General features: G+C 52.2%; 36 protein-coding genes across 36 annotated transcripts in view; 23 read left to right on the forward strand and 13 right to left on the reverse strand.

Moving 5' to 3' along the window:
- Positions 1–4,923: 4,923 nt before the first annotated feature.
- On the forward strand, positions 4,924–6,097 carry NEUTE1DRAFT_101117 (uncharacterized protein; the record flags this gene model as incomplete). The annotated part of the gene is made up of 3 exons (XM_009852998.1): positions 4,924–5,071; positions 5,583–5,820; positions 6,055–6,097. The coding sequence occupies 3 exons, from the start codon at positions 4,924–4,926 to the stop codon at positions 6,095–6,097; spliced, it is 429 nt and encodes a 142-aa protein (XP_009851300.1).
- Positions 6,098–10,391: 4,294 nt separating this feature from the next.
- Positions 10,392–17,337, reverse strand: NEUTE1DRAFT_122521 (uncharacterized protein; the record flags this gene model as incomplete). Its single annotated transcript, XM_009852999.1, has 8 exons — positions 10,392–11,140; positions 12,247–12,315; positions 12,461–13,446; positions 13,676–13,779; positions 13,836–13,996; positions 14,194–14,280; positions 14,338–16,939; positions 17,002–17,337. The coding sequence occupies 8 exons, from the start codon at positions 17,335–17,337 to the stop codon at positions 10,806–10,808; spliced, it is 4,680 nt and encodes a 1,559-aa protein (XP_009851301.1).
- Positions 17,338–19,364: 2,027 nt separating this feature from the next.
- Positions 19,365–20,496, forward strand: NEUTE1DRAFT_117120 (uncharacterized protein; the record flags this gene model as incomplete). Its single annotated transcript, XM_009853000.1, has 4 exons — positions 19,365–19,714; positions 19,880–20,050; positions 20,112–20,209; positions 20,366–20,496. The coding sequence occupies 4 exons, from the start codon at positions 19,541–19,543 to the stop codon at positions 20,373–20,375; spliced, it is 453 nt and encodes a 150-aa protein (XP_009851302.1).
- A 152-nt stretch (positions 20,497–20,648) lies between these two features.
- NEUTE1DRAFT_82635 (uncharacterized protein) lies at positions 20,649–21,556 on the reverse strand (the record flags this gene model as incomplete). The annotated part of the gene is made up of 2 exons (XM_009853001.1): positions 20,649–20,905; positions 21,001–21,556. 2 exons carry the CDS (start codon positions 21,536–21,538, stop codon positions 20,649–20,651), a joined length of 795 nt encoding a protein of 264 aa, XP_009851303.1.
- Positions 21,557–23,502: 1,946 nt separating this feature from the next.
- NEUTE1DRAFT_101121 (uncharacterized protein) lies at positions 23,503–26,827 on the forward strand (the record flags this gene model as incomplete). Its single annotated transcript, XM_009853002.1, has 5 exons — positions 23,503–24,312; positions 24,364–25,190; positions 25,252–25,275; positions 25,315–26,225; positions 26,283–26,827. 5 exons carry the CDS (start codon positions 23,503–23,505, stop codon positions 26,825–26,827), a joined length of 3,117 nt encoding a protein of 1,038 aa, XP_009851304.1.
- Positions 26,828–30,033: 3,206 nt separating this feature from the next.
- On the forward strand, positions 30,034–32,186 carry NEUTE1DRAFT_122524 (uncharacterized protein; the record flags this gene model as incomplete). The annotated part of the gene is made up of 1 exon (XM_009853003.1): positions 30,034–32,186. One exon carries the CDS (start codon positions 30,034–30,036, stop codon positions 32,008–32,010), a length of 1,977 nt encoding a protein of 658 aa, XP_009851305.1.
- Positions 32,187–33,029: 843 nt separating this feature from the next.
- Positions 33,030–34,503, forward strand: NEUTE1DRAFT_63954 (uncharacterized protein; the record flags this gene model as incomplete). Its single annotated transcript, XM_009853004.1, has 2 exons — positions 33,030–33,679; positions 33,771–34,503. 2 exons carry the CDS (start codon positions 33,030–33,032, stop codon positions 34,348–34,350), a joined length of 1,230 nt encoding a protein of 409 aa, XP_009851306.1.
- A 795-nt stretch (positions 34,504–35,298) lies between these two features.
- Positions 35,299–37,031, forward strand: NEUTE1DRAFT_63958 (negative regulator of the PHO system; the record flags this gene model as incomplete). The annotated part of the gene is made up of 2 exons (XM_009853005.1): positions 35,299–35,460; positions 35,553–37,031. The coding sequence occupies 2 exons, from the start codon at positions 35,392–35,394 to the stop codon at positions 36,495–36,497; spliced, it is 1,014 nt and encodes a 337-aa protein (XP_009851307.1).
- Positions 37,032–37,322: 291 nt separating this feature from the next.
- On the reverse strand, positions 37,323–37,731 carry NEUTE1DRAFT_117121 (uncharacterized protein; the record flags this gene model as incomplete). The annotated part of the gene is made up of 1 exon (XM_009853006.1): positions 37,323–37,731. The coding sequence occupies one exon, from the start codon at positions 37,634–37,636 to the stop codon at positions 37,442–37,444; it is 195 nt and encodes a 64-aa protein (XP_009851308.1).
- Positions 37,732–38,080: 349 nt separating this feature from the next.
- Positions 38,081–41,210, forward strand: NEUTE1DRAFT_122528 (uncharacterized protein; the record flags this gene model as incomplete). Its single annotated transcript, XM_009853007.1, has 4 exons — positions 38,081–38,120; positions 38,443–38,571; positions 38,647–39,663; positions 39,847–41,210. The coding sequence occupies 4 exons, from the start codon at positions 38,081–38,083 to the stop codon at positions 41,067–41,069; spliced, it is 2,409 nt and encodes an 802-aa protein (XP_009851309.1).
- A 1,103-nt stretch (positions 41,211–42,313) lies between these two features.
- NEUTE1DRAFT_82643 (uncharacterized protein) lies at positions 42,314–43,870 on the forward strand (the record flags this gene model as incomplete). Its single annotated transcript, XM_009853008.1, has 4 exons — positions 42,314–42,610; positions 42,830–43,058; positions 43,140–43,405; positions 43,484–43,870. The coding sequence occupies 4 exons, from the start codon at positions 42,314–42,316 to the stop codon at positions 43,868–43,870; spliced, it is 1,179 nt and encodes a 392-aa protein (XP_009851310.1).
- Positions 43,871–43,949: 79 nt separating this feature from the next.
- NEUTE1DRAFT_129997 (uncharacterized protein) lies at positions 43,950–45,325 on the reverse strand (the record flags this gene model as incomplete). Its single annotated transcript, XM_009853009.1, has 3 exons — positions 43,950–44,630; positions 44,702–45,267; positions 45,316–45,325. The coding sequence occupies 3 exons, from the start codon at positions 45,323–45,325 to the stop codon at positions 44,067–44,069; spliced, it is 1,140 nt and encodes a 379-aa protein (XP_009851311.1).
- Positions 45,326–46,212: 887 nt separating this feature from the next.
- Positions 46,213–47,721, forward strand: NEUTE1DRAFT_122530 (uncharacterized protein; the record flags this gene model as incomplete). Its single annotated transcript, XM_009853010.1, has 4 exons — positions 46,213–46,447; positions 46,511–46,529; positions 46,607–46,711; positions 46,809–47,721. The coding sequence occupies 4 exons, from the start codon at positions 46,213–46,215 to the stop codon at positions 47,719–47,721; spliced, it is 1,272 nt and encodes a 423-aa protein (XP_009851312.1).
- Positions 47,722–48,488: 767 nt separating this feature from the next.
- NEUTE1DRAFT_82651 (uncharacterized protein) lies at positions 48,489–50,588 on the reverse strand (the record flags this gene model as incomplete). Its single annotated transcript, XM_009853011.1, has 4 exons — positions 48,489–49,490; positions 49,661–49,693; positions 49,755–50,316; positions 50,563–50,588. The coding sequence occupies 4 exons, from the start codon at positions 50,586–50,588 to the stop codon at positions 48,489–48,491; spliced, it is 1,623 nt and encodes a 540-aa protein (XP_009851313.1).
- A 2,808-nt stretch (positions 50,589–53,396) lies between these two features.
- Positions 53,397–55,854, forward strand: NEUTE1DRAFT_122532 (uncharacterized protein; the record flags this gene model as incomplete). The annotated part of the gene is made up of 4 exons (XM_009853012.1): positions 53,397–53,756; positions 53,816–53,890; positions 53,963–54,979; positions 55,061–55,854. The coding sequence occupies 4 exons, from the start codon at positions 53,571–53,573 to the stop codon at positions 55,337–55,339; spliced, it is 1,557 nt and encodes a 518-aa protein (XP_009851314.1).
- Positions 55,855–63,686: 7,832 nt separating this feature from the next.
- Positions 63,687–65,083, forward strand: NEUTE1DRAFT_130001 (uncharacterized protein; the record flags this gene model as incomplete). Its single annotated transcript, XM_009853013.1, has 2 exons — positions 63,687–64,204; positions 64,259–65,083. 2 exons carry the CDS (start codon positions 63,687–63,689, stop codon positions 64,968–64,970), a joined length of 1,230 nt encoding a protein of 409 aa, XP_009851315.1.
- A 143-nt stretch (positions 65,084–65,226) lies between these two features.
- NEUTE1DRAFT_117124 (uncharacterized protein) lies at positions 65,227–65,502 on the reverse strand (the record flags this gene model as incomplete). Its single annotated transcript, XM_009853014.1, has 1 exon — positions 65,227–65,502. A coding segment is annotated over one exon (213 nt), but the record flags the coding sequence as incomplete, so codon positions are not given.
- Positions 65,503–66,237: 735 nt separating this feature from the next.
- NEUTE1DRAFT_122534 (uncharacterized protein) lies at positions 66,238–71,733 on the reverse strand (the record flags this gene model as incomplete). The annotated part of the gene is made up of 6 exons (XM_009853015.1): positions 66,238–66,835; positions 66,952–67,079; positions 67,499–67,995; positions 68,425–68,595; positions 68,950–71,439; positions 71,526–71,733. 6 exons carry the CDS (start codon positions 71,668–71,670, stop codon positions 66,538–66,540), a joined length of 3,729 nt encoding a protein of 1,242 aa, XP_009851317.1.
- Positions 71,734–73,406: 1,673 nt separating this feature from the next.
- On the forward strand, positions 73,407–74,279 carry NEUTE1DRAFT_101133 (uncharacterized protein; the record flags this gene model as incomplete). Its single annotated transcript, XM_009853016.1, has 2 exons — positions 73,407–73,528; positions 74,156–74,279. The coding sequence occupies 2 exons, from the start codon at positions 73,407–73,409 to the stop codon at positions 74,277–74,279; spliced, it is 246 nt and encodes an 81-aa protein (XP_009851318.1).
- Positions 74,280–74,725: 446 nt separating this feature from the next.
- NEUTE1DRAFT_63973 (uncharacterized protein) lies at positions 74,726–76,417 on the forward strand (the record flags this gene model as incomplete). Its single annotated transcript, XM_009853017.1, has 3 exons — positions 74,726–75,344; positions 75,407–75,652; positions 75,728–76,417. 3 exons carry the CDS (start codon positions 74,967–74,969, stop codon positions 76,142–76,144), a joined length of 1,041 nt encoding a protein of 346 aa, XP_009851319.1.
- Positions 76,418–77,557: 1,140 nt separating this feature from the next.
- On the reverse strand, positions 77,558–79,381 carry NEUTE1DRAFT_63976 (uncharacterized protein; the record flags this gene model as incomplete). Its single annotated transcript, XM_009853018.1, has 3 exons — positions 77,558–78,721; positions 78,878–79,122; positions 79,344–79,381. 3 exons carry the CDS (start codon positions 79,351–79,353, stop codon positions 77,921–77,923), a joined length of 1,056 nt encoding a protein of 351 aa, XP_009851320.1.
- A 774-nt stretch (positions 79,382–80,155) lies between these two features.
- NEUTE1DRAFT_130006 (T-complex protein 1 subunit theta) lies at positions 80,156–82,303 on the forward strand (the record flags this gene model as incomplete). Its single annotated transcript, XM_009853019.1, has 4 exons — positions 80,156–80,260; positions 80,454–81,846; positions 81,902–82,075; positions 82,147–82,303. The coding sequence occupies 4 exons, from the start codon at positions 80,202–80,204 to the stop codon at positions 82,162–82,164; spliced, it is 1,644 nt and encodes a 547-aa protein (XP_009851321.1).
- Positions 82,304–85,944: 3,641 nt separating this feature from the next.
- On the reverse strand, positions 85,945–86,692 carry NEUTE1DRAFT_101137 (uncharacterized protein; the record flags this gene model as incomplete). The annotated part of the gene is made up of 3 exons (XM_009853020.1): positions 85,945–86,193; positions 86,456–86,511; positions 86,653–86,692. 3 exons carry the CDS (start codon positions 86,690–86,692, stop codon positions 85,945–85,947), a joined length of 345 nt encoding a protein of 114 aa, XP_009851322.1.
- Positions 86,693–90,153: 3,461 nt separating this feature from the next.
- On the forward strand, positions 90,154–93,990 carry NEUTE1DRAFT_130007 (uncharacterized protein; the record flags this gene model as incomplete). The annotated part of the gene is made up of 5 exons (XM_009853021.1): positions 90,154–90,394; positions 90,553–90,888; positions 90,950–91,676; positions 91,741–92,688; positions 92,757–93,990. The coding sequence occupies 5 exons, from the start codon at positions 90,154–90,156 to the stop codon at positions 93,988–93,990; spliced, it is 3,486 nt and encodes a 1,161-aa protein (XP_009851323.1).
- A 2,165-nt stretch (positions 93,991–96,155) lies between these two features.
- Positions 96,156–98,574, forward strand: NEUTE1DRAFT_63985 (siderophore iron transporter mirC; the record flags this gene model as incomplete). The annotated part of the gene is made up of 3 exons (XM_009853022.1): positions 96,156–96,442; positions 96,514–96,644; positions 96,707–98,574. 3 exons carry the CDS (start codon positions 96,219–96,221, stop codon positions 98,302–98,304), a joined length of 1,953 nt encoding a protein of 650 aa, XP_009851324.1.
- A 214-nt stretch (positions 98,575–98,788) lies between these two features.
- Positions 98,789–100,259, reverse strand: NEUTE1DRAFT_42863 (uncharacterized protein; the record flags this gene model as incomplete). Its single annotated transcript, XM_009852028.1, has 3 exons — positions 98,789–98,958; positions 99,071–100,147; positions 100,205–100,259. 3 exons carry the CDS (start codon positions 100,257–100,259, stop codon positions 98,789–98,791), a joined length of 1,302 nt encoding a protein of 433 aa, XP_009850330.1.
- Positions 100,260–100,860: 601 nt separating this feature from the next.
- On the forward strand, positions 100,861–101,160 carry NEUTE1DRAFT_42150 (uncharacterized protein; the record flags this gene model as incomplete). The annotated part of the gene is made up of 2 exons (XM_009851988.1): positions 100,861–100,943; positions 101,028–101,160. 2 exons carry the CDS (start codon positions 100,861–100,863, stop codon positions 101,158–101,160), a joined length of 216 nt encoding a protein of 71 aa, XP_009850290.1.
- A 382-nt stretch (positions 101,161–101,542) lies between these two features.
- NEUTE1DRAFT_95032 (60S ribosomal protein L43) lies at positions 101,543–102,883 on the forward strand (the record flags this gene model as incomplete). Its single annotated transcript, XM_009853023.1, has 5 exons — positions 101,543–101,697; positions 101,768–101,778; positions 102,246–102,277; positions 102,336–102,468; positions 102,532–102,883. 5 exons carry the CDS (start codon positions 101,659–101,661, stop codon positions 102,593–102,595), a joined length of 279 nt encoding a protein of 92 aa, XP_009851325.1.
- A 2,565-nt stretch (positions 102,884–105,448) lies between these two features.
- NEUTE1DRAFT_82672 (uncharacterized protein) lies at positions 105,449–108,005 on the forward strand (the record flags this gene model as incomplete). Its single annotated transcript, XM_009853024.1, has 3 exons — positions 105,449–105,516; positions 105,562–105,830; positions 105,909–108,005. The coding sequence occupies 3 exons, from the start codon at positions 105,449–105,451 to the stop codon at positions 107,573–107,575; spliced, it is 2,004 nt and encodes a 667-aa protein (XP_009851326.1).
- Positions 108,006–109,572: 1,567 nt separating this feature from the next.
- On the forward strand, positions 109,573–111,191 carry NEUTE1DRAFT_146693 (uncharacterized protein; the record flags this gene model as incomplete). Its single annotated transcript, XM_009853025.1, has 3 exons — positions 109,573–109,609; positions 109,753–110,513; positions 110,588–111,191. 3 exons carry the CDS (start codon positions 109,573–109,575, stop codon positions 110,882–110,884), a joined length of 1,095 nt encoding a protein of 364 aa, XP_009851327.1.
- Positions 111,192–111,970: 779 nt separating this feature from the next.
- NEUTE1DRAFT_82678 (uncharacterized protein) lies at positions 111,971–113,896 on the reverse strand (the record flags this gene model as incomplete). The annotated part of the gene is made up of 4 exons (XM_009853026.1): positions 111,971–112,872; positions 112,941–112,980; positions 113,281–113,615; positions 113,674–113,896. The coding sequence occupies 4 exons, from the start codon at positions 113,894–113,896 to the stop codon at positions 111,971–111,973; spliced, it is 1,500 nt and encodes a 499-aa protein (XP_009851328.1).
- Positions 113,897–114,394: 498 nt separating this feature from the next.
- On the reverse strand, positions 114,395–116,512 carry NEUTE1DRAFT_82679 (sporulation protein RMD1; the record flags this gene model as incomplete). The annotated part of the gene is made up of 3 exons (XM_009853027.1): positions 114,395–114,816; positions 114,878–115,229; positions 115,289–116,512. The coding sequence occupies 3 exons, from the start codon at positions 116,510–116,512 to the stop codon at positions 114,740–114,742; spliced, it is 1,653 nt and encodes a 550-aa protein (XP_009851329.1).
- A 1,708-nt stretch (positions 116,513–118,220) lies between these two features.
- NEUTE1DRAFT_122547 (uncharacterized protein) lies at positions 118,221–121,597 on the forward strand (the record flags this gene model as incomplete). Its single annotated transcript, XM_009853028.1, has 3 exons — positions 118,221–118,341; positions 118,406–120,445; positions 120,747–121,597. The coding sequence occupies 3 exons, from the start codon at positions 118,221–118,223 to the stop codon at positions 121,595–121,597; spliced, it is 3,012 nt and encodes a 1,003-aa protein (XP_009851330.1).
- Positions 121,598–122,353: 756 nt separating this feature from the next.
- NEUTE1DRAFT_63999 (uncharacterized protein) lies at positions 122,354–128,638 on the reverse strand (the record flags this gene model as incomplete). Its single annotated transcript, XM_009853029.1, has 2 exons — positions 122,354–128,536; positions 128,610–128,638. 2 exons carry the CDS (start codon positions 128,636–128,638, stop codon positions 122,884–122,886), a joined length of 5,682 nt encoding a protein of 1,893 aa, XP_009851331.1.
- A 2,725-nt stretch (positions 128,639–131,363) lies between these two features.
- Positions 131,364–132,053, forward strand: NEUTE1DRAFT_101150 (uncharacterized protein; the record flags this gene model as incomplete). The annotated part of the gene is made up of 3 exons (XM_009853030.1): positions 131,364–131,476; positions 131,687–131,795; positions 131,979–132,053. The coding sequence occupies 3 exons, from the start codon at positions 131,364–131,366 to the stop codon at positions 132,051–132,053; spliced, it is 297 nt and encodes a 98-aa protein (XP_009851332.1).
- Positions 132,054–133,611: 1,558 nt separating this feature from the next.
- The window catches only part of NEUTE1DRAFT_64002 (uncharacterized protein), a gene marked incomplete at both ends in the record, with an annotated part of 4,147 nt that continues 1,518 nt past the window's right edge, over positions 133,612–136,240 (forward strand). The window contains 3 exons of the mRNA XM_009853031.1: positions 133,612–133,649; positions 133,775–135,130; positions 135,356–136,240. The exon at positions 135,356–136,240 is cut by the window's right edge and continues 336 nt beyond it. Coding sequence (XP_009851333.1) covers positions 133,612–133,649; positions 133,775–135,130; positions 135,356–136,240 — 2,279 coding nt within the window. The remainder of the gene's footprint in view (positions 133,650–133,774; positions 135,131–135,355) is intronic.

Raw genomic sequence — 136,240 nt, forward strand, 5'->3', positions numbered from 1 at the left:
ATGGCTACGTCAGTACATTACAAGACTATGGGGGAATGAGGGTAGTCTAACTTGCTCCGAAGGTACTATATGCAGTACATCGTCCGTACTCGGTACTGGGCGCATGCAGCATTCAGAGTTATCCTAGACAAGCAGCAAGCATTGGGCATGGTGTTCTCCAGCCCCGCCAGTCCATCTCTAGGTAGTGTTAGTGTATTTGGCGCGCAGTATGGAAGAGTGCCACAAAAAGCCGGCCAACACCACCACGGCACCCTTCCCCTCCCCTTGTTCCACCGCGCCTGTGGCTCGCGTTTGGATAGGCTCATGCTGTGGGCTGGCTGGTAGGACCGCAGTGGTGTACGTGTAGTGTACGCCAAGGGTGTGTGAGATGGGAGGGTTGTATTGATACGGGACCGTGGCAGCAAGCATCAGCACCACTGCACAAGGGAAGACTCTCCATGGATCTTGGCTCGTCTTTTTCCAGACACGGTAGCCGACGCAGGTCGCAGGAGGCAAGCGTCCAAGGTCCAATGGCTAGTGGCTGGGCATCTTGTCCGTCGACCATCTCTCGCCTGTTGCAAGTGTCCTCGCCTCGGGGGATCTCTGTTGCGACAGGGTTGACTACCGGACGCCCGCCGATATGGTTGCTTGACTTGTCCAGGGCTGGTGGGTACTGCGGGGTTGCTTGGTGATGGAGTACCTATTGGCTCTCGTCACGGCGTCATGGTACCAGAGCTGTTATGACCGTGTGGGTAGACCAAGTAGGTTCTGGTATTGATGAGGCCCGGTGGGACTGCTCGCAACCGTCCTGGTGCTGGTACGGCCAGACGCACACAATGAAATTAGCTGAGTGTAGCAACGAAGTGTTCCTGGACATGGATCCATTCTCGACTTGGAGGCTGAACACTTCAATTCCTGTTGCCCGTTATCTTGACTGTACAAATTTCAAGTGCCGAAGCAACTGAAGATGGGGAAACAGCTGAGACAGCATGAGACAAGCAAGGAAAGCAGAACCAAGACACGGCAAGAGAGGAAGAGAGGGGGAATGTCTCTGGCGCGGCTGCCGTCGTCAAACCGAATGCTCCGTCCGTCGTGTCAAGTGGAAGCTGGGATGAGTGTGTCTTGCCGTTGTGGACGGAGATTAAAGCGAGAGGACTACTAGTGTAGGAAGGAAGTGAAGGACTAGACTCAAAATCAGGAGACGCCCGAGGCGAAACGAACTTTCGGGCGACTTCCTCCGCGATGAAGGATGGAAAGAGCGCTTTGCAGCTGCCTGATCTTTGCAAATCCAATTCATAGGTCGTGACTTCCTTTCCCAATCCAAAAGCCCATGCTTGGACCCCTTGTTCAGTTTCCAGAAGAGGAGAAAGAGGGTTGTAGTCGTGAGTGGAGACATGTCCCACTACCTCCTCATTCAGGCCCGCCTGCCTTAACAGCGGGTCCCCGACTTGTTGCTTTTGGTGCGCAAACACCACCGTCATCACTCGCAATCGTTGCATCTCCGGCTTGCCATTGGGAGCGAGCATAGGTTGCCGACAACCGTCCGTCTAATCCAGGCACATCATCAGACAGAATCGATCAAAGTGGGGATTGACACAACCAGGCCCTGGATCATGAAGAATGCTGTCTGAGACTGGAGAAGTTAGAACCCAAGATAGTGGTGTACGTACTGGACCCTGTGCTTGGGTGGATACCATTATGTACTGCGTAGCGCAAACTCCACCCAGATCTCATGCTCCTCATGGACGGGAATTCCGTCGCTACTGTAGGTCCCTCCAACCCCTCAGCTCTCACTACACTACACCTCACTGCTAGAATATCAGGCGGGAATAACTGCCCGCCAGTTGCTTCAATCAAAAACAGCCCACCTTCGTCCACCAACAAGATGATCTAGCACATCATCATCACAGACACACAGAGACACTCGACGTCGTAGTGCTTATAGAAAATGGCAAGCTTCGATGAGCCCGTATCTGTGCTTTTTATGGAGACCTTTATATATACACCACGGCCCATGGTCTTGGCCCCGATCCGATACCTAATTGGACATCTCCCATCATCACCACCACCACCACCAGCGTCCGGAATTCCCAATCACCGACGGGTGGTGGGTGTGCTGCCCCATCCACTTAGCCAAGCTAGCACGCCTCGGTTCTCTAGCTTCATGGCAGGACGATCAGCCACTTCTAGATTGCAGTAGATGGCCCTCCGCTCTATCGCCAAGTCCAAGCTGTATTATGTGACCATCTTCGAGCAAAACATGAGACTGACTGATCTTTCCTTGCAAGGTCCGCCGGGGAGATCTCCCGGACACTGGGACGGAAGCTAACATTATCCCCGTCCACTTTTCGGCGGGGACAATGGCAGAATTCTCCATCTTCAACCCATTGCACGCATCAATTTGCGAATCCCGCCGGCTAGATAGGTAGTCTTGTTACAAGAGAGTCGTGAGAACGCTGGACCTGAAGGGTATCCCGGCTGCCACAGTTCCATCAACTGATACCGTACCCCCGCCCATTTACCCACATCCCGACGTCCTGCCCATGCAATCAACCCCTGTTCAGGACCAGAAAAGATAGAGATTGCGTCTTCTCGGCATGATATCCCACCTCGATTATCGTCGCTCGAAAGCAGGCGCTCCCAATGAGCCGGCAGCTCGTCGAAAATCGGGCTCAATTTCTCAAAGCGGACGCCTTCAGGTCCATCTAGATTCGAGTCTTGTTCAAGCGGCCTAGCAAAAGCTGGTGCGGAAGCACTATCCCTCTTTCCCGGGCGAGTATCGGACCAACTCAAGGCGCTTGAAATAAAAGAAGGGGGACTGGATGCTTTTACTTGTTAAACCACCCATGGCTGCCTATCAGTGGACGGCAGGTCATCAGCCAGTGAAGCATACCTTCAATTATCTCACCGGGTGAGCGACCCGATCGCCATCGATCCTGTAAAGGACTTCTGGACAAGACACAAGATACGCTGTTGATGGACTTGAATGCTGTCCCCCGCTGCTCTGGATCAATCGGCTTATGTCCGGGTGTTTATTACACAGGTCTCTCAAATCAGACCACTTGAACAGGTCCTTGGCTCGATGTTTTGCGCAGGTGAGCAGATATCCTTTGTTGCTGGCACTGCATTGCAGTATATACACGGCTTATACGACAGCACCAGCAGCTGCAATGGTAGGTACATCTTCACCCAAAGCCATGATGGGCCAAAGCCAGGCCAATAGGGGGCTCATGTCACGCCTATGAAAGCCGTCCAGAAGGAAGCCGCTGTCGTACACCATCAATGGGGACCCAGATTCCATCGTTCACAACTTGAACGGTTGACCTGAGATTCGTCATGAAGAAGGTTGCCAATGCCGCAATGCCGAACATGGATTTATGCTCGAAACGAGGAGGAATAGATGGCACATGTTGCCCCACGTCCCTTGACAGCTGTGTTACTTTGCGGTTACAGATATTCCTGTTATTCTCCGCGGTCGAATGGAAAGCCCTTGAGCATACCGGCGGGATATCGTTGGGTCGGGTTGATTCCGTACGCTCGCCAGTTCACCAAGCATCAACTTGCAATTCTTTGGCATGAAAATGTCCCTTGGCCACCTTTCACTTTGTACCTGAGGATTTCGACAAGCAACAATACAGAAGGTCAGTACTGGCCTGGCCTTCGGCATTTATTGCCTTCTGAGGGCGGATCAAGTGAGGTCTTGCCACTCGCACCGTCGCTGTTTGCCGTTCTCACTCGGTTCAAGAGGGAACTCATGACGTGCTTCTGGATACGGGGAGGTGTATCAGATATCCGCGAACATTCTAGCCAGCTAACAGTCTCTAACCAAATCTGCGGCTGCGGTTTTCGTAATGCCAGAGGAGGACTTGAACTTATAGGCGTGAGTCTAATCCAACAGGTAATGCCTTCATCCATGCGTTTCACTGGCTGGTTGGTATACATCGAAATAAACTTTTGTGGGAAGGAACGGGGTCGACAATCTGCTTGCTGATGATCACTGATCAGCACTCGCAATTCAATTCCCCGAGTTCCCTTGCCCCGCCCCGCCCTCATCCTTCAACTTGACATCATGATCGCCAACAAAAATGGAAGTCGCCGTCTTCGCCTTCAATACTTCATCCAGCCCATCCACCCCGAGCAACAAATGCACTTTTCTATCGATTGACATGACACTTTGCACATGTCAGCCAGCCAGCCCGCCCGCCCGCCCAGCACCAACATTGGATGACGCCGCCTTGCAGACGAGACAGGGGACAACCGAAGCGAGACAGGATGAACCACCCACTCCATTCTGGTTCAAGGTGAAGCCAGATTACATACTTTCGTCCAGTCCCCTCCTCCTACATGGCCTTCTGGGGCTCCCGGTCGAGGGGGTCTGCGGCGTAAAGTCAGGTACCCGGACGGCTACCACGGCATCTAGACATAGTACACTACAGTACCTGGAAATCATCCATCATCCCACTTATGAAATGGGGCAATGTCCACATAAGGTACCGTGGATCATGTCAGTGTCCCAGAAAGGCTCCTTCCTGGGTGCAATCGAGGTGCAACGTGCATCCTTCAGGTACGCCTTGGCCATATCTCGCACCCACGGTAGTGCCGCATACCGGAGGCACAGCATCCTCAGAATGTTCTTCCTACCTGAAGCCCGAGTGTGTTGATTGCTCTCTCTTCTGCTTTCAGTAACGCTCTCCTCTTGTCTTTTTGGACATATCCATACCCTATCTACACTTTTCTCATAGGTATGTTAACTTAATGAGGCTAACCAGGGAAATCTGCCCCATCACAAGACAATAACATCACCCATTAACCACCTCGACATCGAAATCCGTGCGCGGGTGCCGTTGCCTTTCAATCGTTGTCTAGAACACGCTGTGTAACCGTCACCGGCATGCGAGGCGGGAGCGTTCGGACAGGTACCCTGTGGGACTCTGCCAAGTCTCCATGGCCCTGGCTGTCATGTCAATGAATCGAGATCCTGCACGGTGGACGAGCGTGGAGCTGGCGGAACACGATGTTGAGAAGGAGATTTCTGAAAGTGACAACCATACCCTCGGAATGACGGTCCTCCCCCTGTCTCGCACTGCCAGTGGTAAGCTACTGGCCAATGAGACGACCACTCGTCCCACCGCGACGGATCAGAACTACTAGTCTGCTGCGAGGCTTCGAATACCGGATTAGTCTGACGACTCGGATGGATTGCAAGTGCAGTTTTACGCAAGACGTCCAGGCCGTTTGTGGGCACCCCAAGAGTTCAACCTCTCTCCACACGGCAACCTCTTTCTCATTCGGTGGACGATTTTGTGGTTGCCTCTGCTTCATCGCCATCACAATCACACAGGGCAATCTCACGGCCAAGTTCTTCCAGATAATTATTCGAAAGAGGCGTCCTGATGTCCTCTTTTTATTGGGCATGTCAAGCTTTTATCCAGCGAATCTGGTCCAAGTTGACGTTGAACTTCATGATGTTTCAGGTAGGCATGATCTGTGAAATGTCGACTTCCCCGACTCTCAAGCCATCATCCCGACCTCCTCCAGATCACACTATTGGACATCGCAGGCTTCGTTACGTTGCGACATTGCTCTCGCAACGCGACTTGCAGAGAAGGTTTCAGCCGTCAGACAACAAGTCGAATCGGGTTACACGGGAACTCCTACATCCATCAACCAAATCACCCATCGGCACAAGTGGGTCATGCCTCTCTGGGCTCTTTTTGCATCGAGACCACCATCATCCAGGTCGGATACGCCAAAATGGGGTCCAATTGATGACATTTCTCTGAGCCACTCTTTATCTAAAACACGGTGGCTGGCGAATGCCTCCTTTCCACCTAAGAAGCAGTGTGAGTTGGTGATCAAATGCTGACTATGGCTTCCATGTCTGCTGTTGTTCTTTGGCAAAGGGTCATCATTCCCGCCTCTTACTAATCGATGGATATATATTTATTGCATGGCCAATCCCACTTACGGAATGGTTCCGCTCTCGCTCCGTTTACGGCCACGTCTTCTCCTGGTGAGACCGATAAAGCCAGGGTCGAGCTTAGAAATAGCTTGCCCTCTTTCTAAATTCGAAAGAGTCGGCCAAGGGCCAATGGGCCAGCAGGAGGCTTCGTCATAGGAACAGCTTTGCGTCGCCTATTGCGCCCGGGTTTTCAAGGTATGCATCAATAGTCCGTGGATGGACCATGGCTTTCCTTCCTATTGCTTGAGTGATAAGCAGCTGATATGTAGTGAGCCCTACGAGCCTGTCACCAATTCTGGTGCACCGGTTTTGAATCGGCTTGACGGCAAGGATGTTTGAATGTCTGGGTCTGCCAGGGGTGTGTGTAACCTAGGACTGCTCACCTATAGGGCGATTGCGCTACAAGTCGGGTCTTCATCCCTGTTTCAACCCCGGATTCTCATATGGTCAGCATGGAAATGGATACCATTTCGCTAACAGTTTTCTCTCCAGGTTGACGGCATATGCCTGGACCTTTGAATGGCTCTTTCCCTGCTCAGACTATTCACGTATCATGAAGGATGTCCCATAAACGGTCAACAGCCAGTCCATCCTTTCCCCTTCTCTCGCTTTAACCTGATCTCATTGCTTTTTCTCTCCCGTGCCATGTCGGCGATGCGGCGGGACGAGTTTGGTCTACCGTGACCCTCCTCTCACCGCGCACAGTAAGCGCTGTGTCTTGGTGGGCAAATATTATGGCAATAATGTCTTGTCATGCGCTCTCTTATTGGTAACGAAATGATAACATGGACATCTAGCCAATCTGAACTTCCAACCCACTCTGTTGTGGTGGGATTCCTTCCGGTCGTGGTAGGATTGATGGCTTCGATAGACCATCAATATCATGTCCCGCACCTCCTTTTGCTTCCTGTTTATCTCACTCGAAATGCGAATCACAGAAGAAGCTGGAAACCCCCAAACAATAGAGTTTTCTGCATGGATTGTAACATTATCACATCTTTTATATTCTTGGAACTCTTTCTTTCATCACCTCCATTGGGGGTATCCCAATGTGCAAAGATATTTGATATCGGGTGCGGTACCCGGAAAAGGTACTGTATTTTTGACAGCGGGTGGCTTTGGTGCAACTCTCTCAGTCATTCTGCTTTGATGCGCATCTGTGACCAAGTTTCCTCCCTTACTATCACCTCCATAACCTTTCACGCACTCAACACCGCCTGTTCTTATCGTCACCGACAACATCCGGTGGTAACTGTCTGATCGATGCTACCTTGATTTTGCCGGTTCTGGCAGCGCGTCATTTATGTATCACCCCGTTTATATTCGGTGATGAAGCTTCTGTTACGACATCACCCTCAATATGTTGCACAATACAATCAATCACGGCATGCATCCTACTTCTTGAGTTCCATGGAAACATGAGCGTCCAACATGGTGTTATCTCAAAGAATGAGGTTCACCCCAAACCTCACACTTCACCACAATACCCTATAACAGAACTTGTTATACTTTCAACACCGTATTTGTGGTAGAAAGATAGTATCGAGATACTCCATGGCCATACATATTCGTAGCCATACATGAGCGTGCCGTGCTATGCCACACGAGTGCTTACCGCCTGGTCTACATGTTGGCTTGTCCCGATCAATTGCATGATACCGTCGTTTTTCCGGTGTCGAGGTCGCAGAATCTACGTCTTTGGTCGAAAGCAGTAAGGAGAATATAAGTAATATGCACCTGAGCTTACCGTCTGTTCTGATTTGTGTATGAAGCCAAGGTGATAACGAGAGACAGACTTCGTTCAGGCCTTGTCCCTGACAATCCTTCAAGCCGTCACGAGTTGTGTCGCACAAGATAGCGCCAACATATTGATTGCCCAACAGCTAAGTAGCAGCAGAGGCATTTTGATCTTTTCAAAACGCTTATCCACCTCCTGATTCCCCAAGATTCTCATGTCAAGAACCATCTAACCCATCGGCTACAATTATGCACCCTTCGTCTTACCACACCATCATATCACAATCACGATTATTATGACAAACCAACGTCCTCGATTCACCTATCATTTGGACGAAAATAATGCTACCACAACCCACCACTCTCTTTTGTACTTCATCGTCTCTTACAGTTCCATGCGTTCCCATTTGCCTCAATTCTTTCCTTCTTACCCACTTCAGTGGTTTTCTTGAGCGGAAAAAAACCCCGCCCTCCACCTCCATAACATCTCCAGCAGAGATAGCTCTAACGAGAAATGTATTTAGTGCTTACCTTACATTGTGTGGGAACTAAGCCAATAATACAGGCCAGTTGCCAAGCATCTTTAATCTCACACACACACACTTGCTGCTTTCTCCCTTCTACTATGTGGAATCACGGTGGGATTCTATTAGTTACATCGACAGCAGGTACTCGTCAGGTAGGTCTTCAAAATCGCGGACACCGAACCCGAATCAGAAGAAGACGGCTCATGATCGTCATTCACTGTTCTATGTCTGCCCATCGACGACACCACTAGCACTCGCATAGTCGCATTCCCGAGTGACCGACTTGAGCGGCGAGTTCTAGAACCTCGCTCCTCGAAACCGTGAATCGAGCGCCTAAGTGGCGAATAAGTATGCCATCTGAACCGTACCAATTTCTCACGTACATCACTTCCTGTTGTTAATCCATCCAACAGGCGTTTGAATAGTTAGCCGTAGATAGCCGCTTCAGTATTTTCAGAACAATCAATCTGAACTTCATGATCCACTTTTCCATTATCAACGGTGTCGACGATCCATTAACCCAAACCCTTCATACAACCAACAATGCTTCCGATCCATGAAGAACATTGAAACACGCCCGTACTAAAATCTGATACCCAAGCTAAGGATCCTGTCGGTTTGGTGCCTATTGCACCTTTACCACCCATGACTCCATTCACTATTCCTGCCACTGCTACCTCCCCCTACCTAACCCGGGATTATCAGGACTGCCTGTCCATGTCAAGTCAAGGTATTCACCAACCTCAATTTCTCAAAGCAGCTTCTTTCTCACTACGTGGAACCAACAAGCCAGGCAGCGAGGCAGGTACAGGATAACTATGAACCAAAAACCGCAATCCCTCCCCTTTCTGTCCCCTTCCGCTTCCACCGCTTCCTCCGCTCCCTGTCCGAAGTAATCAATAGGTCTCCCTATAACAGGCCTCAATCAGCCTCCCTAAGAGCTAAGGTAAGGTAATCATCATCCTGCCCCCCGAACCCCCCGAATGCCAACGACCCAAATCCATATCCATGTCTTCTGCCTGTCTGTCTGCCTGCCTACCTATCCAATTATCCAGCACTGTACATACATTCCACTTATGCCCAGAGGAAAGGAACAACCTTCCCTACCTCTTACCTGGTTTTGATTAATGAATGTCCTATCACTCACTATCACTCACTACCACTCCCTCCCTAACTCTATGTACCGACCCCAAAGTCCCAACCCCTAACGAAAGCCGAACTCCCTGCAGTACTACTAATCTACCTAGCAAGACTCCCTGCAGTAATTTAGACTACTTCAGATCTACTAATCTACCTACAAAAAACTACAAATATACAATTGGCCTTACTCCGATAAGCTTGTTGGTTACCCTATTATCCGTGCCCCAACTGTGCAATCTGGAAGAATCCCGTCTAAGAGGAACGTGATGATTGAATGAAATGTGATGAAGAAAAAAAAAAAACGGCACAGCCTGCAGATGATCGTGATCACGGGATTCCTTGGTCTCTCTCTCTCTCTCTCTCTCTCTTCGTCTGTCTTGTCCACCCCGTCCCAACTTTCGGTTGTAGGCCTTGAGCCGTGCAGGGGGGAATGGTAAATTACGGTTCGTCTGACAGTTCGTCGGATAGTTCGGGGTCATGGTTCGGGGGGAGATGTTCTTTAATGGTAGAAAGCGATTCTCAATTGAAATTCAGATGCGTCGGTGGGTTCAGTCAGTGGTTTGCTGGGTCCCTAGGTACATACAGTATGTACATATGTGGTTTAGGGAAGGGAAGGAGAGTGTGTGGCTTGTCCGCCGTGATCCGGACTCCGAGGGTTTGGAAAATGTGAATGTGATAAGGGTGAGGTAAGGTGAGGTAGGTAATACCGGATTACGGGTATTGATGCTGGGTGTTGGGTGAGTGGGTTTTTTGCCACAACACTATTATTAATATGGATTATTATCACCGCTGATGTTGGATTCAACGGGGTCAGTGGTGTTGTTGCTTGATGTGTTGGGTTTAGTACTATATGAAGCTGGAATACCTCTAATGCCTACCGCCACAGACCCACTCTGCTGTCTAACTAATATTATCAAACTGTCGTGGTCAATTTAGTGCTATTCTCACTCGATTAATCGGTTTGATGCGCTGTGAGCTGGAATAACGTCCGCCATCAAAGACCATACCGAGTGATACTCAAGCAACATACATTGGCAGCTTCATATTTGGCTGTCAACATGTCATCATGATTTCATGCAATACACTTTTTACTACATATACAAATTCGCTTTTGGCCCATCCTTCCATTCATCCTGTCATATCCGTCCTTGCTTTCGTAACCATCAGTTCCAATTGCTACCCATCACGCCATTCCATGCTTTCTTTGACCAACACTTGTTTTATCTATCCAACACTACACCATGAACATCACAAGAAGTTTTGTATAGTGACTGGCTTCATTCGTCGCATTGCGACGTGCTACTGTCGCTCTTACTCCACCTCCCGACTTGGCGCTGCTATGCTTTCGGAGGTGGAAAGAACGACCAATCACCTTCGGCTCGCAACGACGTCGACGAAGAAGATGGTGTTAATGTCAGCGACAAAGAGTCATAATCCGATGACTGCCATGATGAAGCTTCTCACTCCAACACCTCGTTGAGCAGACCAGCTTCCTTGACAAGTCCATGGAAGATGCCACGCTTCTTGATCAGCTCCTTCGGCGTGTCGAACTCGGCTACCTCACCCTTGTCGAGCACGACCACACGGTCGCTGTCAAGGATGGTGTTGATACGGTGCGCGACTGTGATAATGGTACGGTTGGCGAACAGGTGGCTGCGCAGCGTCTGCTGGAGCAGCGCGTCCGTCTGCACGTCCACGGCCGCCGTGGCCTCGTCGAGAACCAAGATGTTGGATGGAGTGAGCAGGGCTCGGGCCAGGGAGACCAGCTGACGTTGACCTTGGGAGAGGTTGGATCCTGGAAGGGGGTGCAATGGTTAGTTCTCCAATCTCGACATTTTATGCAGCTGTTTGGGAGGGGGGGAGGGGGGGAACGACGATGCAGCCCTCATCCATACAACCGGTATCACTAGTGTGTGCAACTAAAGCACACCGCAATCCTGTTCTGCATCCTGGTGGCATTGGGAGGTGTAACGCCACCAAATGCTTGATAGGGCACTCCGCCACTACCACCCAGGGACTCAAAATAGAATCACCGGATATTGGGGCCAGGGGGTCTGCAAGAACGTAGAACGGGGCGAGTGGTGCATTGGATGATAACCGGAGTATCGCTCGGCATAACCAGAAACGAAATAACAAAGCAAAGACTGGCAATAAGTAGAGGTAGATCGATAGGCACATTGGTGAATGGCTGTAGGTCGGTGAAGAATAGGATGTAGAGGAACCGTGCCGGATACTTGGGCACTGTGTGACTACAAGTGATGATGATGAAGGTGAAGAGATCACAACGATGGGGAGTACACGGAATCTCCGTTGTGAGTTGCACACATGCGCGGGTCGATCATGCAGGGGACAGACTGGTGGATAGGGGTTGTAGATGACTTGAAAGGGCAGAACACGAGCGGCAAAAAGCAGATAGCATCATGGCAAAAGCAAATGCTGAGCTCCCAGCTTGAGGGCTCGCTTCGAAATGACGCGGGAAGGAAAGAAAGCCCATGCCAGTCTCGTCGCCTTCTCGCCGCCGGCGACAAACCTCTGGCTGACATGCTGCGTGTTCAAGTAGGCAAGGGGACGGGAGGAGATGTGTCTGCAAGGCAAGCTATCACCGCCATGCGACAGGATCTCATGTTACCGCAAGGATGGCGGGCAGGAAGAGGCGAGGGAAAGTTGGGTCGTGCAAGGCAACCAGCCGCAACTTGCGACCGTCGAGATCATCGACGAGGATCGATCCACACCAACCGTGATGTGTGCGTGCGTGCGTGCGTGCGTGCGTGTGTGTGGGTGTGTGTGTGAGAGAGAGATAAGACGAAGAACCTCGCATTCGAAAGCCGACAGAAGCCGGCCGCGCAGGAAGAAAACACAAGGGAACACGAGCTGTTGCGATGGGGAAATTTCTAAGCTTACCTCCTTCGTTAATCTTGGCCTCGAGTCCACCTTCCATAGAAGCGACGTGATCCTTTAGCCGAGCATGTTCTGTACCGAGCGAGTCAGTTAGCATAATGTGCCACAGCAGTGCAGTGCCGAGCCAGATTTGACAATGTACAGTACATGTTGACAATGACTATACACACACCACATGGTCACCAAGGGAACGGGGGTTGGTAGTCACAATACGTACCCAAGACGCTCCAGAGTTCTGTGTCATCATGGACATGACCAGGGTCGAGGTTGTCCCGAATCGTGCCTTCAAATAGAGCCGCATCTTGTGGAATGATGGCCAGGCGACGGCGCAGATCCAGCAAACCAATGCTCGAGGTGTTGATTCCGTCAATGGTAATGTTGCCCGAGTCGGCCTCGATGATACGGAACAAGGCCAAAGTCAGCGAAGACTTGCCAGCACCAGTCCGTCCGACAACGCCAATCTTCTCGTGCGACTTGATGTCGAGCTTGATGTTCTTGAGAACCAGGTCAAGGCCCTCGCGATAGCGTGCGCTGTAGTTGTTGAACTCAACCTCGCCGCGAGCGGGCCAGCTTGCAGGCGGCCTGTTGCGGTGAATGATCTCCGGGGCTTCGCTAGGAATACGAGCGTACTCAAGAACACGCTCGACCGACACAATGTTGGTCTCCACCTCGACAGTCTGGCGGACAATCCAGTTGAGCGAGGTGGTGATCGTGAAGGCGTAAGACATGGCAAGGCCCACCCATCCTGCGCTGAGCGGGGCACCGTTGCTGACGGCAATGACAGACAGACCAGCGGCAGCGAGAATGACGATACCACCGATGAACTCCAGTCTCACAGCCAGCCACCTGTTGGCGCTGACGGAGGGGAAGTATGCGCGCAGGTTCGCATCCACTCGCCACTCGTTCTCGAGCTCAAATCTGTCCTGTTGTCTGTATGCACGAATTGTCGTGATGCCGCCCAAAGATTCCTGGAAGTGGGCATAGATCGGACTACGGCTCACACTGTCCAGTCTCTTGAGCTCTCGGGATGTGCGCAAGTAGTATCTTTGGATGAAGATGTACATGGCTCCCAGAGGTATGATCAGACCAGCAAAAAGCGGCGTGGCAACGGCGATGAGGACAAGCGTGAACCCAGATTTGGCGAGATTGTTGAACAGCATGTTGAATGTCCGAGCGAGTACTTCATCCACACGGTAAATGTCACTACAGGAAGGCGAAGTCAGCATGTTGCATCTTACTAGCTTGAGAGCACCGCATAATGCTCGGTGCAAACCCAGCAGTCAAGTGTGACAGGCAATGAGTGGGGAAGAAGGTTGAGACTTGTACCCAGACAGATCCAGCCTCGGTTGAGGTCCACCTCACACTGTATTGCATCCCGTACGACATGGAGAACTGAACGGGCCGGGAAAGAAGAAGGGAAACACTGACTCACCTGGAGAATCGGTTCAGAATTCGGCCGGCTGGTGTGACATCGAAAAAGGACATCGGTGCCCTGAAGATTGCTGTTGCCATTCTCTCATGCAGCTTCCGAGATGCCTGATTGGGCCGCGTGTGAGTATACATTCAACAGTTTCCAGTTTTGACGGGCTTACCTCGATGGAGCAGAAGATCCAGAGAACCAGAGTTTGCAAAACAGTAAGACCTGCCGCGCCGACGCCGAACACGAAGTAAATACCGAGATACTTGCCCACCTGAGGGTTGCCTCCGGCTTGAGTGTTCTTGTCGGACCAGCTCTTCAACCAAATGCCACCAGCTATACGAGATGTTGTGTTAGACCTACACCTGTCAAGAGAATGATGAAGTATTCCACAAAAGTATGGACCGCGCAGACATCAACTGGAGCGGTCTGCGCGGACCAGAGATACTATAGGTTGTGTCTTCCATCCAGAACACAGACGCGCGAAGGTATGAGAACAAAGGGAGGGGAAAACAATGGAAAGCATGACTTACCAATCTGGGCGACTTGGGCAGCAAGGAGAGTAAGTAGGTAGAACGCAACGGCACCAAGGTTGCTTGTCTTGGCATATTCGCCGTAGACTGTATCAATAATTAGCATGAGATGTTGTTAGAACCGCAAGAAAAGACATTACTTACCCGACCACTTGACCTTGCCTTGCTCAGAGTGTTCCTTAGCCTGTCTCGTCTTGCTGTTCGGAGCTTCCTCGTCACCGAGCTTGCCTCTGGGACCCCTGAAGCTTGCAGTGCTGGCACGACGCAGAGTACCCATGCTTCCAGTTCTCCTCTTGCCAGCAGCCGACGAACTTCCGGGACCAGGCTTGATGGCCTGAAGTGTGGTGAGTCCTTCTTGTGCTTCCTCCATTTCATCCTTTTCCTGGCCAGCTTCTGCCTCGATCACCGTAGAGGTCTCGCTGTCGCTACCATTAGGGGAAGAGCCACTCGGTGAGCTGGAACCAGAATCGTTCTGACCGGCAGACTTGATCAGTTCGGAAACGAGGCCCTTCATGGCCATGAGCTGGCGATAAGTGCCCTTCTCGACAATCTCGCCGTCGCTAAGCAAGCAGATGTAATCGGACTGAACAAGGACGGGGATGGAGTTGGTGGCCAGAATTCTGGTCTTGGAGGCAAGGAGACCCTTAGGACCGAGAACATGATTGATGATGTGGCGTCCAACGTGGGAGTCAACAGCCGAAAGACAATCGTCCAGCAAGTAGATGTCCGCCCTAGCATAGACAGCTCTAGCCAAAGCCACACGAGCCTTCTGACCACCGCTAAGAGAGATGCCACGTTCTCCAACAACCGTCTCGTCTCCATCAGGAAGCTGAGCAAAGTCGTCAACGAGAGCGCACGCCTTGACCGTCTTGTCGTAAAACTCCGCATCGAACCTGTAACCGAAAACAATGTTCTCTCGCACAGTGGCATTCATAATCCAAGGGTTCTGAGCGACATAGGCGACATTTCCATGAACCTCGACCTCGCCCTTAATCTTCCATAGATCGCCCAGAATACTTTGCAGGAACGAACTCTTGCCTGCACCAACACGGCCCACGATGCAGGACAACTCGCCCTTGTGTGCGCGGAAGTTGATGTCGGTAAGAACGGGCTTGTTCTCGTGACGGTTCCAGGAGAAAGTACCGTCACGGATAACAACCGTCTCTTCTCCAAGCTCCTGAGCGGGAGGCTTGACGATGATAGCGTCAGGCTGGATCTCCTCAGCGGTGAGGTAGGAGGTAAGACGACCGACAGCGACACTAGCCTCAATGATAGAGGTGATGACCATGGGAAGAACCGCAAGAGGGAAAGTGAGCAAGTTGAACAGGGCAAGACAAGGGAAGACAATATCAGTCGTCAAAGGCCTGTCCTGGGTCCAGACAAACACGGCAAAGGTCGAGCATGAGACAAGGAAGGGTGTAGTAGACCAGGTAAAGTTAGCGAAAGCCTGGCCAGCACCGATTTTGCGCAGGTTCTTAAGCTCCTGGTCGTTACGGATGTAGTTCAGCTTGTTCATAAAGGCTGTGCCCCATGCATACAACTTGATGCTCTTCATGTTGTTGACGATCTCGGCAATGAGACGGCTTCTGGCGTCCTTGTTCTTCATCTGCTGCTTTTGCAGATTCTTCATGAACTTTGCGATCATGCCGTTGATGGGAATCATGACGATCATAACTCCGATACCTGCAAGCATGGACCATCCAACAAGTTGGTAAAGAGAAAGCATGCAAAGAGTGATCTGGAACGGAGCAGACCACGCCTGCTGGGCGAATTGGGTCAAGTCCTGAAGACGCTGAGCATCGACAGCCATGTAGTTGACAATATCTCCGGTTGTCTTGCTGGCACGGCCTTCGTTGGACAGCTTAAGGGCCTTCCTGTAGATGGATGAAGTCAATCCACCCTTGATCCTCATGCCGGTCTCAAAAGCGAGCTGGAAGTACTGGTGGATCATGGTGGTCTGGAAAGTGGCAACCGCAAACATGGCGAGAGAGATGGCAGCACCCTTGATCACGGGTTGCGGCTCCTGTCCCTCACGGTAAGAGTCAATAAAGCTGATCAGGTACCTGAGGAGCTGGGGCTGCGCGAAAGCCGAAAGATCGTTTCCAATCTTGAAGAAGGCAGCAAGGATGTAAGGACCGCCGTAGGCACGGAAAAGAGCGAGCCACAGGGAGGGCTTCTTCTTCTTGTTCAACTCATGTTCCCATGCCTTGGCGAACGCTCCACCGGTAGTCTTGGTAGTATCGCTCTTTGCCAGTCCCCAGAGATCCTCCTCGGTCAGATACTGGGCATAGCCGTGCTTCATCATAGGAGTCATCCACGAGAAAGTCAGTCTGGAGAAAACGGTCGCATAATCCACCGGGCATTCCGGCTCGTCGATCAGAGCCTCATAGGCATTATCCTTCTTGGGCCACAACCACTCGACGAAGAACTCAACCACAGAGAGACCGAAGCCGATGCAGTAGGTGATGAAGTAGGCCTCGTTCTTGGCATAGATTTGTTGAGAAATGAGAGACCTGAGCTTGACTGCAAGGGCGATGAGGAGCAACAGCCAGTAGAAGAGAACGACGCCGTTTGCATTGCGGAGGCGCGCGTGTTCGAGCCACTGGATGGCAAAGATGACGAAGAGCGATAGAATGGTTCCGGCTGTGGTCCAGACTCTGAAATCGCCATACCAGATATTGGGGTAGCTGACGATCTGTATAGCCAGTTGGACGGCAACGTCGGCTATAATGAAACCTAGGAGTACCTTTTCCGAAGAATGTTAGACATATGCCGCACTTCTTGTCTTGCTCGACAGTTGTAACGTACCTGCTTCAACCAGAAATGCCAGTCCTTGGCCACTGGCGTTGGCGTCTTCCTCTTTACCAACCACCATACCGCGGCGGATCCTGCAACAAGACCAAAGGCAGCAACCGAAGCCACCCACACGTCGATAAAGCACGGCGTGAAATCATATCGAAAGGGACTCATCGGTCCCCATCCCTCCTCGTTACCGCATAGCGGCTGTTTGAAGTCCTTTGACGCCGCAAGATAACCGCTACCCAGGTCGAAAACGGAAGGGCGATAACCGGTAAACGAGCCGCTCTCGTAGAAAAGGACCCTCTGCGAGCCGAAGCCGTCGCTGTCTATATATTCGAGCCCCATTGGCGCAACTATACCCTCGTAGCAATGTCCAAACGCGTCATAGCACGGGGTAAATGTTGTGGGTTTTGCAGGCTCTTTGCGCTCGGAAAGAAGCAAAGTCGAAAAGTTATGCGACGAGACGTATAAGTCGGGATTCGGTTCTCGTCGGTGTCACACGCTGAAAGACCTTTCAGATTGCCCACAGCGGGATCACAACGGAATCGTCGCCGATGTATATAATAAGATGCTCGTCTTGACTTTGCTTGTACGGAGTTGTAGGTAGTAGTAGTAGTAAAGTTGTGGTTGTGGTGCCGTCAGTCGTGGGTCGTCTCCCACCTAGGGTAGTGCGGCGACTTGCTCGGTAATCAAGAGCGAGAGGAACCCTTGAGAAAAAAAGCTAAGATGAAACAAGAAAGAAGTGGAAGCTGTGGGATCGAAGGCAACAGCGGGCACTGCAATCCGTCTACCTAAATTGAAAGCTCGCCGACTACCTCTACCTTCGCTACTTAGGCAGGCAGAACAGAGAACAGACGGCAGTCGGAAAGAAAGACGGAGATAAGAGAGAGCCTTGCACTTTCCGCGGTTCTGTGGCTGGCTCTTTCCTCGCGCTGGATGCAACTTTCTTTGGCGCATGTCACAGCAGATCGGCAAGTCAATTGGCCCGATGGCGACTTTTCCAAAGTGCACTCATAGCGCAGTACTCTGGTCGCTGACAAATCCGCAGCATTCGTAGCGGAAGCAGGTCGTCGGTCTCATGTCCTTTTCTAACGGTCATCGCTGCCATTCCTGCAATCCCCACTCGGTCGACATTCGCACCTGTGCCCCACCAATGATGCCGTCCACTTTTACAGGCTTCCACAGCGTTCCCACGTTGCAAAGCCGCCTACTGCTTCGAACGCGCTAGCAGCCCACCAGAGTCGTGACGACAGCAACCTCGATATGTCAGGGCACAAAGCACGATTCGCGCCCGTCTACTAGTGCACCGTTGAAGTATTCGATGTGGAGGAATCGCGGTTCCGGCGGTGAAGATGATGGAAACTCGACACGTAGGCTTTGCCTAGAGCCTGGAAGACGTGTTCAACTGGTGATATCCGATCCCGTCCTTGGGGTTTTGAGGCCGGAAACAGACAGAACAAGTTCAGGTATCTTGGGAATCGGGACGTCCCGCCCTGCTCACGAACCGTAATGGAACCCAGCGTTCATCTTCCGCTGCAACAGGTGTACCTGAAGGTGAACGCTTGGCTTGGGGGAAGGATCTCACTGCTCACAATAATCACCAATGCCACGCTAAGTGCGTTGGCAGGTTGTCCAGACTCATCAGATGTTTCACGAATTGAAGATGACAGCGGTGAGACAGTGTTATGGCGACAACGTGAAGCATCTGATATGCTCAGACGGCATGACTGGCTGTCTACAGATAGGCCTGCCAAAGTCGATGTTCAACATGAACGTATGAAGAAATAGACATGATATGTATTCTGTCTCTCAACCTTGACGTCTAAAGAAATGGGGCACTCATCCTCACAACAGCCGTCATGCTACACTATGAACCGTGATCCGAACTGCAGCTCTTACACTACACCCACAATCCACTAGACTATGTCTCACTGCCCGCAAATAGGACTCGCGTGTAACACCAACTGACGGGCAGCACAACAGAGCAATGACGTTGAAGCCTGAAGGCGAGCTGCTGAAACTCCAAGCTCCGAGCAGTCCTCATTGTCATCGTCTTCAACATACAAGTAGGTAGGTAATGAAAGCGAGACGGAGCTGGAGCACACCTCGCTTCTGAAATCAGTTGCCTACCCTCCACTCTACATTCATACATACCAAACTGCTTCCCCGCCCCACCCCACCATTACATACCTCTACACATAACCAGGATTGCGTATATACATTACCTAACCAGCTACCTACCGCCCGTGACAGCTTCTGGTACTTACCTAAAATTGACTCCATCCATCTTTTCCAGCTTGTGATGCCTCCACGAACCGCCCCCCAAACTTCCCAAAAAACCACCATTTTACTTTTCCTCATTCTCCTCGTCGCCTTCTTCCCCAGCAGCTTTCACTATTTGTGGAACCTCCCGCTCAAACTTTTGGCTTTTCCTTTTGGTGTTTTGTCGTCGCTACTCTCCTCGTCAGGGACAGCATCGCCGCCATCGACGTCATTGCCCAATTTTACTGAGCTTCCGTATTGTCAACAACCATCACAAGCCTCAGCCATGTCGTGGTCGCAAAAGACTTTTACACTGCCCGCTCAGTCCCGCGGAGCCTACTTGATTACGGACATTGTGACGAAGGAGGTGCCGGAGATCAAGCAGTATAAAGTGGGATTGCTGAATTTGTTCATTCAGCATACGAGCTGTGCGTTGAGCTTGAATGAGAATTGGGATCCGGTGCGTCTGAACCTTGAGGAATGAGTCTTTTTGATAATGCTCATATCTCGTAATTCCCTTTTGGGCATACTATACGATCCAAGTCTCCTTTGAAGCTCGATGAAGAAAATACCATGACATATATCAGCTCCTCGTCTAACTTTCCATGTGTTGTCATCGTTATAGGATGTGAGACTGGACATGAGCGACACCCTCGACCGCATCGTGCCCGAGGCCACAAGCAAGAATCCGGACTTGTACCGACACAACGACGAGGGCCCGGATGACTTTCCTGCTCACGTCAAGTCGTCGTTGATTGGCACGAGCGTGACGATTCCCATCACGAACGGAAAGCTGGTACGTTTGATACCTCGATGTCCACTAAAGCTCGTAGTCACTGACATGAATATGTCCTCAGGCCACCGGCACATGGCAAGGCATCTGGTATCTCGAGTTCCGCGCTCATAAGCACAGGCGCAACATAGTAGCCACCATTCAGGGAGAAAAGGGAAAGGAGTAAGGATATGTTGAAAAGCTATGATTATTTTTTTTCTTCTTCTTTAGACCTAGTCTCATTACCAAGGAGCAAGAGCTCTGTTTTGTCTGTCATGCCTTTATCCCAACCCAGTACAGTCAGTGTCTCGCCTAACCTCACTCTTTCGCCATCTTTAGTCACCTTTGACCCTTTATTATCCTGCTCAGTACAATAAGAACAAGGGGGAACAGAAACCCGCCTGGCTGTGCAGACAGCACTGCTCCTCCTGTAGTCTAAACACTCGTATCCTTAATCTTCATGCTCCTCGTACGGACGCGAACCCCTTGACTTGTGCGTTGAGCGATGCCGTGACAGTCAATGTTCCTCGTCGTTTTCCATCCCAACCGCTGTGATCTCAACGGGCCCCGTCCTCGCGTCATGCATGTGTTTCAGCAGGGAAAAGAAAGACTGCTGTGCTCTCTAAGGACCGTTGCCTTCTTCCGTCTTCATATCCACATCATCACCACTCGCAAGGATCTTGGTCTTGGGCACATAGCCGTCTCCATCGCCCGGAGTAACAGCCACCACCTCGCCGTTCTCGTCGACGAACTCAAAGTTGTAGCGGCTGAGAAGATGGGGGATGGCGGAAAGTTGTGGGCCGTATCTAGCGGTGTTGTCGTATAACTCGAAAAGGGGGACAGCCAGTAGCTTCATGTTCTTCGGCACGCTGAGGACCTCTAGTTTGGGAGAAAAAGTACGAGGGTTAGCACGCGTCTCACAGAAGCAAAGGACAAAAGAGTAGATAGACGAGGAGGAAGAGCACAAGACATACTCGACTTGGGTAACTGAATAAAGTAAAGCTTCTTGCACTCCTTCGGTCTCGTCACATGGGCCGGTACAAAGGGGTACATGAACGTCTCAAAGTTGGGCCTCCACCACTGCGCAAGGCAGTCGCCCACCTGCCAGTCACCCGCCTTCTCGCCCTCGCCGAGGCTGCCCACGGGCGCCAAACGCTCGTCCAGCCGCTGCTTGAACCCTTCGATCTCATCGTCCTCCGGCCGCAGATAGTCGCCTGGTAGCTTGAAGAAGGCGTTGGCGATCTGCAGCATCAGGATGTGCGGGTGGTTGTGCTCGTGGCACACCAGGATGCCCTCGCACGTGCGCCGCATGCCGTGCGCGTTGTAGTGCTCCTCGAGTCGCTTCAGGCGCGCCAGCACGCTCGGGTCCTCCTCCGGTTGCGTCTCCTTGACGCCGAATGTGTAATTTGATAGCGGGTAGAGGCGGATCGTCTCGGGCTGGTTGGCGTTGAAGGGTAGGGGAATGGTCGGTGGCACCGAGCTCTGGAGAGCGTTGGAGGTTATTGTAGACATTTCGCCGTTTGTTGCGTTCTCTGCTGCGACACGAATTGGTTCTTGATGGGAAAGGGTGGCTGTTTGGTTCGGAAGAAGGAACCTATTGGTAAAGGATCCCAAAGAGCTACTCAGGAGATGGAGTCTGGAAATGGATCTTGTTACAGGAGCTGTAGTGAAGACTTCTCGGTCGGTGTTTGATTTCGTGTCGACGCGATGCGCTTTATGTGATGGATGGACACGACTAAAGTGGGAGGGGAGGCAGTTCAGAAAGAAACTACTAAGCGGTCACTCGGTGTTTGTTGGGCGTTTTGGTACGGCAGTGTGCAATTTGGTCGCGAGTTTCCCTGGGGGGTTCTGATGGGACGCAGCAGTTGGCGCGATTGACATTCCAGACATCAAGCCAGATCAGGAAGGCGGTCAAGTCCAAAGCTCCGAAAAATTGTGGGTCGTAGCTCTATGGTGGAGCCGGCCAGGCACCCTTCTGGGCACTTTGAGCCGCATTCAACTCCTCCAACGTCAACATCTCTCGCCCAGATGCCACAAGCTCAAGAAATGGCCTCATGGACAACTGCAAATTATCCTGGAATGGTATCATCTGAGAACGTAGTTTTTCAATTATGCTGCCCGTGGCATTTGCCTAGCTGTTATACGTGAACAGTGTCCGAACACTATACAATTCCGGACTCCCTATGGCAACCAGCAAGATCGAGATATCGAATTCCAGCCAAGCTTCGTCATTAAGAAGTTCAAACATATACTTAATACTCCTGGCAAGATGTCGGCCTCACAGCTTTCCAAAAGCACTCTGACGGTAGCTGCTTGGTGATAAATACCATCGAAGGATGTACGCAAAGAAAACCTGACAGCTGATACAGCTCGTCGTTGACACCAACCACGATACCATCTGGCCAACTGAACGTTCAAATGTCTGGATACCCCTGATGATCCTTACTACCATTGGTCCGGAAGGTCACGACGATTATGGACTGGTTCTATCAACTCCATGATACCGATTGCACACACGTAAGAGTGCATCAGCACTGAGGCGTTGACAATGGTCATCCAGGTTGCTGCTCTTGCCTCTGGTCTTCGTGATAAAAGATGGCTAGAGTGATTGGCCCAGCAGCTGCGATCGTACGGGACCTGCCCTCATTCTTGGTTGACCCGGTTACCTTATCTATCCCACTCCTCCGGCACAAAGTCCACGGTTTGCTGTTCCAAACCTCCCTAAGTGAGGCGAGTCTATCAGTGTGGACGATTGGCCAGTATTTCTTGTTTCGTCTCATCTTCTGCTTTACAAAAAATGACCCCAGCTGATCAAATCAAAAGTACCCAGCCGTACCAGACATTGAGAACCTCTACGGTTTGTTTACTCGGTCTCCCGCGGTTGCCCCGCAGTGTTCTCGACCGGAGGTCATTTGGGACTCCTTCTACGTTTCTCACCCCACTCACAATTCCTTTCGTTGCCTTGCGTTTCTTTTTCTGAGATCGTGGTGATATTCCTTCTCGGTTCCAATCAAGACGCCCATTCACTTTCTGAATGTGAAGACCCGAGCCTTTTGTGGAAACGACGGATGCACAGAAATTCGGGTATTGTGGCAGATTTTGGTAGGTGGTCTAGACACCTCTTCTGATTTTTTGCCCCAGCACTCTCCTTCTCAGTACTGACATCTGGATAAGTTCGTTGTCAACCGCGATTCTTGTCTTGCTATCACCACGAAAACAATCATTTCACATTTCAGTTCCTTCTCACTAATCGCTCGTGTGGCGATCAAAATCGTGATCAAAGTCGAACTCGTCACTGCTCAATCAAGCGGTGATGCTATTGAAGGTATGTCTACTAACAAAAACAAATGTCATAACAGCAACTGGCTAACCGTTGGGCATCAGTGTAGCATTTACAGCCAGACATTCGCTGTACAAACCAAGGTTTTGATTCAGCCTGACGTGCTGATGAAGCGAGCGCCATGTCCGACTTAAACATGATCAAGCTCGACTGCCTTCAGGCACTGAAGAGGGAAACATCACCAGCCAAGCTTGAGGCCGCCCTGAATGCCGGCGTTGGTCTTCTGGCAGATATCCAGAAAGCTTTTGCGGATGCAAGCACTGTTCCGGAAATCGCTAAATGGTGCAAGTCCATCCAAGATCTACAGGCGCAGTCCTGCAAGCAAAGGACCGTCGTTGGCGTCGTCGGCAGCACGGGCGCTGGCAAGAGCTCGGTTATCAACGCCGTTCTCAACCAAGAAAGCTTGGTGCCCACAAACGGCATGCGAGCATGTACCGCCACCATTACGGAGATTCAGTACAATGATGCGGATGACAGTCAAGAATCTTTCCGTGGGGAGGTTCATTTCGTCACGGAGGACGAATGGATGAAAGAACTACACATTCTCCTCGATGACCTGCAAGCGCCTGGCGACAATAGGTCAGGAGATAGCAGCACCGGAGCGGAATTCTTTGGTAGCGAATCCGCCCCCGCTGTTGCATATGACAAGATTAGATGCGTTTACCCCCATTTGCTCAGGGACGATATCTTGAAGCGCAAGTTCACTCCACAGGGTTTAGCTCAGGATCCCTCAGTTTCCGGTGTGTTAGGCACTGTAAAAGAAGTCCGAGCCTGGACTATCAAGGAGTTCAACGAGCAACTTCAAGTCTACATCGACTCTAAGGAGAAGACTAAGGGCCGACAAAAGGACTCAGACAGAGCCACCGAATTCTGGCCTCTCATCAAGGTCGTTCGTTTGTTCGTCAAATCCAAGGTTCTCGAACCAGGTCTTGTCCTGGTCGATCTTGTAAGTCATTCATTTCTCCAGAAAAACTGGCCAAAGCTAACAGTTTTGCAGCCGGGTATTCATGATTCAAACGCAGCCCGCTCAACCATTGCGTCCAAGTACATCGAGGAATGCACTGGCTTGTGGATCATTGCTCCGATTACTCGTGCCGTTGACGACAAGGCAGCTCAGACACTTCTCGGCTCTTCGTTCAGGCGCCAGCTCCAATTTGATGGAACATACTCTGCACTGACAGTGGTTTGCTCCAAGTCAGATGATGTATCTGTCACCGAGTTTCTGCGCACCATGCCCGAAAGTCATAAAGTCCACTCAGACTTTGCGACTTTGCAGGTGCTCCAAGGGAACGAAGAGCAGTTGAAACAAGAGCTGTTGCCCATCAAGAACCTGCTAGATAATAACAGGGCTTCTTCGAAGATTTGTGAGGATAGCATGGAGTTTCTAGAGACGGCTATGGAATCTGTCGAGGACGACCAAGTTTTTTTGAAGACACGACTGACCGTCGCTTCAAAGCGGAAACCTAAAGACACTGATTTCGATGCAAGGAAGCGCTCGAAACAGGACCAACAGTGGCGTGAAGAGTCTGACTTTGGAGATGATTCCGACGATGACCTCGATGATGCGGGATATGCCGAGGATACTGAAATCATCTCGATGGAAGCTGCAGAGCTGCGCCTCAAAACTCTCAAGGCCGAGAAAAAGGCTCTCAAAGAACAGGGCTCGGACTTGGAGAGAAGAGCTAAGGGTGTCCGCAAGCAACTGAGAGAGACCAGACATGAATGCGAACACATGAAAGCACTTATCAAGAGCGCTTGTATTCAGTTTCGGAATAATTATTCCCGGCCAGTGATCCAACAGCAGTTCGCGGAAGGTATCCGAGAGTAAGTCACGTCAATCTGGTGTAACTGTCTATGGAGCAGGAACCTAACTGCGAGATGATAGGCTTGACCAGGAGAACGCAGCAATGTAAGATGAGGAGAATTTCGACCCTTCGTTCGAGGCCAGGGATTACACAGAGGTTGCAGCACGGCTCCCAGTGTTCTGTGTCTCGAGCCGCGCCTATCTAAAGATGGCGGGCATGCTGAAGAAAGACGAACCTACAACGGGATTCCTCTCTATTGAAGAGACACAGATACCTGCTCTCCAGGAGCACGCAATGAACATCGTTGCCGAAACTCGGGCTGCCGGCTGCCGCAAGCTCTTAACAGAAGTCTCAAGTTTCATAGTCTCTTTGATCGTGCAGATCATCATCGCTGAGAAACCCCTGAAACTCGCTGATGACTTGAAAGAGCAAGAGCTTGCCTTTCTCAAGGAAGCCTTGGCGAAGCTGACCAAGGAACTGCATTCCACGGTCGACGAAAGTTTCAACGGATTCGAAAAGGCCATCAAGTCTCAGATTATTGACAAATTTGAGTCTTCAATTCGACTGGCCACCGCCACGGCGGTCGAAACTGCCAAAACCTGGGGACAATTTCGAGATCAAGATGGCAAGCGTGGCCTTGTATTCTTGACGTACCGCGCAACCTGCCTCAGGGACGGCGTATTCAAGGCGACCAGAGGCCCTCTGGACTGGAATCAGGAGCTATGCGACCCGATCGAGAAGCGAATTGCTCCCAACTGGGAACAGATATTCAGCAAGACGCTTCCGCGCGGAATCAAGCATCTGGGGAAAGAGCTAGCGAAGTCACTCGAGGACTTCGAGGGTCGGATGCACGAGCGGCAGCAGCTGCGAGACTCGCCTTCATACGATCTGGTACGGAGCCAGATGAAGACTGTGGGTGAGAACGTGAAAGATACTATTTCTTTGAGGGGCAGGACGTCTCTAAAAACTGGTCAGAAGAATGCCATCCGGCTACTGAAACCTGCTGTTGCGGATATGATGAGAGGGCAGTACCAGGCATGCAGCCAGGAGAGTGGTAAGTGTTGATGCTATTTCCCATGATCAAGATTGGTAATTCCTAACATCATAGTAGGCATAGGATCTTACAAGAGAATGAAGGATTCTATGGAGGAGTTCGTTCAGACCGTGGCCCAGCACATGTTTAAAGCGGCCACAGACCTTGTTGGCGACCGTATTCACAAGACACTGGAAGAAATTCGCTCTGACGTGGATGAACAAGTCAACAGCGTTGTTGCACGTGTCGATGACGACTGCAAATCCCTCGTTTTGGATCGAAATCTCTTCAAAGCTCTCGAGTCGTCTCGTAGAGTTATAAAAGAGATGTTAGAAACAGCAGACAATCGCTTCAAGGCCGCGACACAGGATCCTCAGTCAGATAACAACCAAGCTATCGAACCTTATCGTGTGCGTCTTCCTGACGCGGATCCGTCTACACCAAGCAGAAGATCGCGGATGACTGATATGATGCATCAATCGCCGTTTTCTCCAACGACCCCTGCCCAACAAAACTCCCCTAGCGGACTTACGTTTTCAGGCGGAGTGTCCAGACTGACATTGGCATCACCGACAGCGTCTGTCGATGCCGCATCCACTCCTATCAAGAAGGAGAGAGAGTAACTCGACCGTTTTCGCCGGATCACCATTCTCGAAGCCCATCAGGTTGGGCATGTATTATCTCGCATAACCATATTGCTTCCACCATTTCGCTCAAGTTCTTTTCATCCGTCCATACCACCGGTTTCTGATGTTTGGGCACCATGTCGAATATAATGACATCTCCTTGTTCGCACCTCGAACCTGCTTGGGGCTTGAAGCCCTTGATACATGGTCCTCGGAGGCCAAGATGTCAACAAGAAATTATTTGCTTTTAATGTCCGATGGTTGCTTCTCAGAAGAACAATACGCGACGCATATGTCAAAACAGCGCCTATTGTCAGGAAGACTTCAATGTATGAACAAAGACTACATGTCTGCAGCTGATTCATGACACCACTCAACTCACATTCAAGGAGCTTGAAGCCTTTAGTATAGGGCTTAGGTAGAAATCATATCGGTTGGTGTCAGATCAAGGAGACCAAACTGTGTAACACAGTTTTGATCCCTCACTTCGAGATACGTAGATAGACCTCAATTGACCGACTCTTGCTCATTCAGTGAACAAAAGGTTAGTGAACAATTGACCCCCCGTATCTTCCCACTCGAGATACATCGACTGGTCGGCATATCCAACAAGGCGCTCGTTATCTTGACCGAGTGTTCGTTCCGACAAGATAAGTGAGATGCGGCCCTCGGAATTTGTGAAAAGGGAACGCATCCGACTTGAGGGAATTCCCGAGTGGTCAATTCGAACTTTGAGATGTGTGATTTAGCCTGCATCTCGATGAGGCATACCGGTCAAGGACGATGCCGCTTATAATGATTGTTTTGCGATAACGAGTGTTGACGAACGGGACGGGAACAATGTCCTTAACTGTTTGGGTGTTTTTACAGTACAGTACAATACTGGTTTCACTTGTCTGTTAGCTTGACGCTCTTGGTATCCGTTCCGGATTGTCCAAACCTCGCAAGGATAAAATTGAATGGCTAGATAAGCGTTAACAAGGTTCAAAGAGACACAATGAACTTTGGAAATACATATTCATAGTAACATCATGCCTTGGGTATGGAACCAAGATAATCAGTTCTAGGTAAATCACCTAGGAAAGTTGATTCGAAGTCTTGAGCTAACGAAACCAGTATTGTTAATTGGACTGTAGTGCCGTCTTAACAATTATCCACCAAAGAATATCACCATTCAGTACAGCCCTCCCACCTGACATCATCCCGCCAGATCAATTCCCCATACAACCTGGCAAACAGCATCATTAAGTCCATACTGTCTCAGATCTCGTGTGGGAGATGTCAAGATCTGATCTTTGACTTTGCTGGGTTGCTTATCTCCTAATTTTGGAAGCTTTACCCTGTGCGACCGCAGTCATGTTCTGGATACTGATACTGATACCGGTATTGTTGATATCTGCCTGCTAAGAGACCCTATAGCGGTAAGTACCTTTCTGTGTGTATACAGTCCGATGCTGGTTTGTTTGTTAGCTTGGTACACTAGGCACTCTTGGTAGTACAATATACATAGTGCACTGAACGAAATCTATTTCGAATAGTCCCAAAGCTTACACCGATTAATGAATAGGCATTAGCTGGATTTGATATGGCATTTTGAATGTTAGAGATGGCGTATCCAAGGTAAGATTATGCATTAGTTAGCCATGAAAACACATAGGAAAGTTGACACGAGGTCTCGAACTAACAAAGAAACCAGTACTGGACTGTATATACATGCGTCATCTTGGTACATCTGATTATCACGGGAATATGTGGCAGAACCGGTCACTACACCCATTGCTACCATGATCCGCATCCAGGGTTTCTCAGGAGGTCTTAGATCGACAATGCCTTGGCCGAGGATATACGTCTCATTCCGTCGGCTTGGTTGCGGGCGGGTGGGCGGCTGTAGCTTAGGGTCCGTCTCACGCATTCCTCAATGTGTAGAGTTTTGTACACTAGTATAGACGGGTAGGTAGGTACCTCGGGCTAATGCTTGAAATTGACTGAGAGAATGCCTTGTTCTGGAGTCCGTCAGGTTCCTGCCACTAACTGGTAAAGTCATTGGCATATCATGCCATCGTGATACCTACTTGAGGAGATGATGATGATTGGATGTACATGTAACTTGCTGCAGATGGAGCTTGGAGCTGGAGGTTCCTTCAAGACATCCACCAAGGCTTTATCACACCTGCTATAAATATCAGATATCCAAGGTACCGTCTGGGTCGCCGATGACCGCCAATAAGCGGCCGCTACCGGTAGGTACCTACTATCTAGTTGCAGCACCCAGGAACCGTTCCATGACTCTTGTATGGTTTCTGGGCGGGCATGGAAAGGCCCGAGGTCCGGGCATGACATCGCCAGATCACCTTACTGCTATCAAACCATCTCACCGCCTTCATCTGGCAGCCTACCTATGTACATGCCTCTCATGATGGATGTTCTGGAACAAAAGCTGGCAAAGCCTGGAAGCTTCCCCAGTCCATCCCCATTCGTCGTGGTGAAACTTGAATTGAGATCTCCGAACACTTTCTGTAGAAGAAGCCCCCGTTCGGCTGCGGGCGTTATGCGGCGGTGGTTACCTCATTACTGTCACCGGCCACTTCCACCTCCTCCACGCTCCGTCCACGCTCCACTGGCCTCCACCACCGTGAGGGGACCACCTGGGGCAGTGCCGTTTTCCACTTCTCTTTGTCTCCATGCGGCGACCTGACCACCTAGCTCACCTCCACCGTCTCTGACTGTCCCCCGACAATCAATTGAAGTTCCTCCTGCAACCTGCACCTAATTACCTACTTCTCAAGAGGCAATCCGAAGCTGCCTCTGCGACACTGCACACTGCGAATCCGTCAAAACCGCAAGATTTACCGTCTCCAACCACCAGAGAAAGAGGCACTCGCCCCCCAAGCCTTGTTACAAGCATACAGTATCAGCAAAAACTCTATCAGTCAGCACTTCCTTGCCGTACCTCCGTACCAGGCAACCAACCGCCCAACCAGATCGGCCACATCCGGCCCTTCTTTTCTTTCATCACCTTCGCCTCCTCCGAACGGGTTCGCCGCTATTCTTGGAAGCTGCAACCAACGATTCCAGAACAATAGCCCTTCGGACCATGAATGGCTGCCCTCTTGCCGCCTACCCGTTTGGTCATGCATAGTAGTGTTGAATCTGAACGGCCGGCATCGCCTTCCCCCGCAGTTGCACCTCCAGCACCCGCAACAATGGACAGCACCGCGAAGATTCTCTCGGATCTGCACCAAAAACTCGCTGATCTCCACCGGCACATGGCCGAGTTTCACCGGTACATGGACGACTGTCTGAAAAACTACCCCGAAATTTCGTCCGAGGTCTCACGAGTCATAGCCGAGTCCATGCACAAGTACCCGGCCCTCACCTTGATGGCCCGCGACGCCCGCGACCCTGAAAGCCCCCGACCTCAGTCGCCCACAGACAAGATCCTCGACAGTGAAGCCCTTTGCAGAGACGCCCGCAAGTCGCCTCCGCCCATCTTATACCATACATCCGGCACCCCGAAGGAAGGCCCAAGAAGCCCCCACGAGCGCGAGAGAGAGTTCCAAGGCTTGTTCACTCCTAGATACCTGCCCCTGCTCGATAGCACCCACCGCGGCCTGCAGTCACCCCCGGAGTCTCCAGTACCCACGCCGCTGCCGCTTCCCTTGTCTCAAGATAATGTGAAGAAAGTGGATGACCTCAAGGAGCCAGAGGCCATGTTGAAGTTCGACATCCGCCCGACCCCGGTCAGACGGTTGACCGACCGATCCTCATCGTCAGTTGAGTCGTCGATATCTGGAAGCGACTCAAAAGTGCGAAGGAGCGCTTTGCGACGTTCTTCAAGTTCAACCAAGGGCAGCCCACGCCGGGTGCGTTTCGAATTTGCGGGCGAGGAGGTCTTTCCATCGACCTCTCCCCAGGACGCTTCTGCCGTTACAGTCCCGCCCCCGCTGAGTGGGGATGATGGGGCTGATGGGGCGCAGACTCCTCCTCCTCCCCCTCCTCCTCAACTGGAGGCCGCTGCGCCTATCATACCGTCGACAAGCGAACCACCTGCGTATACTGGAACATCGCTGCTTGACATTGAAGGCGAGGAGGACGCGCTGCCGAGGCCTAAGAAAGTCTCGTCCACGCAAGCACTTCGCGCCCTTTCTCGGAATGCCCCACTGGATGCCGGAACTTGGACAGAGGTGAACGCGGATCCGGAAGAGACACCCAAGATGAACGGCGGAAAGCAGGATGATTGCACCCTGAAGCAGGACCAGCCATCAGGGCAGGTTTCTGGAGGAAAGCCGCAAGACGGCCAGCATCACGAACAGCTTCATCCTCAAGCACAGAGCTTTACCAAACACAAAGTCGAGACCAAATCGTCCCCCCTTGCACACCATGTTGTAACGCAACAGTCCAATGGCGACCAGAGTCTCGGATCCCCACTGGAAGAGTTGCAACGGGATGAAGACGACGACAGTTCCGACGACGACGAATTTCTCTCGATGAAAGCGAAGAAAAAGCCGGTCTCGCCAACTATTCGAAGCTCATTTGGGCGCCTACCTACCATCTCCGAGACCGCTCAAAACACTGCGAGGTCCTCGCCCAACAACGCTGCTCACACTAAATCGCCATTAGTGGATGAGTTCGGTAAAGGGAAAGTGGTGGATGACGTACCCGAAGATGCCTTCTTTGACTTTGAGGGAGAGGGCATCTCCACCGGTGTAGAGTCCGATACAGAGAAGTACATTGCCGAAGATGATTTCGACGACGATGACGACAACGACGCTGCTGCGAGCAAGGTACCGCCTGAAGAGCGCCCGAGAGTAGCCTCCATAGCTAGCGGATCCAATGCTTCAACAGAGCCAGCCCCGGTCCGCAAGGTTCCTCCGGCTACGCCATCGGCCGCCTTGTTTGGCCATTCGGTTGGATCGTACAAGGGAACTTCCATGCGCATGAACCCCATCAGCAACCCGAAGCTGTACGATGAAATTGCTGGCATGAGAAACGTACACACCTTTGTTGGTAGTGTCGATGGCCGCAGCGGCGTGGAGGCTATTGACATGGGGAGCTACCGTGCATATTTGGTTAAGAACCATGCCAGTGCTACTCCCCGCAGTTTTACGGAGCGATTGGCATTTGAGGAGGCTATGGAGCGGAGGAGGTCAATGAGGGACTCGGACGATGAAGATTTGTAGAAGCATACTAATAATGGCACGCTGTGGTTCGCATGATACCCTGGAGGAGCAGAGGGTTGGAAAGGATTACGCATGGAACTGATGAGACAGGAGTTCATGGGATCGGTATTACTGGAGGCAGACATTTCCTCTCTGAGCATTGAATTGAACCTGCTACAAGCGACGCTTCTCCTTCTATTACCCTGTAACGGTAAAGCTTATCATGTTACAAACGCAAGTGGGCATACGAGGAACCTTATAACGTGTTGATTCTGAGCGAGTGGCAGCCAGATGGGAGACATGGCGGGTGGTACACAAAGTCTAATGCTCCGTATGCAATGGGAAAATGATTTAATTGGACTTCTTGAAACATGCAATTGCCTATGTCACCATGCCCACAAGTCATCCCCTTCGGGACCACGGACCGGCGGTACCAAAGCCGGACGCTGTCCGTTGTCACTTCGGTGCCCCGGGTCCGGGCAACGGCGGCTCATGCGCAACCAATCAGAAGGAAGGAATTCATGAACCATGCCTTAACATTCTGGAAGGTCTCTCCCGTCCAAGCTTTGTTTGTCATGGCGGCTTGTCACCTCGCACCACTGATGCACCCCCATTTCATCCAAGTCGTAGCCCGTGTCACAAGTTCCTTCCCGTCGCGATGCCATTCTCAACTTATTCCCAGCGATTTGGCATGGGTGGTCTCCCTTTAGTCTACCGGTGCAAACCCACTTAACCTGAGCTTCAATTACACGGACCGGCAACTAATTCGGTGAACCCTTTGATCACCGAGACTCGCACTTGCCCGGCTGCTGGAAATCTGTACAACTTCACGGCGCCACAAAGACAAAGGAAAGGTGGTGGCGGGCAAGGGAGACCAACATATAGCTAGGTGTCCTCAGAGACAACAAGGTCCCCAACCAAAATCCGAGACGGGAAAACCAACAAACGAACCAAATGAAATGACACGACGCAACCGCTTCGCGACCAGGTCGCCGCAGCCAACAATTACGGCGGGGACCAAGTCTCTGCGACCAACAACAATGTCTGCTCTACCAACCCTCCTCAACCTCCTCTTCGCTGCCGTCGTGCTCTTCGTCGCCCCATCCCTCGCCTACCAACCTCTCTCCGACACCCAACTCAAAGCCATCCCCGCTCCCCTCAATTCCGACTTCGACATCAAAACCGGCGCGCTCCTCGCCCCGATCCTGATCCCTCGCGTCCCCGGCACTCCAGGACAGGCCAAAGTCCAGAAACACTTTGTCGACTTCTTCTCGCGCGAACTGCCCGAATGGGACATTTCGTGGCAGAACTCAACAGCCACCACTCCCCTCTCAGGGAAGAAACAAATCCCTTTTCAGAACCTGATCTTCCGACGGGAACCACCATGGACGAAGGAGCGAGGGCCGGGCAGGGCGGCGCTGTTGACGCTGGTGGCGCATTATGATTCCAAAATCAGCCCCGAAGGGTTCATCGGGGCGACGGACAGCGCGGCGCCTTGTGCGGTGTTGATGCATGTCGCTAGGACGGTGGAGGGGTATTTGAAGAAGGTTTATGAAAAAGGGGTTTCCGGGGAACTGGGGAAGGAGGGGAGGGAGGACCCAAAGAGGGAAGTGGGGGTGCAGATATTGTTGTTGGATGGCGAGGAAGCGTTTAAAGAGTGGACAGATACGGACTCGCTTTATGGTGCTAGGTGGGTTTTGCCTGTTTTTTCCCCCCAGTCTGTTGGATGATCTATCAAGGAGAATGAAAGGACACTAACACCATACTGCTTATGAAAACAGATCTCTCTCCGAGGAATGGGAGAATACACCCTACCCGGCCCTGTCGCGCTTCGCCAACCCCATTCGGCAAATCGACCTCTTCGTCCTGCTCGACCTCCTCGGCTCCGCCGACCCGGGCGTGCCCTCGTACTTCCAGACCACCCACTGGGCGTACAAGAACATGGCCACGGTTGAGGCGCGCATGCGCGCCCTTGGACTCTTGGAAAGCAAACCCAAGGACCCGTTTCTGCCCGAAGCCGGCAAGCTCAAGGAGCATTTTGGCAGGGCCTACGTGGGCGATGATCACCAACCGTTCATGGCTAAAGGAGCGCCGGTGCTGCATATGATCCCGACCCCGTTTCCGCATGTGTGGCATAAGATTGAGGATGATGGGGAGCATCTGGATTTGCCCACGGTCAGGGATTGGGCGAGGATTGTGACGGCTTTTACTATTGAGTATCTGGAGGCTACGACAGGAGAGGCTGGGGCTGCTGGAGGTGGGAAGGAGGGAAAAGGGGAGGATGCTGCTGCTGCTGCTGCAAAGCAGGGGACTACTGATGGGGAGGAGAAGGCTGGTGAGGGTGCTGGGAAAGGGCCTTGATGGATATCTTGTCTCATTGTTTTGTTGTTCACTAGTCGGTTTATAAGAAGCTGTCAATATACATGGTTCAGGTAAGCAGCCATGTATAAACCAGTTGTGGATGAAAGTGCAGTGCTGTCACGGTACACTCTGAATCTAAGTTTAGATGCTCCTTTGTGGTCTGGTCTGATCTACAACTTACACAGTACAAGGTGTAATCGGATGGGATGGTGGAGCGATGGAGACGCGACTTCGGGACTGAATCTCGACGCAATAGTGTGGCCCCCGGTTTGCAAGCATCAATGTCGGTCTCTTTTAGAGGTGACTGTAAAATTCCCAAATACAGTTCAAATCAGTTGCTTGGGTGATTTCAGGGCCACTTTCTGCCCGTCGTATCGCAAGCTCCCGTCATTGTAGAAGTAAGTTTTCCCCATTCTAGAGGCATCCAACATGTATCCTTAGGGGTGCAGCGGGGTGGCGGGGCAGGACCATGTTGGCGCTGTAAAAAGTGGAATTCAAGGAAGTCACAACGTCAAGTAGGTTCCATCGCCTCAGGTCCCCACTGCCCTTCCTGGCGCGCGCCTGCCCAACCCAAACAACCAACCCAGGGCAACCTTATTTCCACTTCCATGTCCACGTTTGACCCTTCCACCATCCGTCCTCATTCCGACATCCACGCCTGACTCTTCCACCGCCTGCGAACATCTACCGTACGCCATCTCCCATAAAGTCTGAACCGCCTCTCCCATACCGCCTACGATCGCCAATCCCATCTTCACATTGTTCTGGACTTGTTAGATTTATCGGCGCAGAGACTGCTTCAGTGCATCTCTGCTTTCCATCACGGCTTCTCACGGGCGACAGCTGCCTGACCAACAAAACCCAACAGGCGGCGAATCCTTCAATCCCCTGCGCAAGACGGTCACTATTGGCTCTGTACTTTTCAACCGCGCCCATACGACCCAGCGACAACCTTCGCCACATCCTCATTATCTAGTTCAACAGTCCTCCATTTCTTCAACCACAGCCCAGTCGGATCTATCTTCGGCACTCAGAGAAGCCATGGACGGCAGGAAACACCCAAGCTCTTTCCAGCAGCTCGAAAAGTTGGGAGAGGGTACTTATGCTACTGTAAGAGATATCTTCTTGGCCCAGGACGGTTGTCCCTCGGTGAACACGGGGAAGTACTTGTAGGGTGCAAATGGCTGACACTACGTCCTCAGGTCTTCAAAGGCCGCAACCGACAGACGGGCGAGCTAGTAGCTCTCAAGGAGATTCACCTTGACTCGGAAGAGGGAACACCGAGCACGGCAATCCGCGAGATCTCGCTCATGAAAGAACTGAAGCACGAGAACATTGTTGCTCTACACGATGTTATTCACACCGAGAACAAGCTTATGTTGGTGTTTGAGTACATGGATGGCGATCTTAAAAAGTTCATGGACACCAATGGCGAAAGGGGAGCCCTGAAGCCCCATGTCATCAAGTCCTTCATGCATCAGTTGCTCAAGGGTATTGACTTCTGCCACAAGAACAGGGTCCTACATCGAGACCTGAAGCCGCAGAACCTCCTTATCAACAGCAAGGGCGCTCTGAAGCTGGGAGATTTCGGTTTGGCGAGAGCATTCGGTATCCCAGTTAACACCTTTTCGAATGAGGTCGTCACTCTTTGGTATCGAGCTCCCGACGTGCTTCTTGGAAGTAGAACCTACAACACCAGCATCGACATTTGGTCCGCGGGATGTATCATGGCTGAGATGTTCACCGGCAGGCCCTTGTTTCCCGGCACCACTAATGAGGATCAGATTGTTCGCATTTTTAGGATAATGGGCACGCCGACGGAACGTACATGGCCTGGCCTCACCTCGTTCCCCGAGTACAAGCCTAACTGGCAAATGTATGCGACACAGAGCCTGTCATCCATCTTGCCTCAGATTGACCGCGACGGCATCGACTTGCTTCAGCGGATGCTACAGTTGCGACCTGAATTGCGAATCTCGGCCCACGATGCGCTTCAACACCACTGGTTCAACGACCTGGTCCACCAACAGCATCATCACCAAGCGCAGCAGTCCATGATGCAACAGCCGCCAATGATGCAGCAACAGCCAATGATGCAGCAGCATAGAGGCTATGGACAGCCGCAACCCAACTACGAGGGCTACTAGACAGAGTATCTTCCAAAAAGCGGAAGGCAGACACGGCCGGTTCTGGGGTTCCCTCCACCAGTTTTGTGGCATCGGCCGATGCCAGTAGTGCCAGGGTCCCCTCCACCAGGATTTAAGAAGATTTGGGAGCAACTGATGCCAGTAAGAGAGGGCTGCTACACCGAAGAGCAGTTTCTAGGAGGGCGAACAATGCCAGAGTATCCTCCACCAGGGAGATATCCTCAACCGATACTCGGACATCCTCCAGCATGGAAATATTCTCAACCAATGCCCGGGCACCCTTCACGTGGGAAACATCCGCAACCGATGTCATGGTATCCTTCAGGTCAACAGGTTCAAACGGGCCTTTTACCGAGAGAAAATGATTTGGTTAACCGTGGCATGGGTTCGACTACAGACCAATTAATGGCGTGGAAGGGAAATTTTAGGAGTGACAATTCTGGGATGGACATGCCACGGCGGTCACTGCCCGTGGACCCCAGTTTCAACCCGTTTCTACATAATAATGGACAGCGAAATATAATGACGCCACACAGGCCTCCAATACAAACAAGTGTAATGGGTGATGGACACCCAAATGCGATGCCGCCGCGATTTCAGTTGCTTCAGTCATCTTTTGTGCCTCCGGTTCCCCCTCCTCCACCGGCATTACCGAGGTTACCGGCGTCACATGCGCCTCGACATCAACACATGGAATTTCCACAAAGTTTCCAAACTCAACCCATGATGTGAACGGTTCCGGACCTAACGTTGGAGAGAGAGGTTCATCTGTATCTCGGTTTGAGAAGCTGCCGCCTGATTCTCGATCATTTCGGACAAGAACATACGCCGATGTTGCACGTTCCTCGAGCTCAACTCGCGAAGCTAATGACACACGGCGGACGAGCACAATAACCAAGTAGACGGTAGTCCTTGTTATTATGCTTACTTGGTATGGTCATTATCTACAAAACGGAGGCATAGCTGGAGCCTTGGGCGAAGATGACGGGAAAAGGGTAGCGCACGCCAGAGAAAGGTTGTTGTGCCGTACTTATGCATTTGATTTGCCTTTCCTTCAAATAGTTGTTACGATTAGCAGCGGAAGTTTTCATGTATGTTGAATTGAAGCGAACATTGATGATAGTCTTCATCATTCTCATTGTTCCCGTATTTGCTTTACTAGAGAGTTTAGGCTGTTCTCTTAGTCGGGTTGAACTGTATATTTGTAATTCGAGATAGCACCAACGTTATACATGAGTTCTGAGAAATGCTGGTGATGAGATGCTCGGCTATTATTACGCGGTGTATGTACATTGTCTAAACAAGCGAGCTTTCATCCCAAACCAAACGGCCTTTCGCGATTGTTGGCATCGATCCTCTTATAGACACAATGACCTTTTCATGTTCCTTCCAGGTTGTTGGCATGATGCATTAGGTTCCCCAGAACTCCGTTGTTAAAGGTGGAACACCCCGCAAGAGGGCGGGCGGGAGCGTCTACTACGTATCGATAAGCCTTGATCCCTGGCCGGCCCAGAGGTGCCTGGAAGCCCGCCTGGGCCTGCTCCACCTGATTTGTTGTAGCCGCAGTGTAACCAGCGCCGGACATGGCGCACTGCGACGGACTTCGACGCTACCAAAGAGTCGGTACTGGCACTGCCCGAGCTTGATCCATGCCCTGCAACAACCGTACAATAATAACCCATTCTCCAACGACAACCCGACTCGTTGTGTCTCCTGGCCACCGACAACGCAACTTGTCGCGACAACCAACCGACCAGCCGTCTCTCCATCGACAACCCTTGGCTTTCCACTGCATGCTTTAAACCGTCTTCTCGGGAAACAGTCGCCGCGATGGCTGCCGTGGAGTCACGCAAAGGTATCGTACACCTTTGGACGCGCCCGCAATGATGGCGAAGACGATGCCTTTCCACAGAACGACGCTGACCATGCTTGTGCGAGGGAACAGACGAGGAGGCGACCACTATCAAGGTTGCCTCGTCAAAAGCGATCCGTAATGTCGTCAAGCTGAAGAGGCAACCAACAAATAAGCTCTCGAAGCCAGGCAATTGGAAGGAAGCCACAACACCGCTTGATAGTCTGTACCCATTCATCACCGAATCCATCAACCTGTTCCTCTTCCGCCGCTAACCGATTGCTTGCATAAACTTAGACGAGGAAAAGAAAAGGGCCAAGGAGAACGCCGCCCCTCCGAGCCCCATCATCAATCAACTAGACCCCCCCGCACAAGTCACATTCGACACCGGCCGGCCGCTTGACGATGTTCCCGATCTGATCTACTGCAAGCTCTGCAAGAAGGGAGTCATCAGGACCTCCGGGAAGGAGCATATCGACGAATGTCTTCGCATCAAGAGGGAAAAGGCGCAACGCAAAAAGGAGGCCCGCGAGGCACGTGAGCGCGCCAAGGAGGCTGCTCGTGAGGAGGAAGCCCGCAAGAACGACCCCGACGGCGCTGCGGGCCGCGACGATGACGACAGCGACGCTGACGAGCCCACCGAGAGAAAGGGGAACGGTGGAAAGACGACAAAGAAGGCTACCGGCAAGAAGCCCGATACCGGCGGAAAGAAGAGGAAGGCCGAGGGAGACCTGGAGAAGGGCAAGGCCAAGAAGAAGAAGGACGAACCGAAACCCAAGACCGCCAAGCCCAAGGGCCCTGTGGATGTTGAGAGGCAGTGTGGTGTCATCTTGCCCAACGGGCAGCCTTGCGCTCGTTCACTCACGTGCAAGAGTCACAGTATGTCGGCCAAGAGATCCGTGCCGGGGCGATCCCTACCGTATGATATGCTCCTTGTGGCATATCAGAAGAAGAATCAAGCAAAGCAGCAACGAGCCGCCATCGACGCCAATGCCCCGTTGGAGGAGGACGACGATCCGAATGCCGGTGCGGTGGACAGTGACGAGGAGACAGCTGCCGTTATGAACGCCCTAGCGAACTGGCGACCGCAACCGGTTGTCCCTCAACCTATCATTGCACCGATCAAGAGGCAGTACCAGCTGGCACGGTTGCACGAGCAACTCCAGACCGTAACGAACGGCGGCCGACTCAACATTTTCAAGGTTGTTGGATTTGGTGCTCAGAAGCTCCCGGAGGGCCATCCTGGTCTCTATCAGCAAGAGGAGGAACATGCCGGTGATCCCGACGTCTCCATGCAAGAAGCATTTTCCCGACGTTCATCGACTTTCAGTCTTGCAGGACCACCGCAGCGAAGGCCATCAGTGACAAGCAGAGCTTAGGATGCTCGGCCACATAGCCCCTCATCGCAACATCGAAATCCTAAAACTGCTTTATCCCCAATACTGGAAAACTACACGGTATCCAGTACTTCTGCTTCGAAACGAAAACGGCTGGTAGACCATCTTGAGGAGGAACTAATGGATATATCACGACAAAAACGAGTGCGCTTGACTCCTGAATTAGGTCCGAAATCATCACCGAACCCGAAGCTGGTACGGCAAATTTTGCCGCCACATGTGTCGGATATTAGGAAGAGTCCCAGTGGCGCAAAGCGCCCAACAGACACAATGGAACAATACCTCAGACAGACATTTGCTCCTGTTAGGAGAGATGATAGCGTCCGATCACTTCATCCAGCAAATTCATCTAGGCCTGGAACCGGGGTAAGCTCACAAAGGCCGCCTAGGCAGGCATACCCCACACAAAGACCTCCAAGCCGCGATGCAGAGAGGGCTGTTGCCCGTCCAGGACCGACCAAACATTACCACGACGAATTACCTGCTCGGAGGGATTCAGTTGGTGTGTCACTTCGAGGAGGCGGCTCAGAAGTCGGATCTCCAAGAAGGCATTACCTTGTGAGCCCAGCAGCCGCACAGACCCCAGCTCGACGTCCAAGTCGGCGGCTGTCCTCAGCATCACCCGGTCAAAAATCACTACACCTGAGTCCCCATGTTCCGGATGAAGTTCGCGCAATGGATGCTGAGAAATGTCCAGAAATCTCACCGGAAGAAATGGACATGCTTCGGGAGATATATATGGCTTGTCAGCAGCACCCGGAAAAGTTTAATGAGTACCGTCAGGAATACCAAGCTTATCAGCAACGACTACAAGTACAAAAGGGCTCAAGCGGAGGGAAACAACCAACGGGATCTCAGTCCGCAAGCCCAGCGACTGAAGTCCCCCCTCGTTCAATGTTCGATAAAACCGAATACCATGAAACTCAGCGTGTGCTGGAACAAGCGCAATTCAGACCTGCTTGCTCCCCTCGCCACGGCTCTAGTACGGTTTTGCGTGGCGGCACTGCTTCCTCTTCGAACACCCTAGCAGGCACTCGTCAACGGCCGGAAGTATCATCACCGGTAATTAGCACACAGCAAAGTTTACCCGACACTCCACATACCCCTAGGAATCATCAGCGCAAGCGGTCTGGTCCTATACCACGAATAATACTCAAGGTACCGAAGCGTACCCTGCAACCGAATATGGGCGTCTCACCAATGAAAGGAGGTTCTCAACGAAATGTTTTGAGTTCACCGAGGAAAACTCACGGCCCAGTGGGAGGCAAAAGCCTCAAGGACTCTTCGGTCGAGGAGAGCAGTCTGGTTGGTACTGATGACTAGAGGGCATCCGAAAAATTAGTAAATCGGAGCAGTTGGATCACCTCCGCTTAACTAGAGGATGGCTGCTCGCGACAACGGAGTCTACGGTGACGCAGCCTAGAATTATCCGATATGAAGTCAGGAAATGGAGTTTGATAAATGCGACTACACGATGGTCCTACACTGGGGGGATTTGGATCTCCAGTTGTTATTTGCGTGGGCTCTCACCATGAGCCTGTGGTTCCTTTTACTGCACTACAGCTATGCTGCCTTTCCTTTATACCTACTTTCTCATTTGGCGTTGGAAGTTTCAGAGAGGAACAAACGGGTTTTGCATTTCGGATACCTCACTGGTTGGAACTTGGAAGGCATAGGCGTTGGTCGGTTCTCTATACAGTTGGAACTATTGACCTATCTTTACGTATCATCTTCTTTTGCAACTTTTTCTTTCTTTCTCTTCTTTTCTTTTGGTTTTTGGTTCTGTGTTGACGGGGCTTGCTTGGTCAATATATCGACTCAAGCGGATAGGATAGGTTTGGGTCTTCAGTTAGTTAGATATACGAAGACGAACCTGGTGGGTTTGGGTTGTGAACCACGTCTGGGGTTCGAAGCGATCACCCGGTATGATAAGAGGTAAATATAGAAGGGTGAATTTGATCAGCGTGATACCTCAACTACGATAGATGGCATTTTGAGGTATTGATAAAGTGTTTATACGAGTTTCATTTATTTATCTGTGTTGCTGCCATTTGAGTACCTATAGGATTGGAATGAACGATGAATAGCACATGCTACAAAACTGTGCCGATCACTCAAGAGACCCCATGTGCGCCAAGGACGGGATGACGTCGGATCGCGCCCACACCTCCAGCAAGGCTAGTGTAGTGTAGTTCTAGACCTCGGCATCTGCCCAACATTGTCCAACCCCAGGTCTTCCCTTTCTCGCATCATTGTTACTTACCTATCATCATCGATTTTCATATTGATTTTCTGCCGTGTCTGCGTTGTTCGCTCGTTTCTCTTTTTTTTTTTTTTTTTTACCAGCGGTGCTCCTGTTGTTCACTTAATAATATTCTTTCCATCCAGCCAACGTCAAATTCCCATTCCACTTTTATCCCCTCCCCTCCTCTCACCAACTAACTTACCGCTCTGAATATCTGGTTTCGTTGTTTCCCACCATCATCACTTAACCCACCACCAGCAGCATTTCCTCTCAGCTTATCCTAAGTATACACTCCCATCACCAAAGAGACACAGAAAAAAAAATGCCCCGAGCATCCAAACTCCTCCCCTCCCTAGGACACGCCGCCTCCGGCGCCGGCGGCACCATCATCTCCACCTTGACCACCTACCCGCTCGACCTCGTCAATACGCGCCTCAAAGTACAACGCCAGTTGCGCGCCGACGGGGCCATTGGGCCTGAGGACGGGTACCAGGGGGTTTGGGATGCGTTCCAGGCGATTTACGAGAGGGAAGGGGGGATCAAGGCCTTCTTTGCGGGGTTGGGACCGGATTTGGGCAAGAGTGCTGCGGATAGTTTTTTGTTTTTCTTGTTTTACACGGTATGTTTTTCTTTCTTTTCTGGTTCCCTCTGGTGAAGGTGGTGGTGGTTGTGATGGTGGTGATGGTGATAGTGATAGTGCTGTAAGGAAGGGGAAGTAAGGGGGGAGAAAGGAAAAAAAAAAAAAAAAAAAGAAAAGGAAAAGAGAGAAAAAAAAGAAAAGGGAGCAGAAGGTAAAAATTCAGAGGGATGATGCTAATAAAACGACGACAAAAAACAGTGGTTCCGCGCCAAACGCCTCCGCGTCAACGAACCCTACCTCAAAGTCCTCGAGGAACTCGCCGTCGGCGCCGCGGCCGGCGCCTGCGCAAAGTTATTCACCACGCCCGTCTCCAATGTCGTTACGCGCCGCCAGACAGCCAACCTGATTTCCTCCTCCTCCTCCTCCTCCTCCTCCTCCTCCTCCTCCTCCTCCTCCTCCTCCTCCTCCTCCTCTTCTGCATCACGAAGTAGTAACCCGTCTACCCCTACCGACGGCAGCAGCCCAGTCCGACGACGACCAAGTTCCCCCCCGGCTGCGGCTGCACCAGACCTCTCCTTCACCGAAACCATCGTTTCCATCTACCGCGAGCGCGGCTTGCTCAATGGGCTATGGGCCGGATACTCCGCCAGCCTGGTATTGACGCTCAACCCCAGCATGACCTTTTTCCTGCAGCAGATTCTGAAGCGGATGTTGGTTTCGAGGGAAAACTGGGAAGAACCAGGGAGTGCCATCACGTTTGTGATTGCGGCGTTGAGCAAGGTCATGGCTACGAGCGTGACGTATCCGTTCCAGATTGCCAAGGCGAGGGTGCAAGTTTCTGCGGCGCCTTCGTCGGCATCGGCATCGGCGTCCGCACCGAGGGATGATACTAGTAAGAAGGAGGTGAAGAAGGAGGGGAAGAAAGCAGCGGCTACTACGGGAAGGAGGAGGGAAACCATCTTCTCCACAGTCCGCCGAATAGCAGAAACCGAGGGTGTTAAAGCCCTGTACGATGGCATTGGAGGGGAATTGCTCAAGGCGTTCTTCAACCATGGCTTGACCATGTTGTCAAAGGATATCATCCATGGGTTGATCATACAGCTGTACTTTGCTGTGGTGGCGGCCTTGAAGGATTATAGAAAGATCAGGGAGAGCGTGAGCAAGAGAGCGAAGAAAGCCAGAGGGGATATGAGCAGGTATTATATGCTTGCGACTTTGGCCGCGCAGATGTTGAGGCAGAGGGGGTTAAGGCAGACACTGGCGATGGCTGGGGTTCTTGGAAAGGGGAAGGTTGAGTAGGAGTGAAGAGGGGTTGGGTTGATCATGATGGTGGGTGTCGGTGTAACAATGCGCGGCTGCATAGGGTGGCGTATAGGCGTATGTATGTATTTATTTTAGGGATGAGCATGTTTTGATCAAAATCTTTATCTGTTTTGGCTGGAGGGTATACATATCTGTGAGGGTAATGGTGAACGTGAATGTCTAAGGGCAGAACTTAACACGCGAAGCCGACTCCGTCTTTCTTGACCTGATTCGTGCCTCCAGCTGAGAACCCCGTACCTTCGCGCCTCAGTTCCACCAACCCAGGTTTTATCGTCTCCTTCTCTTTCTTCTCCTTCTTCCGTTCTTTCCCCTTTTTACTACTCGACTCTTTCTTCTCCGTCAACTCCGTATCGCAGACATAGCACACGATAGCATCGGGATCTACATCCGGCGCATGCGGATCATGATGGCCCGTAGGCTTCATGAACTTGTCGACGCAGTTCTTACAAAGCACATGGCCACATGGCTTCGCCAGAGTTGCTCGCGACGAATTCGACAGCGACTTCTTGCAGGCGGGACATATCCTCGTCTTGGTTTTCGTGCTCGAGTCCTCCTCTTCCGTGAAGTTGATAGCGACAAGCGTGTGGAGCGAGTAAAAGTGCGGTCTGTCTTCGGGCGCGGCGGGACATGTCGGTTGGGTTTTGACTTTCTTCTTGATGTCGTGGAGGATGTCTTTGGAGTTCGAGGAGGGAGTTACGGAGGGCGACCAGAAGGAAGGGAGTTTGGGTTTCGAGGCCTGTTAGGGAACAAGACAAGTTAGAATGGAGCGCGATCGATATAGGGTGGAAGAAGCAAGGGGAGGCATACCTTTTCGTCTTCAATGGCTCTCCTTGCTTTGGCTCGCTCCTCTTCAGCAATCCTCGCAACCTCGTCTCCGTCCAGAGAAAACTTGCGTTTCTCTCCCCTCTTTTCTTCTATCCTCTTCTCATCTCCATTCTTAGTTGATGTCGATTCGGTTTTTGGTAATGTGATGTCCCGCTTATCATCCCCATTGCCATTGCCCCTCTGAATCGACAATCCGGCCTGCGTAAGCTCAAACTCCCTAATCGCCCTCTCCTGTGCCTCGGCATCTCTTCTTGCTTGCTCCTCAGCTGCTTCCTTCTCCTCCTGCTCCCGCAGCTTCTCGGCGCGCTTGATCTCCTTCTTTTGCGCCAGGATGTTGGTCAGAGCGCATTCGCGGCAGAAGATGTCGCCGTGCAGACAGGCGACCGGGTCGATGGCGGTTTCGAGGCAGAGAGAGCATGACGCAAACGGCAGGAAGGATTCGCGCGAGAGACGGGCGGAGGAGGCGGTCCAGGCGGCTTTGGCTAGCTGCCGCTCGTACGAGGTAAAGACGGGTCGGCTGGTGTTTCTTTTGCCTGAGAGGTCAGAGTCTTGGACGTCTCAGATGTGTGGTGGAAGAATTAGAGGGGCGGGCTTACTGTGTGACATGTTGTTGGCTATGCTCGTTCAATGAGGTTTGTTGATGTTTTGGTAAAAGTTTTGGAGAAGCAGTCGGGCAGTCGTGAGGTCACAGGAAGATGAGAAGTCGCGAAGTTCCCTCTGAACAGCCCCAGGCAGGGACCTAACAATTGCAGCACAACAGCAGTTCCCCAGGCCCACACTGTTTGCGCGGGCGCCAGTGGACGGCTCTTGTGGAGTGGATTAGGGGATTGTGGGGAAGACTTGTCCACTGTGGTGACCCTGTCAGGCACATGCTGAAATCGTTGGCCCGTCGGATTTTACAGCGGACGGACGGGATGAGGGTTCGTTCTGCCGTGCGCTGTGACGCCGATCGCCTCCCGCCCCTTGGTTTCCATTGCAGAAAGTTGGGAAAATGGAAGAGACGGGGGAAGGACCGAAATAAAGTCGAATGTTTTTTGTCGCCTCAACAATTCTCATTGTCATGTAACCTACCCTAGATATTTGGCTTTTTCCCAATTAATTCCAAACCTGGCATCGCTCTCTTCCTACTGCTTTCGTGGTGATTGTCGCGGGGACGGCTATCCATAGGATCGACCGCTTGCTCCATGTTCCACTCCAGTTGACCTGACTTTCTGCGGATGGCAAAAACCATGAAAAGAAGCCGGCCTTGACTCGTGATAAAAATTTCAGAATACCTACTTTGGTCACAACACTTCTTTTTTTTTTTTTTATCGCGCCACTCGCCGCTTTCTCTTGATTCCTACCAGAACAGAGTGATACCTTGACCGTCACTCTCGCCCTTTTCGGGAATGTCGTCCAATATGACGTCGTCGGCAAATTATAAACCACCAGCACCGGCTGCAGATGCTGCCACTGGCTCTCATGGCACCACCGCCACCACCACCAGCAGCACGATGGCCTCGCCGCAGCAACAGCAACAGCAGCAAATACAGAACCACGCACAAGCGCCTCACAGCCCTAATCTCCCGTCGCGAATTGCGTCGGTGATGATTATGGGCCTGACGGGTATCATCTCCAGGACATTCTTGTACGGCTTCAACGACATTGAAGTCAAGGGCCTCGACAGGTTCAAGCAGCTTCTAGACAGTCGCGAAGATCCGGAGAGGAGAGAGCGTGGACTTCTCACAGGTGCGTTAATTAATAAGGTTCTACTACATGTAAAAATGTCCATGCTAACAGTGTAAATTGCAGTCTCCAACCATATCAGTGTGTGAGTGCCTCAAGTCCGTGAGCTTCAGACAGTCAACCCAGAACACCAAAGCTCACATGTGTGATGACATTATGCAGTCTCGATGACCCGGTAGTATGGGGTGTCCTCCCATTAAGTTACGCCTTCAACCCGAACAATCTCCGCTGGACACTGGCCGCTCATGACATTTGCTTCGCCAACCCGTACGTCTTCTTCTTCCAACTCCCTCATCCCTGACCCCATCCCATCCCATCCTATCTCATCCCATCTCATCTTATCTGATCCTAACCTCCTTCACAGAACATTCTCCGCTTTCTTCACAGCCGGCCAAGTCCTCCCCTGCCACCGCCTCAAACACTCCCCGCACGGCGGCCTCTTCCAGCCTTCCCTAACGCAAGCCATCCGCCTCTTATCCTCCCAACCTTTCACGCAACCCGGCTTCTCCCCCGCGCCCCTGACCTCCCCCGTTACTTCCCTCTCGACCCCTTCAGCAGTCGACATCCCCGACCCCTTCACCATCGGCACCCTCACCTACTCCACCACCGGCTCCGACTCCCACCCCGCCCCCTCCATCTACACTCGCAACCGACACTCCTGGGTACACGTCTTCCCCGAGGGCTTGGTCCACCAGCACCCGCAGGTCGATCTGCGGTACTTCAAGTGGGGCGTTGCGCGCCTGATTCTCGAGAGCGAGCCGGCTCCCGACGTGGTGCCCATGTTCATCGATGGTACGCAGCACGTGATGAACGAGGAGCGCGGGTTCCCGCGTTTCCTGCCGAGGATCGGCAAGAAGATCCGGGTGGCGTTTGGGGAGGTGGTGGATTACGAGAGGGAGTTTGGGGATTTGCGGAGGAGGTGGAGGAGGGAGGTGGAGAGGGTACGTCAACAAGAGGAAGAAGAGGTAAAGGCTGCTACGAAGGCTGCAAAGGCTGCTAAGGGGAACGAGTTGGTTACTGTGGAGAACAGCAGCAGCAAGCCGAGGTTGCTGGGTGACTTGCCTGAGCAGCTCAAGTATTCAGAGGAGGCGCAGAAGATCAGGATCGAGTGCGCGAGGAGGATGAGGGAGCAGGTCCTCAAGGTCAGGAGGGAGTTGGGCGGGTATGACGAGAGTGATCCCAACTTTGGAGAGGCGAGCACGTGGGCGCCGGATAGGAAGGTCAAGGCGGAGAAGTATAAGAGCAGAGTGGATGGGAGCGAGATTAACCAGGACTAGGAGTGCCGTGGCTAAGTCTGCTCGTCTATCAGTCTGCGACTGTTGTGTGTGCGAGAGAGTGTGGGGGTTGAGATGGAGTGAAAAAAACAAAATAGGGTCCAGAGAGGCCAGAGCGCGACTGGCTAGCTGCCCGAGTCTCAGCTACCTCGGTCCGAGAAGAGAGGAGAAGTAGAGACATTATGGATGTATCTTGTATGTATATAGATTTGCGGTTTGGTGACATGGGCGTCTGTGATAGTTGGCGAAATCTAGAAAGCGGGCGGATCAAGATAGAGCAAGGTTGGGAAAAGCAATTTATTGTATTTCATTCACGAGATACATCGGGAGGGCTAGCAGGGCTTGAAATCAGCCTCTTGCGTTGTCTACAGTCGAGTATGATCATGAGAGTAGGGGATATTTGGGGATCTTAAATCAAACAGGCCTATTACACATTCGGTCTATTTGACAAGATTAATGTTCATTGGGCTGGTTTATGAGCAGTAATATATACCTTGAAAAGTCATTCAATAACCCCGGCTTGATTCCTTACTTTCAGCTGTGAACATAATACCCAAGTGAGCAAAATGTAACTTGGGAGAAGATTTATTGTTCAAACTTGGGTATCCAAAGGGGTAGTTTGTGACCCTCAGTGCCAGCCTTCCACATACCCGTGTAAGTTCGCCAATCCTACAAAAATTTGCCCATTCCCATCTGGTGGCCTGATCCGAATATTCCCAGTTCCTTTCGTAAGCCACCCCCTTTCGCCGGATTTCAAATATCCAACGCTGTCAAGAATACGACTCCTCCGGCCTCTCGTGATACCAAAGCAGCTGCTGCCCTCCCGCGAGCTGCGTCTGTGGTTGCGGCACAACAATAGGCGCCTTTTTCCTCGACGAAGGCAGAGACTCTATCGACGTTAACACCCCTTCCGGCGGCGTATCGGCCCTCTCTTGCTTGACCTCGTTGTTGCTGTTGTTGTTGCCGCTACCTCCGACACCGCCATCCACCACCAACGTCTCTGCCAACCCTCTCGCCTGCAACATCCCAGTATCCGCAAAAATAGTCTCCAGCATATTTCGGGCAAACACCGTATAATGCCTTGGCACACCCGGTGCTGACCCAGCCACTTGAATCTGGAACAACAAGTTCGGCAAACCCACCACGCCCATTCCCGCCCCTCCACTCGTCATATCGATATAATCTCGATGCTGCCTTTCCAGCCTCGGATGTCGGTAATGCGTCGGGATGGAAACCAACAAGTCGCGCGCAACACGCCGAATGGTGGCAAGGATGTTCTGCTGTTCCGCCGCCATGTTGGCGGGGGAAAACACTTGCGCACAGCTCACCGGGTATCGATCGCTAAACTCGATCAGCAGCCGACACGTGAGCAGCCGCAGCCAGCGCTGGTGGTTCCAGCCGCGGGCGACCCAATGGTCGGCATAGACATGGTAGCTATCTTCGAAGACGCCGTCCGAAGGGAAGAAGCCGGGGGCGCAGCGCTCTTCGAGGATGGTCCATATGGAGCTGACACTTCCTTGGCTGTGCTGGCGTTCCCAGGCGTCGAGCTCGGCGTCGATGGCGAGGGCGCTCCGGATGATTTGCGAGGTTTTGGGCCGTCCGTCGATGAGGGCGTAGTTGCTTAGGTAGGCATTTAGCTTGAGCAAGCGAGTGGCGATGTCGAGGATCTCGACGGCGGGTTTGTCGGAGGGTGCGGCGAGGCGGTTGCATAAATCGAACCAGCCGCTGTAGGCAGGTGGGAGGGCGAGGTTGCCGACGTAGAATGGGTTGAGCTGGTGATGTTAGTCTAACTGAGAATCGGTAGGATGGGTTGAAGTTGGGGGGTTGAGGGTACCAGGGCAAGACATAGTTGTAGGAAACCACGCATCAGGTCTTGAGGTAGGTTAGGAATACAGAGAAAGTTACTGAGTAAGGCTGTGGCTCCCATCAAATGGGTTCGCACCGCCTCGGTTGGTCGACCTTTGTTTCGGATTACCTAGAAAGACATGTTAGTAACACCGTCCAAGAATCAATGATACATAAGAGATAGTCCTCACTTCATAGATCGCAAGCATGATGACAGTTCGTAAAGAGATATCCAAGTTCATTGCCTGAGGGTTTGCTATCGAGGATGCCGTATGTTGAAGTGCCAAGCCGTATTTTTGCCTCGCCATGGTAACCAATGCCTTGTTGCCAGTGAGGTTGGACATACTCGCCAACCCTACGGCTGCCATCATGTCCCGAAACTCAGGGGCATGAATCCATTCCACCATCCGCAGCTCATGTGCCGCGGTAGGTTCGTCCGGATGTCCCACCACATAATGCTCGACGTAAAACTGGATGGCCTGGTCGTCCTTAGTGGCGTAGATCTCTTTTGGTAGCCTTGTACGGCTGTGTTCGGGTGCTGCTGACAACTTGAACCGCGGCCTTTCGGAGAAGTAGCTTCGACTGGAGACGACGCTCTTGGGAGAGGGAGTTGACGATGAAGACGAAGATGAAAATGACGAAGAGCTGGAAGGCGAATCCGCGGAATCCGGGAGGTCTGAAATCCCCCACTGAGCGTGTGCCTTCTGGATAACCTTGGTGCTCTCATCTCGAAACATCAACGACAACTGGTCCCTATAGCCGGGACAGCTCTTGCCCACTCGGATGCATTGGGTGCATTGTGGCTGAATCTTATCACACTATAAAGCAGAGGAAGGATATCAGCAACCAAGTGACTTGTCAATAAAGTGATGCAGGAGATCGAGATATATATGTTTTGTGTTGTTGTGACCTGGAGCTCTTATGGGCTGGGGCTCGGCTATAAGCAAAGGATGATCCCCATAATGTAACGCCTCAACATGGACAATGGGTACTTTAGACTTTGTAGATATTTGCTCGTTGCACATTGTGAGACAGTGCTGGGGCTTGAAGGTGTTGTGTGGGAGCGGGCATTTATAAGGATAGGGCGGCACATACCTTGATTCTCCTGGTTCGACAGTTCTGGCACCCCTGGGAGGCTTTGCCGCAATAGACCATGGTTCGGTACGATCCGAGAATGACAGTGTACTTGCAGGATGTATAGATTCCGTGTGCCGGCGTCGGTAACCAGTGATTGCAGAGACAATGGGCGTACTGTCGATTCCACCTGAATGACTGTCGGTCGTATCGTGATGTGTCAAAAAGTGACCAGGAGGAGACCAGCTACGAGACAATTGTCGGATAGGGAAAGCAGATCGTAAAATGGTGGGAAAAGCCCGGCATATCACTGCAAACCCATGCCATATGCCTCCACATCAAGCACGCCGTGTTCCTAGTCTCCCGCTAGAGACAGCGGCTTATGCTTGCCGTTTTGTCCTCCGGCGAAAATGGTAGCAGAGCAACGTGGGGATAGGTATCAACCGGCGCGGAGATTACCACCTCAGCATTACTTGGAGGCAGCAAAAGGGCACTCCATTCCGAGATTTGCATTCCCAGCTTCTTCTCCCCAGTCACCACACATCAAGGCATGGAGTGTAGAGTACAAACGTTGAAGCGAAACCCAGGTGGCGTCCTCTGGGTTGAAGCTGATCTCATCCCCATCCCGTGAAGAGCGAACATGACCGTCTTTACCTCTTCAGCTTTCACGGTTCGAGGTTGGGTATGTAGCTGGTCGTCTCCACGTCGAGCCATGGCAGATAACATTGTGATTCCTGGCACGGTCAGCTGGTTGGATGAACCACTGTTTCTGTGGGTTTAAATCCAAACATGCCATGATGTGAGGGCCGTGCGCTTCCGCTTACCGCACTGTTGGAGCACATCCACAGTGAATGTGTGGTGTGGGGGGACGATCCTTGTATGCAGTGTGAGACCAGGCACGGATAGGTAGGTTTCTTGGCCCTTCTGGCGGCGGGAGGGTTCGATGGAAGTTCATCCAAGATGTCAATACTTGATGATCAACTCGAGAGCCCTAAGAACGACCCTGTCTGTTTGCTGCTATGTAGCTTGTATCGCCGTCAAAAGTGGCCGTGATGTGTTGGTTGTGGTGTTGCCATGTGACGAACGTTTTGTGATGCTGTACCTTGACATACATAGCACAGTAGCTGTCAAGCCTGCATAAGTGGAAACCCCTGCTTATCTAGCTTTGCGAGAGCAGCCCTGGTCTCCAACTTGCAGCATTTCCAAGGCCGAAATCGTTAGGCTCCAAACAGCTTTGCTGGTCCACGAAGAACCATAAACAATAGACCACATAGCTGGTTGGCGACGACGACGACGGCGAGAGGTGGAGATATTCCGTGAGATGCTTCCTAAGAAGATATCGTATTCTATCGCGGCCATCCGGGGGTTGTGTAGGTACAGTGTCTGGTGGCTGGGCAGGGGATTAAGGGGCAAGTCCCCCACTACCCCTGATGCTGCAGCCCTTTTCCATGATATCCCGGAATCCGGATGTCTAGCGCGCGCCTCAACCCTTTAGGACACAAATCTGCTTGCTAATAACGCAGAGTGTTAAGAAAAGGGTTGATGGTGGGAAGTGACATGACTGATAGCAATTTGATATCGACAAACTGGTAGGAGTCCAAAGCAGGCACGGGGAGTACGCAGTGGCATAACAACAGTGTTCCTTGACAAATGGAAGCGGATTTCAATTTCATTTATGGGAGGAACTTGATGCTTGTCAAGGGTTCAAGGGCAGAAATGTAGTGTATATATATCGCAATGAGATCTACCCGGGAAGTACACTGGTACACTCCTTGTATGCCATATGTGAAACCAAACACCTTTTGGCTTCACTTGATCGACGTGTCTCGCCCGCTAGGAAAAGCCCAAGTTGATATGCAGTGCCTCTCTCCCGTCTTTCGTGAGTGGGAGCTTGCCATCCAGACAAAGGAAGGCCTAGAGGTAGCCTTCCACCGCTTGGGACATTGGCCTCGGTCCGTTCGTCTTGCTCTACGTACGCTCAGATGATGGCGTCGTGCCCGTCATTCATGTGCAAGAAGGAAGGAGCTCGGGAGCAAAGGCGATGAGAAGTGGGAGGTTTCCAGGTAGAGAGAGAAATAGAGAGGTACGTACCCGTTGCCTGCCAATAGCAACAGTCCGTCCCCTTCTTCCTCACACCCACGGCTACTTCCGAATTGGGTGAGCTTGGATTGAATGTGGGGCTCTCTACCATTCAGAGGACGGGAAGGTTCCCCAAATGCGGGCGGCGGCAACACCGCAACCCAAACCATAAAGTTTTCTGTTCGTTGCTGCCACCACTGCAGCTTGAGATCACATTTGCCCTTAACAGCCCGACCAGGACCACTGCACTGCGTAACCACAAACTGCCATCGTATTATTCACGACTGACCTCTTCACAATTCCCTCTCTCCCAACCCACGAATACCTCTACCCAGTCCCCAGTGCCAACGCGTTTCTCTCCATTCCGCCAGACTTACAACTAGTACGTAGTGTACAAGAACAACAGCCATCGCCGAGGAGGACAAGGTGCTTTTTCCTTCGCCAGGCAGCTTTCTACTTACCCCCCGCCACCAATAATTTTTCCAGATTTCTTGTGTGGCCGCCCCCGCACAATATCTTTTTTTCTTCGCACCTCATCCTCAACCGTCGCAGCAAGTAATCCGCTTCCCCAAGTCCGCACAAGCACGAGGTAAGCAGCTAGCCCCTCTGTCAAGCTGTCTAGTCAAGGTCCCGGGATGTTGTCACAGAGCAGACTGACGTTTGCCCCAGGTTGAGCTCAGATCTCCACTCTTGGTTGCCCCACTCTGCTGGTCGTCCACGTTAAATCGGCAGCTTTTTCCCTCGACACGCGCCTACTTCTGGCATTCATCCTGCCATCTACGCCATTCCACGACACCGCACTCACATCCACATCCATCAACTCTCTTCTTGGCGTTACGAAAACCACCGCAATCATGGCAACAAACGGTAATGTTAATCACAGCGACCAGTACGCAGCGCCCAGCTCGACAACCGAGGCCCCCGCCACTGCTTCCACCACTTCCCAGACCCAGAACCAGACCCTGCCCAAGGATGAGGTCGGCTGGTACTTCGTCGAGCAATACTACACCACTCTGAGCAAGAACCCCGAGAAGCTCCACGTGCGTCCAATTGATCCCACCCTGAGCTCCTACTGAGCTATGGCTTACTGTTTTTGCAGCTCTTCTACGGCAAGAAGTCCCAGTTCGTCTACGGTCAGGAGGCCGAGGTCTCCTCCGTTTCCTATGGCAGACAGGTGAGTCGTCTTCGCTCCTACCCCTTCTCCTATTGGACCCACATGTCATCATATGCTGACTCCCAAGTACAGGGCATCCAGGAGCGCATCAAGGGACTCGATTTCCAGGACTGCAAGGTCCGCATCTCGAATGTCGATTCGCAAGGCTCCGGCGACAACATCGTTATCCAGGTCATCGGCGAGACCTCCAACAAGGGCGCCGAGCCCAAGAAGTTCGTCCAGACTTTCGTCCTTGCCCAGCAGCCCTCTGGCTACTTCGTTCTGAACGACATGCTCCGCTACATCAAGGAGGAGGGTGAAGAGGAGGTCGAGGAGCCCGCCCAGGAGGCTGCTGCTGCTCCTGAGGAGGAGACTCCCGCTCAGCCTGAGGCTCCTGTCGAGGCCGCCCCTGAACCTGTCGAGGAGGCCAAGCAGCCCGAGCCGGAGGCTGCCGAGCTTGATGCCAGCGCTGTTGACCAGAAGCTTGAGGAGGCTGCTGAGGAGGAGACGCCCGCTGCTCCCGTCGAGGCCGCCCCTGAGCCTGTCGAGGAGGCCAAGCAGCCTGAGCCAGAGGCTGCCCCCGAGCAGACTGCCGAGCCGGAGAAAATTGTTGAGGAGATCACCGAGGAGGAAGTTAAGAAGCCTGAGGAGCCCAAGGCCCCTACGCCCACTCCTGCCCCTGCTGCTGCTCCTCGCGCGGCTGCTCCCCCTGCTGCCGAGCCCGAGAAGCCCAAGGAGCCTCCCAAGCCCAAGACCTGGGCCAACCTGGTCGCTGTTGCTGCCGGCCCCAAGCCTGTTGTTCCTCTGACCAAGGCCGCTACTCCTGCGGTTCCTGCCCAGACCCGCGCCGCTGCCCCCGCGGCCGCTCAGCAGCCCGCCGCTGCTCCTCAGGCTGCCGAGACCGCTGCCGCCCCTAAGGAGCAGGCCAACGAGTGGCAAACCGCTGAGACCAAGCGCCAAAGTCGTCCCCAGTCCACGATCGCCAGCGCCGAGAAGGAGACCGCTATGGCCTACATCAAGTATGTCACGGAGAAGGTCAAGGAAGAGGACCTCAAGGGTCTCTTGAGCAGCTTCGGCGAGCTCGTCTACTTTGACATCAACCGCACCAAGGTATGTTACATTGCTCATGCTATTCGCTGATATGAATGGAAATTGACAACCTCTTAGAACTGCGCTTTCGTTGAATTCAAGACCCAAGCCGGTTACAACGCTGCCGTTGCCGCCAACCCCCACACCGTCAACGGCGAGAACATTGTTGTTGAGCAGCGTCGCCCCAAGTCTACCGCCTTCGGTGGTAGCAACTACGGTTCCGCTAACCGTGGCGGCGCTGCTGGACGTGGCCGTGGTGGCTTCGAGGGTGGTCGCTCTGGCAGCCAGAGCGGCGGCCGCGGTGGATTCGGTGGCCAGTCTCGTGGCCGCGGCGGAGCCAACCGTGGCCGTGCCCCTACTGCTCAAACCCCTACCGCCTAGGTGGCGTGAAGGGTTGACCAGAAGGTCACAGTCGATATTGCCTAAAAACTCGTCGCATTGCCCAGTGTGATGATTGATAAAATTTATCAAACGATATATATGGTTGTTCCTCTCGCTTGCGGATGGGCTGGAGTTGTTTGGAAGGTTAGGAAAAGACCTGAAGACAAAAGGAGGCACAAAATTCGTCTTCGGTGGGAATGATTGCCGCGACCATAAACGGGAAATGACTTTCATTTTTTTGGGAGGAGATAGGCCAGGAAGAGAGGGCTACGACGCATCCATATTCAGGCTTGTTTCTTATCTTTTTTGTGTGGGCGGACAGGGTCCCAATACGGTTGTGTGGTGTTTGGTTGCGTTTTTATGCTTGGAGTTTCGGAGCGATCATGCATATACAAAATCTTCACCACTTGCATTTCTTCCCATTTCAGCTTTCCCGGAACGTCTTCGTCTTGTGTTGCTGTGTTCTGGCCTCATGCTTGGGAAGCTGTCAAGTAGTAGGCGCGTATCATTCAGTATCAAACCCCAAGAGGAAAAATGGCGTGAGGTTATTTAACAGAGGTCACAGCTGCAGTTGAAAGCTTTCACTACAAGTCATGACCCCAACAAAAGAGGTGGGAGACCCAACAAAAGAGGTGGGAGATTCAACAAGCCAGCAGGTAGATAGTATCTGCCAGCCATCGTGAGCTTGTGGTTTTCCAAATCACGCCTTTCGTTTGGTAAAGCCGGACGAGTATATCCACAATTCCCCTTTCAATATTCAGCTTCAAGTCTAATCTAACATCTGACCCTTATAACATGGATAGGGCTTTGGCGCGTTTTTTTTTTAACCTGATCAGCCTGCTTACATTACTACTTAACTACGCCTGTTGGTGAGATTTCTTGGCCGGCGTCTATGTCGAGCACATTCAGGTCAATGATCGTGGGCGTAAGAAACGGCCTGAAATTGTGAGGTCTCAAACTTTGTTATCATAAGCATCAGGCCGAGACTAAACAGCATGTAGATTCGTGTCACAATATGACCACTGTCAGCATACTCCGTAGTTTATACTCTCCTCCCCAGTCTATACCTCACGAAATATGCCGTTCGAAACCCTTAAACTCTTTCCAGCATCCAGACTCCGATCCCCTCCGCTGCCAACTCTTCGCCATGACTCTCCCAGAGCCCCATGCTATATTGCGATGTGGTACGTATGTATGGGGCAACACATAGACTCTCCGTTGTCAACTCAACCACCACAACCTCCCACCGCAAAATGAACTACAAGGAGTGAGACCTGGGAACAGAGATAGGAGGAGACACAGAGACAGACACAGCGCCCAACTAATAATACAAATCCCAATAACCTCCCTCGACAGCTCTCTCTCTCCGCCACTTCCTTTCCCTGCACACGCCACCTAGAGCCGAACGCCATCTCCATCATCATCAGCATCTGGATTGTCTGGACCTACACCAACAAATCCAACAAGAACGAAGAATCCTACCAGATTTAGCTCTCAGACTAAATTTGAGTCAGACAATGAAAGTCCTCGTCTAGTTATGGCCGACAGATCTACAAAACGAATACAGCACGAGGCCCTTTGTAGGATAACTATCAAAAAGACTGGGATGTTCGCCATGGAGGAGGGATATCAAATGACGACATGGAAAATGGATCAAGTCTTAAACAAATGGCTTGAGGGTTGTGCGGGTCAAAATCAAAAGCGTCGTTCGTCATTGCTGGTTACAACCAAGCACCAGCACCAACATCAGGGTCACGATATCATGATGATTTGTGAAGATAGAAATCGCCTAATGTGTTGAGGCCCGTTAGAGGGAAGGGGGCATGCATTGTACATACATTTGTCTTTTTGAGTGAGGCTTATTGTGATGGGGTCGTTGGTGGAGAGATCATGTTGATGGAGGCATTTTTTCGAGTTTTTGTTTTTTCAGTTATTTTTTTTTCCCCCCATTAATAGGTACTTAACTAGGTCTTTATTGTGACACGGTTGATGTGCTTTTTACTTCTCAACCACCACTTCAAGGACCAGCCGAACTTTGGACCTTCTGGGCTCATGACACACTCGTTCCTTCTTGGTTTTTGTCAAAACAACAGCGTATAGTTGAGGATATGTACGTATGTATGTAAACTGATTTGAGGCCTACGTGCATGGTTATATGATGTACCATACACGTCAGTTGAGTCGCTATTAGGAAGGAATGTAAGCCTAAAAGAAAACCTACTACCTATTCAGGAAGGTGAAGAAGAAGTGGTCCGGTCCGGTAACTTGGTACGTACGTACGGGTGGACTCCGTTTTCTCCATCTTCCGAAAGTTGGGATTTCGGTCGGTTGGCGCGGTTCCAAGCAGGGTCTCCGGTGACGGAGGTTATTTTTGATATTCATGCCCAATATGTATCCGTCGGACCACCAGGTTGGAGTGTCCTTCTCAATCTGGTAGAGTCAATGTAAGAAATGGACATTCGCAAGTGGTCACAGGATGGTGGTTTACGATGGGAAAGAAGAGATAAGGGAAAGACTGACAGGTCAGATACACCAGACACTTCAGAAGTTGCGAAATACGCGCGGCTATTGGGATCAGTAGTAGGTCGTACGAGATTTTAACCCAGAACCAACAGTCAAGAGGTGGGGTTAGTCCTGCGCTTCAAGTTCCATAGGATCAAGATGTGGTGCTCGTGTTACACGAAGACGTACGCAGTAAGACAGGAGGAGTGCTGGTAGGGTACCCTTCTTTTTGTGTAGTGGTTAGACGTGACCTTTTTGGACCAGAAGCGGATCCTGTACCCCGAAGGAAGGTGACTTCCAAGATATCTTCATAGGTGGGTGCACTGTCTGCTTGTTCTTAGCACTTGCTGGTTACCAGTAAGATGCCCAAGATGCTTTGGTCAACCTACGGGAGTATAATGTCACCCCTTATGATTTCCTCAAAGAAGAACCGCATTACAGTTGGATTTCGGCCTTTGTACGGAGCATAGAGCTCTCCGCGTCTCCAAGGCGGAGAATGACGCCATCTGTGGTTGAATCACAAGTCTCTCGTGGTTTATAAGTCGTCGACTCGGTCTTTTTAGAGGGACGAATCCGATAACGAGGCTTTACTGGTGTACCTATGCTGCCTGTGCTTCTGCCAGCCTGACTAACAGTCATAACGATTCTTTGCCACCAATGACCGAGAATCGAGCAGCTTATAGCGGTAACCTGCTGAATCAGTCAGCCACTGGCGGCTTGAGTGGTGGTATGCAGGGTACTGCTCAAGGGAGGGTAAACTTCAATCCAGCGAAAGGAAGTTATCTCCAGGTACTGCTGTTCTGAGAAGGTCAATGGAATGCGCGCCAGCCTCTTCAAGTTCCAAAATATAACAGAGCTGAGAGGCGGAGGACACGGCTCGGGCTCCGCTTGATGTTTGACCATGCTGGATCTTTTGACCGTACCAAGTAATTGGAGAGTCTGACCATTGACCGAATTTAGAAGGTCGAAGTCCGGGTATAGGACGACAGAGTAAGACAACGCGTCCGTCATGATAATCCTTGACAGTTTGTCGACAGGAAACAGAAAGTGACGGCCGACGGAGACTTGAAATTGCAAGACAGCTATCATAAACAACCCTTTTCTGACTCTGAGGTATGGTTCGCTCGTATTTTAATTTGACACTCGGACGTCCCAGGGTCCCTGGAACCCTAGATGTTTGATCACGGGAAAGGACGTATTGGTATCACAAGGGCGTTCCCCGTCGACTTTCGAGCTGTGTGGCCTCACGGCGCTGGCGTAGCCTGGTAGCCCTGTTGTGGCACCCGGTCTCGGGAGCTAAGAGGGGACCGGGGCAGCCACGTGTGATGCCAAAGGGCAACTCGAACGGGGTTCCACGTCTGTCAAATACTGATGGCGACGACACCATCATGGCACTGAATCCGAGGTTATCTCGTTTTGGCTGTGCCCCTGTTCCTGCATTGAAATGGAGAAGGATGGACTTGTGGGTGTCAACTTTGACTGTGTTTGCTGCATATAACAGTCAACTGAAGAGGTATGTGGCCATTCAACCCGTGTGGACACAAACTTGAGGGGATTCGTGAGTCTTGGCCCACTGCGGTAGTCTCCAATCGATCTTGACGTAGAGTTCTGCTGATCTGGACGATCTCCTTTATGATCTCCGGTCGGCCAACGGAGATGCCTGGTTTGTTCTTGCTCTGATCGATGCCCGTCTAGCCCATGTTAGAAGGAGCAACTGCCGTAACCAATCTGGCTGTGGTAAAGAGTGACATTGAGGTTGGGTATACATAAACAGAGCGGCACCCGGATCGGCACGCTATTTGACCTAGTCAGGCAGGAGCAAGTGTTATGTATGAGTCGTGATAAACACAACATAAGCAACTCTGCAGTTGGTAACCCAACACGTCGAGTGACTCCCGTCTGTCAGCACGCCCGGTGAAGCCCCCAGAGTTGCCGACACCGGAGTGTCAATCCATTCTTGCCTCTTTTTGAGTCGTTAACGCCGAACAGCAGCTGCCGGTAGTTGACGCCAACCTGTCAACAGGGGCGCTTGCGTGCTTTTGCTGCTATCGCGGGGAAGGAAGGATGGCAAGGCACTCCCTGGATGTGAAGTCAAGTAGTTGTCAGATTATAGCCCGATCAGCAGTAGGTTGCGAGGATGGTATGCCCGGTTCTCCGCCCAGACAAATCATTTCATTCCTCTGTTCGATGTTGAAGGCCGGAGATTGAACCGGAGCACATTTATGGCCGTTGTCATTTGTGCCTCCCGCACCATCAACTAAAATCGGAATCCGGAAGGCATCTTGGCATTCAATAAGCCAAGAAGCAGAAGAAGCGACCTTCCCATTCTCTTCGGGTTTTATTTTGGAAATTGCGAGCGAGATGCGGGTGATCTTTTTTAGCATGACAGGCAGGGGCGAATCTGGAGACCACTGCATCCAAGGGCCAAAATCGATTTGATAGAGAGCCCGACATCAAGGTCCTCAGGGTCCACAGTACCCATGCCAGACCACCATGTCAGTCCTGCCACCGATAAACGCATCCCGTCGTTGAAACCCCCGACAGCAACATTGGGAATGGGGGTTCGAAGTGACAATTGGAATGGAGACCTTTATGTCCGGCGCAGCGCTGAGAGACGGCATTCCATCTGAAGCTGACAGGACGCAGCAGATTTTGGCTTGAATGTGCCAACAGCATTCGGGTCAGCACAGGACTCGGAGAGAAACCCGTGAGCTTGTTGACCGAGAAATGGATTGTCGCAAACACTCCCACCTTCCAAAACGAGAACGAGACATTGGCATTTCAACCAAACGAGAAGGTCTGGCCAGGGGTCCCACCCCTACCACAGTAAAATAGGCAGCCCTCACTGGCTTGACTGGCTCTGAATTTCCAGCATTTCAGCCTTATTCGGTCGAGCCGGCCGTCCACAACAACACAAAAGACTCGACTGGACTGAAACCGAGGCAGGGGAGGTGTGAAACAGTGGAAAGTTGACTGCAGGAGATATCTCTCATTTGATCCAGCACTCCGACTCGGACGCCTTCCAGAGACGAAGTAAATCTTGAAAAGAGAATCGGGACGGTCAACCACAGAGGGCCTCAATTTGTCAAAAACGACCCACGTCCCCAATGCCCAGCCTGAAACAAAACTCCTCGGCTGCCTTCTCGATTGGGATGTTCCAGTCGTTTTCTGGCGCAGCTGAGGTCACGGCCGGGGTCGCACAGAACTAAATTGCGTCCAACTTCCAGGATACCGCCAAGAGATGGAGATGCGGATTGCAGCGAAAATAAATAAAAAAAACATACCTCGGCCGGCAACACCTGCGATGACGGATGCCATATTCTCAGGCTTCAATGACTACCTAGGAAGCCGGCCGACTGAATGTGTTCCCAAAGCGAACAACAAGCCGGATCACTCCCTCTCTCATGGTGAACGGAACTGGATGCAGTGAACTCCCCGGTCGGCGGTAGAAATACTGCCCGCGGAAATGGCTCGAGCGTCTGTGGTGATGTCTCTGGCGTTCTCTTCAAAAGCACCTCCCTGGAACAGCCTAGCGTGCCATGCGCAAAGTGGATCATCCGCTTGAAGCCAAAGCTATCATTGGCTGGATGGCGCGGTGTGTCCAATGATAGACGGCCAGCTGGGGCCGCTACGGCTGTGGAAGGCAAGAGGTGCAGTGGGGCCGAGACGCAGACCATGCGAGCTAAAACGATCGTTCAATATATTTGGTTAAAACTTTCAAAGTGAACTAGACGAGCTTGGAAACTGAAGACGATGAAGTGTTTCGCCGCGTCATGCGTCTCGGAAACAAACTGAAAGTCCCTGTTGGTTGTCCGATCTCGCTTTTACGTTTTGTTTCCTCTTCGTCTTGCATATAGAGACGTCGGTCAACGATCGATGGACACCTGCAACTGCAAGCCAGTTGTTGTTGCCGCTTTATGCTTCACAGACAGATCCGGGCCATTCAACATCACGCGTTTGAAAACTCAGCTGCTGGACATCCTCTCTGCTTTGTCAAAGTCTCAAGGTTCAGTAGTCTCAAGCATGGTTCATGGGACTTGGTGTGCATAAGATCAGATCATCATCATGATGGCGATTCGTACGGCCGTTGCAAGCCGTTCGTTGATGGATCCTCTGCCACTGGTGCTTCCTTGCCTGGACGGGAAAAAGAAGAAAAACGGCGAACCTCTTTCGGACTTGGCCATACTAATACTAAATGCTGAGCTGAGATGGTTTGGCAATGCGCGTCCAGTGTTCCTTCCTTACGGGACCGCAGTGAGAGGTGGAAGGCGTGGGCTGCTTGGACCGATCGAGTCCTCGGTGCTTCTTGGGGCTCGTTTGGAAACGAGGCGATTCCCTACTTAGGTACTTACCTACCTAAACCATTATGCGTGCTCTTTGACTTTCAGCCCCTTCGTTAGGTGAACCAAGAGGGCATTGCCAAGACGCCCAGGAAACGTGGAAAGCCCGCCCGGTCGAGGGTAGTGGAGGGGGGCCCTCAAGGGGAAAACCGAAGTAGGGGGTGAGAGAGAGAGATTCGATATTGGGAACCGCTTTCCAGTTTCCACCAGAGCCCCCTGTCTTTTGCATCTCCCGCACTCAATCAACCCGGGCCGGACGGTTAGCTGAGGTAGAAAGTGGAAAGGTTGTACCTCCCCGTCCTGTGTCCCAGTTAGGCACACTCGACTAAAGTACACTACGTCTACAGCCCGAGCCACAGTCACCACACTACTATTCTAGTCTAGTTCGTGGCAGGTTTAGGTTTGTTTCTCTGGATGGAAGCTCCTCCTTGCCTCGCTGCACTGCACTTTCCACCTCACTGCTACTTTCCTCCACCACCTTTTTCATGCTCACTTTGCTCCCAGCTCCGTATTTCGCACAACCCGACACAATTCAAACTGCTCTGCCGAGTCCCGTCTTGCCCGTCTTTTTGCCCATCCATCCGTCTTTCTTTCGCCCTTTCCACTCTTCTCTTCCGGCCCCGGGCAAGCCCTGACTGACTCTAGAAAACTTACCTTACCACTGCCCTCTTCTTCCGTTTCTTCAATACACTACATACCAATTTCACCCCTGCCACATTGTTAGTATCTGGCTTGGCTTCGGATGGATCTGACCGTTTCCTTCCTTATTCCTTCGATACTTGTGCCGCGTTTTTGACGACAACCTGGATTACCTCATATCGATTCCCTCCTTTAGACTGAATTTCCTAGGTGCCTCTCCGCGACCTCCGTCTTTCTCTATCGCGCGTCTCAAGCTGGCTTTTATACCAGCACACACACCCAGAGCACCCGTCTCATGCGCCTCCACCCTCCGTCGGACACGGTCTCTCTATGCTAAGCTTTTCCCACCCCGACGATCACTCCACAGAGTCACACCTCCCCACACTGCCACCCAAGCTCAGCGCCTTCACACCCAAGAAGCAACTTGAACAAAGGCGACTGTCGGTTCTGCCCGTGTCTATCTGTCGCTCCCATCCACCTCTCGGGCCGCTGCATCAACTACCTGTTGGGTTCCAATTCCTGGGAGAAATAATTCTTGCCAAGCGAAGGATTACGACTTTTGTTGTCTCACCTCTGTTTCGCTTGGATCCAGTTCTCTTTGATCGCAAGTTATCACTACCTGGCACGGGGCTGGGCAACATGCCAGAAAGCACGGATTAGGAAGGAGGAAGCCAACAGCAAACGACCGACGGACGGATTCCTTGGATCGCTTCCAGGCGGTGACAACGGCCCCTTGACGATACTGGTCTAGCAAACCCCGCCGACAGACGGATAGGCGGATTGGGAATTCATAGGTAGCCAGGCCTGTCAAAGTTGAAGCACACGTTGTGCACTCGCCCACACGGAGAGCGGGAAGGTGGCGACTCATGGATTCCAGCGATGCCTTCTCGCAGCACACCGTCGGCGATGAGGCGTCGCAGCGCCCGCGCCGCATGTCGATGGAGGAGGATTTGTTCTATCGGGACCTCATGACCTCACGACCGGCGAACCCACCTAGTTATGAGACGGCCATGAAGTCCGCCATGGCCGCGCAAAGGCGCGCACTGGCCGCGGCGCAGCAGGGTTCGAAGCCGGTCGCTCCTCCAGAAGATGTGCTGCCCAAGTACTCATGTGATGTGATTGCGGAAGGCGTGTTTATGAGGAAGATGGAAATCGAGCATACGATCAAACGCGCCGAGGTTCGCAATTGGCAGATGGTTTACGTCGAGCTGAGGGGGACTGCACTCAACATCTACTCGGTTAAGAAGGAACGAACATGGTTTTCATCGAGACCGGACGGCCCCGATATCTCGCCAGATAGTCCTCCATGGGTCAAGAAGGGTTCTTTGGAAAAGAGTTACAGTCTACAGCATGCGGATGCCGGAATTGCCGCAGATTACAGAAAGTGCGTTTACATGTCTTGACATGGTTGAAGTCTTGATGGCTGACACAACAGCAGGCGGCGCCATGTCATCCGTTTACGAGCAGAAACGGATCAATTTCTACTATCATGTGTCGAGCTCAAGACCTTTGTCAAGTGGCTTGATTGCATCTTTGCCGCTATCAACATCGCGGCACCTATCGATGAGCGAGACTTCCCTCGGGATCAAAGTATACCGCGACTTCAAAGGATACGATGGCTTCGGGGGGAAAGGCCGACTCCCGAAGACAACATCAGCGGCTTTCAAAGGTTGAACGAGAGGAGGCAAAGTACTGCGTCAAGTAGGAGTGGTGAGGAGGATGAGGAAAACGACAGAAACGGGATAAACAGTACAGCACGGCCACCAACGATACACGAAGAAGAGAACGAGCGCGGAAGCCAGGGGCAGAACGACTTTGCAGCATTTGGGCGAGGAGGCATCGGTCAACATCCGATAGTAGGCCGGCTATCGACAACATCGTATCCGAACGAGAATGTCGACCCAGACACGGGAAAATGGCGGCCGAGACAAATATGGACCGAGACGCACGATCATCTTTACGCTAAGCTCTGTTATTCGGTCTTGCTGTTCAAGAGTCCACGGAAAAGCAACTACATCATCTCCAACGGCAAGCGATGGTACGTGGACTGGGCCACAGGGCGGATGGTACGCGTGCTACCTCCAGCATACGGAGAGGTCGACTTATTCGGCCCATGGCAGATCATTCGGGCGGAAAACAGACTTCTCTGAAAGGTCATCGAAACGAAAAAATTGGGGGATGCGGGCCCGGTCGCCGTATCGGGCTTGGTTGTTGTTGTGATATTGCCTTACTTTTATCATATACCCATTTCCTTTGTGACTTTTCATTTATCGCCATCATCATACTTGGGTTAGCGGACTGACTGAGCGGCTGGAGTGGCATATACCTGCATTGATCTTCATCGATCCGTTTGCATTTACTGGAAGCATAAGAAAGAGACTGCGAATTCGGAGCTCGCAAGTTTTTCGACCACATTTTCCTTGCTATACCAATACCACATTGTTGTTTCTTGGAAAGGGAAGGGGGGTTGGCTACTGGAGTTTGGCATCGTGTTTTGATGGTTGATGGGGCTGACGGATGGCAGCAGCTGTGGGCAAAGGGATTCGATGCTTGTCCCTGACAAAACTGTTCAGTTGAGACCCAGTTGGCTTGCCGAAGGGTTGTACGAACAAGTTGCATACGTTATAGTCAGTATATAGACCTTGGGCATACTTCTATTACGCACCTAAGTCTTCATTATATCTTCAAACCCAAATTCTAGGCAGTTCCTGGATGGTAACATTTTTTTAAAAGACAAGCCAATGTGTTTTCGTATTTATTTAATTCCTAACATGTTTGAGTAACAGCCTTCCTGGAATACAGCAAGCGGTATTAGACTATTCGTATTCGGTTTATTGCTACGACCGCTCGCGTCAGGTTGCCAGGTGGCTAATGGCCCGCCAAGGCTACGGCCAGGGGTTTCCATCATTTTCTTTATGAACGAGCCATGACACAGGATGAAACATCGTATTTGATGAAACATCGTTTCTGATCTTGTCTGCTAGTTTGCATTGCGTTGGTTTGCCGGCATTACTAGACATCAGATTCAAAGCTCTTGTAATGGGTAGACAACACTTGGCTTGGCTTAGTTGACTATGCCTATACACTACTATTGATGTATACACGTATGTAGCTTGATATAACCATTGTTATACCGCGTTCTCAAGTACATCGATTTAGAGGTCAATATCACCAACTACCTAGTCTTCTTGACGAGTGTGATATCATATGTGCCCGACAATGACGAGGAAACATGTTTCCAGCCGAGAATCGCTTCACCTCCTAAAACCTAGCGCCACCGTCTCAGACAGTCTGAACCAAGCGTGACATGACCAGTAGGTACAGGTAGTTTGTTTCCTAGGTACCGACTTCATGACGGCCGAAATCTGGATAACTCTAGCCCCTAATCCAGGTTGTCTCCGTGTTTGCGAAAGAGAGCGGTGGATGATGAGATGAATTAACTCCCGGACGTCATGTTGGTCTGACATGCCCCAACCAGATCATAAGCACTGTGACTAACCCCAAGTTAACTCTAGTCGAAGTCATTTTCCTCCGCTGCTTCCGTTCTTCTCGTCTCAACTTTTCTTTTCTCCCGTAATCCTTGATCTCTTTTCCATCCCTTTCAACCGACACTCGCACCCTCTTTCTCCCTCTTTCCTCCTCTGTCAATCCACGCCCGAAACTTATATATCACAGTAACTCTTCGCCCATTCCACCAACCCCCTTCCTTACCTTACCTTACCTACCCTCAACACCAATAGAACTAATCTCCCCATCAACCCCCCTCGTCTCCTCCACCAACCCCTTTTCCACGACGCCCTCCAATAACTCGTTCGCCCCCTCGATATCCTTCAGCGCCTTTTCTACCACGGCCAACAACTCTTCGATTTCTGCGCGTTGCGCTTGGATTTCCTGGAATAGCTGATGGTTTTCGGCTTGGGTTTGTTGTAAGGTGGTGGTTAAAGAGGAGTGGGTGGTTGTTAGGTGGGGAGCTAAATGGGCGGAGAGGATGATGGATGGTGGGAGGGTGTGTGGTCTTGTTTTTACAGTTAGTTACGGACGGATGGATAGATGGGGGAAAATGGTTTTTTTTTTCTCATGGAAGAAGATGAAGAAGAAAAAGAAAAAAAGAAAAAGAAAAAAAAAACTTACGGTACGGGCGGAGTGGCATCATCACCGCCAGCTTCTCGCTTCCTCTTGTTTGCTTCGCCGACGAGCGTCTCGAGCTCGTTGAGTTTGGGAACCACCTGTCTTGTTTGCAAGATAGAGTTGAATTCTTTCTGTTGTTTTTGGGGGGGTTTGTCAGCCTCAGGTCTGTTCATTTTTCTCATTTCCAATTTTTCTTTTTTTCCTTTTTTTACCCTCAAACTCTCGGCCCATTTTCACAACTTTACTCGCCCAGCTGCTTTCACCATCTCCTACAACACCCCAATTCGCCTCCTCTCGCTCTCGCCTCTGCCCTCCGTCTTTTCCCTTTATTATACCCAAGTCCCCAAGTCCTAACTTCCTCCCGTTCCCCCCATCGCCATCCTTTTTTTTCCCCTTTTCTTTTTCGCCTTTCTTTTCTCTTGTTTTTCGTTTTTTTTTACTTTTCTGTTTTTCCCCTTCTCTTCACCCAACCATCCAACCTCCCCCCAACCCACACCAAAACACACACACAAACAAGGCAAAGAGGTGAAAAAAAAGGACAAAAACTCACATCACACTGAACCCCCAACCTCTCCACCATCTGCCGTTGCACAAACTCCAACGTCCCCGGCGCCCGCGCCGCAATGGTCGGGTAACATGCCGCAAAGTTGTCGCGCGAGATCTTGTCGAGGGTGTGTCGGAGGGTGGTACTAAAGAGCTGTTGGAGGCGGGTGGCGCGGGGGCCTGGGGTTATTTCTTCTTCTTCTTGTTGTTGTTCTTCGGCGGGTTGGGGTTGTTGTTGGGAGGGTTCGAAGGAAGAGGAGGGTTCGGCTGGTTGTTGTTGACTATTTTGAGTTTGAGTTTGGGTTTGGTTTGCTGGTGGTGGTGGTTGTGGTTGTTGTTGTTGTTCTTGGTTTAGTGACTGGGATAGACCTGAAGAAGATGTTTGTTGGTTGTGACCGTTCGTTTCTTGTGGCTGTGATTGCGATTGCGGTTGAGGTTGTTGCGATCCTTGCCTTTGCGCCGATGACGACGACGGCATAGCTTCTGGTTGTTGTTGTGTTTGATCTGTTGACATGTTGTTTCTCGTTGCTTTTGCGCTACCTAGATTGGCAGTCGGGGTTGGATTCGTTGTTGTTAACAGGTGAGGCTTGTCGCAATTGGTTATATGTAGCGTAGTTGTCTTGGTGTGAAGATGGAAAGCGCGTCGCGTGTGAGATAAGATCAAATACGGGCAACTTGGCGATCCTCACCTGTAGGGAACCTGTACCCTACGAACCCGATCAGATGGCGGGGAATGCGGGGCAGCACAGGCACAGCAAATGCAGGCCCCTGTGTGCCCCTAAAACCACACACCCTGGGGGTTCCTCATAAGGTAGAGGTAATAACACTTCCGCAGTATCGGCCTGTTTGTCTGTCAGTGAGGCCCAAGAACACAACAGGAACTCCATTTAAACGGGAACTATTCTTTTTCTCTTACAAGTCAAACAAAATCACCAAAATCGCTTAGCATCACTGTTACTGATCTGCGGCCTCGACGTTTCCTTGAGCCCTTCCGGTTTGAGTCAAAGTTGAAGTCACTTCCTGCAAGGTACAGTAACGTATTCTGAGAGGCATTGATACATTCACAAGTTTGTAACGATGTAGGAGCGGTAGCAGATAACCCATCTTACTATTATTTACCTTGACAGCAGATATATACAAGACATATCGAGTCCATAGTTCATGGACTCGTCAACATTCCTTTTGAGAATTTGTCCAACTGATGGCGCCAAAACACCCATCATCCAGGTCATATATCCACAGCATCATCCATCATCCATCATCTCGTGATCACCATCCATAAAGGAAACCCAAACGCCATGCCGGCATGGATGCAAACACAATCTAGCGGAGAAAAAGAAAGGGAAAGACACCGACGCAAAAGGGGGAATAGAGAAGAAGCCCAACCCATACAAAGAAAAGCAAAACCAGCCAACCATTCAACCCCAACACGGCTCAACACAAAAGTCACTTACTAACCTCCGAGTGACGACTCCGTAGCAGCCCGCTGCCTACTTCCCTCTCTCCTCTCAAATCTCCTCCTCTGTCTCCTCTCTGCCGCACTCGACACCTCTCTCTTGACGCCACCACCACCACCACCACCCGGATTCTGGCTCGCACCGCTCGGGCTCAGCGCGCTCCACTGCCCGGGACTATCCAGACTAGAAATCGTCCCTGCGACATTGGGCATCTGGCCCCCGGACGGTCCAGCATACGGCGGCACTCCGCTACTTCCACCGTGGGATGCCTGCTGCCTCGGTGTACCGCTGCCACCCGTGTTAAGAGGGGCCGGATATAATGGGTTGGCCGAAGGGTCTACCCTTGCCTCGGCGGCCCGTTCGGCTCGGCCGCGCTGGCTCGAACTCCTGCTCTCGCGGCGATCCGACCTGCGATACCGCCTACCGCTGCTCGGCTCCGATTCCGAGTGGCTGCTGCTGACCGAGTCGCCTCGGCGGCGCCGGTTGTTGCTGCTACCCTTCCTGGCGTCCTCGTCCGTCATCCTACGCAGAGTGATGTTCCTATCTCTGTCACTCTGTACCTTGACCTTGACGCCAGGAGCGGGCTGGTCAGAAGGGCCGCCTCTGCGACGCCGGTCGTCTTCTTGTTGTTGTGCAGCTAGGAGACTGGCGGATACTGCTGCTGCTGCGGCCGCCGCCTCAGCCTCTCGTCGTCGCCTGTCAGCATTGACATCTGTCAGGTCGCTGCTGCTTGTATCGGTCGGGGGTCTCAGTGGGTAGAACACGCCGCGCGGATCGGGAGGCATCGCGGGCATAGCAACCGGGCCATGTCCAGGAGCTGGATAACCGGAGGGTCCAGGAGTAATGGGAGCAATCGTAGGCGGCGCACCAGCACCTCCGGCAACTGGGATGGGTGCGGGTGGTGGTCGAGCTCCGCCGCTCACGGGCGCTGGGTCGTAAGGGGCATGTCCTCGCGGCTCCATGGTAGTAAACTCGTCAGAGAGAACCGAAGTGCCGGTCGTGCTGGTCATGTCTGTTGGTGCTGCTGGGCGCATAGCAGCTGGACGACGTTGGGAATCACGTCTGGAAGGACTGGGGTAGCCATCACCGGTAAACTTGGAGTTCCGACGTCCAGCTCTGCGTTCTTCCTCTTCGAATCGTCTGTCCTCCTCTTCACGTCGCCTCTCATCTTCATCCCTTATGCGATCCTCTTCCTTTCCTGCACGGCGGTCCACCGTCTTTTTGGCGAACCAGCCAAGGCCGAGTCCCGAGAGCAGACCCTTCCCAGCCCCGCTGCTCCGCTTCTTTTCGGGCTCTTCTCTTCTAGAAGGGCTGACGTAGGAAGAATAGTCTGAGACAATCGTGCTGTCGAATCGCGAATTACGACGGCCAGCATGCGAGCGTGGTGGTGTGCCAGGTCGGTAAGGGCGTCGGTCATCTGCAGCGCTCTCCGCTTCGGAAGCAAGGACCGGATTTTGCTTGGAATTTCGTCGATTGTCGGTTCGGGTATAGTCGGTATAGTCGGTATAGTCGCTTTCGGTTGGTGCCGGACCTCCTCTCCGTGGAGGAAGACGACTAGGTCCTGTTTCTGTTGAGACAGCCGAATACTCGTCATCACGACGGTCATGATTCTTCTTCAGATACTTGGCGGCCAAAAGACCGGCACCAAGCCCAACCAGCTTACCCATCCATCCGCCCCCTTCACCCGTGTTGCGTCGCGAAGACACGTCGGTATACTTGTCGTCGTGATAGCTGTCGTGCCTGACATGTGAGGAGGTGATATCAGTTTCCCCGTCATGAGGAGCATGGGAGCGATATGGGCTGGGACTGCGGTCCAGGGCCCTTTCCTCGTTCCGGTTGCGCTTGCGACCACGAAGCATAGCCAATGCGCCAGCACCGGCTGCCAGACCGAGCCAATTCCTTCCATGGTGATGGCTCTCCGACTTCTCATCCGTGTATCCAGTAACTTCGGAGCGGGGGCCACCTGCGTAGTACTCGCGGCGCTCCTTATCTCTGTAATCAAGAATGAAGTACAGAATAAGAAGAAAACCCATCCAAAGGGCATAGAGAATGAAGCAGTACTTGGGCGAGCCATAGAGCGTCAGGCCAAGCGGCACTTGGGCAATGCCAAGGATGGCAATAGCGCGGCCCATCCAACGATGAAGGTGTAGGCGGAAGGAATGGCCAGTGATTTTGCGAATGAGGCTGCCACCAAAAGCCTGCACTAAGATCATGACGTAAATGGCAACACCGATGCCATGGTGTGGGTTTGTGAGGTTCCGGGGAGGACCGACAGCGATGAAGCCGAGAACGAAGACGACAGTGCTGAAGCCGACAGTGATGATCTGCAGGTATGCATGATATCGAATGGCGTATCCAGGTCGGCGCGAGTAGAAACGGGCAATGAAGACGGCGATTGGGATGATGAAGAGGAAGGTGATGGCGGCTATCACTCCGTGGCCGATGATGAGACTGTGATATTCGGTCAAGGTCGAGAAGCGATTGCCCATGCCTGTCATTGATGAGAAGAGAGTTAGTTCCTTGTTAGTTACATTTTTCTGGTTGAATGGATGGAAGGCATGTACCGCCGGCACATACCATTGTATCGCATAGTCTCAAAGTTGAGGCCCTGGAGATTGGGAAGCAGGAAGGTATTCTTCTCAAAGTCCCAAGTTCCATCGCCTACCGTCAAGGTATTGGACGAGTAGGAACTCGACCCGGGCGGTGAAAGATTGTTCGCCATGGCGGGCGGGCACAACTTGCTGAAGAGACGGCCAGCTCGGAACAGGCCGAGGAAAGATCAAGACAGAAGTTGCTCAATCCCCCGTCTTCTGGCAACTAAGTACAGGAAGGCACGACGATATTGGCAAAAGTTGGATGAAAAATAGTGGGCGAAGCTGTCGCGCGGCGGTTCGCGCCTGGCAACAAAAAGATTGCCAAGTTCCTGCCGGCTTGGAAACCGGGACCTGGACCAGGAACAAACGGGGGGGCTGGCATCGACAGGCGCGATACGTACAGTAGCGGGGCAGGACAGCCCAGGCACACTGACAGGACAAGCACCAGTTGCGAGCTTACCCAGCTGAGCTGAAGTTGGAGGGCTGAGTCGTGACTGATGAGGGATTGTTTACTTCTGGCACTCAGATAGAAGTAGGTAGGGAGTCGATGTTGTCGCTATTCGCTACCTCTACCCCGGAGAAAAAGACTTTCAGTGTCTGCACAAGTTGCACTTGCACTTGCACTTGCGCTTCCATTCACGGGAATGCACATGACGGGCTTTTGTCCCGGCGCTGGTCGCCCTGTCCATTGAACCGTCATGGAACCTGCATTCGCGTTTTCCAGTCCTGTTACACAAAGTGGGCAAAAGACAGAGACCCTGCAGCGCTGCGGGCAGTTCAAGATTTAGTATGGAGGCTGGGGAAGTGGTTGGTTGCTGGGGAACCGAGCTTGGGCCACCCCATCCCACCCCAGCTGCCCAGCCTCCTCACCACACACTTACATACTTCTCCACTCCCGCAGTTTTGGGACGCCAGGAACGGGTAAGGCCCGCCAGGGCAGCTGGGGCGACCAGGGTTGCGCTGTCTTCAGCCCGTCAGATCTGCCACTCTGATGGTGCTTGAGCGCTGTGAGTGCGGGGATAGGGCGGGGTTTCCATTCTGCAGGGGAATCACTCTTCCCTTTCTCATCTTTGACATCTTTTCCCGGGTTTGGAGTATCATCATCATCATCTGAAGAGAGGCTACCAAGAAGTCCTTCTTACTGGGCCGTTAACCCATTTCGTGGACACCCTATGATACAGAACAGTTAAGCATCTAAAGGTAAACCTTGATTCATCTAATCCCCTCAAACTCTCCATCGATGTCTTGTGTCAAAAAGCGGCTTTCTGAAGTGAAGAATCAAGCCCTATGAGGCAACGCTTGATTCTACTATGTAAGCTTCAACGCCTTGCGGTGGCTACATATGAACATGGCCTTGACGACAATGATGCTTAGCCTCATTTGGTATCGCTGCCCCTGCTATAAGGTCTGGCAGCATCGGTCATGTCAGCATTATATTTCCCTTCAACCGCCAGTCTACCCTCACCAAAACCCACCAAATCAATAATTCTCAGATTTCTTCCCCGAATGTCTCCAAGTGATAGCCGTCGTCAACCTCCCTCTCCAACCCAGCGAACCAACTGTCTTCGCGTCGCTCTCCCTGCACGGCCCAGATCGCATCCGCCTCCTCTAGTTCCCCGACGACATCATCAGCAACACTCGATTCATTATATCGACAGCTTGGTCCTTCAGTATAACCACTAGTTACCCCTGCGGCGAGGAGGCCAGGCCTACCAGTACAAGCTCAAAGGCAGGCCGTTAGGAGGCCACCACATCCACCACTTAGTAATTCATTCAGCCGAAAAGGGGGTTTGGTGTGTGAGGTTATGGCCGTGATGGTAGTGGAATTCCGGAAGCTGATAGACGGGAAATGGAGCTGTGAATCATGGTGGTCGCTTTCGGTGCGCATGCCGACGATGCTACCCTCGATAGTCATCACCGCATACTTGCACACAAGACTGTCTCGTATTCCGTCCTCAATGGAAGACGGAAACAGTTTTGGCTATAGTAAGCGCGAGAAGGGACTCCTACCGTCATCGATCGATCACTGCAACATAAGTCGGACATACTGCTTTGAGCCCAATGTCAGACTTTCGGGGATCTCAGAACAGAGTCACAATGCTGATGTATTGTTGGCTTGGTTCCTCAAAGAGACCTTTGATCGTGCTCAAAGGGTCACGAAGAAGTCAATCCATATCAGATCACAACAGAATTTTGGAATGAGTTTAAGAGAACAATCACACTTGTTGAGACAGAGCATACAAAGTCGGGAGAATCAAGTCATGTCGGTTGAAGACACCATAAAGTCCCGCGCTAACGCGCCTCCTTTCTAGGGCTGGTATCTTGAGAGGTGGATTATCTCGGCAAGTGGTATCCGACTACCGACCTTCCTAACCGCATTATCTCCAAGCGTCAGCTAAGTTTGGATGTAAGCGGGAGCTCTGCGGAATACGAGAACAGATAGAGGTGATAGCAGCATGGCGGTGACGATGGACCTCTCACAAGTAGCACTGCCCCGAAAAAAAAAGAACCATCGTCGCTGTTTTACCTCGCACTAACTGGTCCTACACTACCTAGGCCTATCTGCGGTGTAGTTACCTCAGCTCTGTCTTGCAGTTGCTCATCGACTGAAAGTGCATTCTACAACAGAAGGGTCTGGCCTGCCCTCCGCCACACTCATGATAAGGACATGGGCATTGGTCAGCTACTGCGGCCGTCTTCGGCTCATCAACGTCACGGTTCTTGGCGCTTACACTAGGCTCAGTCGGTAACTGCCCGAACGTTACACTAAAGCTCTCACTCCAGTCGTCAAGACTGCGACTTCACCGGTAAAAGCGGGAGTTTCCCATATGTGGAATCGGTAAAGTCGTCCTTCCTTTTCTCTCTCGTAAAGCTTATACGAGAGCCGTGATGGATACCTAGGTACTCAAACGGGGACTGCCAATGCAACCAAGCAATACGTGGTTGCACTGGTTCGTTGAACACGGGTTGAACCTCTCCTGTTCTGGCCAAGTTCGTGATAGCTTCGCTTCGTTCTTACCCTCGTCGCCGACCCGCCGAACCACTAGTGATCATGCTGATCGTCACAGCAATGGGCCCATCATGCCGAATCCGCCGGCCATCTCCCGTCTTCCATGGGTGTCCTTCCCCAGAATTCTCGTGATCCTCATCGGCATTGGTTCTCAGTGCAACCTTCCTTCCTGAGGCCCTTCAACTGCTACGTCAAGTCACAAAGAAATCTGTAGAAACCCTCTGCTTCTGGACCATTATATAATCTCCCATCCTCTCTCCCCCATCGACTCTGATCTCTCTTCTTCTTCATCTTCTTCATCAACAGCATCACCAGCAGACACCACTTATACAACTTTTTGGTTAGACACACAACATCATCATTGTATCTACCAGTTCCAGTCTCCATCCCATCCACACCTTTTCACTCTTCACCATGAAGTCTTTCACCTTGTCCGGCGTTCTCGCTGCTCTCACTGCCACCGCTGCCGTTCAGGCCCAGACCTACTCCCAAGATGGCCCTTTCAACCTCAAGCTCAAGTCTGACGATTCCTCCCTCGACGGCAAGTACCTCTATGCCTGCCACGCCGGTGCCGCCATTGAGTCGCTGTGCCTTGGCAGCACCGAGAGCCCCGCCGGCTCCTCTTCAGCCTCCTTCTATTACAACTACACCGTCAACGACAACGTTCCTTCCAACTCTGGTCTCTTGATCTGGAACCTCCAGGCTAACGGCCAAGATGGTGTCATCACCGTCTCTTCCCCTCTGTCTTTCAACTACGACCCTGGCTCTAACGTTGCCACGACGCTGTTCATGGTACGTTACTCCCTGTCATCCCTCGTCCAGCCGAGTACCACGCACTAACATGACCTTCACAGCCTTCTACTTCCCCGAGCCTCAATGTTGCCTTTGACAACGAGGACCAGCTGTTTGTTCCTACCTACACCGACGACTCCAAGTATGTTCCGGGCCAATACCCCCAGAACACTGGCGCCATCGCCCTCCAGAACTGGCAGGCATGCTGGGCGCAAGTTGGAGGCTACTACTACAACGTACTCGCGTGGGTTACTAGCGGCGCGCCGAAGAACCCCACTTGCAAGGCTGTGAAGGTAGCCAAGGTTGCGGTCTAGGAGGCTCAACAAGAGAAGCCCCAGGGCGACCAGGTTGGGGAGACTGCTGCTCAGATCCCCGACGGCCAGGTACTAAACACTGAGCAGCAAACCTCGGAGGATGACCATGCCGAGAAGGGCTCTGAGGAACAACAGCTCGAGGGTGACTCCGCCGGAGAGCCTGTTGCCCAGATCGGTGATGGTCAGGTGCAGAATGTTCCTGCGAATGAGGATGGGGAGGTTGTTACTCAGATTGGGGATGGACAGATTCAAAATGCTCCCGCAGAGGAGGGAGAGGACGATGACGAGCCTGTTTCTCAGATCGGCGACGGTCAGGTTCAAAACGACCCTGTGGAGGAAGACACAACGCCTATCACTCAAATCGGTGACGGTCAGGTGCAGAATGCTCCCGCCGAGGAGGATCCTGTCCCCGTTGCTCAGATCGGTGACGGTCAAATCCAGAATACCCCTGTCCCTGTCACTCAAAGCAACGATGGCCAAATCTAGAACGCTCTTGTCAAGGAAGAGCCCAAGCCTGTTGTCCAGATTCGGGATGGTAACGAAAGCTGTTCATGAGGATGGTTCTCACGCGGACTTCAACGACGAGCATACGAACAAGATTTCATGGCAAGGAAAATGAGCCCAGATGGTTGGCTGACTTGGGCAGAACATGCATCATTAATCACTAATGGTTTCTTTCTTAAAAGTAATAACAGTCGAAACTCGATGCTTTGGCGTTGAGAAGATTCATAGTTAATACATTTCATTTCATTCACGTTTTCCAGTTTGTTTTACTTTGCGTTGACTGCGTAGTGACCAAGATTTCATGGTAAGGACATGGGCAGATGTCGAATTTGTATTCCTTCTTCTTGACACTTGATACTTACTGACAAGAGCAAGCTGGCATAGAGAATGAGGTAACTGACCATGTGGCTAACATCCCTTATACACTCCAACCCTGGTTTGATTGCTGGCGTGGTACTTCGATTCACACTTTTCCTTCTCAAGTTTGGTTCGGTGGACTTTGGCGATGAAGCCCTAGGAAAGTGCTGGAAGTGTTTCACTTTTGGGTATTGTCTTTGGGATACTGAGGAGGCTATTCTAAAACTCTCTCACTACCCTGGCTTCTTGACGATTTAGACCAATTATATAGTCTAGATTGTACATTCCTCCCTTGTTCAAAGTCGGAAGAAGTCCCACGCTAACAATCAAACCAGTATTGAACTGTATATATATCATCAGCTCTGGCATTGGTTGACCAACTGTGTGGGCGGTGGCGCATGGCTCGGATCTTCATTTCGAAACTTTGCGCCTATACTACCTCTTCTATGCGTGGATGAGGCTTCGTAAAAGCCTCTTATATGGCCTGACTGAGTGTGAGTGTGGTGGTGGTGATGGAGGAGTGGCGGTCGTGGAGAAGGGCTTAGTTGCTTCTTGCAAAATCTGCAGATCAACAGGAAAAACTCAGACTACGAAGCATCGGGCCCAAATCGTCACCTCCCAGCTGACAGAGAATTAAAAAAAACAAATCGGATTGGGCTGTAGGTGAGTGCCGTCCTCGTTGATCCCGAGCCAAAGCTGATGGGTGTTCGATTTATTGCAGGTAGTGGCGGTTAAGGTGGTTAGGGTGGCCATGACGGTCGTAGCGGGTTGAGTATCATGGGTAGGGGAAGTGAGAGTGGAAATAGAAATAGAAATAGACATTGAAGCTAGTGGGCGGAAGAGAAGAGGAAGCCTCATAATGGTGATAGAGATATTGGGATCGAAGCTAGAGCCAATTATATGAATTCCCGCTTGGGAGTCAGGGACAGACATGCAGCGAAATTCTTTTTGATCCTTTGCCGGAGGGGTTTGTTTCCTGGACGTTAATATGGAGGGAGCAATGTCTCGAGCTTGTTGGTGTAGGGTATCCAGAGCTGATCTTTCTATCCAGTTTCGTGCAACGAAGCTTTCTTTGGTCTTCTGTAAGCAATTACACAAAGTTGTCCTCGAAATGTATGATGAGTAAAGAACATGTATGTTGATTTTTTTCCGCGACCGCAACCGCAACCCTATCCTATCCTGCCCCTGCCCAAAGATCCGTAAGACACGTGTACCGCCATGCCAAAGCGAAGCTGTAATGGAAGAGAATAATAGGAACTCTATGATACACATACTCCAGGCCATCGATGAATTGTTAAAACTGTCAACTATCCTCAATTATCGGACCAGAAGTGATCCTCCGAGTTCAATGACAACAGAAGTGATCGATGCATCCCTGAGCTCAGACATGGTGCGCTTCCCCTATTGCGGCTGTTCAGTCTTCGTCTCCTGATCGGTGTCATTATTGGCCATCTCGACGTCCTCCTGTGTCGCCCGCGGCGTGTCTGTTCCTTCCTCGCCGGCCTTGGCGCTGCTTGCTTTCCTCTCGTCAGTGGTCTCGGCATCGGCATCAGCATCAACGTCCATCTCCTCGGCCGTGACACCCTCGGCATCATCCGTCTTGCCGATATTGCTTTTCGAGCCGCTGGGTTGGTCAGTTGCCTCTGCTTCTGCTGATGCTGATGCTGCCGCCTTCTCCGCGTTGGCAGCCGCCTCTTCTTCCTCCGCCTTGGCCGCGTCGTAGGCGTCTTTCTCCTTCTTATATCGCTCCGCGTCCCGATCGGCTCGGTCTTCGAACTCTTTCCTGCGGTCTTCGGGGAGATCTTTCCACTCGCGCGACAACGTCTCTTCTTCGACATCGGTAATATCGCCGTTGTTCTCGTTCTCATTGTCGTTGTCGACATCTTCGGGGCTACCGGAGCCTTCGGCGGCTTCCTTGCTGGCCGCCGCCGCCGCCGCCTTTGCCACAGCTGCCTTCTCCTTCGACGCGGCGCGCTTGTCGTCGCAGTAGAGTTCAAACGCGCTGCTCGGCTTGAGGGGCCTGAGGGTGCCCTTGTGCAGACCGTTAGTCGGCTGGGCGGCCGAGAAGGCGTCGGAACTCGGCGACTGGGTCTGAAGGTTCTGGTTGATAAAGGTGGCGCCTGCGGCACTAGGCAGGTCGAGGTTGGGCATGGCAGAGGGCTTGCGATGTCCCCGCTTGATACGCAAGGGCTTCTCCTTTGGCTGCACGGTTGTGGCTGTCAGCTTACCGACCCGACCTGTGCGTGATTGATGAAGGGATGTATGGTGATGGTGATGATGATGATGCTGATTGTGATGGCGAGTATGTCCGCCCGGATGGAGAGGTGATCCTGGGGGTGATGATATGGCGTCACGTACTGTGGGCGGCGGGCTGGGGCTGCCGTCAGAGTCCTCCACGTTAGTGCTCGTCCTCTTGGCCAACTGCTCAAGAAGGAACGCTCGCTCCAGCCTCATCTTCTCAACCTGGCGCTTCAGCCGGGCCAGACGCAGGCGAGCGGCATCGTTGGCCTCCTCAACCTCGGTGGTGCGCTGCTTCAGCTGGATGCACTTCCTGCGATAAGCCTCCTCGACCGAGGGAGGCAGCTGTGGCGGAACTGAGCTCGCTGATGGGGGGCGATGGGCAGAAGGGTCAGTAACCTTTTTCTTCATTTTGAGGATGATGGAGGAAGACATGACGAGGAATAATGGATGGAGAAGGAGGAATTCGCAAAGCGCAATTGCAAGGTAAGGCAAGGGAACAAAGGGAAAAACGGATGGAGGTGGCAGGGCAGAATATGGAGGAGATGTGGGAACGTGTCTTGGGTGTTTGGGAACCTGGACCTACCTGGTGCCATTGTTGGAGTAGTTCTACCGTGGTGGTGGTGAATTAATGATTAATAGTGGAGTTGTTCGTGTTTGCGATCGTGAATCGTTACAAGAATGACGAACGAAGGGAAAGAAAAAGCAAAGCGACTTGTTGTTTGCAGAAAGCGAGAAGAGAAGGGAGCGTAAAAAGGGCCGGCCACCTGCTGCTTTAAACCTGCACTGTCTGTCTGTCGGGCGGTCACAATGGAAATGAAAGTTGAAGTTGGGACGGAGAGAAGGAACAAGTGAATCAATGGACTGGACTGAGTGGACGTGGATGGCGGCGGCGGCGGGACCTGAAAGTCACGAAACGACCAAAACGCCCGTCTGTCCACGTACCGCTGTAACAATCGCGACGGGACAAGGCTGATCATGTACCCAAGTACGCTACACTACGTACAGTTACAGGCCCACTATTTCGGTAGCTAAGAGATGGATCCCAGCTGCTGTTCTGGATGCTCCCTCTGAAAGTCGACAATTCTTGGTTGCGAGATCAGGGACGGGATGCTCTGGCATATTCAAATAGTATGGAGTATATATGGAGGTATTAAACGCTTAGCTCCCAACTGGAGCAGCTTCGCCGAATGGAGGTCTGAAGCTTCCCTATCCACATAGGTAGTCCAACTGTTGCCTGCCGCCAAGTCCGTCACTGGCCACTGCTGTCTTCTATCCGCTTCATCGACTTTTTTTGTGGGCCCCGCACCGCTTGGGGGGGAGGGGAGCTCCTGAGGAGGGAGGTCCATTTGGCATTTGGCTACGGCCAGTGAAGACACCGCAAGACAGAGGAAGCCCGACCAAAACAACACAGATTCAGGAGAAACACCAGAATCAGCCCACCATGTCCTTGAATATCCCCAACGCCCCGAACGCCGGCCTGTTCAAAGGCGGCTACAACAAGTAGGTTTTGTCTCTTTTTGTTCCCCTGGCTCTGCTTCTTGCCAGCAATCGACGTCAAGTCCTACTACCCCGCCAAACTCCCCTCCGTCACTTTACCTGCGCCTATGCGGTCCCAAGGGGTTCATGATCTATCTATACATACGGCAATACCAAGACAGGGACCCAAGCTCTAACCATGGCACAACACCAACAGCTACGATTCCGAGGATGGCGCCGTTCTTCGCAACATCGATGCCTGCAGGGCCATCTCCTCGACCGTCCAGACCTCCCTCGGCCCCTTTGGACGCAACAAGATCGTCATCAACCACCTCCAGAAGATGATCCTGACCTCCGACGCCGCTACCATTCTCCGCGAGCTCGATGTCGTCCACCCCGCCGCCAAGCTGCTGGTCATGGCCAGTCAACAACAAGAATCCGAGATGGGCGATGCTACCAACCTTGTCATCATCCTTGCCGGTGAGCTCCTGAAGAAGGCCGAGGATCTGTTGCGCATGGGTCTCAAGACTTCCGACATTGTCACCGGTTACGAGCGCGCCCAGAAGATTGCCCTGGACACCCTGGAGGAGCTTGTTGTCGACAAGGTGGAGGACTTGCGCTCGCAGGCCGGTTTGAGCAAGGCCATCAGGACCGTTATTGCCAGCAAGCAGAACGGCAGCGAGGACTTCCTCGCTGATCTGGTCGCCGAGGCCATCCTTGCCGTTCTCCCCAAGAACCCCGCCAACTTCAACGTTGACAACATCCGCGTTGTCAAGATTATGGGTGGCAGCCTCGAACAGAGCCGGGTCGTCAAGGGCATGGTCTTCCCCAAGGAGCCCAGCGGCACCGTCAAGAAGGCCAAGAAGGCCAAGGTCGGTGTCTACACCTGCCCCATCGATACCAGCCAGACCGAGACCAAGGGCACCGTCCTACTACACAACGCCCAGGAAATGCTCGACTTCACAAAGGGAGAGGAGAACCAGCTCGAGACGATGATCAAGGAGCTCTACAACTCCGGCCTCAGAGTCGTCGTTGCCGGTTCCACAGTCGGTGAGCTGGCGATGCACTACCTCAACAGATACGGCATCCTGGTTCTCAAGGTTCTGTCCAAGTTCGAGCTCAGGCGCGTATGCAGAGTTGTCGGTGCCACTCCCCTGGCCCGTCTGGGTGCGCCCATGCCCGACGAGATGGGCAGCATCGACGTTGTGGAGACTATGGAGATTGGCGGTGACCGCGTTACCGTGTTTAGACAGGAGGATGAGGTTACAAGGACAGCAACCCTCGTTCTGCGGGGCGCTACTCAGAACCACCTCGATGATGTTGAGCGTGCCGTCGATGACGGTGTCAACGTCGTCAAGGCCATCACAAAGGATGCTCGCTTGGTCCCTGGCGCCGGCGCCACTGAGATCCAGCTCGTCGAGAGGATACAGGCTATTGGCGAGAGAACCCAGGGTCTCGCGCAGTACTCGATCAAGAAGTTCGGTGAGGCATTCGAGGTCGTTCCCAGGTTATTGGCGGAGAGCGCTGGTCTGGATGCCACCGAGGTGCTTAGCAGGCTCTATGCCGCCCATCAGAAGAAGGACACTTGGTCCACAGGTGTGGATATCGAGGTATGTTTCATCCATGTATTCATCCTGATCTGAGCAGTGACTGACAAGTTTACAGAACAACGACAACACCGGTACCCTTGATGCCGTGAAGGAGGGTATTCTCGATCTCCTTGTAACCAAGCAGTGGGCTATCAAGCTCGCCACCGAGGCTGCCAGGACGGTTCTTTCTGTTGATCAGATTATTGTTGCCAGACAAGCCGGTGGTCCTAAGCCCCCCGGTCCCAACCCTGTAAGTTTTCCACAAGTCCGCCTTTTCTTGACCGACTCGGAAATTTGTTGCTAACTACCTATCTACGACAGAACTGGGATGAGGACTGATCTGTTAGAAGAGCGAAAACCGTGTAATTGAGCCAAAGGGATAGATACTGCGGCTTGTGAAATGAATTTGTTGATATGGGCAGCAAGGTGACATAGCCGTGTACTCAAAGTAATACCCAAATTTCGGTCTGGCCAAGATCTGTCTGCCCTTTCCACTTCACTCGATCGAAAAGTCTACATTCCAATGATGTCCCACTGTTGTCGTTGCGTGTCATTGCAATACTCTTTTTTGCTCGACCACCTGCCACAACACTTCTGTTTCCTGTCGCTGTCAAAGACTCGCGGACGCCTCTCACTTCAGGGTCGACCGCGCAATTCTATACCAAGAGAGAACCTCCATTCTAGGCCCCAATGGTATTCGCTTTATTGCCTATTCCTCTATCTTCATTCCACCGTCGCTCTGGCCTCACTTTTTACGTTTCCCGAAATGATCATCGCCCCTCTACTCCCAAACATCTCACGTTAACATTGATATCGACTTGATCAATGTTCCCTTCCTCATCGATCCATGTGAGCGAACATGCAAATACGACGCCCGATCGATGTCTTGCATCGAAAGAAATTATTCACGTAGCACCAGAAACTATTTATCTCCGAGTCTGCTCAACCGCGAGTGATTGATCGTGGTCAAAAGTCAGGAGGGCGTTAAGAGTTTCATGGAGTTCTTGCCGAGGTCTTTCCCGGATTCCGTAAGCCGCTGTATATCTTAAATATCATACATGGTAAGTTGTGGATAGGTAGGTAGGTAATCTAGTCTGACAGATATTTGAGTGAGATAGCACCGTCCCATGCATGCTTTTCTTCCCATTTCGGTTATCATTTTCAGTTGTGTCTTCATTGTGTGGGGTGTAGCTAGGTAGGTAGGTAGGTAAGTAGGTAGGTAGGTAGGTAAGTATGGATATCCATCTTTCCTCGGGTCTTCTTCTTCGACCGAGGAGTACTTGTAGTTCGTGCTACCTAGTTTTCCTCTAAGGACCCAGTTACTGACCGCTCATCAGCCGTGAAGTGTTGAACTACGCAAGATGGTTAGGTGGGCCATGGATGTAAAGGTTAGTACTGAAGGTTGGTTTCCATTTGTTTATGTCGTTCACGTCTATATCAGAAAAACAGAAACCAGACTGATGTCAAATGAATGGTATATGAGTTTGCTGGGGCGCATTTTAACTAGACACTTCACGATGGCAACTAAACAGAAAGAACATGCAACAAGGACACTCGCGTATTGTTCCGTTGAGCCTATCTATCGATTTCCCCTCTAATACACACACCTGACGTACTACCCACCAGCTTCCATAGACCCTCCCTCCCTCCTTTTCCGTCGCTACATGATGGATAGATAGATGGGCGTGGGTGGAGAGGAGAGGCTTTTTCAGAAAGAAGAAAAAACAAGGGCGAGAAGGAAACAAACAAACAAAAAAAAAAAAAAAAAAGCGTGAGCGTCCCGTAACGGACTCGAACCGTTGTCTTCCTGCGGCACGTATGCAGACGCGGAATTTCCACGCCGGGAATGTTACCAATTACACCAACGAGCCGCCCACGGGAAGGGAGCTGGTGACGGGAAGTTATATGTCTAGAAGGGGGGACACGGGGGTTGGACTTGGGATGACTCTTGGTACGGGATTTGGCAGGATGGGCAGGTACGGGCAGGAGTGACGAGCAGATGGGATGGAAGGAGCGGTAGGTAGGAACTGGCGGACGACCAGGCCTACAGATGGATTTCAAGCCAGCCGCGATGAGACAAGCTGCCCAAGCAAAAGAGGGCACGAGTTTTGCAGACCTTCCCGTTCACTGCCTCTCAGATAACCAACCTAATGCTTGAAAATCACAAGATGGAGAGACCTAGGTATGGAAGAATTGGCATGTCAAAGCCAAGAAGAATGCAGTGATGGTCATCATAGATGCGGGTGTACATTGGAGGAGTCATCCTCGAGTGTCTCCCGCGGCGAATTGATTCATGATTTGCAACTTCCATTGCGAAGTGTGAAACTCGCATCAACTCAGCTTTGGTTTGGCGGACCTGCCCCTGCCCCTGGCCCTGACTCTAAGTGATGATTATGTGACACCCTGGTTGCGGAGGTTTGAAGGACTTTTGAAGTGCCTTGTACACAATTTATACTGTTTATTCATTCAATCTACACATGGCTCACCGGGATGTCTGATAGTTCACGGCTACGAGCCTAAGTAATTGTTGACGTCTATGTTTCGTTTCCTGAGCATAATATATGCACATTGTCTGAAAAGAGACCGGATGGTTCACGATATCTACGGGGTGATTTTTGACCCGTAATCTATAACTAGATGGTAATGTTGAAAGACGGACCTGAGGAAACTGGTGATGTGTGTCTGGAAGGGGGGAATGCGAGTCCAAGGGTGCAATGCACGAGTGTCTGGAGACTAGATAGGATAGTACAGAACCGCTCCGTTCTCGAAGTCTTTCCTGTAAATCTCCTTGATTTGTTTTTTTTCCGGTTCAGCTACCGAGGCCTTCTTGCTTCAGATCATCTCTTGCTCTTGCTGCGAATACAGACCGAAAAAGTACTATCAGCGTTTGATAGGGTTTGTTGAACAAAACCAATGCACCATCACTCGTATCATCGTAAGCGCGAACTTCGCTAGACGAGGGGATATCACCGAGGAGCATCAAGCGGCCACTTCATGTCCCAACTTGTTGTTCGAGTTCAGTAATTGAACATTCATCCATCGTCATATCACTCCATGTATGTCAATTATTTGCCTGAAGGAGGCGGTGAGAGAGATTTTCCTGGTCAGAAACACAACGCTAAAAGGTCTCAAACAGCGCGGCTAATGCTTACTCGGTGTTGGATCTGTAATGGATCATCATCGCCATATTAACATGCCCATGTGTAATATAAGGTCAGTGCGTCTGCATACGACTTTGCAATGCCTTCTTACTTGAGACGGGGATCTAAGATAGGTTGAGGAAAGAAAGACTGACGCGAAATTAGAGCCGATTGGCTCTTCAAGTTTCGTATCACCAGATCACGCACGGCCCCTATATGATGTAAGTAAGTAGTCGTTGGTGATGATGCTGCGGGGCCCTATATCTGGTGGCGGTAAATGTGAAGTAAGGTCAGAATTCATCTTGACCAAACACATCTGGCAGCAAGCAGTTCACCCGCCTCCATGAAACAAAAACTCGCAAGTTAATACTGGAAATGCGGGGGAGATCCGAGAGGCCATCCATCGATCTTGAAGCTGCGACGGAAAGAAGATCGCTGGATCGCTCGGACGCACAAGTCCCGGAGTTATCGCCTTCTTTCTCTTAGTCCCACGGCTGGGATGGTTTGGCCATCACATCACAGTGATCCGATACCATGGGGCTAGCTTGTGCACCGGTATGTATGTAGTGTTGTTGGGGAAATAGCTTCATCGGCCGTGTCCCGTGTGTGCTACCCCGGATGTGATTGGGAATCTGAAGAGAAGTTGAAACGTAAGCGAGGCAGGGGATGAGCTTCTCAAGCAACTGGGAAACACCCTTTTGGTCGATTCGATTCAGCTTCAGTTCAGACCGGCAACCAGCGACACTTCCCGCGGTCTGGAGCTCCAGTCCTTGTTTCCCCAGAGTCCCAAACGAACCAGCGCTCGCGGCTGTCAACGCTTGAACCTTGCGAGCCGCGATGCTTTTTTACGGCGTCGCGCCCGTCTGCAATATCCGCGGGATAGGATGCCGATTTGCTCGTCTCTTTCTTGGCAAGATGAAACTGGGAAAGGGAGCCGAGGCAATTGCCATGAACAGGTGGACCGTGGGATGAAGCTAAGTCACGGACTCAAGCCGCCTGACCTGGAGGCTGTCGGCGATGAATCTGATATCAGAGCGATACGTATGATGGGGCTGTTTGTCTTCCCCGTCGATGCCGTTCCAGCCGTGATGCCGACGAACGGCCTCTGGGATTTTCGGGACATCGCAAGAACCATGGAGCGCACGGCCACATGGACTGGCCAACTGGAGTCACGGGCGCGAGTAGAGCTGCCGTTCTGAGTTGAGATCGTAGGCGGTGTTGTATTAGACTGTTGGAAAAGGCCATCATAGGTAGCAGTCGCTAATATAGTCATAGTTGGGTTCGCTCATCACTCTTACTAGTGTATATTTGGTATATCGCCGGGTGCAGACAACCTATATAGGCGAGTTCGGCCAGTGCATTCATTCCTCGCCGCCAGGGAAGACGCAAGGATTTGGTGAACTCTGGCGGTCTCCATGTCGCAGTCGGACGCACGAAATCACATGCTTGGGACCAATGTCTGTTGTTGACCCTGAAAAGCTTCATTTTACCTTGCAGATGGCGGATATGAAGTCTGGAGTCTGGGTAATAACAAGTCGGCTTTTACCTGTAGTAGCATTATATACGCAGTATACGCCTGTATCTTATACGGGTGGAGCCAATGAAAAAGCGGAAGACAGACACTTATGGACTTAGTTCAAAGGCGCCGCGAGTGTAAAGCCGTGTGTGAAGGTATAATCAATGATACCAGTCATGGAAATTGACGATGACTTCTCTTTGAGCTTCATTCTTGTCTTAATTTTCTCAAAAAAAATTTTCTATTTTTTATTATTTTCTTTCAAGTTTTTCTCGTTCGGTCGATTAGAGGCAACTGCTCCCCTGCTGAGGGTGCAAGCCCAGTTGGACAAATCATCTCCCGTCATGCCCGCCCAGCTGGGAGAAGTGGATCAAGCGTGAGTACAGTACCCACTTACATATAGGCCCCCACTCCTAATTTCCAGCAAGTCATGCTTTTCGGAAGGTGCGATATCAGCAACATCATGAGCTAAGTAGGTAGGAACAGCTGAAACTCTTGTCTTTTTGATAGTCGTAGGGAAGGTGCAGCTTGAGGATGACAAAGGAAATTTTCACGTAATTTACCTCTACATACTATGTGCCGAGCTGCTAACCGTAACCGGCCGTGGCGACATCTAGCCCAGGCAGACGGACTATTGAAAGTCCATCTTCCACCAGACTGACCATCTCGTAATCCTCCAATGTAGGTCCTAACCATGGCATCAACCCCGCGCGCCAGACGACGACCTTCCTTTACTTCGCACCCACATCATCTCCAGCCAGCTCGACCAGTCCACACGGAAAGGCCGTTGAAACGGTTTCAAGGGTATCAGGCAGACCGCTGCTAGTACGCTTGAAGAAGGTGTCTAGTCTATCTGGTGTACATAATCCAATCTTACAGTCTTGCGGACCCTGAAGAAGCGCCACCCTCCCACGCGCTTGGCACACTCGCAAACGACACCATATTTCCGCAATACCTTCCAGAGCAGGGAACTCCTGACAAGACTGGAGACCACAGAAACCCTCACAGGCCTCCTCGGTCTCTGAGCCAATATCCGCGCCAAAATGCCGACAGCTCTCCAGGTCCAGAAGCCCGGCGATAGGTGGGGGCGATGAGGTGATGGCCAGGGGGGAATCCGGGAAGGGGGGAGCAGGACAGGCAAGACACGAAGGGGACTCTACCAGGAAGCCGGGCCTGTCAGGGAACCTGGAACACTCCAGGAAGCATCCGCGACAAGTGATGTGCGCTGGATTTCTATGTATGGCACCGCCACGTGCTGGCAACGACATCAAGGATGCCTCTAGAGTTTCGGGTTTGACCTGCCCCTCAAGCTCCCCTGCTCCCACCTCTGCCCAACGTCTGCCACGATGATCGGAAGAAGACGACTCGGCTTGACTCGATTCGGCTGTTGCTTCAGCCTTGCAAAGCTTCGGTAGCCAAGTCCGGTGGCGGACGTGATCGATTTGCTGCTCCGACTGCGAACATGTAGATGACCGAGATGGTTTCCTCTTTGATATCCTATACGCCTCCACCAATAGTGTCCAAATCACGTCGCATCGCAAAAACTTCCGGTTTTGGACCTCGAAACTTTATGTGTTGGTTGGACGGCCCACGGCCCTTCCCGTCTCACACTCACCCACCCTCACCCACCTACTAACATGCTTCTGGGTGGTCTCACAACAAAAAGGTTGGCCGGAGACGAACGTACTGCGTACCGATCGCACTTTCAGGATGCTAAGAACAGATGTTTCAGCCATGATATATCGGGTCTTGAAAATCGAAAATCGTCATGGCAGTGCTGACGATCAGTTCGCCGTTGCCTCACAACAAGGCTTTGCAAGTCTCCAGAGCAACTAGTGTACACATACCGAAGCCACGACGAAAGAAAAAGAAAATTGCAAACAAATAGAGATAATATCAGGCGCAGCACAAGCAAGGTAGTAGGTCTCATTAACCCCTGATGCCCCTGGATGGTGGATTGTTCGGTTCACCACTCAGAACCGAGATCCCGTTGCTCGCGCGGTGGACAGCGGAAAATGTCCTTCGCTGCAGGTCCTCCTTAGCGCACGCCTGACCCGGTCAACTCCACTATCAGAGTAACGATACAAGGAACAGGGTCGGAACTGGAAGCGTCTGAGAGACGATTGGAGGACCCCAACGAGATGTCGCGGGCTCGACCAAACCCACTGACCCAGGCGGCCGGTGGCCCACCACAGCCCATGAGAGGTTCCGTTGGAGTCTTGCTCCCCCCTAGAGCGGGACGCCCCCCGATCGCTCCCATGTGTCTAGGTATGGGTCCGCCCTCCCCAGCTTGCGTGATGCAGAAGCGAGGAGTAGCACAACGCTGGCGACCTGCCTGGGTGGTTCTAACTGTTCCTGTGCTTCTGTTGCGATGCGAACCGCCCGGCACGTTAAAATCAACTGGAGCCCCGATTTTCCCTTTTCCTCCAGTCCGCTGCCTGTCTGTCACGTCCCTCTCTAGCCGCTCTTCAGTTTGTTTCTAGAAAGCCGCCCTTTTGTCGGTGGTGTCACGACCCTTCCTTTTCTCACAAGTCCACTGTATGCACACACGTCTCTCTAGTGTGTACAAACAAGTTGACGTTGGCCGAATAAAGTACCGCGCCGCCGCATCTTGACCTCAGACACTTGGCCAATCATCCAGTCCTTGCGCGCGCGCCATACTGCTGCATTGAGCAGTCACCTGCAGAACCGCAGAAGTCGAACCGACCCGTACCGGAGTGTGGAACGAGGGAAAGGAAAGCAGGAAACAACCAAGCCGGTGCCGAGCAACCAAAGCAGTCGACGACTTCAACGATATTCTCGATTCCCTCTTACCTACGTAGCTGCTCAACGAAAGGCCCCATCGATCTCATACTCAGCCCTTTCTACTCGTCAATCCGCCGATCGTACTCTTCTACAGACGACCGATTTTTGCGCAGCCAATCAACAAAACAAGATATCTTGAACGATTGCATTGACTGGCCTTCGCTGGCTTGTTTTCTTGCGGTTCTACGAGTTGGGCGGCTCTGATACTATATTAAGCTTCAAGTCTTATTCTTAGAGTCTTTGGAAGAGTCTTGGACCAATCGGCATTGTTGTTGGACAGACTTTGCGGCTTTCTCACTGTATCTCGTGTAGGTGCTCTGCGAGGCTAGCAGCCACGGGCTCACGTGGTGAGGAATTGGACCGTTGAGGACAGCAAACACGAGTGGGAAACACACCAACCAAGGTTTCGCATCGACAACTACTGGACAGCAGGAATTGATTAATACCGGCCCTCATATCGGTGGTCTTCTACTTCGAAAGAGAGAACACAAAGGACAGAGTATAGGACGGGATTTCAGTCAGCTTTGTTTCAAACAGCCATGCGCTGGTCGCCATCCCTGGGACTGTTTCCGCATTGTTGATACGGCCCCTGAAACGTACTCCAAAGGCTTGACCCAAGCGTTTTGTGACTTCGTACAGCCTTTCCAAGGGCGACGAGCAGCGAAAGGGGAAAGAGAACTCTAGGTTTACTGCGACAGGCTTCTGATCGTCAGTCTTTTGAAGGAGATCCCGCAGAAAAGGCAAAACACTCTAGAACTGCTCGGCTGCAGATCAAATTTGCTTCCCCAGCCCAAACACCCTGCCGCGGCCTTATATTAGCTCAGCCAACATTCGACGTCACTTCGGTCGTCGCAAACCATCTTCCACATGTTCAGCAGGTTGCACAGCAAGCATAAGGGCCACTCCAAGGAGCAGCAAAACAGGCGGCCACCCGACCATCAGGCGTCGACGTTGCATGACCTTGGCATGCTTGGGCCCTCTTCAACATCCATTCTCTCTGCAAGCGGCGGCTCGCGGAGACCAGACTTTGACCGGTCCAACCATTCTTACCACAACCACTCCAGCGTTCCTGCAAGACAATATCCCGCGACGTCATATTCCGAGAGAGGTAGGTCATATTCTTATAGTTGAGTCTCAGACTGGCCATCCCTTCTCATTCCCTTCCCTTACCGCATTTTAGCTTTGGTGTCTCGGGAGCAAGGACTCTTAGGTATCATGGATGCGCCTTCAGTTGAGCTGGCTGCTAACCTAGGCTTCGCCTAACAGATAGCCCAATCCCTAACGGACACCTGGGCGCGCAATCACACTACTCACTAGTTACACCTAATTCACCTTCTCAGTCACGAGAGAGCACCATGATGAACAGTAACGCGAGCCGGGGACGCCGGGAGCGCACGTTTGTTGGAAGCGAGTGTGCAGTTTGTGAGGAGCCGCTGGAGCATACCCTGCAGGGCGAGAGGATATTACAATTCTCGTGTACCCATGTGTCACACGAGGCTTGCTTTTACGAATTCATCCGCGAGTTTGAGTCTCAGTTTTGCCCAACATGCAACGCGCCATTGCATTTGGACACCAGCCGTGGAGGAAACGTGCTGGATATCGGTAAGGGAAAACGAATCTTTCTGGCGTGAATGCTCAGTAGCGCTAACCAGCTCAACATTAGAAAAAATCAGCAGCATGGTACGCTCAGTTTCCGTAAACGACACTCGGTCACCACCGGCCCCAACTCCAGCTCCAGCTCCAGCTCCAGCTCCATCGCAGCAGCCATGGGATGATCAGCTAGCACGAGCACCAAGTCGAGCATCAAGTGCTCGGCAAGACGGAGGTTTGGCACCTCACACCATGGCAAGGGTCAGCCAACGCGACAGTCGCGACGCCCCTTCGTCGTCCGATCATCGTTACACGCCAAATTCGAGACACGCGCGTAGCGATAGTGAGACTACAGGCGCTACCGGAGGAATGGCCTCATCGGGAGGATATCCGGAAACGATGCAGAGTGGTCCACCGCGAAGACACGACTACGATGTTCAGGCTATGGAAACGTCGATATCAAGTCCCCCCCGTGCGATAACCCGGAACCCAATTCCAGCACCGACCGTTACCATCCGGTCGGAGTTCCCTACAATTAGCAAGTCGCGGCAACAGCAGACGCTTACTTGTCTGGTTACGGTTGAGGTACCCGATAACAAGTGGAGACCGGATCCCGAGGACCTACAGAATGGACAGCCCATGCTACCGCCATCCAGAGCTGAAGAGCCATATCCGCGCGCACCGTCGCCTGCGAGGAGCGTGCCTCGCTTCTACCCCTATGAATCACCAGAAGTGTTGGCTGAGATGACCGAGAATCTACGCAGCCGAGTTGACAACTGGCATGGCCTCGACTTCAGCCGGTAAGTGCATAGTTGATTTGCTTAAAGTATTTCTTTTCAGTACTCTCGCTAACACGAACTTTAGCTTTGGGAAGCTCCGACTTTACGGCACACTCCGTGTAGGCAAGGATAAGGTGTCATGGCAGGAGCTGGAATGCTTTCTCTTCGCTGAGATGCTCATCTGCGTAAAGGAGAAGAAGAATGTGCCCTCAGCACCAGGACAGTGGGAGGATGAAGCGGCGCGCAAAACGGGTCGATGCACGCTGAAGGGATCGATCTTGATCAAGAAGCACCTGAACGGGGTATCGGAGACCGGATCTGTCGACGAGAACATCCTGACGCTGAGCTTGTCAGTGAACGAGCTACCGCAGTTCCACCTTCGGTTCGAGAATCGCAACCAGCTCAAGCTGTGGCAACAGGCACTGTTGGATCTGAATGCTGTGGAGACTTCACCAATGCGCAGTCCCGAATACGACCGCGAATTTTCCGAGGCAGACGAAGACGAGTGGAACAGGAGCGCTGGTTCGAAGCAGCGGGTGTCATCCCAGGCGTCATCCTGGGGCGGGGCCAGGTCTGCCACCACGGCCCCGACTGAGTATACTAATGTACGAAGCCCAGGGCTGCTCCCATCGATTCACGTCCCAGTTGACGTCGTCGTTGTTGTTCCGATTTCGGCCTCCATGCAAGGTGTGAAGATCAACCTTGTCCGCGACGCCCTTCGTTTTATGGTCAGCTCCCTAGGCGATCGTGACCGTATGGGTCTCGTGACGTTTGGATCCTCGGGCGGTGGTGTTCCCGTTGTGGGCATGACTACCAAGGCGTGGCCTGGCTGGAGCAACGTTTTGGCATCGGTCAAGCCCGTGGGGCAGAAGAGCCATCGTGCGGATGTGGTTGAGGGTGCGAACGTGGCCATGGATCTGCTCATGGGGCGCAAGTACAACAACCCCATTGCCACTATCATGCTGATTAGCGATGCCTCGACTTCCGATGCGGACAGTGTCGACTTTGTGGTGTCGCGTGCGGAAGCTGCCAAGTATGTCTTATTCCTCTTTACCATGCCAATCTTTGAGGTTTTCTAGGTGGACCTAACCGGTATTCTAGGATCACAATTCACTCCTTCGGCCTGGGAACGACGCACAAGCCCGACACAATGATTGAGCTCTCGACGAGGACCAAGGCATCATATACTTATGTCAAGGATTGGATGATGCTCCGAGAGTGTCTGGCAGGCTGCCTCGGTGCCATGCAGAGCTTATCCCACCAAAATGTCAAGCTCAAGCTCAAACTCCCAGAGGGGTCGCCAGCCAAGCTGGGCAAGATCAGTGGCGCGCTCCAAATCACGAAGCGGGCAACTGGGCGCGATGCGGAAGCCAACTTGGGCGATCTTCGCTTCGGCGACAAGCGCGACGTGCTTGTACAGCTGACGATTATGCCAGATACGTCGTCCGAGGAACCACAGTCACACGCTTACTGGGACACTGTCGTATCAGGACTGGAGGCGATAGGAGGACCCATGGACGACGAGGATCAAAGGGCGATGTCGGTGGAGGAGGTTCCTTTGATACAGGCCGACCTTTCGTGGGGGGATATTCTACGCGAAGGCGCCACGCAGCACACGAGACCATCGCTTTTGGCAATCACAATGCTGCCGGCAACACCAGGCTCGAAGAAGCACTGGACCGCCTCGCCAGCGATACCGCCCCACCCGTACATTGTACAGCGGCGGATGGAAATTCTCACGTCGGACATGTTGACTCGAGCATTGACTTTGGTCAGCAGAGGCCAGCATGATCGTGCCCATACGCTGTTGAGCGAGACGCGATCGATTCTCAAGGGTCTCGGTAAGGGCGGGTTGCCCCCAGTGCCCCCAGCACCGGGGGGACCGCCCACCAAGTCGCTCCCGTCCACGCCTCTTCGCACGCACTCGCCCATTCCCGCCACTCCGGACCGGAAGAACACGCCGTCACCTACAATGGCAAATCACCCCATGGGACTCGGAGGCGGCTTCACGATATCAAGCCGTCGGTCCAACGATGCGCTTGGAGCCATGAACACGGGGGCATCCGCCATCGACCCGACTACCGTGTCGGCTCTTGATGCGGAACTCGAGTCCAGTCTCGAGTGGATCAACCACCCTGCCATTTTTGGGCGTGACAGCCGCAAGGCGGTGCTGCAGGCGATTGGGGTGATCAGCTCTCAGCGGGCATTCACTTTCCGTACACCGATCGAAAGTCTCTGGGCCGGCCGGGTCAGCGGCATCAAAAAGCTTACGGAGAAGAGCCAGGAGTGGACGGTGGAGGGAGGAGGGGAAGGCGGCATCATGGAGGAAGCATAGTGGTCTGCTCATGGACTGCTGGCTTTGCTCTTCTTCTTCTCGCTAACATTGCCCACCGATCAAGCATATTTTGTCGATGGGTGGCATTTTTTATTCTTTCCAATTTTCTTCTTCTTCTTGTGACATGGTTGGCTGGTTTGGATTGCGACCTTGGGCTCGATGATACCACTTTTACTTCTTGTGTCGCGCTTTGTTGCACTTGTTCATCTTTTCGCTTTATTATATAACAATATCCTGTTACATTGGTGGTGGCTGCTTTTGCTTTGCGGTTTTGGATATTCTGTGGGGGTCTGCTTCATTGGCATCTATGGGCTGGTTGCTGTTGAATATGTCGTAGGTAAACGTGAGATGGATCGAGGATATGAAGGATGGCGGACTCGTGGTGGTCTTGTATATGAATGAGATTTATGTATGTTATAATTTTGTATTGGGTGCGGCATCATTCATCATGCTCTGGTTAGGGATATAATGGGAGGAAGGGAAGGGAAAAAGCGGAGCAGATGAAGAGCTGAAAGCCCTAGGTGAAACAAATCATCATCACAACATCATCGTAATACATGCAGCATACCGTGTCAGTCAGTCTTGAATACCAGTTTCCAGCTGAACTTTCTTGATGAACACAAACACGAGCCGTGGGAAGCAAGCAAGCAGTTAGCCGCAGCGATAATGTTGATGTCGATCGTGTATCACGGCATTTGAACTGCCCGTACGTGAGGTAGCACACTACAGTACTACTTTCACCAATTTAAGTGGCTGGCCGTCGACATGGCGTTAGTCCACAGCTTCCGACCTCGCCGAGATCCGGGCAGACCACTTACACTATGGAATATGTATGTAGCTAGTGTAGAGGCCGGAGATGCAACTGGGACGGGGGCTTTCGGGGCGGCCAAGCAATGCACTGACGGGGAAGCGCTGGATGGGGAATTTCCTGAGGGGAAAACTGAAGCTGCCACAATTTTTATCAGATGGTTTGATAATCTTTGGCCAATCGGAAATCACTGCTGCTGGCACCAAGTGGGGTGTAACCTTGTCAGCGGGCGTCATCGTCAAGCGGAAAGTAGGAAAATGCTCAGGTCACACTCACTGCTCACGGAGGGGGCACATGCTGGAGTGACTGACTGGAGTCACCTACTGCGTGACATGGAAGTTGCCAAGGACCCGACACCACTAGTTTATTTGTATCGATACCTTTCTGTTTGGCTCTACATTATTCCACTTCTTCACACAGGAAGGACAGGGCAAACTCGTTCGTTCGTTGCTTCCCCTCCTCCTCTCTTCAGACGAGATGGACGACCCACGGGGCTTCATCCATCGGGCCTGTAGTGTAGGAATGTACTGGCCTGATGATCTTGGGAAAGCGGAACTTGACTGAGACAGGCGCGGCCACTACTACGTGAAACGAGCTCTGAACTAAGCGGAGCGGGGGTGAGACAACTGATTGACTGACTGAACCTTGCAACAGAAAAGGCAGCAGCAACAAACCTTTGGACTCTGGCTTTCTTGTTGGGTTTTCATCCAACTTATCAATCCAACGAATCCAACCCCATTCCCAGCGCCGGGATAACCTTATGCGCGGCGTGGTCCTATGGAATCCAAACTCCGAACAGTCACCCTAGATTGGCTGCCTTTTGTCCTATGGTCGACCTGTTTTCCTACGTAGGTATCCTCCTACATATCCTTACTGGACCCATCACATCAACTGAGGTGACCGGAGGCTGTAAAATGGACCAAAAGTGACGACCTCGTGGATACCCTTCACAACGCTTACAAGGGGTCGACTATCCTGTCCTGTACCTACGCCGAGAAAGCACGCAGCAAAGGTTTCCATTTTGGGAGCGCAATCCTACGCTGTTCGCCGCTGTTACCGCTATCACATTCAAGAACTTGATACCACCCAACACGTCTCCTCTCACCTAACCTTGGATCATTGTTGCCTACTTACCTTTTCGTCTTTTCTCTTTCTTCATTTCTTTGCATCTTTCTTTTCTCCACTTCATTCTCTATGAGGCTGGTTTTGTGAATTACTTCCTCGTCGATAATTATCTCCGGACAGGCCACATGTGAAATTAAAGAGGTGGATTCAACAGTACCCTCAGTTTCATTATACTTTACAAATTTCCCTCACGCCACTTGAAACAAATCCAAACAGCATCCGCCTCCTTTGGAATCACCAAAAAGCATTCATGAGCAGCATTATTCGGCAAACATAAAATTAGCGCAGCGGCAAGATGAGGCCCGACGACGACGAGATAGGGTCACCTCTCTTACATGGCCACTTCTCAACGGAACATCTCGAGGTCGGCAGTGACGGAGGAGACTATGGCACGGCTATTACCCCTCTATACGAGAGTGATTGCGTTACGCCCGAATCCGATATTCAGGAGGGAGTGAGACAAATTGAAGCTGTCTCGAGGGCGTGGACCAAGTCTGCTTTGATTGTAGCTTATATGAGGTTTGTTACGTCCAATCCGGTGTTTTGTTCGACAATTTGGACGAGGATTGCTAACACGGCTTGCTTGAAAGCATCTTTCTCATCGCTTTCACAACGTCACTCGAGGGTCAGGTCACATATGCATTAACGGCTTTCGCTGTTAGCTCCTTCAATAACCACTCTCTGTTGTCGACTGTGTCTGTTGTTCAAAATGTTGTCAATGGTGGGTTGAGAACTGCAGAGTGACCGAATATCTTAGGGGACAAGAAAACTAACAGTTACCAGCCGTCATCAAACCGCCTATGGCCAAGATCGCCGATGTCTTTGGCCGTCTTGAGGCCTTTGCTATTTCCATCGTCCTTTGCGTACTTGGCTACATCCTCATGGCAGCCTCCAAGAACGTGGAAACCTACGCTTCGGCACAAATCTTCTACGCGGCTGGCTCAACGGGTCTGCAGATTCTCCAGCAGGTCTTCATTGCAGATACCAGCTCTTTCCTCAACCGAGCCCTCTTCTCCAGTCTGCCAGACAGCCCCTTTCTGGTCACGGTTTGGATCGGTCCGCTGATAGCGTCAGCCATTCTGGCATCGACAACCTGGCGATGGGGCTATGGCATGTGGGCGCTCATCCTGCCCGTTGCCTTTCTCCCTTTGGCCTTGAGTCTGTACCTCAACCGCCGGAAAGCTGAAGCACTAGGCATCCTCAAGCCAAAGCACTATCGCAGCAACAATAACCACGGCACCACCAAGACCAAAATCCGCCACATCCTCCTCCGCGACCTCGACATCATCGGCACTCTCCTCTTCAGCGCTGGCCTTTCCCTGATTCTGATCCCCTTAACCCTCATCTCCCGCTCCCCCCAGGGCTGGCGCGACCCTAAGCTCCTCCCTATGATTATCCTCGGTACCTTCCTCCTCATCCTCTTCCCCCTCTGGGAATCCCGCCCCAACCTCGCTCCTCACCCCCTTTTGCCCCTGGACCTCCTCAAATCCCGCACCTTCGTCGCCGGCTGCAGCCTAGGGTTCTTCTACTTCATGATCTTCTACATCGCAGTCCAGCCCTACTTCTACTCCTACCTCCTCGTGGCTCTCAACCTCCCCGTCAACCGCGCAGGCCAGATTACCCAAACCTTTAGTTTCGCCTCCACTATCGCCGCCATCCTGGCCTCCCTCGGCATCCGCCAGAGCCGATCCCCGCGCCCCCGACCGTTCATCATCACCGGCGCCTTACTATACACCTTCGCCATCGTCATCCTGCTCATGACCCGCACCAAGGGCGTGAGCATCCACTCGCTGTTCTCAGCCCAAGCCGTCCTCGGCGCTGGTGCGGGACTGATGCACGTCGCTACGCAACTGGCCGTGCAGGCCTCGTGCGGCGACAAACACGCACACGTCGGCGTCGCCACCGCTGCGTTTCTTACCTTGGTGGAAGTCGGCGCGGCCGTGGGAGCTGCCTTTAGCGGCGTCATCTGGGGCCGACTGATCCCGCGCAAACTCGTCGCTTACCTCCCTGACGCGCTGAAAGGGGAGGCCAAAAAGATATATGCTAGCGTGGTGGTGGCAAGGAGTTATCCCTGGGGAAGCGTAGAGCGGGAGGCGATTGCCAGAGCGTATCAGGAGACGGTCACGGTGCTTCTAAAGTTTGCGCTGGTGTGGTGCGTGCCGCTGGTGGTGGTGGCGCTGTTTGTCGGGGATTATAGGCTTGGTGAGGGAGGGAAGTGGGAGGTGTGGAATGGGAGGGGGCTGGTGGTGGGGACGGGGGAGGAGGCGATTGATGAGCGGGCGAGGAGGATGGAGGAGCGGGTGGAGTGGTGGAGGTTTTGGGTTTGGATGGGGAAGGGGAGGGGGTATTATAAGAGAATGAGACCTGGGAGGAGGTTGTAAGGTGATAGGTTCTGTTTTGGATGTTGGATACGAACTGACTGTTGCTGTTGCGATATGGGAACGTGGAAATGGGATATACCAAAGGGAACGTCAAGGTTGGTGGAATCTTCAACGTGGAAGTACAGCATTGGATTGATTAGTTAGACAGCGTGTTTGTTAGGTCGGAGGATAGCGATGATACCATGATTGATTGATTGCGGATTTCTTCTTTGTGTATAAATAGGTTGAGATAGATTTCAAGATATGTGGATAAGATCAACCTTTTCGTGTGGTATACTGGCAACTAAAACAGTGAATATGTGCTACGACTTATCTCGCTCGATGACAGCTAGACAGCAGCCATCCAGGTAAAATCATAAAGTTCAACGGCAAGCTGTCTCATAAAATAACGATATCCTATCAATAACGCCACAACAATGCATTCCACGTATTTCCTCATGTCACTCTCAAGCAACACTCAAACTACCAACAACCGTGTCGCCTCTTATTCTTCCATGATCTTCGTCTCAAAATGGAACCCAGCCTTGTCCAACCTGTCAATGAACGGCTGTCCCAAGCAAGCAGGCGTGTAAATCCCACCACCACCAAGCTGTTCATCCACGCTCTCCTCCTCAAGCAACGTGGCAGCCGCCTCAGCCAACAAGACGCCGGTATCTGTTCAGTCCGTTAGCATATCTCACTCGTAAGTGTCCCAACAACCGCCCATCCAGTCAAAAGGGGAAGGATTATAAAAACTCACAATAATATACCGGCCCCCGAAACCAACACCGTCCAAACGCCCTCTTGTTCCCCTCCTCTTTCTCCTTTACTTCATCAACACCAAAATCAGGCTTCGCAACCCCCCAATACTCCAACTCATCCCGCTTCGCCACTTCCTCCTCCGCTCCCTCGCCCGGCTGATAGACAAACCTCTTGGCTATCTTCCTCAAAAACGGCGTAGCCATGACTAGTCCCAACACCATCAACCCCAAATGGATAGCCACTCCGCTCAACCAGTTCCGGGGTTTCATGTACTGCTTAAAGCTAAACCGGGGACCATAACTCTCGTCTTCTTCTGCTTTCCCCTTGTTGGTACTTGCCTGCGAAAGCAAACCCCAAGTGCGCTGCACGATCGCCGCGTCCGTCTTGGCTGCTACCGACGTCGTTCCCAGCCCCAGAATGGGGGTGGTCGCTAAGCCAGTTACCTTGGTGATCCACGTGGTGCGCCGTTCGGCGAGGTCTGGGTTCGGATGCGGGACGGGACTTAAAGCGTAGGGTTTATATGCTTCCTTCAACTGCTTGAGAGAAAAGGTCTCGAGAATGGTGAAGACTGTTGCTAGTGTGCCGCCCGAAGGAGCAGAGCGCAGGGTGTGGATGCTCAGCGTCACTTCGCCTGTTTTTGTTGCGGGACCGAACTCGCGCTTGAGTTGTTGCGAAAGGGACCAGGTGAGTAAGTCGGAGGGGGCGGATTCGATGCCGATTTGGGGAAACATTTTGGCTCCGGACTGCGCGGCCAAGGAAGAGTATTTGGTGATCATCTTGTGGACAAAGGGGACTTCGCCTGTCACATCAAAGTAGTGCGTGCCGGTGGTGGCGCAGGCGGCGAAGGCGGGTTCGCCTAGGGAGCCATAGGGTCCGACGGTGGTGAGCAGGATGAAGGTCCGGCGGCAGAGGGATTCGAGGGCGGTGCGGTCGGTGGCGGAGGAGACGATCTCGATGGAGGGCGGGAGCCGGTCCGGGTTGAGTTCTTGGAGCCGAGACACGACGGCTTCGAGCTTGGAGCGGGAGCGGCCGGCTACGGCCCATTTCAGGGTGGTGGGTAGGTGCGTGGCGATGTGTTGGGCTGTGTATTTGCCGGTGTAGCCTGGTGGTTGTTAGCTAGGTGTTGGATGTGAGCTTTCGGGTTGGGTTGAGTACTCACCTGAGGCTCCATAGACGACAATGTCGTAGTCACGACCGTGTTGTTTCAGAGGCATCTTGAGAAGATGACTGGTTTCGTCTTTGGATGGGAGTATTTTAAAGGGTAGTTGGGACTGTGTCTAGGTTCGGGACAGGTGAGTCTTTCACAACAAAGATTGGGGTGAAATCGATATCAAAGTGAACAAGAGAAGAAGTATGTCTCAACCCTTCAGTTCTTCAGAAGATTCGGGATGCCAACAGGAAAGAGCAGAGCGAAAGTGTCTGAGCAACTTAGTATAGGTCGAGATGATGCATCATTTATATGAAGATTTTGACCACGGGGGACCGCGGAAGGACCGCATCGGCGTCATCGGAACACCAACCCTTTTCCAAACATGCTCCGTCCCTTTTTGTTTGGCTTCCACCGAAGCGTAAAACACCACGCCATATGTCACCATTGCAACCGCTTCATGCTTGTCCAGCCGAGGCACAACAGCAGTTCCGCTGGGTATTCTGGATGCCATCCGAAATAGGCAAGCACCGCCGTTTCATGCGGTCAAGAGAAACGGATGAAGGAGTCTTGGGCGGGACGGGGCCATTGACAAAGTCTTCGCAGCCCGCAATGCCTCCCGCCGGAACACGGACCAGATCTGGAGTGCGCCCGAGATCGTCGATACAATGTCCGGTCCCTCCCTGATCAAGCAGTCCAGCAACCCCAGAGACTTCTCTGGATGTCGGGATTCATTCCGCTCAATGAAGACGTGAAGATGTCTTATTGGATAGTGTTACGGCTGAGTATCCGAACCGTTGTTTGTTGACAGCGCTTGAACACTGTACTGCAGTAGTAAAGTCCACCAAAGTGTCACTTGCGCAGACAGTGCGAACCTTGAGGGCCATTGCGGTAGGGACGCTGCGAGATTTGAGCTAGGGCGCTGCATGCTTTGGAAGAAACCCACATTGAGACTTCTCCGTAGGTAAGGTAGTCCACCAATTTGCAGAGTAGTGGTTCTGTAGTTGTGAAACCTGAACATCACATACATGGGGAGTCGGAAAGAGTTTGTAGGGTGTTCGCAGAACATTGGGGGCACGACAGGAGCTCCAAAGAGACGACGATGGGAGACGGAAGAAACGAACAATTGCTGGGTAACTGACAGAGCTGTTGTTGTTGGCTGATGTCACACAAGCGACGGGCGCGGGCCAGCTGTCAATCCGGAGCTGGCAGTGGCTCAGCTGCCAATGTGGGCAAAAGCCCCGCCAATGCCAAGACATTTGTCAGGCACACACATTGGCCCTGGGACAGAGTCCCGTCGGCAAAATGGTTCTGCCTAGGGTCCGAAAAAAGTTCCCGGGGTGTGGACCGGCCGTCGCAGCGCTCGCACACCACACAAGAGAAAAAAGCCCTGGCCTTTTGTCAAATTCGCACATCGCCAGCAAGGACGGTAGTTTTCCAGACAACGACCACCTCAACCAGCCAAAATGTCTAAGCGCACCAAGAAGGTCGGAATCTCCGGCAAGGTATGTAACTCTCCATTTCCAGAAAGAATGCGTTGCGGCGAGATGGCTAATTTTTGATTTGCAAAAATAGTACGGTACTAGGTATGTAACGACGGTTTCCTTCGACTTCACACTCCCTTGATCGACGAGATTCACCGAGGACATTCGACGACGACAACGAGACCAATGGCGACAAGACGACCGAGAACGAAGAACCACACGGCTGAAAATGACAAGCTTCCATGGGCGCCGACTGGTGGACGTGCTGAGGATGGAAAAGAGAGGGCATTCGACATGAGAACATGACTCGGCAACCAAAGCCAACAATCTGTGGGAGCGACACTCGAGCTAAATCAACAACGGCGACCTCTGCACCTTCAAAATTTCATGGGCCATTGCGAACGCCTTCACCTCGACATCGCTTTCATCACCTTCCCACGGACCTTCGATACTCTACTCGGCTCAATCAGTTCACAATGGAAGCATCACCACGAATGAATCTCGTCGATCACGCACTTTCAAACAAATCCACCGAAGGAACAGCATCACTAACCAACAATCACAAACAGATACGGTGCTTCGCTCCGTAAGCTGGTCAAGAGTCAGTACCCAACAAACCCCCACGCCCCGTCATCATCAGGTTACTAACAACCCCACAGAGCAGGAAGTGTCCCAGCACGCCCGCTACACTTGCACCTTCTGCGGCAAGAACACTGTCCGTCGCTCCTCCGTCGGCATCTGGTCTTGCAAGGCCTGCAAGAAGACCCTGGCTGGTGGTGCCTACACCGTCTCGTAAGTTTTCATCTGAACGGACGCCTCTCGACCGTATCTCGTCTTCTAACATTCAATTTCTAGCACCCCCGCCGCCGCTGCCATGCGCTCCACCCTCCGCCGTCTCCGTGAGATCACTGAGGTTTAAGGTGGTCGTTTAGCTGGCATTTTTGGTCTTTCGGGTTAGGTGTCATGGAAAAGGACAATTGGGGATCTGCGGATTTACTTTGGGATGAACCAGATTTCCTTCAATAACGAATTTGCTGCTACCCATTACGACATCACTATTGCGTGGTCTGGAGACGGGGCGATCTAGACAGGGAGTTTTACCGGCGTCTCTTTCCTCACATGAAGCATGGCTTGGGAAGATGTCTTAAAAGATCGCCAGGTTTGATTTTACGGTAGACAATGACCATGATACCCTTTCCTGTTGGCCAAATCCGACGACCCTCCAGCATTTCGGTGATTAGATGTCCGCAACCTCGTGTCGAGAACTATTCCCCTTCAAGCTCCCGGTTCGCGGGTTCCTGCATCTGCAAGACGCCAAACGATGAATTTTGAAGAGCTCTGAAGTTGTCCAACGACCGTCTCAAGAAATCAAAATGACGGGCACGCGGATGTGATAGAAGGACTGATTACTCCTTTTCTCCCGGGGAGATGACGGCATTAGATGGGGTACGTGAAGTGTGAGCTTGGCAAGAGGACCGGTCAGATGCGATTTGTGCTACGACAACCTAGACATGGTGAGCACAAGCTTCGCGGTTCAGATTTATACACCACGACAGTGCATACCCGAGTGATAATTGCGTGACAATCCCATGTTTTCAGCTCCTAGCTTCCACATTGCCACATCTCGTGAGCCTGCTTACAACAACACATGGGCCGAAACGCATCCCGGTATCAACTTGATCGTGAACAGGATTGCAGATAAGGAATCTCTAGCATGGGCAGCCAACGGGGTGTGTGATCCACTCTACCCCTGCCAAACCAACGACTCAACGAGGTCTCGAAGACTGTCCTCCCGGTCGTCTTGCACTCATGAGTGTCCGGGTGGCACTTGTCGATGCATTCAAAGTGGCATCATGTTCCCCTATGCAGATTCATCCTTAATAGCATCCAAAATCAAGAAACATCGGAAAGAAGTCATGAATTGTTACTGCCATTGACGCGATGAAAAACACATGACCCCATCGACCCTCACTGTTGCCTATAGTCATCCTAACATTTTTGTCGTGAGGAATTCTAAGATAGTGAACAAGTAGTCCTCAAAGTGACAGTCATCACCATAAATCAACAATAGCATCAGCCTATTACTTGGCGGTGCCTACATGCAACCGTAGAGGTACCTGGGCATCTTGAGGCAACCCTCTGTTATCCAGATCCAGACCAACAGTTTTGGGCAGGTACCTACTTATACTTAGCAAAAAGCGAGCAGGATGACCTATCACGCATCAAGGTTCTCATTCCATAATCGTTACATGGACTGTTTGTGCCCGTCACGATCTTGCCTACTTCCCCGCCCTTTTCATCCCGCGGGTGTCCTTCCTCAACTAGAATAATCATTTGATTGCCTGCCCGGACCAGGCGCTCGTTACCTCCATGCTTGGCGTTCGAGGCTTGGGAACTCAAAGGTTTTGGCAACCATGATAGTGTCTAGATTATTAGACCAACAAGCAACCGTGAGTCAGCTGGCTTTTCCCACGTGTCTTTTCGAGGGCGCTGGAGGGTGGAGAAATTCAAAATCACCGTCTTGCATGCAGTTTTTGGTGAGCATGACTAGTGTTGTAGGTACATAGGTAGTATGGGTGCTTACAGACTATGCCTGAGTTCCCTGAAAGTTGAACATCAACCCCCGGCCGGGGGTCTATACGGTAGGCTGAACACACACCTCCTCCATGCCTGCACGGGCATGTATATTATCATCACAGTTGTCCAGTGCTGCTACCTACCTCTCCTAGGTACTACAGCTCCCGCTACTTACTATTTATGTGACCTCCGACCCTGTCCTTGGCTGGTGAATCTTGGGCGGGGCCTCGAATGGGATTGGTCCATGTCTCGGTTGCGTTTAACACGGGGCTTTGAAGGCGAAAAAAAGCCGTCTCCAGATCTGGAATATTTTGGCAGGCATCACTCAGTCTTCCTTCTTTTCTTGCTCCAACAAGCGTAAGCAGTGGCCTCTGGTTTCTCCAAAAAAGTCCAACGCTCGACCCTCCAAACAAACAACGCCCGTGCATGACAACGGGAACCCGGACCCTTCCTTGACTGAAAAAAAGGACCACAAAGGTTCTCGGATTCTCTTCAGGTTCTTGAGTCTGCCCCTCGATTCTACCTACCTACCTACACCTACCTCTACCTACTCGACACTGGGCTTTCCATCCGTTCGTTGAAGCTTTCAGGTTCCAGGTTCCAGGTCCCTTGTTGGCTTCCACCTTCTCTCGCGCTCGTTCGTGAGTGGCCCGTTCACGGCAACCTTGAAATTCCACTTTCTAGCTTGACGTTGCTTCCCTTCACCTGCCTGGCATCCCGTCACCATTCACAAAACGGATCCGACCTGTGACCTACCTCTACCGGACCTCCATCTGCACTTTGGCCGTCTTTCCCTCCCGCAACTCACCTCACCTTTTTCCACACTGCTTCCACCAGCGGCAAACTACTACCTACTTACCCACCTCCACTGCACAAACCCAAACCCACACCTGCTGCCGCAAATCACTTACACACCATTACCACCACCGCCAAAGCACCCGCCAGCACCGCCAACCATAGCAACATTCAACACCTCTTTGCTCGCCCTGAAGTGACCTAACTACCCACGTTATTTCATTTGGGACAGGGGAGGCTCATCGTCGCTTGCTTGGAGTGCTTGGTCAGGTAACTCCTTTAGACGTTGCCAATCGTGCCCTGCACATCTCATATTTTATCTTTTCAGTTGCATGACTTCATTACCCGTCTTTTGCCCAGAAGCTGCCTCTCTAAGCATCGCGCCACCATCCCAGTCGTGATGGCTGATCAGTGCATTGTCTGTCTAGAGACTCTAGACGTCCAACTACCCCCAGACCCACTCCCTTCGTCCTTCGTCAGCGCTCCTGCCGGCCCTGCTACAGGGGATCCAAGTGAGCCCGGAGCGCCCGCCGCATCCATCGAAGTAGACGCAGTCACACCCAAGGACGATGCCGGCAACAGCGACAACAGCCCCGTTAGCACAACCGCCAGCAACACAGGTACCCGGAAACACGACAACAAACACGACCATGTAGCCGAGATCCAAGTTTGTGGCCACGCGCTGCACGATTCTTGCCTACGACTATGGACCGACAAGGCCAATAGCTGCCCCATTTGCCGCCAGCAATTCCACCTGGTGCATGTGTACGACAAGATAGGAGGTGAGTTACGCTTACGGTTCCCATTGAAAATCACTGTGCATGCGGAAACAAACAGCATTGCTAACCGGTCTATGGCAGGTAAACTCCTGAGTTCCTACCATGTCGAAGATAAGAAGCAGGTAGCCGAGTTCGACCCCCAACAATGGCTTGACGAGAACCCCGAGCCCGAGGAGGATGTTAGCCTACCGTGCCCAGTCTGCAATCGCTCAGATAACGAGGAGGTTCTATTGCTGTGCGATGGGTGCGATGTGCCATATCATACATATTGCATTGGCCTGGAGAGGGTCCCGCCTAGCCACTGGTTCTGCATGGAATGTGCGGACGTGCTAGGTGAGGATATCAACGCGCAAGATGGGATGCCCGAAGACTTTGCGCCAGCTCCGAGAACCCGTCGTGGCTCTCAGAACGCCCGGCGCGAGCGCGGCAACTACTATTTCCCACGAACCCAAGGCAGCATGCGCCGGGCCAGGATAAGAGCTCGCTCTGACGAGTGGCAAGGTGCTTGGGGTAGGATTGCCGGCAGAGTTTGGGATGCCCTGAGCTTGGACCTTGACTATCAGGATGACGATGGTGACGATGGAACACTCGAAGACCTGGAGAATTACCGCCGCTCACAGCGACTTAGGGAGCAGGAGAGGCTAGAGCATGAACGGTGGCAGCAGCGTCTGATGATCGCCACTAGACTGGGGGCTCGAGACGTCTTTACCACCAACATGCCTAGTGTGTTTCAAAGTCGGTATATCCCGCGCGAACCGTCCCCTCAACAGACACGCGAAGAAGAACGCGCATGGGGTGCTTTTGAGATGGCCAGAGGTAACCAGGAGAGCTCCGCGAGTCGCAAGCGCAAGTCACGCTCCATTAGTGGTGAAGAAGTCGAAGCATCACACCATGAGCCCGAGAGGAAGCTGAAAAGGCCTCGAACGCGGAGACTACACACCCATCAGAACGGGGAACCATCCACCTCAGCGGCGAATCAGCCGAGTTCATCCACCACCGCCGGATCATCAGCATTCGCCGAAGCAGCGCCGTCTTTCTTATCGTCGTTGCTCAAGGAAGTAGAGATGAGCACGCCTTCTGAGGAGGATGGCTTCCGAGATCTTCCCGAATTTCCTGTTCCAGGAAGCATCGACACGGGGTCGCCGATTCCTACCTATGTCAGTCCCCGGGCAACAACACCGCCGATGGTCATGAGCCGGCCGAGTTCCCCTGGCCTCAGCTCCTATCTGGCCCCTGTCTATGCTCCGGCAAACTTTTCGCTCAACCGACCAACATCACCGACAGCTAAGACTTCCCGGTCGTCCTCGCCGAACAACAGACCTAGGAGTCGAACCTCGCCCGAGAACAGTGACACGGAGCAACAGCGCGGTCGTTCCCGCCAGCAAACTGGCTCGGCAGCCGCTGGTGGATCATCTTCGTCGGCATCGATTCCTATCCAGACATCGCTAGCGCGGCGGCCTCATCCCGATGCGTCACACAGATCCCCAGAGACATCGCCATCACGACCCGCTCTGCCTCTCGACGTCAAACAAAGCATCAACAGTATAGTTCGGGGAGCATTAAGGCCTCACTGGCATTCGCAGAAAATCACTGCGGAGCAGTACGAGGCCATCAACCGAGATGTGTCGAGGAAGCTTTACGAGGAAGTGAAGAATCCTGCAATGGATCTAGGCGAAGAGCTGAAACAGAGCTGGGAGAAGCTTGCGGCCAAGGAGGTTACTAGGGCGGTTGAACAGTTGAAGGCGTGAGTTGACACTTGGCTCATTGGGAGCTGACCAACAACATGCCCGACTATCATGATGCCCATCGCTTTCGATTGGCAGGGCGTTTCGGTAATGAGGGTTCCAGAGCTCTGTGGGGATTACATTGCAGGTACAATGAGGGCTTGGAAACAGAGCAAAGTGTGAGCGCGGAAAAAGGCGTCGAACTTGGTCCAGCATCCAAGCGGTTGCTGGCACGGAAGCTTTGCATCAGTCATCGTTGATCAGGATGAAGCTTATGTATTGGGCATGATAGAAAGGAGAAGTACTTTCTGATCACTCATGTGATGTATATGTTAGATGGTGTATGGTATCAGGGCCGGCTGGGGCGAATCTGGGTAAATATCCTGGCGGACAACTGGCGTGCGGTAGCTTTTATACATTAGGATCTTTTCAATGAACAGACATGACTATTTTTTGCATTTTGGTCATCGTTAAGGAACTTGGACTATGTAGTGTAGTCCACAGTTTCCGGCATTGAGCAAGGTGTGCTGAACAAGTCGGTTGATAACGTGATGACTGCTCATTCTATTCTTGTTCATCTTTTTTGATAGTATACTAACTTGTCCATCCAATCTGATACGTAGCCTAGTAAAGATTCGGAAAGCTTGTCCGAACGCTAGCAAGGAGGCAGGTCTGATAATTCTATGAGATGAAGCACGCATATATATATATCATGATCAGCGACATGGATGGTGGGAATGAATATTTTGAGCTGGGCAGTGATGTGCATTGCGGCGTAGCTGAGACTTCAGTAGAAGATGGAGGAACAGTATCGGGGTAATCATGTGGCCGTGCTTGATCGCGACATTGACCGGAGTGACGACAAGCAAGTGTCGGGGATGGAGAACGATCCATGAATGACCTCAGAGTCCATATCCAAAGCCAAGGAATAGATCGACAGGACACCAAGCAGCCAGACAACACGCGTGCCACAAAAACGAGGCTTGAGAAATTCGAGACGGGGAAGCATTTCATGAAGGCAAGAATAACACTTTCAAGACCAGCCCCATCTCGACTTTCATCCAGCGAAGTCTCCTCACACATAGTGTATATACATGCTATGGAGAAGGAGACTGACCAGACTGACTGGGCCAAGCTCATTTCTCAGAAGAGCAAATACACACACACACACACACAAGACAGTCTGCAGTATTATTACAATGCAAAACCGTCACGAGAGTTCGCAGAAAAAAAATATGTAAGCAGATTCTATCTAACAGCAACCCGGTAGAGCGTTTAAAGGCAGGTACCGCTAGCGAATTCGTCTGCTCATGGTGGTTCCTCTCGGCACGGACTAAATGATCAGGACAGTTTTGGAGGAAGAGAAACGTCGTGATGATAAGGAATGGTGCCTTGAAGAAAAAAAAAAAAAAAGAGAAGGAAGAAGAGAGGGAGGGGGACTGGTCGCAGTTTTATTGCAGCAGTTCAAAAGTTTGTTGGACCCGCTTCAGTCAGGTGAGTGGTCATGTGGGGTAGGAGCCGACGTGAAAGTTATGGTGGGGTAGTGGGGGGAATTGGTTCGTTTGGTTTTGGAGAAGAATAAGGGAAGCTTTCGAAAAGGGAAGGCGGTGAGAAAAGTAAATCGGTTGCCAAGATTCAGTTGTTCAATCGCGACCAGGAACGAATAACGAGCAGGGGACCTGACTGATCGGTGCGCGGCGGCAGCGCGGCAGGCGGGAGGGCCCCAGGGAAAGAGTGGGGCTGCGGACATCGAAAAAGTTCACGGCCGGTTTCCCGCGCGCTGTATCGCCCGTCCGTCCGCTCTGCCCTGCCTGCCTGCCCGCCCGCCCGCCGCCGCAGCGACCGACCGACCGACCCCGTCCCGAATCCACCCCGAGACTTGCGAGAGAGAGAGAGAGAGTTGCGTTGAGGATTGGCGCGCGCGCAAGATTCACCCGTCCTCCCTCCCTCCCTCCGTCCCGTGTCCTGTTGTCTACACACCCGGGCCCCGTCCAACAACCAAGTCATATATACTGCCCATCATGTCGGCGTCGAGTAGGGGAGCTGCTCTCCTTAGGAGTATGGACCACTTTTTCTTTTTCTTCTTTTTGTATCGTCAACTCGTTACGAATTGGTGTTTTCCATGCATGGCTTCCGATCGCAAACTTTAAGCTTAGACACCCTAACTAACCCGTCGCAATCTGTTCCTCTCTTCCTTGCAGGCCAACAACGCTCCATCTGCCTACAATGCCGCACCCAAACCCGAGTACTTGCGCCCGTCGCCGCCGCCGGCGCCAGTGCACCTAGACGTTTCTACTCCGCCGAGGCCTCTGCCACTGCCACGACCACAACAACACTACCCCCTCCTCACCCGCCCGTCACCACATCAACAGGCACCGACGCCGCCACCTCGACCTCGTCGCAAATCTACCGCATCAAGTCGGGCGTGATCCTGACCCGCCCCCCGCTGCTGACGCGCGACCTCACCCCCTTTGAAGAATCCTTCTACTTTTACCAGAAACGCCTCAACGAGCGGCTGACGGCCCCCTTCCGCAAGGACTTTTACTTCAAGAAGGACACGGCCGCCGACCTGGACTGGCGCATCAAGCTCAAGGAGCGCCACGGCGTGCCCGCCAAGGACATTGGTCGGTACAACCCGCGCGGCCGGATGGCGTGGAACGACGAGGTGCTGGTGGGGTCGCAGACGTCGTCGAGAAAACACATGGTGGACAAGTTGCTTGCCGATGCGGAGATGCGCGTGTCGGAGGATGGCGAGGAGATCCCTGCTGAGGATCGGGTCCCCGTCGAGAAGCCGATGCCGAGACGGACGGAGGCGGATGAGAAGGGGGATGTCAAGCGGTTGGATCGCGCGCTGGACAAGACGCTTTATCTGGTGGTGAAGAAGAAGGCGGACAAGGAAGGCGAGGAGGCCAAGTGGATGTTCCCTACGGGCGTCGTGCCTACGGATGAGGGGTTGCATGAGGTTCGTTATCCCCCCCAAACCTTCAACCATTTTCTAAAACTCCAGTTAACTAACCTTTTGATAACAATAAACAGACCGCAGCCCGCATCCTCGCCGAGTCCGCAGGCGTCAACATGAACACGTGGATCGTCGGCCGCGTACCCGTAGCCCACCACGTCGTCCGCCCCGTCTTTGGCCAGAAGGACGGCGCCCTGCTCAAGAAGGGCGAGAAGATCTTCTTCCTCAAGGGCCGCATCATGGCCGGCCAGGCCGACCTGACCGACAACCTGCATGATCTGGTCGACTTTAAGTGGCTCACGCAGGAGGAGCTGCGCAGCACGTTGGCGGAGGAGTACTTCCACAGCGTTAAGGGCATGTTTGCTGAGAGGTGAACAACACAACAACACTCCCTTGTGGGCTGGTCTGGTGAAGTAGGAGGAAGAAGGTTGGAGAGGTGGTGATGAGTGGATGGTTGACGTCGGTGGGACTACCATTATCTTCCGGGGAGATGGAATGGGGAAGTGTGTGGGTGGAGGAAGAAGAGAGAAGCATGTGTACAAATGTATTGATATCAAAAGATGGTTTTAGTTGGTCGGTGGTAAGGTACAATTGTTGTTTATGCGCTGAGTCGACCTGGACCGCCCCCTAGCCGAACACAACCAAAGTTTTCGAGAAAGAGAAAGAGACCCGGTTTGGAAGTTGACTTGACAGGTCAACCGCCTTGCACGCTTCAGCATACTTGACTAGGCCAAGCCAAGCTCGCATGCTCCGTCTGTAAGAAGCGGGCGAAGGCTGACATGAAGCACAGGGATGAGAGGGGACGAGGAAAGAGACCTCTCGTCCCTTGTGTTGTTTGTAATGTAGAAACATATGCTTATGTATAGAGATTTGGGATGAAGATGTCATACACAATGCGAGATGGTTGGTGAATACTACGAGACATCCGCTGGGTTGGTCATTTCACTATCTGAAGTGAAATCTGATACTAACATACACAAACAAGACAGAAATCCTGAGCTAATCACATATGTGTAACCCGATTCTGCGCTAGAGACCTGGATAAGGGTGGCAGTGGCCTCTTAAGATCCAGCCTTGATCGATGATGAACACCGGTGCTCCCGGCTTGAGACATACCGTCAAAGCTTATGCCAGCTGCAGACCAAAGCAACGGTACTTTTAGGCTGGCTGGAAATCTTCATCACGGCGGCCTGTAGGAAATCTTCACGCGTCTCCCTACGCCTCCATCATCCATATGATGCCGTTGGTTTACGCCTTTAGCGGAACACCTCTCGTGCGCGTATAGTGGTGTGCTCCTCCATTCCTCAAACATCATTAACAAATTACTTGTTGACATTATCACATCACAAACAATTCGGGTCTCAATCTTTATCTCATCTGAAAAGCAATGTAAATAACACACAAATCGTGCCCAAAGTCCACACAAAAAGGAGCTCATATAGGAGGTCCCAATGATCATCCTAGAGATTCCGAATCCGGGTCTTTCTGAGCGGAATCGAAGTGGTGAGCGCCAAAACTTCACCGTTGTCGAGGATCAATTTGTTTCCAAACTTTTCCCAGAAAACTGCCCCCCACGGGGGGAGACGATGAACCTCAGATGCCTCCTGCTTCTCTTCCTCCTCCTCCTCCTCCTCCTCACTGCCGTCACCGAAAACACTGGGCGGGGTGTCAACCATGCTTCCAGTCATACCGGAAGCGACAGAAGAACAAATACTTGACCGACGGCTGATAATGCTGTTGGGCGCAAAGGGATTGAGAGTGAAGAAAAGCTTGCTTGGTTTTCTCGTCTTCATTCTCATGCTTCCGCACGTCTTTTCGGGCCGGGTCTTACTCAGCCACTGCTCCTTCTGCAGCTTCTTTGCTGCAACCTTGAGGAATGCGAGGTTGGAATACCAGCCGTAAAGACCGTGTTCTTCAGCCATCTTGTTCTGGTATTCGAATCCTCGTACTGGTGTAACAACGGGTCCTCCCTCTTCCTCTGCGGCAGATATGAACTCAATTGAAGTCTTGTGCCTGTCGAACGAGTGAGATGGATAGTTGTTGAGGGGATACAGAATCCTGCTGTCCACGATCCGAGGGAAGATGTCGTGTATTTCTTTTGTGAATCCGTCGAGTGTCTCCGGAAGTGGGCCCAAAAATGTCGAGTAAAAGTGACACAGCATGTCGAGCTGAGAGTGAATGAGCAGGATAGGTCGTCTGAGCCTGTTTCTATTCTCAGCTGCTCTAAGTCTGTCGCGAAAAGCCGAGACAAGTTGACTTCGCGAGTCACGATCCACCACCAATAAGTATGCCAAGCATAGTTCGGGCTCGATGTCGTTGGCAAAATGTCCCCCGAGGAGAGCCTCCACCACGTAGAGAAATCCTGCAAGAACAAGCGTTAGTGGAACCAGAAAGGCCTGGGTGTCATGAAGTGCTATCGGAATTGCTTACCTGACTGTCGCGTCAGTGCAATGCGGCGGTTCGTCAATCTCTGTGAGCATCGATCAGTAAATAGTCCTAGACTAGTGAATTGTGGCTGTTTCCCTGACCTCAATGGTGAGCTCTGTGCGACTGAGCTTCGTGATGTGCATGATTCGATTGTCATCTCTAAGAGTTGCGCGACAGTCCTCAAAGCAGGAGTGGACAAGTTGGCAGATGAGTCCAACTTGAAGGCTAGTAAACCGCTCGCCTGAGGGGGTTGCTAAGTCAAGAGTCTTGTCCTGTAAAGGAAGGCGGGCATGAGCTTGATGACCAGCAAGTCGACAGACAAAACCAGAAGGAGTCATCGTACCTCTTCTTTCAGCCAAGATGTGATCTGCTCATTGGCCCATGCCCGAAATTTCTGGGACTCGGCATCTAGTTTGTTGATGTCCAATGGCTTCTTGGTCTCCCAAGGCTGGAGGAAACGCTCCTCGACTGTTTGCGCCTCCCAGCGGGTCAAGTAAGGAACACCCCGTTCCCAAGCTTCGTTGAAACCCCAGCCGTTTGTCGCCAACTGTTGAAGGGTGTCGTATGAAAAGGAAAACGTTCGATTGACGGTCTTTGCGATGAGTTCCGCCTGAATGTTTGCAGAGAGAAACCAAGGGGTGATGGCAAAGTTGAAGCTACGCGCAGAATATGCTGAGACTCGGAATGTCAGTTACCTCGGTGAACACCCAGGCTAAGAAATTCCCATCATACGTACCCTTTTGCTTCTCGTCGTATTGGAAACAAGTCAGGCCAATCTTGGAGATGTGGTAAACCTTGGAGTGTTCTACCAATTCATGGTAGAGCTCCTCCTTGGTCTGGTTAGCTTTGATGATAGCATCGGGATAACCGATCACAGAAAGCGAGATGAACTCGGCATCGGCAATCGCGTCAAGGATAGTGGGCAGATGGCCCCAGAAGTTGACGTTGTCGACCTCCATTTTGACAGAGATCATGATCTAAACCGCGATCTAGATGCCCATCAACGTAAGTTCCCGGGCTTGATGCGAGCAGATCTTGGAGGACGAAGAACAACCTTGGAGAAAGGATGAGGGTAGGAAAACAATGTTCGAACGCTGCAGTGAGGTGGGGTGAAAAGGTAATGAGACCCCCGTGAGGAAAACCCCAAGTGTCCTCACTGCCCAGGCAACGCGGTAGACGTGACTTCCGTTATCGGCTTGCCTTCGTCGTACCTTCCTCGCGAACCGGAAGCTGTGCCTGCCACTTCCGTGTGCTGGAGTTCCTTCTTCGTTTGCGAAGGGAACGTCACCGACGGGCACCTGCCCAGTCCTGCCTGTTTGGTGCCTTGACCGTCCCATAGTACGTATCATGATGTATCTGCTGGAACATAAGATGAAGAGTAGGGGATGTCACACAGCCAATCCAAGTACCGGGGAAAGATAGAAGAACGGGCAGAGTATCACGTCTGGTTGAGATAATGAAATGAAGTCTTACTGGTATAACGTCTATCACGGGTAGTCAAGCCAGAACGAGAATATCGTTGGCGCTCTTTGATCTTTTCTCTCCGGCATATCAAGGCTCTCCTTCTCTCTGCCTTTCTTGTTCATCACTGGCCCTACGAAGCGCCATCCCTTCTAAATGCTATCCACCAAAGAATCCAGCCAGATAAAAACAACGTCACAACTCATCGCCTTTAGGCCCAGAACTCCTCCAGTGCTCAAAAAGATGCCCAATTCCATGCAGAAAATAACTAAAAGGAAAAGAAGTGAGTTACAAAGGGACCATCCCTCTGTTGGCACTGTATCCCGAGTTGCTGTCTCCTTCTAGTCAACGCCCGCATACAAATCGACAACGATGTTTACGGCCGCCACGAGAATCTCGGCAGCAATAAGAACAATCACTATTAAGTAAGTTAGCATAATCCCAGGTTGTTGAGGGTGTATGTGTGCATGGCCGCTTACCGATCCACTCTAGTTTCTCTCCGTGACCGTGAGTTAGCTGGTCCTTGAGAACAGCCAACAGATCGGCAATGACATCCATACGCTCTGTCAGCAACTTGACACGCTGGTCCATCTCGAGGTAACTGCGCACGGCCTTGTACAATGGTTCGAGTTGTGGCTCGACCCAGAACAGCTCCGGTGTATCGAGGACAGAGCCGTTTAGGTGAATGTTGACACGCAATATGAAGAGCTCTCCGATTTGCATATTGATCTGTTGTCGACTGAGGTCGATCTTGCCCGTCAATGCAATCTGCGTGGGGATGTCCTTGCACGTCTCGATGGTCGAAGCAATAAGTTCTTCAAAGAGAGACGTCTATGTGATAGGGTTAGCCAGCAGTCTTACGTCAGGCACTAATAGGATGAGGAACAAACCTTGACACTCTGGGCCAGAGCGTGGGAAATGGCCAGTTTCGTCATGTAGTTGTTCTTGTCTCGCAAGGTGATGAAGTCGTTGTAGATCCGGGCCTGGTACTCGTGTGTATAGTAAAAGTTAAAATACTCCGTCTCCGTATCGTCCGGCCCCAACTTTTCCAACTCGAACTTTGCAATCTCCTTTAGGAACCGCTGTTCTTGGGCAACCGACATGCCCCATATTACCACAACACCGTACTCAAAGAGGAAGACTTCCGGAGTGTGGACTTGGATGTCGAAATCAGCCAGCGGGTCATCCGACACAGCGTTCTCGTCGCTGATGACCCCTTGGGCCACCATATCCTGAACACCTTCCCTGGAGGTGCTGCCTCCATTGAGATTGAGGCTGATCAGGTCCTCTGTACTTTGATAACCACTGCTGTCACCTTGGGTCACCTCGCCGGTGGAATGCCTGCGAGAATGTATCGGGTCGAAATGCCCCAGCTGTTGTTGCTCCTGGGCTTCTGCCTCGGCCCGGTTGTTCTCAGCCGCCTGCTTGGGATTGTAGCTATAAGGAGTGTAGATGCACTCGTCGATCAACTTTGGGTTTGCGCCACGACTCTTGGATCTGCTCTTGAGGAACCGCATAAGGCCGTCCATCTGGTACCTACTAGCTGTGCAGTACGCCGTCACTCTGGGCAACCTGTCGCGGTCCGCCTTGCCGAGACGCGCAGCATCACGACGGGCCGTGGGATCCTTGATACGGGTGTACTGCGAGTATACGTCGCGACCGCTCTCCTCGTCGACGCCATCTTCCTCCAGCTCCGGGTTGGGTAGTAGCTTGAGCTTCTGGGCGTTCTTGGTGCTACGCTGGGGGCCGATCTTGGGCAGGTGAGTGTTGCCAGCAGACGTATAGGGCAGGCCAGAATTGTGGTTGGTTCCGATAGTACCGCCGCTGTTTCGTCGCCGCATCTTGCCATTCAGGGCCGATAACATGGGGGGGCCGCCGCCGAGACCGCCAGTGCTAATGGCGGAGGAACTTGAAGGGGACATTGGCGGATGCGGTAGGCTTGGATGCGAGGCGCGGGCCTGACGGTAGGCGGCCTCGGGCTCGATGGTCTTGGTGACGGGATTAGGGTTGAAGGTGACAGTTCGTTGCGGTCTCGTGGGACGGCTGACGTCGGGAGATGATGGTGTCGTGGTGGGGAGGAGCGGTGTATTCTCTGATGGCGTAGTGTTCTCCATTGTGAATGTCGTCGCGATCGACTAGTTGGTTGTTGTGATGGGTGCTGTTTTGTGGCAGACCTGGGTTTTATGTGTCTCGTGTGTTTTTGCTGAATCACCGATAGAGGACTGGTCGCACGAAGGGAACAAGCAAACTGGAGATATCGACAAGGCCACCTCAAGCGCCAACGTGGATCTCTGGAGAAGCCAAAAACAATGGGTATTTATTCTGTATATCAACACACCACACTCAAGCGGGAAAAAATGCGATGCTCGCTGGTTGGGTCAGGAAAAAAAAAAAAAAAAAAGATCAGAAACACGAATCGTCGGCCGTTGTGGCGGACGGTGATGGAGGCGTCTGCGGAGTAGTTTTGATGGTGGTGGTGGTGGTGGTGGTTGTCTGGGTCCGTGTCGGGTCAAGGATGGGCTCAAAGGCAAGATTTGGAGCCGGCCGAGAAAGAGATCCCGTCAGTGACGTCTTGTGGCCGGTGAGATGGTCGTCCGCTTGAAACCCCAAACAGTGCCCTGGTGTGTGGTCGCGGCTCCGGGGCCGGCCATTATGCTACAGTGGACTGCCGCGCCCGAGACAGTGACCACTCACAAATTTGAATTCTTTTGCTCTTTTCAGGCAAGACTGGCCCCCACCTGGCCAATGCGACAAAGGCTTAAATTGCGGAGAACGGGCGCTAAGATACTCCCGGTCTAGCCCGCCTCCCCAGCACAATGGGGAATGCTCCTCCAGCGGGCACCAGCTGCAAGCTTCCCCTGTCGGGCATTGTTCAAACATCACCTCATCCCCGGGCCGTCATCCAATGTTACACCCCCTCATCATATGCGTCGTCAAAGACGGGAATAGCTTCACTTCTACTAACCCATCAAGTCACCACATATAGGGTGCTACAGCCACTCTCAACATCATGATCTTACCGTATTTAGGGTCGCGGGCTCATGATCTCGATGTTATGGCCATGAGACTCGAACACAAGCCATTAGGATGAGGAATTGAGTAGAATAATGACCCAAATACTGTTCGGGCAGCGGTTTCATTTCATCTGGACTTGACTTTACGGTGAACGCCATATCACGATTTTGGACATCTGTATGTTGACCTCCTTGCTGGGATCCAAGACTAAACTTACCACAGACAATGATGGCGATGGCGACGACAACGAACTCCTCCCACCCCTTGGTTAACATTGCCGTGCTCTATCCCTCTAAACATCACTCTTTCAGAGCGTGGAGTTACGTCCAAGCGGTACCATAAATGGAATCTTCCTCTTTCTTCCTCGCCCTCCTTCTCTGCTTCATGGTACTCTTCCCTCGACTCTCTTCTTCTCTCTGCATCTTAGGTCATCCTCCGCTTTTACTCTGGAGATCATTCAAAACACTCGCACTCCGCGCCAAGAAACCTACTTGTACCTCGATGGATAACTGCTACTCTTACGGTTTCCTTCCCAGAACATCGTCCTGCGTCCGTATTCTAGTGTCTATGGAGTCGAAAGTGTCCGCAGCCGCTGTTCCAACTACACATTATTAACCTCGACAAGAGGTCAACGCCATCTCATATCTTCCACCTTTCAACAAATTGCTCGATCAATGGCCTCCTTATACTCACCGCGCCGTTATATATCAATCAGCCAGAGCTTGCAACGGTCATATCGGAGCGATTCAAGTATCCATACACAGGACACAGACCAGGTGGTGCTTGGAATTCCACAACACGACCAGAATGAACTCGATATTTGGGCCAGCCAAAACTTGGTTTACGTCATTGCCGACATCCACCCAGGCTCTGGATCCAGAACCAGCAGCAAGCAGTTCAAACAGCTCAACACCCGGTCATAGCCACGGTGTGTACTCAGCCCCATACAGGATTATGTCGACCGAGACAGCTAACAACTTTCCAAGAAACAGCCATTGATACGTCGTCATCATCTCCGAAGAGAACCGGGCCGGACGATGAAAGTAGTTCAGATAATAACTGTTTCAACACGGCCATCCAGGACCACCTGCGGCAAAAGTCTGTCCAAGAAACCCCAAAAGAGGGAAAAGTAGAGGATAAAGAACCGTTTGGGGGAAGGTTTGAGTATGTGCGCGCAGCTCATGCGAAAGAATCAAAGGGGACAGAAGACAGCGACGATGCCACGAAGTCACTCCAGGCAGATTTTTCTACATCGTCGACCAAACACGACGCCGAAGCTGGATCTTCAAAGAGGCCTCTAGTCGTCGAAGATCTTGAGGCCTTGGGCCGTAGTGGAAGCGTCGACAGTGCGAAGAGACGGAGATTGAGCATCGGACAGCACCGGTCCGGATGTTATGACCACCTTTTTTCAAAGGACCAGCGTCAGCGCTTTAAAAGAGAACCCGGCTCATCTCATTCCCGGATTAGAGCGCCCCTGAGACCCCTGAGTAAAAATGTGCTGTCTCGAATGAGCCCTTGCACGAGCCTGGATCACGCGAAGTCAAAGGAGATTGCTAAAAGTATCAGGAACACGCCAACCACAGTAGGCGTTAAGGCGACGGAGAAAGTTTATCAAATTAAAGAGAGGGCAAAGGAAACTCAAGCACCCAAACGAACAGAAGAGCAAGTGGTACGAGAATTCACCAAGGCCCCTATTGACAGCATATTCGGTGACAAGACTGCAAGCAATCCCACAAACACCATATCTTCTTCGAGGGGCCAACCGACCAAAGATGCACGAAGAACGCAAGGTGACAAAAATCCGGCATCAAGCCAACCAGTAACCCATCAAACAGCTCAAGCAACACAACCGTCTCGATCAAAGGGGAAGCCTTCGATATCACGTCTTACGAAAGCAGACGTGAATCAATTCAATTTTTTCAAGGACAAGGGCCCACAAACGAAGCATGCAAGAATAGTCAACCATCTCCCTAGCAGTTTCAACGAAGAGCGAACCGGTTACAAGTTTACAGCTCAGCGCGCCACTAATGATTTCCAACAATCGGCAAAAGAATACGAGGGACCAGTTCGGCCTTCGCCAGCCTCAAGACGCAAGAAGTCTACCATTCCATCATCGAGCAAGAACCCACCGGCACCAACAACCAGCATTCACGCTCTTCCACCAACCCTGACTCCAACGCTACCACCCCCTCATCACTTCCCAGCTGCTCTTCCTCCAGTTCCAGAACCAGACCCCGATGCTGCCATCCCTCCACCTCCTCCACCCAAGAAAGCCGTGCCCGCGCAATCCCTCCTCTCCCCCACCGATGTCATCCTACAATACGTGATCAAACAAACGAAGAAACACCCCATCTCCGAGTCCGACTCCGTTCGCCACTACCGATCGAAGGTCGTTTACACCTCCAAAAAGGAGGCCAACGAAACCTGCCGACGACGGGTGCTGAACCTACTCAAGGAGGACATCCCCTTTCAAACTGTGGAACAAGGATATGTGGGCGACCACCTTTTCAAAGGAACGGTTTTTTACGAGGATGGGGAAATTCAGTTCTACTATGTGCACGAGGAGGCGGCGATGCTCGGTGAAGTGCTGGAGAAGAGGGAGTTGTGGGTGGGCGAGGAGGGCATGGGGATTTATGCAAAGAGGATGTGGGTTGTTTGGGCTGTGAGGTATTATCCGAGTGAGGAAGAAGAGACGAAGAGTCCGGGAGTGGGGGTGGGAAGTGGAAAGGGAAGGGTTGAGGTAGTGGATGAGGGGGATGAGGGGGATGACGAAGACGATGATGAAGAGGAGGAAGATTTATTCGGTTGTAAGGACGTTGATGGGCAGTTGAATGAAGGGGATGTTGATGTGGAAGCAGGTGAGACGCAGAAGATTAGCGAAGATCAGGATACTTCAGGTGTCCAGATGAACATGGACTCACAAACTGAGGGCCACCAAACGCAAACGGAGCCTGAGATTCACACTCAACAGGAGATTACGAGCAAAACCCAGAGCGAGACCCAAACACAGCCGGAGAAACAAACTCACGCTAGTCCCTCGACTCAGTTGGAAGGGCATCCCACAACAAACGTCCAGGGCCATCTGGATCCTCACAAAATGGATGTCGAGGGTCACTCAAGACCTTGGTCAGGGCCAAATCTATCAACCAATCCTCCCACACCAGCACAAACAGAACAAAATAATTCTAACTCAACCCAGCCTCAAAACCAGCCCACCAATCCACCACGCCCGCCCACACCCCCCTTACCCTGTACCCTCTACTCCCCACCTCCCCCCTCAACCATCTACTCCTCCTCTTCCGAGTCTGACTCAGAAGACATCTCCCACATCAGAAGAAGAAGTCTTCCTAACAACATCCCCCCACCCCCTCCTCCCCCTGCCCTCCTCCACCCTCCTCACACCCGCCACCACTCTCCACGGTACTTTCACGACCCTCCGCCTCGCCAACCTTGAGGCACTGGAAATCTTCAAAGCCCTAACCAAGCCGGAGCCGCCCGCGAGGATGAACGATGTTTCGCACTGGCGGGACGAGGTGGTTCCCGAAGCGGAGGCGAGGTTCAAAGAATGGACTAACACAAATGGCCAAAATAATGATGATGTTGATAACGGGAAAGACACCAATGAGCAGGGCAACGAAAACGATGGGGACGATTATTATGGAAATATGATAGAGAAAAGACCATTCAACATAGAATGGGAACCTGATGCGCACTTGTTCAAGTGGCGGTTTAGAAAAGTGGAGGTGTGGGTTCAGGAGATGGAGCTAAAGGGGCCGAAGAATTTGGGCGGGTTGGAGATTAAGGTGCCGTCGTCGGGGAATTCGAATTCGGGAGGAGTATCGACAAAGACAAAGGGAGCTGGAACGGTAAAGGTGAAAGCTTTAACTGCAACTACAGCTGCAACTACTACCCCTAGCACCGCCGCCCCTAGAACGGATGATGATGATGATGAGCTCGCCAACCAACACACATACTACAAAAATGCCCGGGAAGAATTAGCAGCAGCCAAGGCCAAAGCGAAGGGAAAGAAGCGTAGAAGACCAACAAGAGAGGAGAAAGGAAAAGGTAAAGCCATTAACGTTGACCCTGTTGTTCCTAGGGAAGGCAATGGGAAGCCGGCGGTGAAGGAGGGGGAGGACGAGTGGGGAGGAATTGAGGAGGGTGAGGTCAGTGAGGAAGACTGAGAGCACAAGATGAGGTGGTATTTATGTTGGGTTGTATCAATGTAATGTTCGGTTCATAGCATTCGTTACTTTAAGGAGGAGGGACAATCACGTTGGTAAGATACTATCTGGAGAGGGACATGGAGAACGAAGGCATAAGAATAGGCATACAGTTACAGGTCTTTGATACACGCTTACAGATGTCTCGAAGTCGGCGAAGGGTTTCAACGTTCAGTGAACGCATCAAGTTGCACATTATATCCGTGGCAAGACAACAACAGCGAATCCCAAAGGCTTTTCAAGGCAGTGAAAGGGCAGTGGAATGGATACAAGACGACCAACAAGAGTATTAATCCCGTCATAAACATGTAGCAAAGAGACTTCACATCCTTATGTCGAGTATGGTTAGGTATACTGCCTTCCCACACGTCAACGTCAAACACGAAGCTTCACAGGCATGACACGACACGAGTCACTCCAAGCACGCATCTCAACGGTAGCATAGCAAATTCAGGGTATTCCGATCTACCTATCCATTCCTTTTCCAGCAAATCCACAAGCTCATTCATGCATTGTATCCGGCCATCCGCCTCACCCACCATCCATCCATCCATCTTGATCCGTTTATCCTTGTTTTATTTCTCCCTATTTGCACTAGAACCAGCCAACAACACCGTAACTCCTCATCAGCCAGCCGACCAATCCCCAAATCAGCAATGACCTCGCCTGCCATCTAGCTTTTGACACGCATGATAATAAAGAAAGGGAATTAAAAAAAGCAAGAAAAAGCAAGATACAATGCTGTTATTGTATATATCCTACAGATCGAGCACAAACGGGCACTGCTCGAAATTCCTCCTCCGCCTCACTTATCCTCTTGTGAGCAGATACCTTTGTGTAGCTTCCATGTTCATCCAGCCAATGGCAATCAAATCTTCTTCTCGTTCCCTTCGTCATTTTATGATGTGATAGACTTGAGCGTCCTTGTTGCCACCTCGATCGATAGTCGTGAAGTTGACCATCACTGATTGAAACCCGAAGATGTGGTCTCCTTTCCGTTCCCACTCTCAGGGGGTCTATCCAGGCAATGGCCTGTCAGCAACGCTGTGATCAGGCGTCAAGTCCTGTCTTTGTTCTTCCACCATCCACCGCGGCTCGGCACTTGGCATGCGCGAGCTGCGAAGCTACGTGTGGGGATAGTCGTACATGACTTGTTCATACCCACTGCTCATCAACGACTTGAGCAGGTATACATACGTACTCAGTTCCTTGAACAGCAGATGGGTTCAGGGGAAGCTTTCAGGCCCTCACTGCATAGTCTTCAGGAAGCCGTCGAGATCGAAGCTTTCCTCGTACTGTGAATTATCCCACAGCTCCCCGAGGCCTTCGAGCCAAGCCGCCTTCTTGCCAGGTTGCCTGACATCGCCCGTCTCGATATCCACCATGTCCTCCTCCCTGCCCTCAAGGTTGTCCTTGTTCTTGCCCTCCGTTATGAGGTTTGGTCCGGCATCACCAAGGTTGAACAGATCAAGAATCTGATCCGTATCCATGGTCGCAAGTCCTGCATTCTGCTGGTTCACTACCGTACTGGCGACGTCGATCTTGAAACGCTGAAGACTGAGAATCTTCTCCTCAAGTGTTCCGCGGGTGATCAAGCGGTAAACGTTGACCACCTTCTTCTGACCGATACGATGGGCGCGATCCATGGCCTGCAGATCCTTCTGCGGGTTCCAGTCGTGCTCAACAAAGATAACAGTATCTGCACCAGTCAGGTTGAGACCAAGACCACCGACGCTCGTGGTGAGCAGCAACACATCGTATGATGGGTCACTGTTGAACTTGTTGACAATGTCCTGACGGCGGGTAGGGTCGACGGATCCGTCAAGACGAAGGTGAGATACCGAGGGAAGCATAGTCTTGAGGACGGTATTCTGAACCATATCCAACATTTCCTTCATCTGGCAGAAAATGAGCGCACGATGAGGCTTAATGGGCGTGTAGAGCGGATCGGACGATTCTTGACCTTCAACACCGATACCGCAGTCGACAAGCAAGTCTCGGAGTGCCGTGAGTTTGGGGGCATGGGCTGGATCCTCGAGGCTCGTGTTTCGTTTGGCCAGGAATTTCTGTGTATCATCGTACTGCTTGTGACCGGGCTTCATGACGAGCGCAGGAGAGTTGCAAAGCTTGCGCATGTACTGCAGAGCTTGGAAAATGTGGGCCTTGGCTTCCTTGTCATCACGGCCCGCCTCCTCGGTGATCTTCTTCGCCTCCCTCTTGGTGAAGTCCTCGAAAAGTTTGCGTTGAAGGTCGCTGAGGTCGCAATAGTAGTTCTGCAAAATCTTGGGTGGCAAGTCGTTAAGAACTTCCTCCTTGAGACGTCGCAAAAGGAAGGGCAGGACCTGCTTATGCAGCGCCTCAATAGCCAGAGCGCCTGCTTCTTGTTCCTTCGAGGACGCCTTGCTATATCGACTGTTGGCAATGGGCTTCGCGAATCTGTCAAGGAACACCTTTTCTGCACCCAAGAAGCCGGGCATGAGGAAGTCAAACAAGGACCATAATTCTAGCACATTGTTCTGGATCGGTGTACCGGTGAGGATAAGACGGTGGTTGCTGGCCAGTTGCTTGACGGCGATGGTGATCTTTGCTTTGGGGTTCTTGATCAAGTGTCCCTCATCAAGCACCACGTAGTTCCAACTGTATTTCTTGATGACGTCGATGTCATTACGGCACACATCATACGAGGTGATGACAATGTCGGTCTTGTCCAGAGTGTCTTTCATAGCCTTTCGCTCAGCAGGTGGACCAACGTAGGTCCTAACGCTGAGGAATGGAGCGTAGTTCTTGATCTCCTGCTGCCAATGTCCTGAAAGGGTGGGCGGGCAGACGATCAAAGACGGCAATCTTCTGACATCTGGCGCACCGGTCTTGGCAAACTCTTCAGCACGCTGATGATGGTCACTGGCGACAATGCAAATTGTCTGGAGCGTCTTGCCGAGGCCCATGTCGTCGCAGAGAATACCATGGAGGTGATATTTGTTGAGGAAATGGAGCCAGTTGACACCTTCCTGCTGGTAAGAACGCAGCTCTGCCTTGATGGCTACAGGAATCTGGAACGGCTCGACCTTCTTCGGGTCAAGCAGCTGCTGAATGAACGTTCGTTCACGGTCTCGGCCACGCAAGAGCTCCTCTGAAAGACCGGGAGGATCAGGAATTCCAGCCTCAAGAGGTACGAGCTTGACAAGAGTAGCGAATGATGTGGTCGCAATAAGACGGATGTTGTCATCGGAATCGCTCATACGACCAAGGACAGGCACGATGAGGAAAATCACATAGGGCAGGATGGCGTCTCCCATGACTGCAATCAAATGATAGATAACCTCAATGGCGCCTTGGCGGAAGTTGAGATCGACAGGGTTGTTGATTGAGGGCAGAACCTTTTCAACAAGTGCGGTCATACCATCGACAGTGATGACGGAGCAAATGGTGGCCATACACTTGGCAGCCATGTATCGGAAGACCGAAAGCTGGGACTGGAGAGCCTTGATGACAAAGGGCACTTGTTGCATGACGAATGAGTGAAGTGCGGTGTGGAGTGTTGGGGTCATGGTGCGAATGATGGACAGGGCATCCACAATCTCTTGACCAAACGTGCTCGAAGGATCTCTGGCCTCTGCTGGGAGTTCACCCGAGAAGGCTCTGACCAAAGGCTCCTCCATGAAGGTGCGGAGACTAGGCACCCGGCTCAAAAGCTCAGGTCCGTATGTCTGCGACAGCACCTCCAAAGCCTGCTTGGCACCGCGTCGGGTAATGTGAGCTTTCTTTGCTTCGATCGCAAATTTGATTGGATCCTCGTGCTCGGCTCTGTCCTCCTCCTTGGACATGGAAAGAATAACGTTCGTCTTGTGAGCGTGCTGAGGGAACTCGGGGGTTTCCGCAGTTTCCACACACGTATACTTGACCAAGTTGGCAACAATCTTGTCACCGGGGCCGCGGCGGCCAGACTCGGTGAAGAGCTGTACAAGACGCGCGACGCTGGTAGCCGAGCGACCTTGAAGCAGATTGTTCTCCTCACCCTTGACGCTGTCCATAATAGCCTTGATGAGTGGGCTGGGCTTCTTGGGTAGCACCTCCATGGATACCAAGGCGCATGCTGCAGCAGCACGGATACGAGTATCCCGAGCTTCCTTTGCCGCCTTGGCCTCCTCAATAGCAGTAACGACGAGATCGCGAGCATCATTGAGGTCCTTGACAGCAATCAGCCGCTGACCAGGAGCCATGATCTTCTTGAGCCTCTCAAAATCTTCGTTGACAACCTTCTCAGCGTTCGCAATAGAGAAAGCGCCGGGACCAGCTTCGGGCTCGCCCTGTACCACGACAGCAAGAGTGGGCAACTTGCTCTGCGAAACCTTGCCATGATCTCGACAAAGGTTAAGCAGCTGTTGCGATTGTGATCGTACTCGCTGCACATAGGTAACCAAGTCTCGGTAGTGGGATGGCCGTTCTTGCTCAATAATTGCGAGCAAGGGTTGGACGAAGCGAGTTGATGCCTGACTGGAGGCGCTGTTCTTGGCGTACTCGTCAATGATAATGCTGGCAGTAAGCTGAGTTGAAGAGTATGCGGATGAGAGGGCCGGGATGATACTGGCATCGTAGGCTTCAACGGTTGATGGTGGGACCAGGGCCATGACTAAGCCCATGGCCTTAGCAGCCGAGACGCGGGAGCGGATCAGAACATCCATACCAACGAGGTCGACATCTCCCTGCATCATGTGGCCATCGACATCGTGAGTATGGGAAGTTGGAGGAGGTTCGTCAACCTTGGTCGATTTTCTCCTCCGTTTGACAGTCCTATCCGCGCCTTCTGGTGGCGATGACCTCCTGTTACCACCCGCGACAAGCCCTGGCATGGAATAGGTTCCGCCAGAAGGCTTCTGAAACAAGCTTGCATTCATGGGAATGGGGTTCCTAGACACACCGATAGGATGCAGCGTCAGCTGCATGAGCGTGTCCACATGTGGTCCAAACTCATCAGCGAGTATCGCAGGGTTGTTGTTAGCAAGTGTACGGACGAGGGCTGCCCAAAGATCGACAGATGCATTCAGTGTTTCCTGATCCCTCTCGACAAGGATGTTTTGGAAGATTAGACGCAGAATCCTTCCACCAAGCCATCCTTGCGTTGTGTCGCCTCCGAGCTTGACGAAGGTCATCAAAGCCTTGAGGACAGCAAGCCTGACAGAGGTAATGGTATGACGAAGGAAGGGGTAAAGCCTCGGGACAAGGAGTGTAAACGACCGCTCCTCATCGTGCGACGCCGAGTGCTTCATGGTTTCCAAGACTTCTGGGAAACTGCAAAGAGTCGCCAAGAGGTCCATGATCTTGCCTGTGGACGCACTGAGATCGTCGCCAAGGTTAGAGAGACTTTCCCAAACGATGTTGATGAGATCAGGGAGGGCATCCGAGCGCATCTTAACAAACTCCTTGGCCATGGGTATCAGGGTCGCCGCGCTGACCGAGCGAACATCGTCGTCCTGGTTGGCCAATCCTTCCATGACAGCGAGAATAACGCCATCAATCATGGCGGTATCCTGCAGGAGCAGGTCCTTCCTCACAGCAACGACATAACGAAGGCCAATCATGCCGCCGTGGCAAATGGCCCACTCATGGTGGTTGAGCTGAAGATCTTTCTGCATCACCATGCGGAACAGCAATTCGTAAATAGCATGGACGGTTGCCGGAGGGCAATGACGAAGGACGGATCCAAGTGTCTGGCCGACGGTCTCACGAATAGGTGCCACAGAGGTATCGGAACTATAATCTGTGAACCTGTCCAGCATCAAAACGCAGCATAGGCGACAAGCGAGGTCGTCCAGCCACTTCCGATTGAGCTCGTTGTTCTCTGATCGAGACTTGGCCATCAATCTTCCCGCGCCAGCGCCATGGACCCTGATTACCTCGCGCAAGCCCATGGCAGCGCCATGACGAGTTTCCCACTGAGGATCAAACAGGTCGACCTTGAGGAAATCGCAGAGACGTTCGTATGGCCATTCAACCCCTTCCAAGTTGTCGTCGGCCTCAATCTCGGACTTGATGGGGATAATGGGCCCCTTGTATTCGCTGACAACCTTAGTGTCCTCTTCGATATCAGCGGGCCTATCGAGGCTGAAATAGTCATTCATCTTGCCGCCCTTGGAGTCGGCATCCACCATCGGCGTGTCATCAAAGCCCTCAGAGCCGGCGGTTGTGTTTCGGCGCAAAGAGAGGTCACCGAAGCCGCTCTTGCCCTGAGCAGCCTTCTGAGCCTCCTTCTTCCGCTTTCGCTTGAGAACATTGAGCTGTCGTGCACTAAGCCCGGCCGTCTCACCGTTCTGAGTTTGGGCGGAACCGACACTGTCATGACGGCCGAAGCCATTAGCTGCAGCTGGATCGAGAGGGGTTGCAGGGCTGAGGATGGCGTCGTTAATGACAGGTATCTCTTCATCCTTAAACTCACGTCCAAGGAGACCCAGACGGCCATTGAGCGTTCTTTTCTGATGGTTCAGCCGACTCTGTGGATCGAGAGCTGCAAGGCCCCAATCACTTTTGTCGCCAATTCTGAGCAAGGACCTTCCGTACTTGAGAATGTTGATAACGTCCAGAGTCCTAAGACTGAACTGCTCCTCCTCACTAAGGGAGAGCTTTGGGGGGCCCTCTTCTTTCTTGATGAAGCCATTGCTATCATCATCTTTCATCACCGCGTCGGGTTCCTCGTCGGCATTGGGGTCATACTGCGGTGCATTTTCGATGATTTTGCCTATAGCCTTGGCAGCAGTTGATCTGGTTTCCCAGTCTTTGTGGCGCAAGTAGGGGACAACCCGAGAGAGTAGATTGAAAAGCTCATCGGGGTGTTCCTTTTGCCATGTGGCGAGCTGATCTACGGCAGCATCCCGAATCAGGCGAGTACTGCCCGTCTCGATGAGCCTACACGTGGAAATTGTTAGTCAAGTGTCCGGGGGAAAAAAACACAAACCTCCAGAAAGTACAGAGTACTTACGTGACAAGGCGATCTAGCCGAGACGCCATCTCTTGTTCATGTCAGTAGACTGTGTTAATGTGATTAATAAGGGGTAATGGCCATGGCACTGCAAGATAGTTAGTATTATACCCTTCCAGCTTTGTCTAATCTTGGGATGGCGGAGCAGATTTGGAGGTTTTCTTGAAGTGTGCAAGGAGAGTTGAAAGACGAGGCAAGGGGTGAGGGGGAGGAGAACAATCAGGGGTAGTGGAACAAGAACGACAACAAAACAACAAGAGATGTTGACGAGGTGAACCCCCTGCCAAGACCCGAGAGGTGACTTGAGAGGGTTAGGGCAGATGCAGTCCACTCGATAATGAACCTCGATACAGACAACGCTCAAAGACCTTGGGTGATAATGAGGTTTACAGAACACTGGTTCCTGAACTCAAGTGATGTTACAGGAGGAGTGAGGCAAAAATGTGATGAGGTGTAAGGTGTACGGTATGTGAACATACCTTGGGTAGATCCACAGATATGGCAAAGCTGTAGTCCCAAATACACACACAAGGTTCACTCTCTTGTATGTGATGTGGGCGGCTGTGGTGGTGGGGTTGAGAGAAGAAAAAGAAGTTTCTACCAGAAGGTCTAGGTAATATCAGGTTTTAGCCATTTGCGTCACATTGCTGGATCTGATCCCATAGTTGACGCATTTTGTGTGATGGTCCATGGTCATCGCGAAAGAAGCAAACAGAATGACAGGATGGGCAGTGTGAGAAGTGCAAAGAAGGAAGGGAATTGGATGGCATGACTCAAGCCAGGCAGTGTGTTGAAGGGGCCAGTAACAATAACAACACTTGCTTCTGCGAGAAAGCAAAGGTAGAAGAGAGATGACAGTGGTGGTGGTGATGAGATGATATGTGGGATGAAAGAATGAAATATCAAGGTCAAGACTCACCGTCCAATGAATGGCTCAAGGTGAGCAAGGTGTGGTGGTGGTGTCCCCGTACAGCCAAAGGAAGTCTCTTTGGTATGCAAGCCAACCAAGGTCGCCGGTACCTTGCGCTAGACAAACACACACACACACACACCACACAACTGGAAGAACACACACGGTGCAACGGTGACTACTAGCGGCCGCCTAGGATGGTCCGTGTGGTCCGTGTGGTCCGTGGAATTTTGGCGGGGGAGTTATCGAAATAATATGTATGGAGGGGTCTGGACCAGGCGGTCAACTCCCGGTCTTGTCGCCTTGAAATAAAAAAAAAAAAGCAAGTAGGTAGCCAAGTATCGGAAGTGGTGACGTTGAAGGGCAGGCAGGCAGGCAATTTGCAGTGTGCGCTGCCTCTCTCAGGTGCTGTGCTTGTGCCTGTTCTGTTCAGTCACGGTGTCGCCCGGATTGGTGGTTGGTTGGAGTAGGTAAGAGACGTCGGTCGGGTCGTGCACGCGCGGGCAGCAGGGCAGCAGGGCGCAGGTTGTTGTAGTAGGGCGTCGGATGGGCGATGGCGGGCAGTGGGAGGTTCGGTTGGAGGGCAGCGGCCTGTCTATAAAGAATATTGGTTAGTAAATTTATAGACAAGCCGGCACTTCCCAACGTTCCTCCCTTCTCAAATTTTAGCGCGATCCACGTCCGCCCATTGTACCCCTGCCATCCATGCGCCTCCCCAATTGCACCTCATCGCCCCCAGTCAAGTGCAGCCCACCGCGGCCCCTGATTGGCTGTCCGTCCTCACGCCCCAGTTCGTTTCTCCAGTCAAGAAGGAAGGAGTGCTTTTGCTTTGAGCTTCATCACGTTTTGCCCTGAGCTTTGCCCTGTGGCCCTGGCCATGTTTGGCCGTGGTGCACGGTTGAAACTTGAAAGGGCTTTTGCATTCTCGAACTTGACTTTTGGTTCTTTTCCCTTTTCCCTTTCATTTCCTCACACGTCTGCCCAGTCCATCCATTTACTATGCTAACAGTAGGATTCTATAAGTCGTTGCTGGAATTCCACCATCTCACCTATTGGCAAACCTCACCAGCTGAATGGACTTGGAGTCAAGTCGGATGACGGAGATGCGTGCTTGCCTGCCTGCCTTAACTCTTCGGGATAAAGCCCAGTGCGACCCAATGACGAATAGCCGGCAGAAAGGCTGCACTGCAAAACACAGGAGATCTAGGGCCTACGTCTAGCCTACCTAAGTGATCACTCCGCCATCACGGTCCGAGGCCTGGGCACGCCTACTTACCTCTACAGCCGGAGTGGATGTCTTCCAAAACTCCCGCTCGGTCCAGTCACATATCGGAAGTCGTACACTTTTGTTTGCATTCGGAAGTACTCCGGCCCTCGACCTCCCATCCGTTTCCGGACCTGGGCTTGATATACGACTCCCGATAACTGTCTTGACCTCACCTTTCCCGAGAAAGCCGACCTTTGTCCACGGAGTAAGCAGTCAAGTGCTGGTGAGCCTTTTGCTTTCCCCGCGCATCCAGGACTGGGCTCGTCTCGGTCTCGGCTTGGGTCAGCTGCAGAGCAACCTACGTAGTGGTAGGTATAAATATATAAACCCAGGCCCCCGGGTCGGCTCGACCCGTCACTTTGCGGTTTTGTTACTGTCCTGTGCAGGGTCACGATATCAAATGTGAGCACTCCAGTTCGTACAGTCACTGTTCGTGGGGAAGCCATGGAAACAAGATCATCTATCTATCCGCGTCGACAGTCTGTTGTCGATACTCGAAAATGTGCACAACCTTATTATTGCGAGGAAAAGTCTGTCTAGCTGTCATGGCGCGGCGCAGAACGAAAAAGAAGCCATGATGCGGTACACGGTAGTGCAGCATAAGCAAGCTGGCGACGCACCCCATGGCCCATCATCTGTCAAGCGTGTGCCTGATCCGTATCAAAGAGAGGCTTCGGCTGGCTTCTTGCTGTGAGACTCCGAAGTCACGACAGCCGTATGATTGGGGATATCTCGGTACTGTGCCCTTGTTGGTGACTGTCTCGCCCGTCATGCATTCAGTTCGGATGTTGCCGCCGTCGCCGCCATCTTGTGACCAACACCAAGGTATTCAGGAAGCATCCTCAAATTGCAGAGCGGTAACGAGGGCACACCTGATGGCTTGTAGAGTTTGTAACAAAGGTTGTTTGGCGATGGCAATCTCAACGCATTGCCTTGTATGTCCAAAAAGAGGTTGAAGTCAGACATTTCGATGCAGGTTTATACGCGTGTACTGGTCGAACGGCACAAGGTGTGTACGTACAGGTAGTATGTAATCACGGACAATCTCGACGCGGGATCTGCGACACAGGAGCCATTCAAGATCAACAACGACTTGCTCCCTTCCCCTTTTTAGCGATGTTGAGAGTATCCGTCTAGAACCAGACGGTTCTCGAATAGATTACTGACAAACTCGACCTGTCGAGAAAGGCAGCATCCAGGGCACATTGGCGGTTACTATGAGGTCTTTGTGAGGTTGCCGCACCGCAGGGACAGTGGAGCAAGCTAAAAACAATTAGGTTCCCGTCAAGTGGGGCGTGGGAACGTCCACTGATCATTTCAAAGTCTGGGGTCCCTTGCTGCTCCCCATTCGGGCACCATTTCGGTCCCAGGCGAGAGCCACCAGAGAGAGTCGAAAGCCTCGAACAGATTTTTCTCGTCAGTCTCTGTTGGAACCCCAACTCCAGACGAGAAAATGCGGGACGTTGGATGTCTCCATTCACGAAAATGACGATTGGTTGTCCTGAGAATGGAGGGCGGAAAACGGACACTTGTTCCGAATATGTCGTACACTAGATGGAGACAACAAATAAACTCGCCGGGCGTTGGAGGAGCAACCCAGACTAGGTCCCAGATATCAACTACATCAGGTGTGAACATGTGCATGTCCTTGGTTCTCCTGTCTCTATCGCCTTATATTGGAACTTGGCACCATCTACACAAGCTGTATGGGATCCAGCATGTACAGCAATTTATCGTGGTGTTGATTTTGTGGTGTTGCTACTGCTCCATCATCACAAGCCGAGACAGTAGGTACTGTAGCATCAAGCGCACTAGGGGCTCTGACGGATGCAGCTACTGCCAATCTGCCACGCGTCTGTCGCGACACTGGCAACTGAACTGGAAGCTGAAATACACACATGGCTCGAGGCTCAACAGTCCCAATCACCCCAGTTCGTGGACTGTCTTGTGCTTCGATTCCGATGACAGTTCTGTGTATTTTGAAAGCCTATCACGTAAAGCTACCAAGCCACGTCGCGCAAACGGAGGCTTTGAATCTTGAAAGAGCTTTTTGCTTCAGTTCCCTCCCGTCATCCTTCCTACGTTTCACCATGTCACCGAATCCATCACAAGCTGCTTTGGGAACCCAGCCTGCTGCTTGGTCAGAGCACGTGATGGGTCTAGGCGCTTTATTCTAGCGCCATAGTCACAATGGCCCGAGCGCCTTTTGGAGAGCTCAGCTCACTCGCTGCGACTCTGGCCCTGGTGCCGCCCGCTGTCGGTGCTTGCCTGCGGGAGAGAAGTGGAAATCCCCTGCGAGAGGGGAGAGCGCGCGACAGGGGAACCGCCCGGCGAGACGCGTTGAAAGTGCGAATTAGGTACATTATGTTCATAACGGAAGTTCTTCGGTATTGTCACCCGCCAGCGGCCAACACGCCCCCGTCCCAGGTCTTTCCATATTCGCGCTCGTGTGAGGTGTGAATTGTGTCCAGAACCGAAACTTGATCAATCATAGTTTCCTCCCACATCGCGACAATTGGAAAGGGTCGACGACTCCGGCATTCTCAACGACGACGCCCTTTCGCGCCCCGCGACCGATGGATGCGAACCAAACGATGCAAATAGAGACGATCCGATTCCCACTCTTGACCTCCGAGCTCTCGACCTGAACTCTGTACCTTACCCTTGTTGCGCAGAGTGATGCGCGCAGCTGTCTACATAGTCTACTAGCTAGTCTATTGTTGTATTCCCATTGGTCTATATTCCATCCCACTTCAGCGTCTCTTCCAACATCAAAGTAGCTGCCGCCGCGCTGTCGTCCAGTTGACGACGACAAATCCGCAACCATGCATATCAAACAGATTATTATCCAGGGCTTCAAAAGGTGCGTCGCATGCTTGTCTACTATGGTTCTACGTCAACATCAGTCCATCGTTTTGGGTGTGGCGCGCGCCTGGCGCATGCAACCAGGTTGAAGCCGGTGCTGACTTTTGACACTTCCACGACCAGCTACAAGGAGCAAACCGTAATCGAACCCTTTTCCCCCGGTACCAATGTTATTGTTGGTCGCAACGGTTCAGGCAAGAGTAACTTCTTCGCCGCCATCCGATTCGTCCTCAGCGATGCCTACACCAACATGAGTCGCGAAGAGCGCCAGGCCCTGCTTCACGAGGGTTCGGGCTCGGCCGTCATGTCAGCATACGTCGAGATCATCTTCGACAACACCGATAAGCGTTTCAGCGAACCCGGCGACGAGGTCGTTATCAGGAGGACGATCGGTCTCAAGAAGGACGAATATTCAGTCGACAAGAAGGTGCAGACTCGTGCCGATGTCCTCAAGATTCTGGAAACGGCCGGCTTCGCCAAGGAAAACCCCTTCTACATCGTTCCCCAAGGTCGTGTCGCAGCCATCACCAACATGAAGGAGAACGAAAGACTCAACCTGCTCAAGGAAATTGCCGGTACCAACCTTTACGACGACAGGCGCATACAGTCTCTGAAGATTATGGCCGAGACAAATAGCAAGCGCGAGAAGATCGACGAGTTGCTCGAGTACATCAAGGAGCGTCTTAGTGAACTGGAGGAGGAGAAGGACGAACTCCGCGACTTCCAAGAAAAGGACCGCGAACGCAGGTGTCTCGAGTACGCCCACTGGCACCGCCTACAGGAGACCAACAACAACACTCTGGAGCAGATCGAAGAGGTGAGGCAGGGAGGTGCTGGCGCAACGACCAAGGACCGGGTCCAACTCCAGAAAACGGAAAAGGAAATTGCTGCCCTCGACCACAAGTTCCAGGAGCTGAAGCAGACTCTTGAGCTCCTGGCCATCGAACGGCGCCAGTTGGATGAGGACAGGAAAGACACCGCGCGTTCGCAGGCAAAGGCAGAGCTGAAGCTGAAGGATCTCGACGAGACACGACATTCGCGCGAGAAGGCCCAGCAGCAACAGGAAGCGGAGCTGAACGAGGTCAGGCGAAGGATCCAGGCTGCCGAGTCAGAGCTTGCCAAAATCACACCAGACTACGAGAAATGGAAGAAGGAGGAGGAAGAATTGGCGGCCGCAAGGGATCTGGCGGCCACTGGTCGTACCAGGTTGCTGACGAAGCAGACGCGAAGCTCCCAGTTCAGGACAAAGGCCGAGCGCGATGCTTTCCTGAAGAGCGAGATCGAGGAGACGACCATGCAGCTTGCGAACCAGCGGGCCAATGAGATGGATGCGAAGGAACAGGTTACGCTGGTCGAGAACTCGATCAAGCAACTAGAGAAGGAGATCCAAAACATCCGTGACAGGCTCGAAGGATACGGTGAGGACCGGTCATCAATCGCCGAGAAGCTGACCAAGGCTCAGGAGGCCAGGGAACACTTGTACGAAGAGCGAAAGAGACTGCGTCGTGAGGAGGACAAGCTCAGTTCTTTGCTTGCGAATACCCGTGCAGATAGAGACAACGCGGAGGCGGACCTCTCACATGCCATGGATTCGGCGACAGCAAGGGGTCTAGCAGCGATCAGACGCCTCAAGAGAGAGCGGGATATTCCCGGTGCCTATGGTACTCTGGCAGAGCTTATGAACGTGCCAGTAGACGCTTACAGGTTGCCGGTCGAACAGGTGGCGGGTAACAGCCTTTTCCACTATGTCGTCGACAACGAAAAAACGGGCACCATGCTGTCCGAGTATCTCCACAAGAGCTATGGCGGTCGTGTCACATTTATGCCGCTTGAGCAACTACGGCCAAGGCAGGTGAAGATGCCAAGGGCCTCGGACGCCCAGCCACTTATCAACAAAATTGAGTTTGACCCGATATACGAAAAGGCATTCCAGCAGGTCTTTGGGCGCACGATTGTCTGCCCTAACTTGTCGATAGCCTCTCAGTATGCACGCACACACGGTGTAGATGCCATCACCCCCGAAGGTGATACAACCAACAAGCGGGGTGCCATGACCGGTGGCTTTGTTGATGCTCGCCGATCACGGTTGGAGGCGGTCCGGAGACTCGAAGAGCTTCGGGAACTTTACGAGCAACAGCTGGAAGACTTGGACAGGATCAAGAAGGAAGATGAGATTCTGGAGCAAAAGATCACGAGCGCTAATGGCGAGGAACGTAAGCTCGATCAACAATTGCGCCAGTTCGAGTCAGGTTTCGATCCCCTGAAGGTCGACTTGCGGACGAAACAGCTTCAGTTGGAGCGCGAGCGGCGACATCTTGAAGACGCCAAGATGCGCTGGGCGGCCATCGAGAAGAACCTGAAGGAGTTTGACGAGAACCTCACAGCATACCGGGCCGAAATGGCTTCCGAGTTCAAGAAGGCGCTATCAGCCGCCGAGGAGCGCCAGCTCGAGGAGTTCGGTGCCGAAGAGCACCGCCTGCAGATGCAGTTGAAGGAAATCAGCAAGAAGCGTCTGGAGCTGGAAGGCCGCAAGAAGTCACTGGAGACGGAACTTCGGGCACATCTCAGGCCGCAGGAGGATCAGCTGCG

The sequence above is a fragment of the Neurospora tetrasperma genome, assembly GCF_000213175.1.
Source record: "Neurospora tetrasperma FGSC 2508 unplaced genomic scaffold NEUTE1scaffold_3, whole genome shotgun sequence".
Classification (NCBI taxonomy): Eukaryota; Fungi; Ascomycota; class Sordariomycetes; order Sordariales; family Sordariaceae; genus Neurospora; species Neurospora tetrasperma.